We start from the raw sequence: 136,010 nt of genomic DNA, 5'->3' as shown, positions 1-136,010 counted from the left end.
TAAATAACACGAATGAAGAAAGTTATTGTATGCATTTAGATTAAAACACATTTTGGTAATATACTTCTTTCCATTGCCTAAATAAAGATATATTTAAAATGTCATATATTTTTATCGTTTGTAAAATACTACCGTCACTATTTTCTTCATTATGGCATGACTGTCAACTGTCATATGTAAAAGAAAAAAATTATATCACTTTAAAATTGTTCTATTTCCCGGAAAAGTGTCTTGTTTCCAATTTCTAAGGTGTCAAGATCTGTCATAAAAATGTTGATGTTAATCGAAATCCCACTGCTTTAGATACTGTAAAACAAGTGCCTTGTTCTTCCGATGAACTATCCAATCAACTCCGTAGTGAGATCTATCCTGAAATCAACTATCCAATCAACTACGTGGTTAGATCTATCCTGAAATTACCTATCCAATCAACTCCGTAGCGAGATCTATCCTGAAATCAACTATCCAATCAACTCCGTAGCGAGATTTATCCTGAAATCAACTATCCAATCAACTCCATGGCCAGATCTATCCTGAAATCAACTATCCAATCAACTCCGTAGCCAGATCTATCCTGAAATCAACTATCCAATCAACTCCGTGGCCAGATCTATCCTGAAATCAACTATCCAATCAACTCCATAGCGAGATCTATCCTGAAATCAACTATCCAATCAACTCCGTAGCGAGATCTATCATGAAATCAACTATCCAATCAACTCCGTAGCGAGATATATCCTGAAGTCAACTATCCAATCAACTCCGTGGCTAGATCTATCCTGAAATCAACTATCCAATCAACTCCGTAGCGAGATCTATCCTGAAATCAACTATCCAATCAACTCCCTGGCCAGATCTATCCTGAAATCAACTATCCAATCAACTCCGTAGCGAGATCTATCCTGAAATCAACTATCCAGTCAACTCCGTGGTTAGATCTATCCTGAAATCGAGACGAGTGTGCCTCTTCTTTCTAGTACTGGGAATGCCTTGAAAAGGATGGATGCATTTGTAATGCAGAAATTTATAAAAGATGAGCTTCCACCACTTTTAGCTGGCGAAGTTACTGGTATTTTAGCCCTCAGCTGGCTGTTGTGGTTAACTCCACCCATAAAACAGTGATCATTCTTCACTGATGGAGGACGGGAGACCTCAACTCCTTCCTTCACCAGTAGCATGGGAGTTAGTGGGAATCAGATGGAGCTGAAAGAACATTAATAATCAGAGCTATGATCTGTTTCAGTTATTACACTATGTATCCAAGCATTTCCAGGAAATGGATCCATACCAGAAAAGTCGGTATCACACCAGTTGCACGACTCCCATCAGTATGGCATTTGACCCAATGATAGGTTGTATTGGCAAACTAGATCGTTACAACAACCATAGAATTTGCGAAATGCTGACTTAAACGACACTGTAACACTTAAATTTTATGAATTTCGGTCATTTTTTCATAGCGATAATCACCGTTATTACGTTCAGCTCAATATTTCTGATACCCGGATTTGTGTTACGCTTTGTAAATATGATAGACCAATCACTGAAATAATAACGAGGGCGGACACGGAAAATATCGTTCTACGGTAATCATAAACGTAAACAAAAGCACTATAGTAATAAAGCTATTGTTCTAGACGAGTGCATGTATAGTCTTCTAAGCACTAGATCTGATAAAATGTCAGACAATTCAATAGAAAAAGCACAATATCACTGGGATTCACGGTCCAAAGCACAGTAATTTGGGAAGAGCGAGGTGATACAACTTTGTTGCTTGTAGAATAATCTTCGGTAGTCTTCGGTTGTCGTGCGTCTTTCCATCTTCTGAAGTCCCGGGGATCAGGTCGCCGGTGTTTTCTGTCCTCTCTATCCATATACACATAACATCAATTGCTTTCTGGATATCTGCTGTTGATGGTTTAACTGGCTGATCTTTAACTTTTTCATCTTTCATGTCGCTTTCTTTGTTGTAATTCCGTGGGGATCCGGGTTAGAATAGGTCCTTCGGATTAGACTGCAAACACCAAGGTCCCGTTTAAAAGAATGTGTGTTACGTTAAAGATCCCTCCCTGTTCAAAGGCCGTACGCACCGAGCAAACGCCTATTGCAACCCTTCACCGGCAGTGGTGACATCTCCAAATGAGTGAATTATTCTCGAGCGGAACGTTAAACAATATACAATCGTTGTAATTCTGTTTTCTGGCTTCAAGCATGAAGTCGGTAATGGCGACATCACTTACACCTTTGGTTGTAACAACTTCCTGGTCAACGCTGGCATGGTCTTCAAATGGCACTCGTTGTCTTAGAACAGCAAGCGGGATCATCATTTATACATAGTAGTTTGAAGTTTCAATAAAATGTATCTTTGTGACAATTAATCCCTCTCAATTGAAAGTTTCGTACCTTGGAAGAGATGTCTACATATTCACATCGGTCGTGTAGACTACGGGTGAGATAGTACACTTTTTAATACATATACAATACATTTATTATAAATGCATACGATTTTCCGAGACATTTCTAGGGTAGACTTCTTAAAAGCATTCATACCACAATTAGTTTATTTTTATTCATCTGGATCCATGCACTGCTGTCTCTGTGATGTTTACTCAAAATGAAACTTGGTATAGATGAAGGTTATGTGACTCAGTGGTAGAGCGTTCGATTCGTGACCGAAAGGTCGTGAGTTCGAGTCCTGCTAGTGTCTTGACTACATCTGATGTAAGATGTAAAACTAAGTTCTGACTGGTTCTAAGCCGAACGCTCGGCATTTAGAAGTGCAAGTCGCGAGTCTTTCGGATGAAACCTTGAACACCGCGGTCTAGTGTCATGATAGATGCTGGCATGATAAAAGAGCCCACATTCCTACGACCCTGAGCACCATGTATAATTGTAAAGATCATAATGTGTTCACCTTACCTACAGCTGGTGGCGTTTCTAAATGCGAGTGAAAATTCGAATACATATAGTATGGGCGTAGAACAATCTAATTAACGGTTAGAGAAGATCTGATTTTAATTACAGTTAGATTGGGCGTATATAGGAGATCTCAACTGTATGACAAACGGGATGATTTCAGCTTCTCCATCGTCAACTTCCCACATTTATGTAGCAATATTCCATTATCACCTGCATATGGTGTTTATATATCTCAACTAATTCGATATGCAAGAGCATGTTCTGAGTATAGTCAGTTTTTAAATCGAGGTAAGCTACTGACAAACAAGTTGATGGTACAGGGATTTCAACAGTCTCGATTGAAGTCAGCATTTCGCAAATTATATGGTCGTTATAACGATCTAGTTCGTCAATACGACCTCGCATTGGGTCAAATGCTGTCTGACGTGTTTCATTCCGATTGTTAAGCCGTTCTTGGCACACTGATTTTGACTGCGGATAACTCCGTTTACCTGATCAGGATATGGGGCTCACGGCGGGTGTGACCGGTCAACAGGGGATGCTTACTCCTCCTAGACACCTGATCCCACCTCTGGTGTATCCAGGGGTCCGTGTTTGCCCAACTATCTATTTTGTATTGCTTGTAGGAGTTATGAGATTGATCACTGTTCGTTATCTTCACCTTTCATTTAAAAATTTGGTTTTTGATTATATTTTTATCAATGATAACGTGTTGTACCAAAAGATGGAGACTACCTCAAATTCATTGCTTGTAAAAAGAATTTTACTTCGCTCTCCAAAGCATGCTTTTTCTGTGAATTTTGTAATGTTTAATATGATTTGGTATTGTGTATTTGATATACTTTTCTAATCGTGCCTTCATAATGATATATATATATATATATATATATATATATATATATATATATATATATATATATATCCAGATCAGTAGAGCCACAGTCTCGACAGAGACTCCTTGTTCATTAATAAACACGTCAGTTATGTACTTTTGAACGTTTGTGGTTAACAGTTAATTGTTCATTGACACGACTATGTACGGAGTTAGTGTTGAGAGAACCCAATCATACACGTTACACTTATTTCCAATGGGGTCCTTGAGAATTTAAAAATATATCTATGTCAATAGATAAATAAATAAATTACAATTGGATGGCATGGACAGTAATGTGTAAAATATGTTGGTAAATGAATGATGTAGTGGTGTGGCCTGAATAGAGTTACATCAATGTACAATTAAAAACTTAAAATGAATAATAAAACGTGAATGAGGTTCAATTTCTATATACAAACTCCCTATTCTCCCTCTGGCGGGCTTCTTGTGCAAGATGTGTTTTAACTATTGATTTGATATTTACTTTATTATTAACGGACTTAGATTCAAATGGTAAAGAATTCCAGTTTATATGGAGCTGCAGAACGAAAGACTGTAATCTCTATTTTGCATAATTATGCAACTAAATATCATCATATTCTCAAATATAAAGCTTTATCACTTACACATGTCTACAAAATACTTCCAGGAGTAAATTTTCGGTCAAGTCAAATATTTTTTTAATTTTGTGATTTGATGTCAAACACCTTTGTCGTAATTTTAGTCCGCCGCTGTGGTCTAGAGGTAGAGCGTTCGCCCCGAATGCGGAACATGCGGTGTGGCATGAACCTTCTCTGTAAGCGCCGAGCATAGGCCTAAATTTGAAGTCCTTCACCGGTCTTGGTGACGTCTCCATATGAGTGAAAAATTCTCGAGAGGGACGTTAAACAATATAAAATCAATCAATCATACTTTTACTAGTAAGGAAACTATATGTATATATATCCATCAATAGAATATATGAATCAGGCAGTTAATTTCACGTTCTTGTACATTATATCCTTTTTTTCAGAATATTCTATAATATTAGTATAGTCGCACGATCATAAAATCTTCTTAACCTGATCTATTTTTTTGTGCATCGTATACACAAATCTATCCATTTTCCATGCCATGCAGTGCAAATATCATTTTTAAAGTTTATGTAATTCACATGTTACATGTTTGTACAGATCAGAGACCCACGCTTTCCTTTATTCAGCATTAAGAATTGAATGATGATATTTTGAACATACACACACAAGCATATATTATATATATATATATATATATATATGGTACATTATGTACATACCTATTCATGTATAATGTGGTAACGATATTTTGAACATACACACACAAGCATATATATATATATATATATATATATATATATATATATATATATATATGGTACATTATGTATATACCTATTCATGTATAATGTGGTAACGATAACACGTGTGTGAATAAATCGTGACATTTCTATCAGATTTCGCACTCGTAACCCCCATTAACAAAACAGCAGTGCAGTGCTGACTTTTGACTAATTTACCATGCAGGAGACTCGCTGACATTTCATCTACGTAAATCAACAGAGTACAATCTCTACTTCAGAGCCCTAAAACGACGAAATCCAGGTGTCAAATTGCGTGACACACGTAGATATAGAGAGTCTGTAAGAGGGCATTATTATACCTGACCTCATTTTACTATTAGAATATAAGGGCAAGTATTAGTTACATACTCTGTACGTAGGCGATCTGAAATGTTAATACAGACATATGGTGTTAAACCTCATTAATAAAATTGGTAAGGAAATACCATATAATGGTGTATAATGTTCGTTTTTGTATAATTTCAAGGACGTAACATAGTCTGTATTTCACACCAAGGAGGAAAATGTACCCCCTGTTGACCGGTCACACCCACCATGAGCCCCATATGCGGATCAGGTACACGGAGTAATCCATAGTTAAATTTAGTATGTAAAGACTAGCCTAGCAATTGGTATGAAACACATCAGACAGATTTCTGAACGTAACAAAGTCAACCTACTCACTTAGAAATCATCAATCAACTGTGTGAACGCTTTCCCGAGCACAGCCAATCTGTTGTCTCCGTGACGTATTATCTCCGTGACGTATAGTTTTAGGCTATCTGTGTTACACGTGTGTCTGATTTGAGCCTTTTTCCAATAGGTTTCTGCAATCCATTGAAACTCAAAATAATTTAATGTTCATGTTTGCTTCATTTTCATACCATGGCACTTCAACATTTTATTAATCCAGTCACGTTCTTAGATCAGTACTCATAGTAGACCTGAAACTTGAATCAAAACATTTGAAAAGCACATATAAAATCTCCTGAGGATTTCTTTAAAACAGTATTTAAAATTTCACTTTCTTTCGTTTTCAATCAAGACAGATATATTATAATCGCACTTGAATTTCTAAACAGCTGCACTTATAGGTGTCATTTCAATATTTTCCTTCAAATAATGAAGTGGTGAATCTAAAGAGAGGTTACGGGGGTTGCATTTAAGGTATAGCTCATTACATTAGATTTATATAAAATCACATAGAATGATTGAGAGCTTTTATCACTCTTTCGATGGTGAAATCATTCATAATTGGTGTTTTAATGATCCATTATATAAAATTTAAGTATAATGAGCTACCTTAAAACAAAAATGGTCTTTTTTGTCGTTTTGAGGTATTGGCCCTCCTTCTTGAGCGTAAAAAGTTAAAACTTAGGTCGGACCCCAATTTAAAATGCTACATGTACAGTTTTGTGTATTGTAATGTGTTTACCATAATGCACTTAAAACTTCCATATTGCATCAGTGCATTTACCCATAATGCACCTAAAACTTCCATATTGCATCAGTGCATTTACCCATAATGCACTTAAAACTTCCACATTACATCAGTGCATTTACATGTTAGAATGATATTTCATGCATTTGTCATTTTTGAAAACCACACAATCGTTCTTACAACCATGATTAGCATTAGTATAAATCTTTCAATGAATTTTAAAAGTAATCAGAAATGTTTCTTTTCTCTTTGAGATAAAAGCTGTCACATTACAACCGTGTGTTTGCGTGGAATGCTTACAATGTTAGCGGCCGATTTGATGCTTTGCATTAAAATTATCCTGTTTAATATATAGATATACTAGTATAAAGCACAAAAATTCCAGGTTTTGTTTAGGATTAGATTGTCGTAAGGTAACAAGGAAATTTCAACCTGGACAGACTGACTGAAACTCAACGAGTACATTACGACATGTTCTACCCGTTATGTATATTACCTGCCAGACTGCCGATTATCTTTTGGTTTCTTTTTGTCAATGTCCCAGTAACGCAATGCAGTTTGATTTTTATCTCACTACTTTGTTCACGAAGCGCTCACTGGTTATTGCTTAAACCGTGCTTTGTATCCGAATACTCCCATATATGATACTCCAACCAATCATATCCATCGTTTGAAAACTGACACATGCACAGAATCATTACAAGACCGACAAATATGCATTAAAAAACAACATATATTTAGAATGTAAAATCAGAATATTTTGGGCTTGTAAAACAAAACCTATTTAGGCAACTCAGAATTTGTTAATTAAACAGATAAGTTCAATGCTGTCTGACGTGCTTCATTCCGATTGTTAGGCCGGTCTTGCCACACTGATTTTGACTACGAATAACTCAACTCCGTTCACCTGATCAGGGTATAGGGCTCACGGCGGGTGTGACCGGTCGACAGGGGATCCTTACTCTTCCTAGACACCTGATCCCACCTCTGGTGTATCCAGGGGTCCGTGTTTGCCCAACTCTCTATTTTGTATTGCTTATAGGAGTTATGAGATTGATCACTGTTCGTTATCTTCAACTTTCATAAGTATTTATCGTACAAGGAATCAAAATTGTCTCTCTCCATTTGATTAACACAATAACTTTTCATACAGATAGTGGAGTAAAACTTTAATTCTACAACTCTGTTGATTGTCTACCCCTGATTCCACATTGCCGCTACTAAGGAATCAACTCGCTCTCTCGCTAGACTTGATTTTATCACCTCATTAAGAGAAGGTGGGATTTTTCAATTGAATTAGATGCTTTTGAGGGGAAACTTTTCCCCAACTGTTCTCAGGTCATTGGTGGATTAACAGATGTGAACATGTTATCGATATAATCGTAACTATTCCAGCCGTTGCAACTCCCAGTTGTACTGTCAGTACTTTGATTTATACATATTCGTTTACAAAATTTCTCAATAGATGCATTTATTTTGATTCTGAACAGATGAACAACGTCATCATATTTTATTCCCATACGAAGAATATTCTAGATTTTTTTTAATTTAGCTCTTTTTCTCTCATTTTAGCTCACCTAGGCTGAAAGCTCAAGTGAGTTATTCTGATCACCCGTTGACCGTCGTCTCTCCGTCTGTAACCTTTCCACATTTTCAACTTCTTCTCCAGAAACACTGGGCGAATGTCATCGATACTTTGCACAAAGCATTCTCAAATTAAATTTGTTGAAATGAAGGGTCATAGGGTCTCTACAGGGGGAGATGATAATTACATAATGGAATTTTAGTTGTTACCTTTGATTTTTTTTTCTGAATCAAAGTAATGGTATAATGATAGTTTTGTCCAGGCTTGTTTATTACTAGGAACTGCTGCTCAGGTAAGCGATGTGGCTCATGGGCCTCTTGTTACTTTTAAGTTTAATTTTAACATTTTCAAAAATTTGTGTAATAAAATCATTCACGTGTCAAAACTGCAGTCCTGAACTTGCATTTATGTGCGTTTCTCTCTGTTTTGTGGATTTTATTTTGATAATATTCTTTTAATGCTTGTACATGTATAGTTAAAATAGCTTTAGTACATGTATTCACAAATTCAAGATTTTTCTTAATTCTGAATGAAATTTAACACACATTTAGAGAGACCACAAGTTATTTAACAAAAATGTTTATTTTGTAAACCAGGTTGCAGGGTTCCAGCAGTGTGTGTGTGTGTGTGTGTGGGGGGGGGTGTAAAATGATCAAAGAGCGTTAATGTGTATGATTTTTAAAATTTCATATTTAGTACTAGTCTTTTTGATGTTAGATGAAAACTGAATAAATAAAAAGATGAAGTTAACAAGATATTGCCTAACCGAGTAATACTTTTGGGAAAGATTTTTCACTCCGTCTGAAATTCTGTCTATCAATTTCTATCAATGAAAAGTGAAGATAACGAACAGTGATCAATCTTATAACTCCTAAAAGCAATATAAAATAGAGAGTTGGACAAACACGGACCCCTGGATATACAAGAGGTGGTATCAGGTGCCTAGGAGGAGTAAACATCCCCTGTCCACCGGTCACACCCGCCGTGAGCCCTATATCTTGATTATGTAATAATATATTGAACATTAAATGCCTTTGTAAAGAGGTCATAATGCAGTCTACCATACATTTCAATAGGTAAAGGCTTTGGGGCTTATGTAGATAAAAGCCTTTCAGACAGTTCCTGGATGTGCTCAAGTGACCGTCAAGGCCTGTGAGCCTCTTTTTAATTCAAGATATCGATGCAATAAAGACTGCGGAATATCATTGAACATAAAGATTTATTCTGATACATTGTAAGTGGGCTTACTCTTTTCCCCCCACAAAATGCTTTTGATGAGCCCGACTGACTTTCCATAAATAATATCTGTTTTCTAAGATCAATACTAAAATAGTGAGGGGGCAACCCTGCTATGGGAAAGATCTACTAGATAGTAGTGTTTACCCAATGGGAATAGGCTACTACATGTATATAGCCATTTTTCCGGGGGGAGGGGGGGGCTACTATCGGAAAAAAGTTACTATTCAACACCGGAAACAATAAATGATGTATAGAAAATTTTGTAGGGAGTACTTGTTAGTGTATGTTATATCATAATGGAAGATGGTTTCAATCACACATATCTTTAAATCAGTCACACCTATCTTTAAATCAGTCACACCTATTTAAAATCAGTCACAACTATCTTCAAATTAACCACATATGTTTTTAAATCTGTCACACCTATCTTTAAATCAGTCACATCTATCTTTAAATCAATCACACCTATCTTTAAACGAGTCACACCTATCTTTAAATCAGTCACACCTTTCTTTAAATCAGTCACACCTTTCTTTAAATCAGTCACACCTATCTTTAAATAAGTCATACCTATCATTAAATCAGTCACAGCTATTTTCGAATTAACTATATCTATCTTTAAATCAGTTACACCTATCTTTAAATTAGTCACACCTATCTTTAAATCAGTCACATCTATATTAAAATCAGTCACACCTAACTTAAAATCAGTCACACCTAACTTAAAATCAGTCACACCTACATGTATCTTGAAATCAGTCACAGCTATTTTCAAATTAACCATACTTATCTTTAAATCAGTAACAGTTATCTTTATATCAACCACACCTATCTTGAAATCAGTCACAGCTATCTTCAAATTAGCCATACCTATCTTTAAATCGGTCACACTTTTCTTTAAATCTGTCACACCTATCTTTAAATCAGTTGCACATATCTTCAAATTAGCAACACCTATCTTTAAACCAGTCACATCTGTCTTTAAATCAGTCACACACCTATCTATAAATGTCACACCTATCTTTAAATCAGTCACACTTACGTATATCTTTAAATCAATCCCACGTATTTTTAAATCAGTCATACATCAATACAACTTATCATTGGGTCAAATGCTGTCTGACATGTTTCATACTGATTGTTAGACCGTTCTTGGCGCACTGCTTTTGACTACAGATAACTTCGTTTACCTGATCAGAATATAGGGCACACGGCGATCGTGACCAGTCGACAGGGGATGCTTACTCCTCCTAGGCACTAGCTGCAGAACTGTAGCTCTCTGAAAAAATATTTTGACATAACAGAGAGCTACAGAGCCACCCCTTATAAAAACCTTCGATTTACGGCGCACAAAAAGCTGCGCACGGTTGAGACCTTATATCGTTGTATTCTTGAGTTACTGTCTCATAAATTTAATATCAAAAAATTCTTAACATATTTTCCTACTATACTTGTGTCTAAACATACCTTCAAATATTCATTAAAGCCCCACACAACCTGAAAACTCCCAGCTTCAAATGATTTTGTTTGTTGACGTAGCCATGTTAGGTAGCCGGGTCAGTTCGTACCCTGTTGTTGTTAGTATATATTCATAAAATTCGTTATATGTTATGTATTCGCTCTTCATTTATTATCAATACGAATAATTTATAGAAATTAAAAAAATAAAGTTTTTCTAAAGGTAAAATAAGCTCTTGATTCATGAAAATGCTACTAAAGTCCTTAACACTCGTGTGGCAGGGATGGAAACCGCACCAGACTAATGAAAGCCGCATTGCCGTGAGTTTAGCTATTTGAATAATTATTATTTAAAGGCACTGAGATGATATATTATTTAAAATATTTAGCTAAAATATTTGTGAGGATATTAGTTCACATCTAGACGTTATTGTGCAAGTATGGAAATTAACCAGGATTCGAATTGACCGGCTACCTAACATGGCTACGTCAACAAACAAAATCATTTGAAGCTGGGAGTTTTCAGGTCGTGTGGAGCTTTAATGAATATTTGAAGGTATATTTAGACACAAGTATAGTAGGAAAATATGTTAAGAATTTTTTGATATTAAATTTATAAGACAGTAACTCAAGAATACAACGATATAAGGCCTCAACCGTGCGCAGCTTTTTGTGCGCCGTAAATCGAAGGTTTTTATAAGGGGTGGCTCTGTAGCTCTCTGTTATGTCAAAATATTTTTTCAGAGAGCTACAGTTCTGCAGCTACCTAGGCACCTGATCCCACCTCTGGTGTGTCCAGTGGTCTGTGTTTGCCCAACTATCTATGTTGAATTGCTTATAGGAGTTATGAGATTGATCACTATTCGTTATCTTCACCTTTCACCTACCTTTAAATCAGTCACACTTATCTTTAAATCAGTTACACTTATCTTTAAATATCACACCTATCTTTAAATCAGTCACACCTATCTTTAAATCTCACACCTATCTTTAAATCAGTCACACCTACATGTATCTTTAAATCAGTCACATCTATTTTTAAATCAGTCACAACTATCTTTAAATCAGTCACAGTTATCTTTTAATTAGTCACACCTACGATCTTTAAAGCTTGATATTTGTGCCTATTTTTAATTCTATTATCTTCAAATTAGTTGTACACATCTCCAAATTAATCAAAGACAGGTATAATTGAATTAAATATTGTCTTCAATTCATTAGAAAATAGGTACAAATATTTGAATATATGTTGTCGTTGTCGAAAGTCTACGGCGAAATATATGCACAACAATTGGATGCATGTAGCATATCTTTAGCTCACCTGATATGAAATTTCAAGCGAGCTTTTCTGATCACCTGTCGTCTGTCTGTCCTGTTAACTTTTCACATTTTCATCTTCTTCACCAAAACCATTGGACCACTGACAGGTGAAGATAACGAACAGTGATCAATCTCATAACTCCTATAAAGGTGAAGATAACGAACCGTGATCAATCTAACAACTCCTATAAAGGTGAAGATAACGAACCGTGATCAATCTAATAACTCCTATAAAGGTAAAGATAACGAACAGTGATCAATCTCATAATTCCTATAAAGGTGAAGATAACGAACAGTGATCAATCTAATAAGTCCTATAAAGGTAAAGATAACGAACAGTGATCAATCTCATAATTCTTATAAAGGTGAAGATAACGAACAGTGATCAATCTAATGACTCCTATAAAGGTGAAGATAACGAATAGTGATCAATCTCATAACTCCTATAAAGGTGAAGATAATGAGCAGTGATCAATCTCATAACTCCTCTAAGCAATACAAAATAGAGAGTTGGACAAACACGAATCCCTGGGTATACCAGAGGTGGGATCAGGTGCCTAGGAGGAGTAAACATCCCCTGTCGACCGGTCACACCCGCCGTGAGTTGGGCTAACACGGACCCCTGTAATGTGGTCCAAGCGTGGCACAAAGCATCCTTAGGTAAAGAGTTTTCTAGTTTGTTTATTGCTGAATAGATGTCTCTTGCGTGGGAAGATAATTAGCAATGTGTTGAAATAGGATGGGGTAATTTAAAAAAAATCTTCTCAGGAATCACTGGGCCCCCCAAAAAAAACTTATGTGAAATCTTTCTTAAAGTGTACAGATTCGAAATTGTTCAAATATGAGGCAGGGTGAAGCTGCAATATGAGATCAAACTTTTAAATGGGGATATGTAGGGAAGTCTTTTAAACCCTTCTTCTCAAAAATTGCAGTTCCTAATTGGTTACCAATATGCAAGCGGCATCAGATAATATACCTGTTTTAACGACTTGGGTGAAAGGTGAAGATAACGAACAGTGATCAATCTCATAACTCCTATTAATACAAAATAGAGTTGGGCAAACATGGATATACCAGAGGTGGAATCAGGTGCCAAGGAGGAATAAGCATCCCTTGTCGACTGGTCACACCTGCCGTGAACCCTATATCTTGATCAGGTAAACGGAGCTATCCGTAGTCAAAATTAGTGTGCCAAGAACGGCCTAACAATTAGTATGAAACAAGTCTGACAGCATTTGATGCAATGATAGGTTTTATTGGCAAACTTAATTGTTATAACGACCATAGAATTTGCGAAATATTGACTTTAAATGAGACTGTTGAAACCCCTGCACCATCAACTTGTTTGTCAGTAGCCTGTCTCGATTTTTTAAAAAAAACCTGATCATACGCAGAACTAGCTCTTGCGTATCGAATCAGTTGAGAAATATAAACACCATATGCAGGTGACAATGGAATATTGTTACATAAATATAGGAAATTGACGACGGATAAGCTGAAACCATCCCCTTTATCATAAAATTAAGTTGTTAGTTTGCCGTTAATATCTATTTTCAATAAAATATCTAAGTATCAAGCAGAAGCGGATTTTCTTTTTTATTTCGAACCCTGACCTTCCGGGATCAAAATTGTTTTTGTTAATAGATAATACGTTAATACGAGAATAGAATTTTTCCTCTCAAGTAGAAGTTTTTAAGAATATAAATACAGGTCAGCTAAAAAAGGAGCACAATTCTTGCCCCATGGTAATATTAGCATATTGTCCAACTCTCTGTTTTGCATTGCTTAGAGGAGTTATGAGATTGGTCACTGTTCGTTATCTTCACCTTTCTTATACAGTAATATTCGATTATGTTTTTGACCTGTGACTTTATGACCCGTAAATCAAAGGACATACCTACAATCAACATGACAGGTATGACATCATTAACCTGAATGGCCGGTACTGTCTATATCTATTTTTCGGATAACGAACCCAAGGTCATGCTACTATATCAAATGCAACTTCATTGGAAGTAGGATGATAATTCAATGAAAAAAGAATGTTTTAGTGTAGTGGTTTGGGCAATATGGACCGTGGATATCGGATTGGATAGTTCAGTGGGTAGAGCACCTGACTAGTAATGCAAGGCTTCCTCACCAAAACGCGTGGACTCGTTTTCGTTCTTTTTCTGATGGGGGACAGTTGTCAGCATAATGGATTTGCTCTAGCCCTGTGTGAAGGGTAGGAAAAGAAATAAGGTCCCAAATATTAATAGTGTACCTGTGAGGAATTTTAGGTTGTTGCTAGTAGGTATGATCAACCTCTATATTAGCACCTGACTGGTAATTTAAGGGTTCCGGGTTCGATTTCCGGCTCAGGTAAATATTTTCTCTTTTTCTGTTACATTTGGTGCCGTGACCAGGATAATGTAGTGGTTTGAGGTATCTAGACCGATATCCACGGTCCATATACCACTACAATATAGACACTTTTGCTACAAATTAAGCTGAATTATGAAATCCTTTCAGTTGATGGAGGATCTTACAGTATGGTTTCTCATGTTGTTTGCAGAGTAGATAGCAGTTTAATTTCTTTTTCTGAATCAACGTATTTGACTAATAGGTTTACACAATTGTAAATAAAACCAATAAAACCAATCATTATTATAATTAATTTACATCACAAGATATGCATACAGATTCCGCATTATGAGCATTGGAGTAAATGATCTTATGTACTATTAGCGTATCATTGCATTACCTTATGATTTTGTGGCTTTTTAATTGCTTAAACGTGGTAAACATTGCTATCAAACTTTGTAATATCTGTGAAAATTTAAATTATGTTTTCCAGAAAATCGTTTAAAGGTATAACACATTGAAATTCGACAGATTTGAGTAATTTCAAAGCACACGTGTCATTGACAGGGGAGTGGAATATGAATTAATGCATCTATTTAATATAGTTTATTCACTATAAATAAACACTGCTCCCTACGATTTAGATCACTAACTCATTTGGCGGTTTTGGAAAAGCTGCGATGGCAAACTTAATCTTGTTTTTCTGCATTTCACTGATGTCGGTGGTCCAGGTTGAGCTGGCTTGCTGGGTTGAATCCGGCGATGGTAACCAAACTGTTTCTAGTTCACACGTTTATAGTTGCTTTTATAATTATCAGTTTTAATTACAAATGAGATATTTTTTTCTGTTCACTAAATGGTTGCTGATAACACACACATGTATATAATATGAATATCTTGATATACACAGCATTTTGATTCATATTGAAAATAATGAAACGTTAGTTATTAACACGCTTTGACGGTACATGTATTATGTAAGTTAGTTATTAACACGTTTTGACGGTACATGTATTATGTAAGTTAATTATTAACACGTTTTGACGGTACATGTATTATGTAAGTTAGTTATTAACACGTTTTGACGGTACATGTATTATGTAAGTTAATTATTAACACGTTTTGACGGTACATGTATTATGTAAGTTAGTTATTAACACGCTTTAACGGTACATGTATTATGTAAGTTAGTTATTAACACGTTTTGACGGTACATGTATTATGTAAGTTAGTTATTAACACGCTTTAACGGTACATGTATTATGTAAGTTAGTTATTAACACGTTTTGACGGTACATGTATTGTGTAAGTTAGTTATTAACACGCTTTGACGGTACAAGTATTATGTAAGTTAATTATTAACACGCTTTGACGGTACATGTATTATGTAAGTTAGTTATTAACACGCTTTAACGGTACATGTATTAAGCATTCCTCTCTTAGGTAAGCAGCTACCGGTACTGAATTAAAAGAGTAACTTAACCCATGCTTGATTGTTATAATTGTGTAGAATATTCGTTTTTAACGCGTGGGTATATTTTTGTTATTCTCTCTGGGATAGGGAACAGGTGTCAACATGATGGACTAATTCTTGCCCCGGGTGAAGTGTACGAAAACAAGAAAGGTCCCAGATGTTACAAGTGTGATTGTGAGAAGGACGGCTCTTTGGGTTGCTGCGAGTAAGTATCATCAACCTCTTTGTTAAAGGATTCAATTTTTGTAGTTGAATTTTTTTCTTCAAATTAGAATCCGCCCACTGTTTGTACGTAAGGCGTATCATTACACTATTTTTTCCCCATTACTTTAGAACATCTCCTATGGATTGACTTCACCATTGATAGAATGGAACAAGCTCTTATCTTATATGATTTTTGTTGAGCTTATATCACTCTTTCTATGGAAAAATCATACTTCATAAAGTGATCTAATGAGCAGTTATTTTGTTTAGAAAAGTGAAAATAATTGAACTTGCATTTATAATAAAATATTGTAATTCCTATTTCAAACTTAATATTTTCGAATACGTGCGGCGGAATGTTTTAAAGAAAATAAACTCATATCATAAAGTATCACTTCGTGCTCCCGGTTGCTAACGGCGTTTAGATCACAATTTTAAAAAATATAACATAGTATTACTTGCGTTCATATATAATTAAAGTATTGGGATTTCTACCATGACATATGCCCCCCCCCCTCTCCCCCAAAATGCCCTCGTTGTTCTCAACACTGGTGTCACGGATTTTTTAAACTATAAAATATTTATCATACAGTTCATGATAAATTAACGTTCATTAAAATGTTTAACGAAATATCCTTACTAAATAGTGCTGAGACGGTAACCCATTTACTCGTCATTGCCTATTTCATCCTCGCTTTCCTTGCTACTTTCTATGATATTTTCATCGTTATTTGTAAGCACTGGTGGATAAAACATACGAGTTTGAATGTTAAGATTTTCGGGAATTTCGTCAACATTTTCCATGATAAATAAATGTTTGGTTTTTTTTTTTCTAAAAAAAATAAAAATGAAAAAAGATATCGAACACTACTTGCACTATTAGCTGATCGAAGAAGGTCGTATAGACGTCGCTGTACCACGTGACTCCCTAACTAATTTTAAAACGTTTCGCTCAAACTATATTAAATGGTATATGAGGTACATGTACACACACAATATTTACAATAGGTCATCAGAAGTTCATATACATGCAAATGGCAAATGATAAACATATGCCATTGTAAGATTGGGGTAATAGTACATAAGGTACCGTATAGCGGATTTTTAACCGGGGGTGGGGGTTATTTAGCTTATTTTATCGATTAGATAGCTTTCCGCCAAAATTTCACTCGCCAAATATGCACCCAATTTCGACTTCAGTATTTGCAAGAGAGATAACTCTTCCTTGTCCGACAAAATTTATTCCGCTAAAATTATTGATGTAACGTGTTACTGAGTTCTTTACAAGAGATGGAGTCATATATTTAAAAAAAAATTCCTCTTACTGTACTTGAGCTATTGATTGATCATTAACAACAAAAAATCTATTTCTCTGTCCGAACGTTGATTGGTACTAAGTTACTTATCTCGGGTTTCTAATCATATACAGAAGGTAGTTCGTTAGCTGGGCTACTTGCACTGTGTTCCTGAGCCAAGTTCATATTGCTTAGTGAAAGTACAGAGTAACTCACCCTTATTCAGGATAATTGCACCCAGTAGTACCCCACTGCCATTCCTTAAGCTCTTTCCACTAATTCTTACTCTTTCTCCTTAGCCTATTTCTTATTTTTATTTTTGGCCTACCTATTCGTTCTTCTTCTTGCTTCTGGAGCTATTCACATCAGACGGACTGATTTCTCAACTGAAGGCTCTTATATACTACTGGACCATGTCTATCCAAAAAGGAGCGATCGGGTCCTTGGACTATTCTATTACAAATTACTATAACTATTAATCATCACATTAGCGTACCTTTGAGCCAGTAAATCGCCAAATGTTAGACCCGCGGGGAAAAAAACCCCGCTATATACGGTTTGCATGAGAAAAGAAACAGAACAACAATTAGGAGGAACGGACAGTCTTAAAGATAATGTGAAATAAATACACAAAGGTTGTCCACATTTATTAGGAGGAACAGACAGTCTTAAAGATATGTGAAATAAATACACAAATGCTGTCCACATTTCAGCTTGAAAAAAAAAAGCTAAAAACATTTTACAACATCAGGTCTTCCATGGTATCTTTTGACGAGATGTAGTCACAATCGGGGTGTTAAAAACCGTATTTCAGCTAATTGTCAGTATATTTCCTACGGACAGTGGAATAACTTGCCGTATGCATTAAAAAGGCTTACATAATGAATTCGTGTACGTTGGGAACATGCGGTCACTCTTTTAAATAAATCTTGGGGTAATGATCCACCATAAGTTCAACCATTTTCTTTTTTCAAATACAAAGCATCCTTACAAAGTAAGGAGATTCAAAATCTTTGAGAGACCACACAAAATGGGAAATAAGATTGTGGTTATCTAAAAATCTTCTTTTAAAACTAGTTTGGTAATACCATTACTCTCATTTTACAGCTTCATTTATACAAATCATCGACCACTTTTATCATAGCCCCTAAACCGGACCTAAATCTGCATGAAACCTAACCCTAACCTTAGTTTGAACTTATCTTCTCGACACAATCAAAGGATCAAAAACAAATTCTGCAAGTTTCACTCCTTATATGATCGATATATGATTGATTAAACCTACACGAGTAATAAATAAATTTATAGACTTCAGCAAAAATTAAACAATTATTCATTTCATTTTTATGATTTATTTACCGAAAGTAAAAGGTGAGGATATCATAGCTGCAGGTACGTAGCTCTCCGAGGAAATAGTGGGACTAGAGAGCTACCGGTCCACCCTTACAAAACATTCAATTTACGGTGCAGGAAAAAACGTAATATCTAAAGGTACATTTGGACACATGAATAGTGGGAAAGTATATTAGGAATGTTTTATATTAAAACTACGAGACGGCGATGCAAGGACACAACAATATAAGGCCTCAACCGTGTGCAGCTTTTTGTGCGCCGTGAATGGAAGTTTTTTTTTTTTTATATATATATAAGGGGTGGATCTGTAGCTCTCTGGTCTGTCCCAATATTTTTCCAGAGAGCTACAGATCTGCAGCTAAGTGTATCAATTATATCTAGGTTATCAAATCTAAATAATTTGTTTAAAAGATTAATTCGTGCATTCAAATATGAAGAAAAAAATCGATACGCTTTTTCTGGCTTAATATGGTATACTAATGATGCAGATGAAAGACCCTCCAAATGTTACTCGAATATAGTTTGGGCCAGCAGAACACTGTTTTGATGAATGAAAACACGAAATCTAATGAATAAGGTCCGTGTATCTGTAGAATATGCCTAAATTTTGTAGTCCATACACCGGCAATGGTGACGTCTCCGTATTAGAGAAAAAATCTCGAAAGCGACGTTAAACAATATATAGTCAATCAATCAATCGTGAGATTACATGTAGCTCCTACAGGTACACACAAGGAATTTTCCCAAAGAAGTAAATATTCGGCTCCAACAACGCCCAGAATATGCATATAATATACTTATTGTATATAGCATTTGGATTAAACAAACAGCATAAAATAGAATAGAATATTTATTCAACCAATTTGGGCCCACATAGGAGCATTAGGATGCACAAAGTCCAAAATCATAGAAACATATGACAAAGGACAACAAAGACATTGCACTGCATGATGAACAGAGAGGTAGCCTCAAATCTATCAATGCATAAAATACACACAAAACACATGTTCACGCAGCACAAGCATGGTAACTTTGTTGCAGTAATCAACTTGCATGTTACACATGCACATAACTATATTGTACATGTATGTTGTTTTCTTGTATTGAAATAAATATTGGCAAAATAAAACAGCAAAATAGGGATCTTCATTTGACATAATCCATGTAAACAGATCAACATTGTTAAGCAGTACTAGGTTTGGAAAGGTTTTAAATATCTTATTCAAAAATCTCCTCTAGGATTATTATATAGCGGACATCCGAGCAGAATATGTAATTCATCCTCTGTTGAAATTGAGATAGTGTTGACAGTCTCTTTCACATCTAAGAAGAATTTCATATTTACCAAAGTTATTAATTTTTCTTTCATATCTGCCTGTTTCTATCCGTAGATAATGGTTACTAATTCTGAATTTAATGAGAATTACCCGATTGTCTCGAGTTTTTAAATTCAGGTATTTTTCAAAATTTAACAGCCTTTCTTACTGAAAATGTGTACTTAATTTTCCAAATCCTTGCATATAACTGATACGAATATTTTCCCAAAAGTTTGAGAAATTGTTACGCAGTTGCTTTTTTATGTACAATTTAAATTTGTTTTCACTTGATTTTTGTTTTGTTTTTGTTTACAAAGGGACAAATTGATATTTAGTTTTTCACTGTAGAATAATATACTAGAATACCAGTCACTGTTAATGGCGTTAGACTTGCACTCACTGAAAGCAGTCAGTAATAGGTTAGAAGTTGAGTGTTCTAGTCTATACTAGTACTGTAAATAGTATAATCCATGCAAATGTAATATTGCTTGCTCGATTGTTCTTATATCATGAACGTCTGACTGTAAATTATATATCTTTCTTTACAGCACTGGTACAGTAATCACAAAATTTCCATCCGGCTGTAAAGTCATCCGAGTTGGATGTCATGACAAGGTTTTCAACGCAACGGACGAGTCAAAACCCTGTAACGGAAAAATCAGCGCCGTAATTGGATGAATTCATTGTTTAAAGAGGAAAATACATTTAAAAATACTGAAATAATCTGTCTTCACTTTATTTGATTTTCTTCCAGTCTCTCTACTTAGAAAACCACAGTATGGTGATCCGGAAAATCGGATCACACTGCGAAATCGACAGTATCAAAATAAATGTGGATTTAAAATGCATAAGGGGGTATATAATAAATTCATCCTTACACCATAACTTGGTCTGAAGAGTTGGATCACGTCTCCTTGACAGGCGCGGGTCATCAGATCAAACTCGACGCTTCGCGTCTCGTATGACGCATGTCAACTAGACGTGATCCAACTCTTCGGATCAAGTTACCACATTTATAATGTAATAAATGTAATCCAAACTATCAAAAACACAAGACGTACTGTGAAATTATATTTTGTGTACGCAGTTTTGTTTGTGACGCGGTCAATATTTTCCAACTGATACGGAATCAGAAAACCAGTTTGGTGATCCGGAAAATCGGATCAGACTCTGTGAAATCCACAGTATCAAAAAACGAAACATTGATGGTTATATAATAAATGACAATACCTCTCAAGTTGAAAAAGAAGGAAAATTCCGAGAATTTATTGCACAGCTCGAGAACACCAAACGCCATCTTCCCCAAAATATCATTTGGCTATTGCATCAAATTTAAGAGGAGTTCTGGGAAGCAGGTTTTCCTACAGAAAAACGTCATTTTTCACCCCCTACTTGGCCCCTAAGGTAAAAATGAAAATTCGAAACCTTATTGCATATCTACAGGACACCACCTATAATACATGCATTCCAAAAGATTAATTGGTTACTACTTAAGAAGAAGACGGACTGACCAGGATAGCAACAATATATACCCGAACTTTCGAAGGTGCACGAATACTTGTATATCCCTTGGAAAGCTAATTAGCTAGCTGGGTTACTCATAAGATTAACTTGTCGACAATCCGTAGATCGTGGGTTCGAGCGTTTTTTCTTTTCTTTTTATATTACTTTTTTTTTTATTTTTTAACTAACAAAGATATTTGAAAATTTTCAAATATTATTGTACCTATCCTCCACTTTTTTCGCTGACAATAGGTGGCCATTTAGAATATTGAAATAAATGGATTAGGTTTTTTCTTATTTCCAACAGTTTTCTCCATAACAAGTTGAAGTTTCAATTGTTTTTTCAAGCTCTCGATTGTCTAAAATTGGAGTCGTTGAAAGCGCATGGGAGGCCTATTAATGTTATTGTTCCCAAATGGCAACCGATGTTCATCGCACTCCAAAATGAAGGAACGTGTGTAATATAATTTTATAACAGCAATATGAAATTGATAACGTGTTTTTGTTTATGTATCGATTTACCCATCGGTAATATGGAAGTTAATGCTCTTAATTTAAAAAAAAAAAAAGAAATTGTGGGGAAGAATTTTATAACAAGGGAACTAATTTGTATTTTTTTTTTTACTTTCCCGCCTGACCTAAACCAACCATCGTAGGTGCGACAACTGCCATTTCTGCATACCCTGGGATTTAAGCAATCTTCATTTCCTCGGGATTTTACTAGAGTTCAAAATTAAAAACAAATCTTCGTATATTGTTCGGAGGGTCTCTCTGTGTGTAACCCTAATCCTGATGTAGTTAGTTTGAAACCTACCAGTGACCTCCGCGAGCGTAGCGACAAGGTGGCCACGCGTTTCCCCCCATTCTCTCTAATGACGCAAAATTGTCAATGAACACTGGTTAAGATTGTCAATGACCATTGGTTAAGATTGTCAATGACCACTGGTTAAGATGTGCAGAAACTGATATAGAATGAATGCATGGGGGTAATTCTGGGATAACGAATGTTAGGAATTAATTAGTGGCCACTACGGATGTGATTTCTGGCGATTAAATCGAGTGTGTTACGTAAAAAGCTTATTAGGGAAAATCTGGAAAACGCGTTGCCATCCTATCTCTTCCCCCTTGAAGCTCTCCAGACAATAAGACTCATGCTTGTTTCTCCAGACGATAGGACTCATGCTTGTCTCTCTAGATGATAGGACTCATGCTTGTCTCTCTAGATGATAGGACTCGTGCTTGTCTCTCCAGATGATAGGACTCAAGCTTGTCTCTCTAGATGATAGGACTCATGCTTGTCTCTCTAGATGATAGGACTCAAGCTTGTCTCTCCAGATGACAGGACTCATGCTTCTCTATAGATGATAGAACCCATGCTTGTCTCTCTAAATGATAGGACTCGTGCTTGTCTCTATAGACGATAGGACTCGTGCTTGTCTCTCTAGATTATAGGGCTCAAGCTTGTCTCTCTAGATGATAGGACTCATGCTTGTCTCTCTCAATGATAAGACTCAAGCTTGTCTCTCCAGATGACAGGACTCATGCTTCTCTCTAGATGATAGGACTCATGCTTGTCTCTATAGACGTTAGGACTCAAGCTTGTCTCTCCAGATGATAGGACTCATACTTGTCTCTCTAGATGATATGACTCAAGATTGTCTTTCTAAATGATAGGACTCAAGCTTGTCTTTTTATATGATAGGACTCATGCTTATCTCTAGATGATAGAACTCATGCATGTCTCTCTAGATTATGGGACGCATGTTTTCTCTCTAGATTTTAGGACTCATGCTTGTCTCTCTAGATGATAGGACTCATGCTTCTCTCTAGATGATAGGACACATGCTTGTCTCTATAGACGTTAGGACTCATGCTTGTCTCTCCAGATGATAGGACTCATGCTTGTCTCTCTAGATGATAGGACTCATGCTTGTCTCTCCAGATGATAGGACTCAAGCTTGTCTCTCTGGATGATAGAACTAATGCTTTTCTCTCCAGACGATAGAACTCAAGCTTATATCTCTCGATGATAAGACTCACGCTTGTCTCTATAGATGATGGGGCTCATGCTTGTCTCTCTCGATGATAGAACTCGTGCTTGTGTCTCTAGATGATAGGACTCAGGCTTCTCTCTAGATGAATGAACTCATGCTTGTCTCCAGACGATAGGACTCAAGCTTGTCTCTCTAGATGATAGGACTCATGCTTGTCGCTATAGATAATGGGACTCATGCTTGTCTCTCTCTATGATAGGACTCGTGCTTGTCTCTCAAGATGATAGGACTCATGTTTCTCTCTAGATGATAGAACTCAAACTTGTCTCTAGATGATAGGACTCATGCTTCTCTCTAGATGATAGAACTCAAGCTTGTCTCTAGATGATATGACTCATGCTTGTCTTCAGACGATAGGACGCATGCTTTTCTCTCTAGATTATGGGACGCATGCTTTTCTCTCTAGATGATAGGACTCATGCTTGTCTCTCCAGATGATAGAACTCATGCTTGTCTCTCTAGATGATATGACTCATCGTTCTCTCTAGATGACAGAACTCATGCCTGTCTCTCTAGACGATAGGACTCATGCTTGTCTCTCTAGATGATAAGACTCATGCTTGTTTCTATAGATGATAGGACTCATGCTTGTCTCTCTCGATGATAGGACTCATGCTTGTCTCTCTAGATGATAGGACTCATGCTTCTCTCTAGATGATAGAACTCATGCTTGTCTCTCTCGATGATAAGACTCATGCTTGTCTCTCTCGATGATAGAACTCAAGCTTCTCTCTCTAGATGATAGGACGCATGCTTTTCTCTAGATGATAGAACTCATGCTTGTCTCTCTAGATGATAGGACTTATGCTTGTCTTTCTAGATGATAGGAATCAAGCTTGTCTATCTCGAGATGATAGGACTCAAGCTTGTCTCTCTAGATGATAGGACTCATGCTTATCTCTAGTTGATAGAACTCATGCTTGTCTCTCTAGATGATAGGACTCATGCTTGTTTCTCTAAATCATGGGACACATGCTTTTCTCTCTAGATGATAGGACTCAAGCTTGTATCTCAAGATGATAGGACTCAAGCTTGTCTCTCTAGATGATAGGACTCATGCTTATCTCTAGTTGATAGAACTCATGCTTGTCTCTCTAGATGATAGGACTCATGCTTGTTTCTCTAAATCATGGGACACATGCTTTTCTCTCTAGATGATAGGACTCAAGCTTGTATCTCAAGATGATAGGACTCAAGCTTGTCTCTCTAGATGATAGGAATCATCCTTGTCTCTCTATATGATAGGACTCAAGCTTGTCTCTCTAGATGATAGGACTGAAGCTTGTCTCTCAAGATGATAGGACTCAAAGTTGTCTCTCTAGATGATAGGACTCATGTTTATCTCTAGATGATAGAACTCATACTTGTCTCTAGATGATAGGACTCATGCTTGTCTCTCTAGATGATAGGTCTCAAGCTTGTCTCTCTAGATGATAGAACTCATGCTTGTCTCTCTAGATGATAGGACTCATGCTTGTTTCTCTAAATCATGGGACACCTGCTTTTCTCTCTAGATGATAGGACTCATACTTGTATCTCAAGATGATAGGACTCATGCTTGTCTCTCTAGATGATAGGACTCATGCTTGCTTCTCTCGATGATAGGACTCAAGCTTGTCTCTCTAGATGATAGGACGCATGCTTCTCTCTAGATGATAGAACTCATGCTTGTCTCTCTAGATGATAGAACTCAAGCTTCTCTCTCTAGATGATAGGACGCATGCTTTTCTCTAGATGATAGAACTCATGCTTGTCTCTCTAGATGATAGGACTTATGCTTGTCTTTCTAGATGATAGGAATCAAGCTTGTCTATCTCGAGATGATAGGACTCAAGCTTGTCTCTCTAGATGATAGGACTCATGCTTATCTCTAGTTGATAGAACTCATGCTTGTCTCTCTAGATGATAGGACTCATGCTTGTTTCTCTAAATCATGGGACACATGCTTTTCTCTCTAGATGATAGGACTCAAGCTTGTATCTCAAGATGATAGGACTCAAGCTTGTCTCTCTAGATGATAGGACTCATGCTTATCTCTAGTTGATAGAACTCATGCTTGTCTCTCTAGATGATAGGACTCATGCTTGTTTCTCTAAATCATGGGACACATGCTTTTCTCTCTAGATGATAGGACTCAAGCTTGTATCTCAAGATGATAGGACTCAAGCTTGTCTCTCTAGATGATAGGAATCATCCTTGTCTCTCTATATGATAGGACTCAAGCTTGTCTCTCTAGATGATAGGACTGAAGCTTGTCTCTCAAGATGATAGGACTCAAAGTTGTCTCTCTAGATGATAGGACTCATGTTTATCTCTAGATGATAGAACTCATACTTGTCTCTAGATGATAGGACTCATGCTTGTCTCTCTAGATGATAGGTCTCAAGCTTGTCTCTCTAGATGATAGAACTCATGCTTGTCTCTCTAGATGATAGGACTCATGCTTGTTTCTCTAAATCATGGGACACCTGCTTTTCTCTCTAGATGATAGGACTCATACTTGTATCTCAAGATGATAGGACTCATGCTTGTCTCTCTAGATGATAGGACTCATGCTTGCTTCTCTCGATGATAGGACTCAAGCTTGTCTCTCTAGATGATAGGACGCATGCTTCTCTCTAGATGATAGAACTCATGCTTGTCTCTCTAGATGATAGGACTTATGTTTGTCTTTCTAGATGATAGGAATCAAGCTTGTATCTTTCGATGATAAGACTCAAGCTTATATTTTTAGATGATAGAAATCAAGCTTGTCTATCTCGAGATGATAGGACTCAAGCTTGTCTCTCTACATGATAGGACTCATGCTTATCTCTAGTTGATAGAACTCATGCTTGTCTCTCTAGATGATAGGACTCATGCTTGTTCTCTAAATCATGGGACACATGCTTTTCTCTCTAGATGATAGGACTCATACTTGTCTCTCTAGATGATAGAAATCATGCTTGTCTCTCCAGATGATAGGACTCAAGCTTGTATCTCAAGATGATAGGACTCACGCTTGTTTCTCTAGATGATAGGACGCATGCTTTTCTCTCTAGATGATAGGACTCAAGCTTGTCTCTCTAGATGATAGGACTCAAGCTTGTCTCTCAAGATGATAGAACTCAAAGTTGTCTCTCTAGATGATAGGACTCATGCTTATCTCTAGATGATAGAACTCATACTTGTCGCTAGATGATATGACTCATGCTTGTCTCTCTAGATGATAGGACTCAAGCTTGTCTCTCTAGATGATAGGACTCATGCTTGTCTCTCCAGATGTTAGGACTCAAGCTTGTCTCTCTAGATGATAGAACTCAAGCTTGTCTCTCTCGATGATAGGACTCATGCTTGTCTCTCCAGATGATGGGACTGAAGCTTGTCTTTCTAGATGATGGGACTCATGCTTATCTCTAGATGATAGAACTCATGTTTGTCTCTCTAGATGATAGGACTCATGGTTGTCTCTCTAGATCATGGGACGCATGCTTTTCTCTCTAGATGATAGGACTTATGCTTGTCTCTCTAGATTAGGGACGCATGCTTGTCTCTCTAGATGATATGACTCATGCTTGTCTCTGTCGATGATAGGACTCATGCTTGTCTCTCTAGATGATAGGACTCAAGCTTGTCTCTGCAGATGATAGGACTCATGCTTGTCTCTCCAGATGATAGGACTCATGACTGTCTCTCCAGATGATAGGACTCAAGCTTGTCTCTCCAGATGATAGGACTCAAGCTTGTCTTTCTAGATGATAGAACTCATGCTCGTCTCTCTAGATGATAGAACTCAAGCTTGTGTCTCCAGACGATAGAACTCATGTTTGTCTCTCACCTTTTTCACTTTAATGATGAAATTCCCGACTCCTATTGTTGTCTTATTGTAATTTTTATATTTTCACCTATTGCAATATGACATTTATTTATCTAAATCCGGACAGATGAACAAAAACTGGACAAACCAAGTTATGTATTCATCACGTCTCAGTGTCTCTTTACAAAGGACTGTCAAATATCTTACTATCTGCACCCCGAGGTCCATGCAGAAAATATATAAACGAAGTTAAACCGGATGTTATGGGTAAAAATCAGTTTGCGCATGCACAAGTGTATAGAGCCAATTGGAACATCGCTTGATCTTTTCCTCCAAGACGAGAAAACTTTATGCAAAAGGCCGAGCGATGTTCTGATTGCATGTAAGGTGTTGATGCGACCTTTATTAATAGGACCTACATGTAAATATCCCGTAAGTTTCGGTCAAGGGAACATCGTGTGTGTTTACCTGATCAAGATAGATCGAGAGCTCAGGCGGCGGATGTGACCGGTCGGCAAGGGATGCTTACTCCTTCTAGGCACCTGATCCCGCCCCTAGTGTTTCCAGGGGTCCGTGTTTGCCCAACTCTAAATTTTGTATTGCTTATAGGAGTTATGGGATTGATCACTGTTCATTTTTTCCACCGTTTTAGGAGTTATGGGATTGATCACTGTTCATTTTTTCCACCGTTTTAGGAGTTATGGGATTGATCACTGTTCATTTTTTCCACCGTTTTAGGAGTTATGGGATTGATCACTGTTCGTTATCTTCACCGTTTTAGGAGTTATGGGATTGATCACTGTTCGTTATCTTCACCGTTTTAGGAGTTATGGGATTGATCACTGTTCGTTATCTTCACCTTTTCATACACAAATAACTACAGAAGTGACTCATTGAATGTTTAGAATAATGTTAATTTCATTACATTGTAATGAACTTTAAAAACTACATTGATGAATAAACATTAGAATGTTATTTAGTACATTATTTTTTTTTTTTTATCAGACATTAAACTTTTTATCTCACCCTTTAATTAATAGAAAAAGATTCACTGGTGAGAACTATACTTGCATATCCACGAATTCGGCATACGAACAACCAGGAGCGACCACTCAAAATTATCACCCTCAGACTTATTTTCATTTTATTTTTATGAACAGAAAATATAGCATGCATATATATATATATATAAGAAAAATCAGAACACCAAAAATAATTCAACCGGTTTCATTTTTAATCTTCAAGAGTAACTCTTGAAGATTGGGGAAAAAAACCCGGTTGAGTTATTTTCGGCGTTTTATTTTTTCTTTATTATACATGTGCGGATATTTACTTTTTTGTTGGATTATATATAGTGTGAGTGTGTGTGTGTTCCAACAACACCCGATACCTATAAGTATCGGATCCACAAGGTCAAATACAAGAATTATAACAAGAGTTGTCAAAAGACAACGTAACTCTCTGGGAAGTATGGCTCTACTTCACCAACCCTTTAGTTCAAAAGGTTAAAAAAAAAATTAAAAATAGGTCAAAGTTCAAGGTTACGAGGTCAAAAGTTTTGAAACCATATCAAAGACTTGATCATGGCAGTGGAGGCATCTAAATATAAAATCCTTATCACCCTTAAAAAGGTTCAAAAGATATAGCCAAGGTTAATGTTTTTGAAAAGTCCAAGGTCAATAGTTCTGGTAACAAAAGAAATGTTTTCTAATGAGGCATCTATATTTGAAACATCAAAGCCCTATCACTCTTGGTTCAAAAGATATAGCCAAGGTTAATGTTTTTGAAAAGTAGGTCAAAGTTCATGGTCAATAGTTCTGGTAACAAAAGAAATGTTTTCTAATGAGGCATCCATATCACATAGGCGATAGTAGATGAACGGATCATAGGCTCTAATTTTAATTAGATTGAGATATTTAAAACGTGGAGAGCCTGTGTCCTCCACCTCCTATGTACATGTAATTCTACGACGTGCCTGATTTTGAATTAAAATTTTCTTTAGATGAAAGTGCGGTTTTATTACTGCAGTCACACATCAGATTTTCTTTAAATCAATATTCGGTGATGGTTTTTACACCATATGCGTATTTTCAAAAACAATTGATGAATTTGAGAACTGCAAGTCGATAGAGAAAAAATGTTCTTCTTTAACTGTTTATTTAGGCCTAACGAGATAGGCCTAATATTAACTTTTTCAAAAATGCTCTCGTATTTTATGTGTATGGTTGCTAGTTAACACGTTTCATGAAGTTTTTTCCTTTCAGTTTAAATAACTGAAAGCAAAAGTACTTTCAATACACGGGTATGATCTCCGTCCTTCTAATTCAAGTTGGCGTCGAGCCAGTTGACTTTTTGTGTTCATACAAAGACAAAACATTTTCATGTATAGTGTATGAAATTTGCAGAAGGTTAAAAAATGTGTTAAGACACGCTAAATGCAAAGCTGAAGCCAACGGACTTGTCTGTACCTTTAGGGAGGTTCCGAACTTTGGCCAATCGCAAAGTGTGTCAGTCTGCTCATTAAACCGAGTGCGACACAGCGATGAGAATCGAGATCACTGAACGCACCTAAACGTCAACAAAAATATAGTGCGTAGGGGCTTTATTTCCCGTCAGTAGCTTTGTCATCACAAGTGCAGTTTGATATTCGATACAGTTTAAACCAAGATTGAAAATCATTTAGAATGGTTTTGATTTTCGTGGAAATGATGTTTTGTGTTTAAATTGATTCATCTTGCGTATGAATATTTTCAAAATGGTGGCTACCTTTGCCAAAGTGCGAATGTAAATAAAAAGTAAGACTACTATATTGTATTGGATGTAGTAAAATGTGGAAAGCCATTACAATTTTGTCAGCATGCTTTTACTTTCAGTATGTTAAAAGAGAGCACTCTTCCCATAATGTATATTGCAGTTTCTAAAATTATATGTAAAAAAAAAGTCGTCATTGAACAAGAGAGCATGATATACTGTAAAAATTGACACATCATTGGACTGTCATGCAGTTTGTATTTCACACTATGTATTGTCATCAGCAGATTCAATAAACGGTTTATTACAAAATTATGCAACATCAAAACGGCAATACTTATAAAACTATTGTCAAGGATTTTTTGCCAACCGAATTGCATTAAATTATATGATGCTGAATAGTATTATCATTGTAACCAAAATTTCCTTTCGGAACACGCAGATTTAGTTGCAACATTTGAGTCAGAGATATATACTGTAGTCATTTTCCGAGACCACGATGCAAAGATATATCATGTCAGTGTACTTGAATCACTGGTATCCAGCATAACTATTGATTGTGTATTGTTTAATGCTCCTCTCGAGAATTTTTCACTCATATGAAGACGTCACCATTGCTGGTGTAGGACTGCAAAATTTAGGCCTATGCTCGGTGCTTACGGCCTTTAAACATGGCGGGATCTTTATCGTGCCATATATGCTAGCTGTGACACGGCCTTGGTTTTTGCGGTCTCGACCGAGGACCGCCCCATTTAGTTGTCTCTTATGACAAGCAAGGTGTACTGAGGACCTATTCTAACACGGGTCCCCACATGATAGCTTAGGAATTGAATGATTTTGGGGAAATATAACCACTTAACAATATGACATATTATTGCGATGCATTTTACGTAAATGATCTAAATGTCAGGTTAGACCTCATTATCTGTTTGAATTAATCATCACAACAACACAGTACATAACTTGACATTATGTATATTATTGTATATCATTGGATGACATCAGTTAATCATTTTGTAGTGGTCAGCCGGGTTCGATCGGCGATGGCCAGTTAGCTCAGTTGGTAGAGCACCTGACTAGAGATTCAGGGGGCTCGGGTTCGAATCCCTGTCTGCATTTTCTCCCTTCCTGTTACAATTTATTCAGTAGTAGCTATTATCTTGGGAGAGTAAAATAATTTTAATTTAATTTTAGCCCTCCTCCAATAACAATAAGATTAGATGACGACAGAGCACATGTTCACATTATTTTTACACTTTCCTTGTCATCCAACTAAAAAGAAAGATATATCATTTTTTTCGCTGATGATGACCTTCACCTATAATGAATTGTTGTTAATGTCCATGTCTCCACTGTTCTGTTCTGCTGCCCCACCCTCTTTCCTTTTTCCGGTCTCTCCATACTCTCTCTCCCTTTTTTGTAATGCTAATTAGAAAGATCGACGTACAAAAAAAACTTTTGAATGCTTACATATTCTTTGATTCATACTTGTTCACTTATTAAATTGCTAGAGTTTACAAGTTATTTACAATAGCTTAGGACTACAAGACAAGCATTAGTGTTGAACTTTATGTCATGTGACAGAGAACCTGCTGAAGAGAATAAGTATTTACATGTAGTTACATTTCAAATTTTATTTAGCTTTTAGGATCTGTACATGTGTTCTAAAGAGAATGTAAATATAAGATAACCGTACTAGAGTCGCAATCTAACTGGCATAGGTAATTTTTTAATAAGACAGAGAATGCAGAAGGTAAATTAAACTTCTACTTGGTAGGGATATTCATTGAAGGACTTGGGTAGGGGATTCATTGAAGGACTTGGGTAAGGGGATTCATTGAAGGTAGGGTGATTCATTGAAGGACTTGGGTAGGGATATTCATTGAAGGACTTGGGTAGGGGGTTCATTGAAGGACTTGGGTAGGGATATTCATTGAAGGACTTGGGTAAGGGGATTCATTCAAGGACTTGGGTAGGGGATTCATTCAAGGTAGGGTGATTCATTGAAGGACTTGGGTAAGGGGTTCATTGAAGGACTTGGGTAGGGGGATTCATTGAAGGACTTGGGTAAGTCAGTATTAAAATGAAATATTGTCAGGTGATTGTAAGTCAGATTAATCATATCAGAACTTCTGCTAAAAGATTTACTAGTCCTTCAAAGTCCATGAACTGGTTTACATGGCTTAAGGAGGTATAACATATGCCCATCAAGATTGTCAAGAATGAAAACAATAGGAAATATGAAGTTTTAAGTTTTCCTTTATGAAGCAAAAAATTACAATTTTGGTGGAAATATTGTACAAAAAAAAATAATCAAAATTATTGTTGGATTACAAATGTGTGATCTGTAGAGTGCTTGTCCAATGCTTCAATCCACCGAGTTGACAAGATAAGGGTTAGAATAGTGACAATTTAATGATTCTTTAAAGGAAAAATGTACAGACTTAGTATCAATTTTTTCCTAGTTGAGAAACAGTATGCGGGGTTAGTGTTAACATCAAGTCCTGTATAGCCAAATTAGTATATGTGTAGTTATGTGAAACATTGACTCTAAAGTAATCAGGGTTAGGGTTAGTATGTGTGTAGTTATGTGAAACATTGACACTAAAGGAATCAGGGTTAGGATTAGTATGTGTACAGTTATGTGAAACATTGACACTAAAGGAATCAGGGTTAGGATTAGTATGTGTGTAGTTATGTGAAACATTGACACTAAAGTAATCAGGGTTAGGATTAGTATGTGTGTAGTTATGTGAAACATTGACACTAAAGGAATCAGGGTTAGGATTAGTATGTGTGTAGTTATGTGAAACATTGACACTAAAGTAATCAGGGTTAGGATTAGTATGTGTGTAGTTATGTGAAACATTGACACTAAAGTAATCAGGGTTAGTATGTGTGTAGTTATGTGAAACATTGACTCTAAAGTAATCAGGGTTAGGGTTAGTATGTGTGTAGTTATGTGAAACATTGACACTAAAGGAATCAGGGTTAGGATTAGTATGTGTACAGTTATGTGAAACATTGACACTAAAGGAATCAGGGTTAGGATTAGTATGTGTGTAGTTATGTGAAACATTGACACTAAAGTAATCAGGGTTAGGATTAGTATGTGTGTAGTTATGTGAAACATTGACACTAAAGTAATCAGGGTTAGGATTAGTATGTGTGTAGTTATGTGAAACATTGACACTAAAGTAATCAGGGATAGGATTAGTATGTGTGTAGTTATGTGAAACATTGACACTAAAGTAATCAGGGTTAGTATGTGTGTAGTTATGTGAAACATTGACTCTAAAGTAATCAGGGTTAGGATTAGTATGTGTGTAGTTATGTGAAACATTGACACTAAAGTAATCAGGGTTAGGATTAGTATGTGTGTAGTTATGTGAAACATTGACACTAAAGTAATCAGGGTTAGGATTAGTATGTGTGTAGTTATGTGAAACATTGACACTAAAGTAATCAGGGTTAGGATTAGTATGTGTGTAGTTATGTGAAACATTGACACTAAAGTAATCAGGGTTAGGATTAGTATGTGTGTAGTTATGTGAAACATTGACACTAAAGTAATCAGGGTTAGGATTAGTATGTGTGTAGTTATGTGAAACATTGACACTAAAGTAATCAGGGTTAGTATGTGTGTAGTTATGTGAAACATTGACACTAAAGTAATCAGGGTTAGGATTAGTATGTGTGTAGTTATGTGAAACATTGACTCTAAAGTAATCAGGGTTAGGATTAGTATGTGTGTAGTTATGTGAAACATTGACACTAAAGTAATCAGGGTTAGGATTAGTATGTGTGTAGTTATGTGAAACATTGACACTAAAGTAATCAGGGTTAGGGTTAGTATGTGTGTAGTTATGTGAAACATTGACACTAAAGTAATCAGGGTTAGGATTAGTATGTGTGTAGTTATGTGAAACATTGACACTAAAGTAATCAGGGTTAGGATTAGTATGTGTGTAGTTATGTGAAACATTGACACTAAAGTAATCAGGGTTAGGATTAGTATGTGTGTAGTTATGTGAAACATTGACACTAAAGTAATCAGGGTTAGGATTAGTATATGTGTAGTTATGTGAAACATTGACACTAAAGTAATCAGGGTTAGGATTAGTATGTGTGTAGTTATGTGAAACATTGACACTAAAGTATTCAAACTTGTAGTGTTTTCCACATTCATGTATATATATATTTACGACAAAGTGATGACGTCGTTAATTAGAATCATACTTCAGTATTACTATCCACGCTCCAATAGGAGACACTTATTGTAAGTGTTGGGGTCAGAGCATCATAGTTGTTGTAATACATTAGTTGTGAGGGCTATGCTGATGATATCTTCCTTCTCTCTGTTTTTCTGACACATTTTCCAACGGTGTCACCACCGTTTCATTCACCATTATGCAGGCTTTGTTGTAGTAAGTGGGTTTCTGTTACAAAAGTGTACTTGTACTAATATAAAGTGTATATTGTGTGCTGTTGAAATCTTTCTTTTTAATTTAATTTTTTTGCTGTTAGGCGTGGACAACAGATGCAGATTTTCTTATGTTAATTTAGTGTTGACAACGGATATAGATTATTTGCTGTAAATTAAGTGTGCATGGACAACAATTATAGATTTTTTTAAATGTTAATTAAGTGTGGACAATGGATACCAATTTGTTTATGTTAATTAAATGTGGACAATGGATACAGATTTTTTATGTTGATTTATAATAAGTGTGGACAACAGATGTAGATTTTTTTTATGTTAATTAAGTATGGACAACAGATACAGATTTTTTTATGTTAATTAAGTATGGACAACAAATACAGATTTTTTTTATGTTAATTAAGTGTGGACAATGGATACAGATTTTTTTATGATGATTAAGTATGGACAACAAATACAGATTTTTTTTATGTTAATTAAGTGTGGACAATGGATACAGATTTTTTATGATTTATAATAAGTGTGGACAACAGATGTAGATTTTTTTTATGTTAATTAAGTATGGACAACAGATACAGATTTTTTTATGTTAATTAAGTATGGACAACAAATACAGATTTTTTTTATGTTAATTAAGTGTGGACAATGGATACAGATTTTTTTATGATGATTAAGTATGGACAACAGATGTAGATTTTTTATGTTAATTAAGTACGGACAACAGATGTAGATTTTTTGCTGTTAATTAAATATGGACAGCAGATTTAGATTTTTTGCTGTTAATTAAGTATGGACAACAGATGTAGATTTTCTTTACGTTAGGTGCGAACAACAGATGTAGATTTTTTATGTTAGGTGTGCATGGACATCTTCGTGTTTTCAGACTGATGAGGATTTAGAATTTGTTCAAACCATAACTTTTAGGATGGGGCATCAATAGGGGTCAAATGATTTAGTATGTAGCAAGACTGCATTAACCTTGGTATATATACATTAGATATTTTAAAATGTCTTATTTTTGAAGAAGATTTAGGCAAAGCAATGCACTTGGCCCTTTAAACATATAAGCAACCATCATATAGTATAGACTCTAGTGTGGTTAAATCTAAGCTGGAATAGGGGGGGGGGGGATTTATGAGAAGTTTATGTGATCCATATTGAACTAGATGATTTGTAGAACAGTGATCCCCCCCCACCCCCCACCCCCCGTACTCGTCAATTCAATATCATTTAAGACTAAATTCATTCAAAGATGAACATGACTGGTTTCATCCAAAATGATAATATGTATATATACCAGAAACAAGATGTGACTGATGATTGGCAAAAAAGAGCACTGTGTTCATCCTGTTCAATCTGTGTGTAATAAGTTGATATCCATACTTCTTCCTTGAATGCCAACACAACCCTCCTCTGTCTAGGATATGTACAAGGTTGCTTTGTATTACAATCAATAGCAGCTCGGTTAAGGTCGGTGTTTAAGGTAGTGGTTTGTTATTATTTATGCGCTGTGGACAGGCAGTGTGTGAGTGTCTCCTCTGATGTGACTCATATCAACATGATATAAACTGTTCAGAGGTCAAGGACACTACATGTATAGTACTGTGCAGGTTAGCAACATTTTTTTTAAATGGAGTTTTACAGTGGCCTCCCTTTCATTCAGGTGATCCATGATCTTCTAACATTTAAATCCTAACCTTCATAATTTGTCATTTGCTGGAGCACATCCAGGGGTCTATTAAGTACATGGAAAATTGATTTGAAAAAAAATACTGGTGTTTCACCATCTTGTACATTCGTGTTGTTTTAATTACGTAACATTAATTACAGATGTTAGCTCCTTCATAATACTCGAATCCCTGGGGTGCATCATGGAAAAGCAAAGTTAATGATGACTGTATTGCACAAATATCGTACCAGCATTTAGTGATAACAAAACAATAAGAAAACAATTGATGTACATTTCCTCCTTATTTTTTTTAAAATCAATCAATCAATAGAAAAAAGTGGTGATAATATTTAAAGGGCAGACAGAAATATATGACAGCATCTGGTGTGGAGGGAACAGTTCCATGAATTCAGGTGAATTATAATGATGGAGGATTGAGATGTGTGTGTGTGTAGGTACACAGGATGCATCTCGTCATGAGTTTTAGATTGATTGGTTTTAATGATTATTCAATCTCTGTCTAATAATGAAATATAAATGATATTTTTGATTGAGGAAAGAAGTGCTATTTGTGCTGTGATTTGGTGTTACATTTAGAAATGAAATGTTTTATGCATGTGACACTTGTTGAATGTCTATGGAGGTGTGTACAGTTGGGTATGGTCTCTATGTAAGACTATGTTGTACATGTTAATTGTTGTATAAGGAATTGTCCATAGCGCTGCCTGTTTCCCCTGATGGTGTGATGGACAACTTCTCTGTTGAATGAATTGCCTGTGTATATTACTCCCAACACTAGCATTGATGTATTCAGGAGTGATTCGTAAATAGATAGAATTTAGTTCCCTGTTTTTGAAGTGTTTGTTTTATCTATTTGTGTATTTATTTAGTATTTTTTATTTATTTTGAGGTGAATTACGAGCCACGATGTAGATCTGACACCAGGAATGGATAGAATAGAATTGTCACTACCCAGCAGCTAGTCCACAGATACAAGCTGCGCTTACTGAGGAAGTAGGGGTGCGTATTCAGTACTTACTGAGGAAATAGGGGTGCATATTCAGTACTTACTGAGGAAATAGGGGTGTGTATTGAAATAGGGTGCATATTCAGTACTTACTGAGGAAATAGGGGTGCATATTCAATACTAACTGAGGAAATAGGGGTGCGTATTCAGTACTTACTGAGGAAATAGGGGTGCATATTCAGTACTTACTGAGGAAATGGGGGTGTTTATTGAGTACTTACTGAGGAAATAGAGGTGTGTATTCAGTTCTTACTGAAGAAATAGGGGTGCATATTCAATACTTATTGAGGAAATAGGTGTGTATTCAGTACTTCCTGAGGAAGTAGGGGTGCATATTCAGTACTTACTGAGGAAATAGAGTGTGTATTCAGTACTTACAGAGGAAATACATTTACATATGTATATTTTACATGTTTGGGTGGTATGTGTGAATGGTAAGCACTGCAGATACCAGGGCTTTTTCTAGCTTATTTTTGAGTTTAGGTACCGGACCCATTCCCAATCCAAAAATCACAGATATTTCCCCTATTTTCTATCCTTTTTCCCCAATCAAGTGTGTAAAATTCTGTACATAGAGAGTCAGAAATAATTGACATTGATTTGTATTCCTGTGCACATTATAAAATACTGGAAGTATATAGATGGTAAAAAGGGATAGCGTTTCTTGGAAAACTACGTTTACGCTACATTATACGAGGAACCTCGAGTGGCACAAGTAAACTGCCTTTAATGTGTGATCTTAAAAACATTTGTGATACTTTACTTGTGATAGAAATATTTCCACGCAGTGATTATCTGTATATCGAGCAAAGTGAGAGGTTTGATTTTAATTGTGCTGTCTGTGATAGTGCACCTTGCTAAAACCACTTCCATGACTTTGAACTTTACAATAGCATGTTTTACAGTTGCACAAAGTCTCGACATACATGTATAAGGATCGTGTGAGGTTTTCTACATATTAAAAATAATCTGGAGTGAACGTCAACAATCCTTTGTATAAGTCAGTAGATTACTGATAATGCATTGACAAATGTGATTTATCTGTTAAAAATTCAGGTTTGGGTGATTTATGTTCAAAAATGTTACGTAGAATTGTATTGTTTTTATACCCATTTTTTTTCTGTGTGCCAATATGGTTTATTTCACAGAGTGTGATCCAAATTTCCGGATTTCTGTATCACCATCCTATGATGATGTTACATTACACAAGCGCATGTACTTATACCGTACACGGTGAGATGCGGAGTTTGTTATCTTTACCAGTCTATTAGTCCCGTTCTCGTCAGCGTAACTCCTGAAACCACTCAGAACTTGGCCCCACAGGTGCTGGCACTCCGGGAGAGTTGGGACGCCTCTCTGTCTGGAGGGTTACAATGTGGTAGTGTTAGACACACGGTCTTCCTACTATAGCTCGATCTGGCTAGTGGGTTAACCCTTTAACTGAATCAGTAGAGCACTGGACGTTTGTGTGAGAGGTCCTGGGTTCGATTCTCAGCAGAGGCATACATGTAAATGATTTAAATGATACGGATAATACAATATGATATATTATTCAATATGTAGCTTCTGGTAATGTTAACTTACTTGTAGTTCTGTATATCTTAAAACCTCAGGTTTAAGTTTTTATTAAATCCATCAGCACCCTTTTCTAACATGATTTATATTCTAAAGGAAATATTCAGTATTGCTTATTGATTCTTTGAATTCAGTTTAAACATTTTTGTGTTGAGATGAAGATTATTCTTGCACATTATGTACATATAAACTTCAATTTGCCATGATGTAAGCCCCTGTATCTCTGTATGATACATTCAGTGAATAAAAAATACACATACGGTATCTCATGTTTCCAGAATCTGAAAATTGTGTCCTGATGGGAGTAAAAAAAATATTCTGGATCCCCTCACTAAGACCAATTAAACTTTAAAATGATAAAAAAAGCAATTCTGAAGGAAACTGAGCACGGGATTAGTCGCACATCAATGATAAGCGGATCAGGGCCTTGTGTTTGTTTAGTACCAGTGGCTGTTTTAAATTATTGGCCTAATACAGTCAAAAATTGCATTGAATGTGCTGCTTGTAAATGAATTAGTTCCAGGGATTTAATATGTTTAGATCATAGCTCCTTTCTCTTCCATAGCTCCAGTATAATGATTCAGGGTTGAAAATTCAAAGGATGCAACATGATCTGGCTGTTGCTAACAGGTTGGCTGATTAATTGTGGTAATTGGTCGCTTGATTAAGGTTGAATATTGGTCTGATAACAGTGGTTGCAGTTTGTCTCCAATATTTTTTTTTCACTGTTGTCTAGAAGTATATGTTGGTAAAACGTTTCTGGAGTACCAAGAGATTTGGTGCCGAACGAAGCAAGGGACTAAATTGAGTGGTGAGGGAAAAGTTTAATGACGTACTTACATGTAGTACAATATGTTTCACATGAGTACTTAAACTCTTTGTGGTTTCTATTTAATTTATTTTAACCCTTCCATATTTTTTATCCTTAATTAAGATCATCAATATTTATCTTCATTGGTGCAATTTTATTTTTACTGGATTTAATGTTTAATATCCTTGAGGGGAATTTACCTGTATTTAACAGCCAAGTGAGGGTGCACAGCGAGTAGTTTTCAAGTATATGTTGGTAAATTTTTCTTGAGTATGAAGAGATTTGGTGCCGAGCAAAGCAAGGAACTAAATGGAGTGGTGAGGGAAAAGCTTAATGATGTACTTAGTACATGTTTCACATGAGTACTTAAACTCTTTGTGGTTTCTAAAATTTATTTTAACCCTTCCATATTTTTTATCCTTAATTAAGATCATCAGTATTTATCTTGATTGGTGCAATTTTGTTTTGACTGGATTTAATGTTAAATATCTTCGAGGGGAATTTACCTGTATTTAACAGCCAAGTGAGGGTGCACAGCGAGTAGTTTTCAAGTATATGTTGGTAAATTTTTCTTGGGTATGAAGAGATTTGGTGCCGAGCAAAGCAAGGGACTAAATCGAGTGGTGAGGGAAAAGTTTAATGATGTACTTAGTACCTGTTTCACATGAGTACTTAAACTCTTTGTAGTCTCTGTTTAATATAACCCTTCTGTATTTTTTATCCTTTAATCAATATCATCAGTATTTATCTTGATTGGTGCAATTTTATAATGGTTGCATGGGTTTTATAATTAGTGCCCTCAAGGGTAGTTTACCCATACATGTATTAACAGCCAGGTGAGGGTGCACAGTGAGTAGTTTTCGAGGATAATTAACGTTTTTTCTACACATTCAAAATATTCTCATCCATGTTTCAAGAGTGCCTGCAATGTCTTCTCAAATGGTTTTAAGTTAAGAACGTACTAATACAGTAATACTATTCTTTTGGACATTTTTGGGCACGATAGAAAAGACTTCCTTGTGTTTTCTAGACATCATTTCTGAAAATGAAAACAGAAAAATGTGGATAATCTGGGTAACCAACAAAAATGGATCTATTCAGACGTGCTGAGAGAGCTAGTGATCAGATATAAAGCTGTCGATCCCTGTCTTAAATTTGTTTAAAATGAAGAGTTATATTACTGTTTCTCTTGGTTGCCCAAACCACCCAACCTTTTGTTTTTTCTTTGATATTCAATGTTCCATTACAATTTGGTTGTTCAGAAAGTGTGATGTCCTTCCTTGATCATTGATAATTATTGTTTTGATAATTTTAAATACAATGGCATATAGTTACCCAACCATGAGACTTGGACTTCGGGGGTGGGTGGGTTACCGAGTGATTTGGTTCGGGCGTGAAACATGTACTAAAGAAGCGATAATTGTATTATTAAGTCATGTTACGAAGATATATTGTCACATAATGATGAATGGGTTGTAAATATTAAAAAGGAATTAAGTAGTTTGGGATTAAATTATATGTTTGAAAGTGGTATGCCTGATAAAGTTATATATTCTATTATTGAACAAAGACTATTGATACTACAAAACAACAGATATTTAATGATATTTGTAAAATGTCTAAAGGTTTCTTATATCAACACCTCATTGACACTTTCTATATTAAATATTACCTGTGCAAACCTATCGATAGCAAGTATAAGAAATATTTAACTAAATTCAGAACTTCATCTCATAATCTAAATATTAAAAAAGGAAGACATTATAGCATATATTGCAAAAAACAATAGGTTTTGTGAAAAATGTAGCTTGTCTGTTGTAGAAGACAAATTCCATTTCATTCTTCAATGTCCATGCATTCTCTACTGAACTGAGATCAAAATATATAAAAAGATATTATTATAAAAGACCAAGCACTTTCAAACTGGTTCAATTACTAAGTGTTCAAAATGTCAAAGAATTGACTAATTTAGGTAAATACTTGTATTTACCATGTTTAAAAAGAGATGCTTAATTTAGCTTTTGTTCTATTTATGTATACTTTCCTGTGTGATGTCTGTATATACCATATTTATGTTATTCTGTTTCTGATGAGCCATTCGGCTCAAGGATAATAAAGAACTTGAACTTAAATCTTGTTTTTACTCAGAAGATAATCATTATGTGAATGTGATTTTAGATGCTGTGTCTGTTTGATAAGTTGCTTTGATCTGTAGGCTTGTAGAAAATTTTCATTATCATGAGAATTGGGTGAACAAAGAAATGAGCAATTTGAATTTAGTTCAATTTTTCTTCACAGGAAGAATGGATGACAGGAGAGTTGCTGACTACTTTGTTGTAGCGGGGTTACCAGACAACCCCCTCCCCCTGGAAGAGTTCTCAAATGAGGCTGCTATCAAGCCTACCTACAAGCAGGACCCCATCACCGATATTGCTGTCATCGACAAGACCCTGGGAGAAAAGGTCCCCAAAGGTTACACCTGCTTAGAGAGGACACAATCCAACTACCTGGCAGACTTAAATCATGGGAGCATCAGATGTCACGAGATGTTTCTTTGTTATCGGAGAGGAAGGGATAAACCGCCACTCACTGATGTCGGGTAAGATATTCTTCTGAATCTGTGGTATATACCACTGACTGATGTGGAGTAAGGTATTCTCTGTGGTATGTACCACTCACTAATGTGGAGTAAGGTATTCTCTGTGGTGTGTACCACTCACTGATGTGGAGTAAGGTATTCTCTGTGGTGTGTACCACTCACTGATGTGGAGTAAGGTATTCTCTGTGATATGTACCACTCACTGATGTGGAGTAAGGTATTATCTGTGGTATATACCACTGACTGATGTGGAGTAAGGTATTCTCTGTGTTATGTACCACTCACTGATGTGGAGTAAGGTATTCTCTGTAGTATATACCACTGACTGATGTGGAGTAAGGTATTCTCTGTGTTGTGTACCACTCACTGATGTGGAGTAAGATATTCTCTGTGGTATATACCACTCACTGATGTGGAGTAAGGTATTCTCTGTGGTATGTACCATTCACTGATGTGGGGAAGTGCATCAGTCTAGTTAAGATACAACATATTGTTAGAATTATATGTAGATTTAAAAATTCTGTGAAATTCAAGTTGCCATCTTCTGTGTAATGCTGCATAATGCACTTTTATGCCACCATGATTTGAGATTCAGTTTGTGGTCTGTCTGTTTGTCTGTAAAAAATTTAACCTTGTCCATAATTTTTGAATGCTTAGTGATGGGGCTTTCATATTTCATATGTGTATCTCTTGTGACAAGACTTTTTAGCTCACGTGAGCTAAAAGCTAAAAGCTCAAGTGAGCTTTTCTGATCACCCGTATTCCGGCGTCCGTCCGTCTGTCTGTCCGTCTGTCTGTCTGTAAACTTTTAACAATTTTGACTTCTTCTCAAAAACCACAGGGCCAATTTCAACCAAAGTTGGCTCAAAGCATCCTTAGGTGAAGGGAATTCTAAATTGTTAAAATAAAGGGCCAGGGGAGATAATCAAGAAAAGGTAAAAATAGAGTAGGGTCATTAAAAAATCTTCTTCTCAAGAACCACTAGGCCAGAAAAGATTAAATTTATAGATAAGCTTTATTAGGTAGTGCAGATTCTAAATTGTTAAAATCCTGGCCCCCGGGGGTCGGATGGGGCCACAATAGGGGATCAAAGTTTTACATACAAATATATAGGAAAAATCTTCAAAAATCTTCTTCTCAAGAACCACTGAGCCAGAAAAGCTGAGATTTATATGAAAGCTTCCTGATATAGTGCAGATTCTAAATTGTTAAAATCCTGGCCCCCGAGGGTCGGATGGAGCCACAATAGGGGATCAAAGTTTTACATACAAATATATAGGAAAAAATCTTTAAAAATCTTCTTCTCAAGAACCACTGAGCCGGAAAAGCTGATATTTATATGAAAGCTTCCTGATATAGTGCAGATTCTAAATTGTTAAAATCCTGGCCCCTGGGGGTCGGATGGGGCCACAATAGGAGATCAAAGTTTTATATACAAATATATAGGAAAAATCTTTAAAAATCTTCTTCTCAAGAACCACTGAGCCAGAAAAGCTGATATTTACATGAAAGCTTTCTGACATAGTGCAGATTCAAATTTGTTAAAATCCTGGCCCCCGGGGGTCGGATGGGGCCACAAGGGGGATCAAAGTCTTACATACAAATATATAGGGAAAATCTTTAAAAATCTTCTTCTCCAGAACCACTGAGCCAGAAAAGCTGATATTTACATGAGAGCTTCCTGATATAGTGCAGATTCTAAATTGTTAAAATCCTGGCCCCCGAGGGTCGGATGGAGCCACAATAGGGGATCAAAGTTTTACATACAAATATATAGGAACAAATCTTTAAAAATCTTCTTCTCAAGAACCACTGAGCCAGAAAAGCTGAGATTTACATGAAAGCTTTCTGACATAGTGCAGATTCAAGTTTGTTAAAATCCTGGCCCCCGGGGGGTCGGATGGGGCCACAATAGGGGATCAAAGTTTTACATACAAATATATAGGGAAAATCTTTAAAAATCTTCTTCTCAAGAACCACTGAGCCAGAAAAGCTGATATTTACATGAAGGCTTTCTGACAATGCAGATTCAAGTTTGTTAAAATCCTGGCCCCCGGGGGGTCGGATGGGGCCACAATAGGGGATCAAAGTTTTACATACAAATATATAGGGAAAATCTTTAAAAATCTTCTTCTCAAGAACCACTGAGCCAGAAAAGCTGATATTTACATGAAAGCTTTCTGACATAGTGCAGATTCAAGTTTGTTCAAATCATGGCCCCTGGGGTAGGATGGGGCCACAAGGGGGGGATCGAAGTTTTACATACAAATATATTGGAAAAATCTTTAAAAATCTTCTTCTCAAGAACCATTGGGCCAAAGAAGTTCACATTTACATGAAAGCTTTCTGACATAGTGTAGATTCAAGTTTGCAAAAACCATGGCCTCCAGGGATAGGTTGGGGCCATAATAGGGACTACGGTTTTACATGCAAATATATATGGAAAGTCTTCTGATATGGACCAAGGTGACTCAGGTGAGCGATGTGGCCCATGGGCCTCTTGTTTTTTTGGAATTTTTTGACCTTTTAACTTCAACTTGGAATTTGACGAACTTTTGAAAAACTTTTAACCTTAGCCAGAACTTTTGAATGGTGAGGATGGGGTTTCATATTTCAATTGTGTATCCTTTTTAGCTCACCTGAGCTGAAAGCTCAAGTGAGCTTTTCTGATCGGCTGTTGTCCGTCGTCTGTCTGTCCATCCATCCGTCTGTCCGTCTGTCTATAAACTTTTTACATTTTTGACTTCTTCTCCAGAACCACTAGGCCAATTTCAACTAAACTTAGTCAAAAGCATCCTTGGGTGAAGGGCTTTCAAATTTGTTCAATTGAAGGGCCATGTCCCTTTCAAAGGGAAGATAATCACAAAAATGCAAAAATAGGGTGGGGTCATTTAAAAATCTTCTTCTCAAAAACCACTGAGCCAGAAAAGCTGATATTTACATGAAAGCTTTCTGACATAGTACAGATTCAAGTTTGATAAAATCATGTCCCCCGGGGGTATGATGGGGCCACAATAGGGGATCAAAATTTTACATACAGATATATAGGGAAAATCATTAAAAATCTTCTTCTGAAAATTCACGGGGCCAGAATAATTTACATTCACATGAAAGCTTCCTGACATAGTCCAGATTCAATGTTGGAAAAAATCATGCCCCCCCCCCCCCCCCCCCCCCCCCGGGAGTAGGTTGGGCCCACAATAGGGATCAAAGTTTTACATGCGAATATGTAGGAAAATATTTAAATATGAGCCAAGGTGACTCAGGTGAGCGATGTGGCCCATGGGCCTCTTGTTGATAAGACTTTTCTTTTGGTGTCAAAATTTTCGTTCTCATGAGGTTGACTTGGGAGTATGACCTACTTTTGAAACACTTTAATAACCTCCGCCATAGCATTTACATGATTAATGATATGGCATCCATTGTTCACATGTGTATTCCTTGTGACAAGACCTTTCTTTGGGTACCAGAATTACTTTGCTATTATACGGGGCTATCTATGTTTCACAAATACATCTCGTTCTTAAGAGTGCTGTATGAGGGAAAGGAACGGCTGATGTCAGAGTGCGAGATTGTCCATACGACCCCATGGGGAAGTCCTGCTAATGTGAACAATGGCAGCAATGGGAGGATATATATAACATATCGTCGAGCACGAGAAACAGCAGCCAGCGACACCCTTGCAGTTGTCGATGTCGTCATTATATTGCAGAATAAGGTATTATTCAAGCTCATCAACAAATGTAATGGACGTGTTTGGAGAAGTTGTGATTAAATTGTATCAACGCAGAAAAATAGAATCATTAAGAGAGATTTGTAAAATGTTGTATTACAGAACGAGACTGCTCCGCATGCTTATCACAAGATTGAGAAAAATTTAAACCGAGGAATGGTGAGATATATCTCCTATTATGTTGAACATTGTGCTAGTGTTTCTGATGGCCTTCAACAGTCGTCGCTTTGACGTGTAGAGTGTTTGAATATCATTTTTGAATCAATGTTAATAGGTGGGATCTGACGTCTTCTTGTGCTACAAGAAGGCCATGGTGAAGGCAGATATCCTGGCTTACAAACCAGGTGGGTATGAGTCTTCGTCTGTAATTTGAAGATCTTCTCTGGATTTATTGCACGTGACAATCCAAATCTACACAAATCAGCTTTCATGATGCTTTTCTGTAAACACAATTCGCTACAATGATGATTGGTAATTAGAATTTTCTTACAGAATTATTTTGCACCTTACAGGGAATTATGTTGATTTGTTATATTCCTGGAATTCTGTTAAATGGCATCTTTACTAGTTATAAAGAGTGTTTTAATAACGTTATATCATCGATCAGGACTAAGTGGCACAAAACTTAGTTAGGTTTAACTGATCGTCAACATCTAGGTAACACTAATGAATGAGAGTTAATGGCAAGTTGACCGTCAGTTAAAGTTAGCTAACCTTTTGTACAACTGTTCTCTGTCCAATACACATTTATGTAAAAGAAGGGTTGAGTTCAAAGTGCATGAGCGTTAACTCAAATATTGACTTTTTTAAAATTGTAGGATTAATACAGAGGTACCCTGAGGAAGACTATGAGAATTTTCCATTGCCCCCTGAGGTGCCCCAGTTTTGTCTTCCCATGGGATCTTCAATAGAATGTTGGTCAGCCAAAGCCCAGCACCCTCTGCCTGTCTTCTCTACATTTGTCTTAACCCTAGCTAATAATGAAAAGGTTTGCTATGAATCTAGATTAGAATATTGTTTGTTTCCTCTTTCTGTTCAATCAGTTTAATCTATGGGCCGGTAGATAGAAACTTACTTCAATTGGAGGGGGAGGGGCAAAATATAAGATAGTGATATTCAATATGCAAATGATTGTTACCAAGTTTGTGAATCTCAGAATAAGTTTTGCACTTCAAAATATGTAATTTGGAATATGATCTTGTTTTTTTTTTTTTTACTACCATGATTTCAGCATATTTTTACAGATTTTGACATGTCTTAAGACATTTTATGGTCCTGTCGAGGCCTACATGATATAATTTTCTTCTTAAAGTCAGGGCTTACAATTGAAGCTAACTTTTTATGTCACCAGTCCAGCTGGACTGATGAGGTATAATTTCAACCAGTCCGCAGAAAAATTTACCAGTCCAACAGAGTTTTCCAGAAATAATTAAATATATTTCGTTGATGTTATTAAAATGAAATTTAACTCATTATGCCTCAGACAATATTGTAACACTTAAATGTGGGATATATATTTATGAATCAGATTCGTCTGATAGATCTACAGATCGAAGCATGCCAAATGTGTATAAAATTTCATATTAAATATATTTTCCAAAATGATGCTTTAGAAAATAACCAGTCCCACAGGCTGACTAAAACAAATGTCAATCAGTCCGCCAGACTTAACAAGTCACAGACTGACGGGCATATGTTAATTTCGACCACTGACCTTAAGGTAGCTCCACCCTCGTGTGACATAGGTTTTTGCAAAATCTTTATTTTATTAAAATTTGTGCATGATAGAAATATATCTTTAGGAGGAATTTTATTCACTGGGTATTGTAATAAATCTGGTAAACAATTTGATATTGAAAAGGTTTTTATTTTCTATGTAATCACTTTAGGGGTGAAACGATGCATCGCGATACGGCAGAATCGCGATGTAGAGGTCTCGATTCGATGTTTGATTTATTCCGGGTCTGTTTCGGTTCTAGAATCATAGCATACATTGTTTTTGATAACACGGTTTCTGATTGCCCAATGGAATTGAAAATTGCCCAATCAACGTACGAGTAAACTTTGCTGTACCAAAATGGACACAGTCGAGTTGAAAAACGCACCCCCAATGTATAAATCCTGGGTATGGTGACAGTTCGGCTTTAGGACAAATGATAAGAGTGTTGCTTTATGTTAAACGCTTTTATATTATGTAGAATTTATTTGCAGAGAGCAATAAATACAATAAACATAAAAAATCTGGAGACTAAAGTATCGAATCGAATCGAGATGGTACTGTATCGTTTCACCCCTAAATCACTTATATAATTTATATTACAAAAATGTTGTCAAGGGCAATAACTCCTATTAGTGATGAAACGATTGTCGCCGACAATCGATTGTCGATCGTTTTTGGCTCTTTGATTACGATTATCGATTCTATTTTTCATAATCGATTGTCGCCTGTACATTAATCAATATCTAATCCGAGATTCATCTGACTGTTAATCCCGCTTTTATATTGAGACATGTGCTGGGGAGAGTCGGAGTGGACTCCACATTGAAAAGTGGGAATTCAGTGACACCAGCTAGTGTTTGCTGCACATGTCCATAAAACTAAATAGAAATAACCCCCAAAATAATAAACATTTATCAAGTACATGTAAATACCGATTATATCGATCATTGATCGATACAGTTCTGATTATGACCAATTATCGATTGTGACATTTCTCCGATTTTTCAACACTAACTCCTATGCTGGTATTTCTCTATTGTATGTTTATTATGCAGTGATTTCCTTGATATCCACAATTACTTCATTTATATTTATAAATCAGCAGTTTTTTGAAACTGTTGAAATTAAAATTCTCTCATTTCAACCAGTTTTTATGAATTTGTATCATGCATTTAATGAAAATGTGATTTTCTGGTGTTGATATAAAATTTTGATTTTGTATGTCTGACATTTTGAAAAATCTGACAACATATATATTTTTTTCGGTTATTGATGAAGTTTACCTATATTAAGCAGAAATCAATACAACTTTTTTTTACTTTGAACTCATTAATTTTGATAAGTCCCATGAGGGTGTAGCTACACTGTACCTTAACACTAAATCAGCAGTGTGCAATGAAGTTTTCTAGTTCATTAATTATGGATGGTTTTACATTGCAATAGTTTGAATAATAGATTTCTGTTCACATCCAGATGAAATGTTTAATTGGTCATTTGTTTTTCTAGGTTTACGGAGCAGCAGTGACTTTCTATGAGGAATTTGAGGAAGAAAAACTTACGGATTTACAAATGAGACATTTAGGATTAAAAAATAAACATATTCGAGAACAATATAGAATTCTTAAAACTGTACATTCCAATAAGAGTATATGCCTGCTCTCCCACTGGCCATTCTTTGATGCATTTAGGAAGTTCTTGACTTACTTATATAGGATTTCAATAACAGGGCCACACCCTGTCCCTATTGAAAGGTTAGTACAAAATTTTGAATTTGTTATTTTATTGAGACAAATTATGAATTACAATTTATAGTATTTAATGGCAAATAACCCCCCCCTCCCGCCCCGATGGTTAATATTATGTAATGACCCCCCCCCCCCCCCCCCCACTAGCACATTTGTAATTGTTAAAATGCACACTTTGCTTTGATTGATCATTTTTGATGTAAATTAAAGAGAGGCATATAAAAAGTTGCACTTACTGTGGTTTCATTAAGTTTTGCTGAATACCAGTTGCCTGAGAATTTGTGATTGCTAAACCACAAAATCTAGTGGTCATGAATACAATTTTTCACTTACAAAGGAAAACCTTAGTGTTTTTTTTTTTGTTTTTTTTTTTTACAAATAAAACAATCAAGAAAACTGTTATCTTTGACATTTCCACAAAATAAAAAAAAACCCGCAGTATTTGCTCTGTTTTATAAGATGTATTCATCAATTGTAGGCATATATCTCATTTTATGTTTGATGTTCCATATCCCTCGCCACAAAGACCAAGAATTCTTGTCCAGGTACTGTAATGTAAACATGTGGTGTATTGACTGTCATGAGTAGAATATTCCATTCTATATGATATCTATATTCTATTGCATCTGTAAATGATTTAGATTTGGCTGTGTATTATATTTAGCAGCTACTACCAAATCAAGTACATTGCTAAATATCTTGCATATATATATTCTTATATAGCACATGTAGAAAACGCTCAATCAGATCTAAGCTGAATTGCTTAAAAATTGGTTTCTGCCAAATGTCGTACACACTAGATATAATACATTTACTGTACGTTCAGGGAAATGTTTGGTCTTAAGGATAATTTGTAAGGATCAGTGACAAGTAAAGATTTTGTTTTTGGGTACAAAGCTACCAATTCCTTCAGTTTTACATGGAAATGTGGAAAAATTCTTCATTTAAAACTATCTTCTGAGGAAGAACCACAAGGGTATAATTTATTAAATCAAAATGCAAACATCCTATAATAAGATAAATGAATAATCTTTATTTTTAAAGTCAGACGTACATGTACATAATCAACAATGAACATTAGATATTTTACTGACTTACATGTATGTTGGTGCTAGGGGTCATTGTGTAGTGTAGAGTTTGGCCACACTTACACCTCTAGGGAGCAGGTGGGGGCCTCAGTAGGTAGATCTCTAGGGAGCAGGTGGGGGCCTCAGTTGGTAGATCTCAAGGGAGCAGGTGGGATCCTCAGTAGGTAGATCTCTGGGGAGAAGGTGGGGGCCTCAGTAGGGCTTTAACGTTTTATATAGAAATAGTTTGGAAAAAGCTTTAAAAATCTACTCAGGGATCATTAAGATGCAGCTGGCTGAATTGATATACAAATATTCTCTCGGATATCTCAGACATTTAATTTCGTATAAACTATGACCCCCCCCCTCCCTCTTGGAGCTATGGGACACTATTAATAGGGGTATATGTATATTGGTTTGCACATGTACCTGTCTTATATTGATATTACCAGTCAGAATTTGAGGAATTACATAATTGTTTCACCTTGCAGTTGAACCATGATGCCCTTTCTTTGTCTATGCCAGAGGACTCCCCATTGCCTCAAAGGTACCACACCTTGTTTACTATGAAATCATTTGGACCATGTAGTCTGGAACATATATGAAATATTTCAATGTTTGTCATTGTGTGACCTGTGTCGCAAAGCAAAACTCAGCATCTCATTATCACATTAAGCATCTGTGTCTCTATCAGTCATTTATGAGTCCTTCCATCTGTCTAATAAACTACTCTGTGACGTCGCGTCTGTGTTTCTGGTCGGTGTGTGAGAACTCGGTAATGTTGTGTCTGTGTTTCTGGTCGGTGTGTGAGAACTCGGTAACGTTGCGTCTGTGTTCCTGGTCGGTGTGTGAGAACTCTGTGACGTTGCGTCTGTGTTTCTGGTCAGTGTGTGAGAACTCGGTAATGTCGCGTCTGTGTTCCTGGTCGGTGTGTGAGAACTCGGTAACGTCGCGTCTGTGTTCCTGGTCGGTGTGTGAGAACTCTGTAACGTTGCGTCTGTGTTCCTGGTCGGTGTGTGAGAACTCGGTAACGTCGCGTCCGTGTTCCTGGTCGGTGTGTGAGAACTCGGTAACGTTGCGTCTGTGTTCCTGGTCGGTGTGTGAGAACTCTGTAACGTTGCGTCCGTGTTCCTGGTCGGTGTGTGAGAACTCGGTAACGTTGCGTCTGTGTTCCTGGTCGGTGTGTGAGAACTCAGTAACGTCGCGTCTGTGTTCCTGGTCGGTGTGTGAGAACTCGGTAACGTCGTGTCCGTGTTCCTGGTCGGTGTGTGAGAACTCGGTAGTGAGAACTCGGTAACGTCACGTCTGTGTTCCTGGTCGGTGTGTGAGAACTCGGTAACGTCGTGTCCATGTTCCTGGTCGGTGTGTGAGAACTCGGTAGTGAGAACTCGGTAACGTTGCGTCTGTGTTCCTGGTCGGTGTGTGAGAACTCGGTAACGTCGTGTCCGTGTTCCTGGTCGGTGTGTGAGAACTCGGTAACGTCGTGTCTGTGTTCCTGGTCGGTGTGTGAGAACTTGGTAACGTCACGTCCGTGCTCTGGTCGGTGTGTGAGAACTTGGTAACGTCACGTCCGTGCTCTGGTCGGTGTGTGAGAACTCTGTAACGTCACGTCTGTGCTCTGGTCGGTGTGTGAGAACTCGGTAACGTTGTGTCTGTGTTCCTGGTCGGTGTGTGAGAACTCGGTAACGTCGCGTCTGTGTTCCTGGTCGGTGTGTGAGAACTCGGTAACGTCACGTCCGTGCTCTGGTCGGTGTGTGAGAACTCGGTAACGTCACGTCCGTGCTCTGGTCGGTGTGTGAGAATTACTGATGAATGTCTTGCCGTTTGTTACAGTGGTGCTTCCTTCGTGACCATGCTGAAGAACCTAGGTCCTGAGAACTCTATGAGCCTGTTACTGTTCATCCTGTTGGAGTATAAGATTCTGGTTCACTCTCTGCGGCCAGCGGTGTTGACGGGGGTAGCAGAGGCAGTGGCTGGGGTAAGGGAGACACGTAGAGTATATTTAGTGTTTTACCTGCATGCAATACATTTACAGTGATAATACACACTAACTATATAACTATAAAATCAAAGTGTAAATGAAATCACATTAAAATATGAAATCCACATCCTCCCCAATCAGAGTGTATACTTAAGAAACTCCCTGTGATGTGTAATATATGCTTGTTGTATTTTCAGATGATCTTCCCCCTGCACTGGCAGTGTGCATACATTCCTCTCTGTCCGCTGGGGTTATCTGACATGTTGTCTGCCCCCGTCCCGTACATCGTAGGTAAGGTTCTAGAGTTATCTGCCCCTGTCCCGTACTTTGTAGGTAAGGATTTAGGGTTATCTGCCCCTGTCTTGTTCATTGTAGATAAGGATCTAGAGTTATCTTCCCCTCTCCCATACAATGTAGGTAAGGATCTAGGGTTATCTGCCCCTGTCCCGTACATCGTAGGTAAGGTCCTAGAGTTATCTGCCCCTGTCCCGTACATTGTAAGTAAGGATCTAGGGTTATCTTCCCCTGTCCTGTACATCGTAGGTAAGGTTTTGAGGTTATTGGACATGATATCGACTCCCTGTCCTGGATGTTGTAGGTAATGTTTTGAGATTATTATACCCCCCGCAACAAGTTGTGGGGGGGTATACTGGAATCGGGTTGTCCGTCCGTCCATCTGTAGACGCAATGGTTTCCGGACTCTAAAGCATTATCCTTTCCACCTACCATCACCATATCATATATATGGACTACCCATGGGATGAAGATGTTCCCTATCGATTTTGGGGTCAAAAGGTCAAAGGTCAAGCGCACTGGACATCGAAGTAGCAATATCGTTTCCGGGCTCTAAAGCGTTATCCTTTCCACCTACAGTCACCATATCATACATATGGACTACCCATGGGATGAAGATGTTCCCTATCGATTTTGGGGTCAAAAGGTCAAAGGTCAAGCGCACTGGACATCGAAGTAGCAATATGGTTTCCGGGCTCTAAAGCGTTATCCTTTCCACCTACAGTCACCATATCGTACATATGGACTACCCATGGGATGAAGATGTTCCCTATCGATTTTGGGGTCAAAAGGTCAAAGGTCACGTGCACTGGACATCGAAGTAGCAATATGGTTTCCATTTAAATTCTTTAATGGCTTTTTTCATCGCATGGAGATGCTGTGTTCCTAGATACCTTTTGGATCATAATACTGAAGTTTTACCTATTACCAACACCCTTTGGGAGATTGGGGTAAGCGGGGGGTATTCTTAGTGAGCATTGCTCACAGTACCTCTTGTTGGACATGATATCGACCCCCTGTCCTGTATCTTGTAGGTAAGGTTTTGAGGTTATTGGACATTATATTGACTTCCTGTCCTGGATGTTGTAGGTAAGGTTTTGAGGTTATTGGACATGAAATCGACCCCCTGTCCTGGATGTTGTAGGTAAGGTTTTGAGGTTATTGGACATGATATCGACCCCCTGTCCTGTATGTTGTAGGTAAGATTTTGAGGTTATTGGACATGATATCGACCCCCTGTCCTGTACGTTGTAGGTAAGGTTTTGAGGTTATTGGACATTATGTAGACCCCCTGTCCTGGATGTTGTAGGTAAGGTTTTGAGGTTATTGGACATTATGTCGACCCCCTGTCCTGTATGTTGTAGGTAAGGTTTTGAGGTTATTGGACATGATATCGACCCCCTGTCCTGGATGTTGTAGGTAAGGTTTTGAGGTTATTGGACATGATATCGACCCCCTGTCCTGTATGTTGTAGGTAAGGTTTTGAGGTTATTGGACATGATATCGACCCCCTGTCCTGTATGTTGTAGGTAAGGTTTTGAGGTTATTGGACATGATATCGACCCCCTGTCCTGTATGTTGTAGGTAAGGTTTTGAGGTTATTGGACATGATATCGACCCCCTGTCCTGGATGTTGTAGGTAAGGTTTTGAGGTTATTGGACATGATATCGACCCCCTGTCCTGGATGTTGTAGGTAAAGCTAGAAAGGATATGTGGTATGTATCAGCTGTTGTGAATGAAACCCTGATATTGGGACTCAATCTCTCTAATTATCCACAACATACATACATCTATATGCAGTACCTTGTTGGGGAAATTCTAGATGAAGGGAGTACTTGTGTTGTAGTTCTAAGGACACTTGCTACAAACAAAAATATCTATGCATGGGTTGATATATATTTCTTGGCTTATTTTGGTTTTAATTAATTAGCACTAATATCAAATTCCTAAAGTTTAAGGAACTTTCTAATTTCTGTGAAGTTCAAAAGTTGAGATATACATATATTACCCCTTCCTATATAACTCCATCAAATTTTCACCCACTTTATAAGACATACATGAGAAGTGAAGGACAAAATTAAGATTCCAGTATGGTAAAAATGTGTTCATTTTACTTATATAAACATACAGGCAAGTTCTGTGTCCATTTTCATCATTTCTGGAAAAAAATTGGTAGAAAGTATCATTAAGTGAAGTGAAATTTCTATCTTCTCTGAATGATGAATGAAGTGAAAGGAGAATTGTGTATAAATATCAGTGAGGAATAACCATCAAGTAGCATCGGTAGAAGGTGGAGGATGAAAAACTGACAAATTGCGGTTTTTGTGTTGTAGGGATTGATTCCAGATATTTCGATCTGTACGATCCGCCCTCAGACGTCGTTTGTGTGGATCTAGACACGGTCACTATCAGCCTGTAAGTCAATACTTCTGTTAATGTTATACTGAATGTGAAAATCAGTCTCTAAGTCAATACTTCTGCTATACTGAATGTAAATTTGTTAAAGATTGGATCAGAGTTACAGTGATTGCCTTCACATTGAAGTATATATGTTGCTTATGATATTTTTGTCACTTTAGGCCAGAGGACAGGAAAGGTGTAAATTACAGGAGCTTGCCAAAGGTAATTCAAAGATGATTGCTAAAGCTATTATCCTCACAGAAGTTGTAAAGACTCTACGATGAGATGTTTTTGTTGATGTGACAATTGAAGTAAGAATCATGACAAGGGTGATTTATCAATAGAGAGGTGACATTTTTGAAATACAAATGTACAAATTTTATGTCATCAATCTTTATCCCCCCCCCCCCCCCCCCCCCCCCAATAAAACCTCAGTGACCTTGACCTTTAATGTTTTCACTCGTCATTCAATTCATTGTGTATTCTATATTTTATAATCCTCCATTCATAACTTTTTACAATCTCCATGCAATGCCATACATTCATTTGATATATATATATATATATATATATATATATATATATATATATATATAATATACATGTATGTATGCAACTTTGGTTTTATTTTTATCTTGGTGCTTATGGGATTTTCGTTGACTTCCTATTAGTTCTTTCATCCTCGGCGGTCGTTCATCGTTTGTCCTGCGTTTACTCCCTATTCATTCAGGGTAGTAGAGCTGAGCAGTGGTAAGAACATTAATATATGCGGAACTCTTTTGTCCACAGAGGTAGATTTATCCAGTGTATCGTTCTTTTCAACAGAAGCCTGCCCGGGTGCTACAGGACACTCTCCATAAACTGTTTGATGAACTGTCCACCAGACAGGGCCTCGGGCACAACATTGACGAGGTCAACTTGGAGATGGGCTCCATCGACACGGACTTTAAACGCAAGAGGAAAGAGGTACAACAAATGTTTTATGTAACAAGTACTGTGTTAGTGTAGCAGTACTGTGTTAGTGTAGCAAGTACTGTGTTAGTGTAACAATTAGTGTGTTAGTGTAGGAAGTACTCTGTTATTGTAATGATTGGAACATCACAAATACTAAAGGCATGTATTTATCTTATTTGTCACATAGCGCTACTGTAACACAGTGATATATATTTTATATACATACTAAAGATTAAAAATTTGAGAACTTGTAATGCATACATATGTTTTAAAATAACTTTTCCAGGACCTTTCTTTGCTAGTTGAAAGAAAGGTTTGTTTATATTTTACATCTGATTTCCTACATATCCATTTCATGATATTCTTGTTACAGTATGTGTATTCTGACCAAAAAGTGTAACGATGCATCATTTTCACTATTAACCATCGGATTTGTTTTATGTTGATATGATTTTAAAGGTCCGTGGATTCACAGCATGTTCTTGGTAATGCTGAGGTCTTCCTGGTTTCTTGTGTTTTTATTACTTTGAATAAAATTATTTTGTAAACAAGGCATTGCATTTGCAAAATAAAAAAGAAGAAATAATCATTGAAAGTAAAATTGATGCATGATGACCCCTCCCCTACCCCCACCCACAGAACTGAATTTAATATGACTTGCCTTGCGTATACTTTTGTCATGGTACTTCACTCTAACAAAACTGAGTATGCTTCTTTGCAATGCCATTTTTGACTTCCTCCAAAGTTTGTTTTTTGTATTTTACTATGTAAATATGGTGATTTTTCCTTCTATGGAAATGGACAAATTAAAATACAAAGTATGCATTCTGTTTTTGATATTTCTGTTGTGTATTATATGATAATGGGCTTTAGTGACTGTGGAACACTGATCTGTTGTAGACTCTGCTCGAGCTGTCCATTCAGGAGGCTCTACTGAGATTCATGGCCTGTCTCCTGAAGGGATATAAAAACTACCTGAAACCCATCACGAAGGCCCCCACGGAATCCACCACCGACCCCGCCTCCCTGTTTGATATACAAGGTATTTATCATGTGAACATTGCTTAGTGATTCATGAACATAAAGGAGTGTATTTATTGTGTTCAAGGTATTCATCATGTGAACATTGCTTAGCAATTCATGAACACAGAGGAGCTCAAAAGCTGTGTATTTAGCCCGTCTTTCAGCATAAGATTGCTGTGGCAATTTTGATTTAAAATATGCTTTAATAATGTGCATAGTTTATGGAATTGTGATATGCATAAATGGATGAATTTCAACTTATAGATGATGAGAAATTTAGGAAATCAAACATTGTAGATGATGAGATATTTAGGGAAACAAGTGAAGATGACATTTTTCACGGTTGATAGAGTTTATATGCTTACACTGTAATTCCCATGAAATGACCTGCGGTGAGTTGTTAAGGTCTGTCATTGTGAATTTGTTTGATTTTCACTCAGGATTTCTACGAAGCAGAGACAAGGCCAATCTGAAGTTTTTCCAGCAGTTAGTGAAAACGCAGACCTTTATCAGTTTTATTTCTGAGAGATCATTTGTGTCAGATAAAGATGCCAGCATCGCATTCTTCGATGAATGCATGGAAAAAGTCAGTACATTATGTTTTAATCTCAGGTTCAGGTTTAACAATAGACAATGTTAGGGCTATTCCAGAAATAAATACATGGGGGGGTCGGGAGGCACCTTTTGTATATACCAAGCACCCATAAAAAAAAAATAAAAAATTACCCCATGACCCATCAAATTAATAAACTCATTTTACAATGACCCATCTAAAAAAAAAAAAAAAACTAACCAGACCCACCACAAAAATATTTTTAAAAATGAAAACGGTACAAATCTCGCGAGGTTTTCGGGACAAACATTCTAGTCAATGACGCGGTAATGCCTGTGCGACATTGTATCACAGTAGCTCTGAAGAAACGATGTCACATCAACAATCAAAGGCATCTATTGCGGGAATGTTGGAAAGATTGGGAGTCCAAACGATGCTATTATCATGAAATGGGTATGGATATGTTTTTCCACGAATCGTTCGTCTTCTAATGGCGCCCGCGCCCGGAGGCCTCTATATCACCATCACACCGACTGATAAATATAACGCATCGGTACCCTCGTATAAATCAACTAAGGTTTGCCTATTTTTATTAGAAAACGGAATACCTATTGGTTTCAAAATATTCCCAAAATCGATGCACTGTAAACTGTAATAATCTACAGAACAGAGTTCGCCGCTATCACGTCCAAAGGGACCCTACTAAACGCGCCTTTAATTTGAAGAGTGCCGTAATGGAAAGTTATGCGCTGCAAAGAGCGACAACTCGAATAGTTCGATGTTACTTCCGATTTCGGATTTCGAAAGCAGCATTTCGAAAGCACGTTTTCAATTTCCCCTCCGACGTATTGTAACCAACACGACAAGAGCGACAATAAAAATATTCTGAAAACTCAACACCCACGTGGCACAAAATAAAACAATAGAAACTACCCACTACCCATAATAAATATTTTTTTAACAGTCCAACCACGGACCAATTAAAATATGAAAAAATACGACCACCCAAAAAAAAAAATATCATTTGCCGCCCGACCCCCCCATTTGATCATTTCTGGAACAGCCCTTACTGATATCATCATATTATTGTTAAATTATTGGAGGTTAGGTTATAAATAGTTTTGAGAGACTAAATGAACTTGAATTTTTGTCATCTGAGAGTGTAACTTTTTTGTGATATTTTTTATTCTCAGGTGGATGAAACAAAGGATGAACCTAAACTTATTGACATAGATGAATCTCAGAACAGGTATCATGTACAATGGAGATGTAATCTTACTTACATGTAGCTTTCATTTAATTGTAGCAGTAAATGGGAAGGAAAAAAAAATCAGTTTCAAATTACACTGTATCTCAGACTGGTTTAAACTGCACGCATTTCTTTCCTGGTCTTCTTCATACATAGTGGGAGATGAAGTTAAAGAGTTGGCTATGCTGAAATGTTTTTACTCTTTAAACAGAAATTGAGAGAGAGAGAGAGAGAGAGAGTCGGAGAGAGAAAGAGTCGGGGGGGGGGGGGGGGGGGGATGTATTCAGTACTAATTAATACATGTATTAATGCCAGGATTGTTTTTTTTTTTTACCAGTGAAAGAACTGTTTTTATAATGCCCCCAGACCCAGCTGGTTTGCCAGAAGGGAAGACGTACAGGTGAGTATTCTGTGTAGGCGATAAACTTTGAAAGGAATGGAGGATATTTTCTGTATTCTGGTTTACTATGATATTTCTGATTTCAGCTATAATGGTTTCCCCGAGTTGCGTTCAGAGTTGTTTTTAAGAAAACAGATCTCTAATGTATCACTGAATGAAAAACCTACGAAAAGTACACATGAACCACTATCTCGCAGAACCAAGCAGGAAATACGGTCTGCCCAAAAGGTAACAGCTTGTTTCAGTCAATTTTCAAATAAATTTTGGTGAATGTTGTCACAAATGATTTTTTGCAGAAACACTGGTCACTTTTAAAATATAAATCTTGTCATTGTGCTCAATATTGTTTTATACTGATGTGACTTTTTCAGATGGCACATCAATATGCAAATGACCCTCAGTTATGGGCAAAGTAAGTAGAGAATACAATCATTTTGATACCTGTAGTGTGTACTGGGTTATTTTTGTCTTGTGTTATTTTCACCTTTCTAGACTTGTGGATGGTTTCATCCCGTTTTGATTTGTCCAGACAAAGTTTCGTTAAAAGAGAAATAAGAGAGAAAACAGTTTTGCCCAGTCTTAAATTCGTCCACTGACAATGAGGGCGAAAATAAAACAAGGGCGAATATTTCCTTGTATTCAGTATTTCTTGCGCTTAATGTAAAACAACTGTTTTTTCGCGAACGAGAAATTTTTGCTAGAATAGCGAGAACCTATTCATCACGAATATTTCTTGCAGTGAACCACTCTCGTAGTTTATTGGGATAATCTAAGTCACGAAAATTAGTCACCGTGAACCAGTTTACCATTGCTAAATCGCGAAATAAAGTAGTAGTGAATAAAAGATGATTTACAGTCTATGGAAAAGATTCTGTAGGACTGTTTGTGTACTTCATTGTATAGTGAAACACATTTAAATACAATCTGTGTGTGATGAGGAATACTCTTCTCTGGAGGTGAATTAAGGGTGATTGGGGTGTGGATTTATTAATGTCACATTTCACAAATGCATGGAAGAAATACGTTGTGTATCCATGGATATTGTAGATGTTTATCTCGATGTTACTATGGATATTGTAGATGTTTACCGTATATACTCGCCTAAGGTTATTTTGTAGGAATTTGCCATTGACCCGCTTGTAAGTCGGTACAAATTTTTGTCAGAATCGGTTGACAATTTCAAGTCAATGCTCTGTGTTTTTACCCATGTTTCAAAAAATATTTTGAGAAATTAATGATTATGAGGTGCTCAATATCCAAGCCATATCTGTTTGGGGTTTAAACGCAACCCTTGATCTATTATTGGCAATGATCACTTGTTTACTTAAGCAATTATGGTCTCCTAATTACCAGTTAACTTAGTGGCACGCGCCTCGCGAAAACTGTTATTGTGGGATTCCGGTATAATTCATTGTATCAACAATCGAGTTTTTAAGAGTCAAGAATGATGATCTAAATTATCTGTTAACAATATTCAATCTTTTATGAAATGTATTTCAGCCGGTATACATATGAATATTTCAATATTAAATCGGGTTCGCAATTCAATTTTACCGATAAACGATAGATTAGTTAAATTGAATGAAAGAATTAGTTTCCGGTATGTAAATAATTTTTAAATAAATAATATACACTTAACTAGATAAAATTATGAAAATATGTAAATACTTGTTCGTTATACATAATTTTAAAATACATAAACAATACGATGTGGGTAGATATTTGTGACCAATAATCATTTGTGTGGTGTTCCACGATAATCGTTGGAGTTGTTTTAAAAACACTACATTACGCCACCCAGAAAAATACCAATTTTCTTAGGACACGCCTATAAGTCGGACATAGAGTTTTGGACCAAAAATTGACTCACAAAAATCCAACTTATAGGTGACTATATACGGTATCTCAATGTTACTATGGATATTGTAGATGTTTATCTCACTGTTACTATGGATATTGTAGATGTTTATGTTACTATGGATATTGTAGATGTTTATCTCTCTGTTACTATGGATATTGTAGATGTTTATCTCTATGTTACTATGGATATTTTAGGTGTTTATCTCTCTGTTGCTATGGATAGTGTAGATATTGTAGGTGTTTATCTCTCTGTTACTATGGATATTGTAGATGTTTATCTCTCTGTTGCTATGGATAGTGTAGATGTTTATCTCTCTGTTGCTATGGATAGTGTAGATGTTTATCTCTATGTTACTATGGATATTGTAGGTGTTTATCTCTGTGTTACTATGGATATTGTAGGTGTTTATGTTACTATGGATATTGTAGGTGTTTATCTCTCTGTTGCTATGGATAGTGTAGATGTTTATCTCTCTGTTACTATGGATATTGTAGATGTTTATCTCACTGTTACTATAGATATTGTAGATGTTTATCTCTGTGTTGCTATGGATATTGTAGATGTTTATCTCTCTGTTACTATAGATATTGTAGATGTATATCTCTCTGTTGCTATGGATATTGTAGATGTTTATCTCTCTGTTGCTATGGATAGTGTAGATATTGTAGGTGTTTATCTCTCTGTTACTATGGATATTGTAGATGTTTATCTCTCTGTTGCTATGGATATTGTAGATGTTTATCTCTCTGTTGCTATGGATATTGTAGATGTTTATCTCTATGTTGCTATGGATATTGTAGGTGTTTATCTCTGTGTTGCTATGGATATTGTAGATGTTTACATGTTACTATGGATATTGTAGGTGTTTATATTACTATGGATGTTGTAGATGTTTACATGTTACTATGGATATTGTAGGTGTCTGCTGAGCCACTGCTACAGCCTTTGGTTCATACACCTGCCAGCGTACATCGACCAGACCAAGGCGCTCCACAAGTGTATGAAGGAGGCGTACGATGTGCTTCAGAAGATGCAGCTGGCCAAGCTACAGCCTCCTGATGAGGTTATTACAAAATATTTACATTTTACCTTCTGTAATGTCTTCACCAATTGAAATGATAGCCATTTCCTCATGAATGTGAACAATGTGTGATGAAACTTGATATTACACATATGTAGTATGACTATTTTAATGGCTAGAATGTTTTGACAGAAATAAAGATAAAATATATGCCTCGTTCACACGGATGCGCATTAAATTTTACTTCGCATCAAATTTGATGCGAAGTAAAATAATGCGCATTAAATTAATTCGAATTAAATAGCATTCACACGGTGGTAATATTTAATGCGAAGTAAACTAATGCGCTTTAAATTCATATGCATCTCTATTAAAGGGTGCGCGAAATAAATTAAAGAATAGACTATTGAAAATTATTTTCATAGATATTTTAATGAATATTGTGTAGATACAGAATTCTTTGTTCAAAATGCTATATACATGTAATATACTACATGTTTACAATTTACATGCATAACTGATCTACACATAAGGAGTTTTGTCGTGTTTATTTATATGTTCCCAAGAAATTACTTCTTATTTCCTCTGATGACCAGCATTCAATCTAGACAATATATTGTTTCATCATGGGCCCAATTTTAAAACTTCGGAACGTCTTTTTCACCATTCCGCTGACTACTGTTGTGACGTAATTTTTAATTACTTATACGTATTATAAGTCTACTACGGCGTCATATGGTATTAAAAATTAACAATGAACAGCATATTTGTTTTAAGAAATGTAAAAAAGAAAATCATATTATCACTATTTTAAACATTTTTATCATATTTAAAAACAATTCCTTCCACATGTATTACTCAGTATGCCTATGCAGAGCACAGATTTACGTCTGACATTATCTAATGACATGCTGTTTGTACCTGTTTTTAGTGATTATTATAATTTTGCTTAGTTTTTCGTACAAAACGGACATTAATATATATAGCTGACCATGGGTATGATGCATGTGACCCAAATTTGGCATTATGCATGCGTGTACATTTAATACGAATTAGCTTCGCTTAGTGTTCACACGGAGCTAATGTAAAGTAAATTTAATTCGCATTAAATCGCAACGTCAGTTTTAATTCGAAGTAAACTAATGCGCATTAAAATCTCCGTGTGAACGCAGTTCAGATTTAATTCGCATTAACTTACGTTTAATGCGAATTAAATTCTTCGTGTGAACGAGGCACTAATTGATATGAAAAATACTATAAAAGTGGTTATTTATGCTGGGGATTAAGTACACGTTTTTCCATGTCTAACATTACACACTTGGCAAAATATGCAGTAACTGAATATGATATATATTATATATCAAATATTATAGGATTAAACCTTTTTTTTGAAGAATTTATTGATATGTTAACTCCGGACATTTTACTCACAAACTGAATGAAAGTGCGAAGCATCTGTAACGTGATCACGTAATTTGTGTAAATTTCCCCACACGTAAATAACCACTTTTACAGTAATTTTCGGTTTTGTAAATACATTGTATGTGAGGATATGAACAGCAGTGCTTCATATCAGCATGCTTTTCATGAAATGCTAACACGCTTAATGAAGTAGGCTGGCGTAGTAAAGAAACGAGAGTGCTTTTTTATTGTTGTGCAAAAAATATGAAAATTTTGATTTATCCATCATCAAACACGGAAGAAGCATAAAATCCTGATTACGCTAAATAGTGCATCAGCTCCGACCGCACGAAATTCAGAAATGCTAAAATAAGTTTACATACAGTAGTTAATATATATCATAAGATGAAATTAGAAATAATGTGTTGATTAAATGTATAGTTTATATTTGAAACAATTTATCATTTTTTGTATCAGGGGTATGTCATTAAAAGATAATACTCACTAGATGAAATAAGAGTGGAAGGCATACACTCATAGGGCAAAAAAAGTAATCAATTGTTTCTCAGGCACCGCTGTATCCGTAGATAAGGTACTACATAGAATGTGAACCCAAATAAATTCTAAACCCTGATTGGTTGTTTATAAACATGTATATATATGCATATGAGCAATTTTCAGCTCAGACTCGTTCCATAAATTTCAGTGAAAAAAAGATTTTTTGTAAAAAAAAAATATTAACTGTACAAACTTGAAAATGTATGTGTCTGTTGATGATTGTAAGTGTCTGTTGATGATTGTAAGTGTCTGTTGATGATTGTATGTGTCTGTTGATAATTGTGTTTTTTATCGTAGATGTGCTACCGGGTGATGCTTCAGTTGTGTTGTCTGTACAATCAGCCTGTAATGGCGGTCAAAGTCTTGTATCAGATGAAGAGAGCCAACGTCCAGCCGAACGCCATTACTTACGGATACTACAACAAGGTTTGTTAAATTCGTACGATGAACTGACTACATCGCGTTTTAATGGAAGACATTCTAGACTATCCAAATACAACTTTTACAGGGTACATGTAGCTCCCAATCTGATGACAGAAATTGGTGAAAGTCGACTACTAAAGATAAAATCAGTATACTGTACGCGAGGAATTTATATCGCATAATTTTGCTTTTATTTTTATATTGCTAAAATACATGTAAAGACTGTTCATCAACAGAGTACTTACGAATTCATGTTCTCGCGATTTGACGTATACGAGTCATTTCGTGATATTAAGTACTTACATAAAATTAGGAATCAACAGTATCATTTCCCCAACATTTATTAGAAGACATATGATTTATGTTTTGAAGTCCGAGGTGTAGGACCATATACACATACAGATACAACTGTATAGAACAATGATTACTAATTGTAGATTAACCAGTTGCCACAGAGTTAAAGATTTCAAAGAAACAAACAACAGTCATACACTACATTGTACATACAGCTGAACATGCGTTCTACGTGTAAGACTCTAAAGTGCGATGGTTGCTCCAAAGTGCGATGATCACGCCAAAATGCGATGGTCTGCGCCAAAGTGCGATGGTTTGTTAACATTACGGACGCCAAAGTGCGATGGTCACGTCAAAGTCCGATGGTGCGGAGTTCAGTAACGTTAGTGACATCACGTCGTTGTCACGTCATTCTTAACGTCTTTCAAAATAAAACCAAAGAAATGAAACGCTTCGTCAGTTTTCCCCAATGAAGGTTCTTTACGCTGCAGTGCTGACACCAACTTCTTCCTTATATATTAGAGAAAAGAACGGGTGATTAAGATTGACATGAACGACAGCAAAGGCAAGGTTTACACTGTTGAGGATAGAGAAAAGAGCAAAATCCATATGTTGTCGAACTATCTACTTCGCCCAAACATTCTTTAATTCATGAACATTTATTACTTTGACGTACACGTAATAAATTCCTGTGGATGTGCTATAATGTAAAACATTCTATACGATTTCGCTTTGGAAAATTTTGTGTTTGATAACACGACAACTAAATGGTAATGAAATTAGTTCTTATTCTTATTTTTTGTGCACGGATTTTGCACTGATATTTTGATGAAACAACACACGGTTGGTTCAGTCTATACCAAAACTCTGTGTCGTTTACAAACCAACGGATTTCGGCGTGTCACTCCATCACACTATGGTGCATTCGTCTTACATCATCGCCCATTGGCGCATTCGTCTCACACCATCGCACTTTGGCGTGTCAGACCATCGCACTTTGGCGCATAAGTGTGGACCATCACACTTTGGCGTGTCACAACATCGGGGTTTGGCGCGAACCATTGAACTTTTGTGTGACCATCGCAATTTGGAGTCCCATCGCACTTTACAGTCTTACATACATGTTATTCATTTCACTGTGACCAAAACATTCATTACAAATTCTGTGTTTTCCTTAAACCTGTCTAATCTGACACAGAATTTAGGCAGGTTTTACTGTACTAGGAAGTGTTGGAATAGACAAGATTTACTGTATATGAACATCGAAAAAGGCAAGTTTCTCTGTATTAGAAAGTGTTGGAATAGACAAGATTCACTGTATATGAACATTGAATTAGGCAGGTTTTTCTTTATAGAAAGTGTTGGAATAGACAAGATTCACTGTATATGAACATTGAAAAAGGCAGGTTTTTCTGTATTAGAAAGTGTTGGAATAGACAAGATTCACTGTATATGAACATTGAATTAGGCAGCTTTTACTGTATACATGGTTTAATCTACATGTATAATTGGAATTTTTATTTCTTTCTTCTCCCCAAACAGGCTGTGTTTGAAGGAACTTGGCCCTCCACCAGAAGCAATGCCACCATTCTGTGGAGAAAACTCCGAAACGTCATCATTGGTGCTGCTCACTTTCGGAGACGTATTCGACGGAGAAGTATGTCGATTAACTCAAACTCCGGGAGTGATTACGATAGGATAAGTCGGACAAGCATTGACAGTTTTCTCGAGGATCATACAGATCGTGTTAACCCTACAATAATGAAATCGGACATTTTCAGTGATTCTAGTCAGATCGGTACAGCTAGCAGTAAGGGGACAGCATTAGCGTCTACGACAGTCAGGGAGGAAAGCAACAGCACAGGTGAGTGTACGTCAACCGATGTGTCCTAGAATACAGGAAGTTTGCTTCCTTGTCACCAGATTTTGTATGTAACAAGTACGACCAGAGATTGAAGTTGGTGAAGTATTTGAGCATTAGCAATGGTACCTTTTGTGTCATCTTGATTATATAAATAAAATATGGTTACAGCGAACACACGTAAAATGAATTCATGATTACTGCAAAGTGATTTTCAGTCCTTGTAGTTTTGAAACATGCTTTAAACATGTTATGAACTTATTAGATATAATAATGAATTACGTTTATGATGAAACAAAATTGTTACTCCCCAACACTTTGCTATGAGCATGTTTTGCTGTACCAGATTTAGTGTTCCAAATATCAAGGCATCAGAATAGCCTTCTGAATTCATGTGTACTACATATACATGTACATGTACAATGAAATTGACTTCTGTATGTGAATTTTTTTAGTAGTGGAATTCCGGTGTACAACACTGTAAAAGTGGTTATTACACTGGGGTTAAGTACGGGAAAAATATTATATCAAATATTCATAACTATAGCGGTTATTACACTGGGGTTAAGTACGGAAAAAATATCAAATATTCATAACTAAAGTGGTTATTACACTGGGGTTAAGTACGGGAAAAATATTATATCAAATATTCATAACTGAAGTGGTTATTACACTGGGGTTAAGTACATGGGGGGAAAATATTATATCAAATATTCATAACTATACGTGAGTGAGAAATTTACGCACTTTTTACATGACCATGTAATTAGTGTAAATTTCCCCCATGCATAAATAACCACATTTACAATACCCTTCAGAGTGGTTCTTAATGGGTAATCTGACAATACAAACATTGAATGATTAAGTTTATTATTGTAACAGGTGGGGTGTCAGACAAAGGCTATAACTCTATGTCCCGAGAGGAGCTGAAGTCGCTCGTCCATCCCGTGTCCAACGGTGAATCGGAGCAGGAGCAGGAGAAAGTTCGGCGAGACAAGAGCAGTGGACTCCGATTCACGCTGCCCAACTCGCACAAAAACAAGGAGAAAAAGGAAAATAATGGTGATTTATGTAGTGACATTTTCTGTTCATTCAAAGGTTTTACAGAATTCTGTATAAACTCATTGATAATTCATTGCCTGTACTTTTCATGTATACGCCATATTACATCTATATTCAATATCACATCTACATGTATATTTATGTCTCCCCTCTTTCAGGGGGAGATGTTGTTTTTTGTACTTTTCTGTCCATCCGTCCGTCTGTCACAAAATCTTGTGAACACTTCTCCTATATGGGTTATCGGATAGATTTGAAACTTTGAACAATGCTTCATTGCCATTTGTAGATGTGCATATTGTCAGGGCAGGAGGATCCAATTATTTTCCTAAAAGTGATAGTGGATCTAAGAGGGGTGGAGGATGTAAAATAGCTTGTAAACACTTCACCTCCTATATGGCTTATTGGATAGATTTGAAACTTTGTACAATGCTTCATTGCCATTTGTAGATGTGCACATTGTCGGGGCAGAAGGATCCAATTAATTTCCTAAAAGTTATAGTGGATCTAAGAGGAGTGGAGGATGTAAAATAGCTTGTAAACACTTCTCCTATATGGCTTATTGGATAGATTTGAAACTTTGTACAATGCTTCATTGCCATTTGTAGATGTGCATATTGTCGGAACAGGAGGATCCAATTATTTTCCTAAAAGTTATATTGGATCTAAGAAGGGTGGAGGATGTAAAATAGCTTGTGAACACTTCACCTCCTATATGGCTTATTGGATAGATTTGAAACTTTGCATAATGCTTCATTGCCCTTTGTAGATGTGCATATTGTCGGGACAGGAGGATCCAATTTTTTTCCTAAAAGTTATATTGGATCTAAGAAGGGTGGAGGATGTAAAATAGCTTGCGAACATTTCACCTCCTATATATGGCTTATTGGATAGAATTGAAACTTTGTATAATGCTTCATTGCCCTTTGTAGATGTGCACATTGTCGGGACAGGAGGAAGAGGATCCAATTATTTTCCTAAAAGTTATAGTGGATCTAAGAGGGGTGGAGGATGTTAAAATAGCTTGTGATCGCTTCTCCTCCTTAATTGCTTATCCGATAGACTTGAAATTTTGTATGATATTTCAATGCCATTTGCAGATGTGCATTTTGCAGGGACAGGAGGATCCAAGTGTTGTCCTGAAAGTCATTGTGGATCTGAGGGGTGGAGGGTGTAAAATAGTTTGTGAACACTTCTATGTGGCTTATCGGAATTCATATTGTCTATGTACCTGTTCATGCATTCTCCTCCATACCATGCAGTATATTAAAGGGAGGTTTCATTCGGATTTCCATTTTGGGGAGCTGGGGGAGACACTCATTTTTCATTAAAACAATCTCTAGTCAATATTGGTTCAGTCTATATGTCAGAAAATGGGGTCTTATCATACATTGATTGGCATAACGCAAACATTTTCCTGAGAAGCATGTTATTAATGTAAAAAGGTTTGCCATCTCTCTGTATGTACATGTGTTTGTTAAACTGTCTGTTAAAAGACATCCTCATTTACTAATGTGTTTTGGAGGTCATAAATGCAGCTGTACCAAATTTGGCATTCAACAGATTCATGAACATTCATTAATTTTACTTTTATTGTAGACTTAATAGTACTTTGCTATGTATGCATGAAATAGACATGAAAACATATGCAGTTCATGGTCTCTTGTGTTTGACAGGTGGAAATCAGGACATCACATTTTCTGAGGTGGAGACAGACTTTAGAAACAGGGTTGGAAGCATTGTGCGGAAATCCCTGGGTAGTGTCAGCAGCTCGGGAAGTCATGAAACGCTCAAAGGAAGTATGAGTAAGCATGGCCGAGTCATTAATATCATCAGTAATTGTCGATGCAGGGGTTGTTTCCCTTGTTTTCTCTATATTGTACAATGTTCTGTCATAAGTATGATGGAAGCATTAAAAGTTTATTATGGAGTGAATTTTTTTTGTAGATTCATTTCCATAGTTATGTGAACCATAGGATATTCATACTAGCTTGGTATTTCTTGTGCTGTGTTCTAACAAAACTTTAGTAGAAGCTTTGGAATTTTTTTTGGGAGGCTAATGAGCATACAAGCGAAATTTACTTCCAGTTAAATTTACATAGTGATATTCTTTTATAATTATCAACATTTTAATCCTGTGGGGATCCGGTTTAGAATAACTCCTCATTACCTCAGTAAAATTGGGAAACAAGCCATCTTTCAGGGACAGGTTAATGATAAGTTGAGTAAGAAGAGTTTGGGGATCTCTGGGATCCGTTTTCTATGGAGTAATTGACAGTGGAATATTTTCAATCAGTACAAACCCAGCGAACAAGTTGTAATTCATTGCTTCTGATGGGGATGTGATTTAAATAAAGATGAAATCCTTCATTTACCCATACATATTCGATCTGCATCAATCACTGTGAGAGACAAAATTTTGAAGATAAAAAACCCAGGAAGTTTAATGACATATCATAAATAAAATATACAATAATGCAAAACTCACATTAAGTGCCATTAGAGTAAAGGAGAGAAAAAAATCTTCCATGTAAGCTCTTCCACAGATGATGACCTATTGTCAAAGATCTCTCCTGTCTGAAATTGAAAGCTTTTCTGACTTGGCTATGTAGGTACATATGTGGAGAAACTGGACTTGCACCCAGAAGGTTAACTTGGTATTGTGATTTCATGTGTGTTCTGTTCTATAAATTACTGGTTATTGGAGCTAATCAAATTGAACATGTTGTTTTTGTTTGGTTTTTCATGACATTGGTTTGTTATGGTGCTGATAAAACTTGAAACTTTATTACATGTATGATCTAAACTGTACCTATTTGGAAAAATACTGGATTTAATTTGAAATTTGTCATATATTTCAGTCTAATATTTCAGATTAAAGTAATGATGTATATGTTACTACAGTGGTTATACTACAGAGATTGTGGTTGATGTCTCCCATGCTGTGTTAGTCTGTTCCTAAACAGTTGGGTTTTATTATGTTTCAGTGACAAGCTCGCAGGCTGGGCTGTTGATGTTAAGTCAGAACTCTCTCGATTCCACGTCATTTCCTCAGGAAGTTAATCTTCAGTCCAGTTTTAATGCGAGTGACAGCAAAAGGAAACGCCACAAAAGTGCCGGTGACCACCATGCGAAAACCACGCGGTCGAACAGTGTGTTCAATAACTGGCGGCCGCGGCACATTAGCGGTGATCCAAGCTGCTTGGCGAGGACTACAAAAGATTTGATGTTGGATGATGATGCATTTGTTGAGGAGACAGAATTAAAATCCAGATCAAATTTGGAGGGGATAAATGAAACAACTGACAGTGGAGTGATTGTGGAGAATTCCCAAGGTGCTGGTCACCGTGACGAGAGACCACATGATCTGGATCTGGGAAATATTGCTTCCCTTCCTGGTGGATCCACGTCCCAGCCATTTGATATTCCGCAGAGAAAAAGTTTGATGGATGGATCAAGTAATCTATTACATTCCATGGGTACTCCAGTCACTGAGAATGATCCGCTGGGGTTGTTCAAGGATGAAGCTCCGGAGCAGGAGGAAGAGAAAGTGGTTATGAGGCGGAAAAATGTTCCAACTCAACCTTTCGAATCGGAGAGGTTGAGTTATGTTCGTCGAAGTGGTGATTTTGATGAGGATATACATCCTGAAGCTACGCTGGTGATGGATCTGGACGATCCTGATGTGGTGTATTCTATTAGAGAAATAGACCCCAGTGAAGCAGGGATTAAGTGCAATAGGCATATTCCGGAGGAGCAGACGGCCTCCTTCAGGCTTGGTTCAGGATTAAGTCTTGATGAATCGCTATCAACAAATGATTTGTATGGGGAGGCAAGACCTTTATCTCAAATGGAGAGGATTGGAAAACGTTTGAAGGACATGGGTAGAACACAGAGTACCCCAGATAATCTGGATGAGCAGGATCGAACTAGTAAATCTGGATTTAGTGCTGTTACAAGTTATCTTAAGTCTTTCCAATCCCCAACTAAGAAATCACAGGACTCTCTTGATGAAGTTGGTGGAACAACTTCAGAATCCAGGTTCTCAAGACTTGGAAGCTTTCGGAAAAGGGAACGATTAAGTGGTGCTTTCAAATCTGCAGCAGGTGCTCTGATGAGCAAAGTGAATGAAATAAAACAGACCATTTCTACGCCAGTTAAGTACGGTTCTAATCCGTCACTAGGAAGATCAAGTGATAATTTGGATGGTGATGAAAGAAGAGGGCGAGATATGCCAGGAAGATCCCTAGATCACCACAGGAAACCCAGAAATCCTTTAGAAGAATTCGACAACTTACATCCTCATCCAAATAGTATGTCTTCTTCTATAATGCTTTTTAAAAGTCTTTTTTGGAATCTTTTGTAATTGAATGCTTAAAGATATTTTTAAATGGAGAATGCATTTTTGATTATTTCTTTGCTCTAGGAATTGAGATTTGTGGGAATATATTCACCATGTCAGAACTAATATTTGATTTACTATTTTTGTTAAAAAAAAATTCCTCAACAACAGCTAAGGATAGGCGACTTCTCAGTTTGTTTACAAGACCCGCTGTAGAACAAATCCTTTCAGATGGGTGCAGCATGACAAATCGAGATGTAACATACTAAAAACAGTTTATAGTTCACAATAATGTTAACAGTACTCAACAGTGATTTTATTTTCATTTATGTACAATTAAAGAAACACTAGAGAATTGGAGCAGTGGAGCGAAGTTCAAACAGTAGCATGTCCTCATGTACCGACAATACAGTTAATTATCCCCAAATTACGTCCTCACGTACCGCCAATACAGTTAATTATCTCCAAATTACGTCCTCGCGTACCGCCAATACAGTTAATTATCTCCAAATTACGTCCTCGCGTACCGCCAATACAGTTAATTATCTCCAAATCACGTCCTCGCATACCGTCAATACAGTTAATTATTTCCAAATTACGTGAACATAACGCTATTTAGAGCTTTTGGGAATTGAAGATACATCGAAATAATACTCCTTTTTTATTTATTTTTTCCATTAACCAATTACAGATTTTGCAACCGTTTACCACCGTTCCGACCGTATATCTGGTTAACCGATTAAAAATTGCCATCCTTAATTATTATAGAACTAAAAGATGGCACCAGAAAGTTTTCTTGGAAGTTTTTTTCTCAGTCCCATTGAGTTCAGGATAACGAAGTTTGACTAATTGCTATTTATAGACCTGACAACTCTCATTCTCTACATATACATGCACAGTATTTTAGACATACATGTAGCATAGGTCAGTGTTTCATTATCTGTAATTTTATGACGTCATAAAACCACATTCAATCAATGACTTGAATAAAATTTAATGCGATATCGCTTGAGGTGATTGGCGTCTGTTAATGTCCGATTTAACGTGGATCAGTGTTCAAATTAAAAGGAGACTTTACTGGTGACTTGTCTTTGTAAATTCACAGCTTTACTAGATCATATGATTGCTTATTGAGGCTCCATTGTATTGACAAGGCTTTCTACTTGTACTTATCTTAGGGTTATGTTGTGTTGTCAGTGGGGGTATTTGTGTTTCAGATATTTTTACAATTAAAATGTCCATGAGATCTGATATGTGTAACGTTTTCTTTTACAGGTAGTTTACCATCTTCTTCTTTTATGGAGCAGTATGTTCCTCTCAAGGAATTTGGTGAAAACAAATCTGTCACATTTGCCAGTCTAGAAAACACATTACAAAACATTGCCATGGAAATTGAAATTAGTAGCTGTTTCCGATGTAATAGATGTCGAGCTCTTTTGTACGATGAGGAAATTATGGCGGGCTGGTCAGCTGATGATTCAAATCTAAACACGACGTAAGTTTCATCTTTCCTGCATTTATTCATTGTACATGTACTATTAAAGAACAATTTAAGGTTGATACAGAGCCTTATTTGGCACTGTTAAGTTGCAAAAAATTCTACAGGGAAGATTTTTTCTTTTTGACATGTAAAATATTCAGGAAGTGCATAAAGAAAGTGCCTCGTGAGTACAGGTCTGTGATGATGATGTAATTTTGTATATCATACTAACCAAATGTGTCATTGTAGTGATTTTGTAAAAAAAAAATATATATTTATGTTTTAAAATTTGGCACAAGCAGGCATTTGTTTAACTAGGTCACTCTTAGAATGTAACGTAACAGTGTCACCGTAAGTGAAAATATTTTTTTCTTTGCAGATGCATATTCTGCCAGAATAAACTAGTGCCAAAACTACAGATTTATGTAAAGGTAAGGATTTGTTCATAAAACTTCAGCTTTGATTGAATGGTAAATAAAAATGTATAGTCATTGTTGTTTTTATGCCTCAGTAATTGAAGATCCGGTGGCATATAGTTTTTGGTTGGTCTGTCTGTCTGTTTGTCTGCAAAAAGTTTAACATTGGCCATAACTTTTAAATTGATGGTGATAGGGCCTTCATATTTCACATGCGTAATTATAGCTTGTGAACACTTCTCCTATATGGCTTATCTGATAGACTTTAAACTTTGTACAATGCTTTATTGCCATTTGTAGATGTGTATATCGTCAGGACAGGAGGATCTAATCATTTTCCTAAAAGTGATAGTGGATCTAAGAGGGGTGGAGGATGTAAAATAGCTTGTGAACACTTCTTCTCCTGTATGGTTTATTAGATAACCTTTGAAATTTTGTACAGAAATTCATTATCATATAATGATGTTCACACTTTTCTGACCAGGGATCTAATATTTTTCTACAATTTACAGTGGATCAAAAATGAGTGTTTTATACCTTTTTTCATGTGCAAGGGTATGTTCACTTTCCTACTGGTACTTCTGTACCAGCATAACAGTCATTATTTTTGTTTCATTTATAACTATGACAATGGTGACATCAAAGTTGAATATTTTCTCCATCTTTTCCCTCATTGCACAAAGTACAGTTCATAATGTCTATGTTCCTGCTCATGGGTTTTCCTCCATACCATGCAGTACATTAAGGGAAGGAAGTAGTAATTTGAAGCACTCTCAATTTGGGGAACTGAGGAGACATTAATTTCTAACAAAAACAAGTTATATTTTATTTGCTGAGTTATGGCCCTTGGGCATAGAAACCCTGAAATTTGAATTTGTCATATACAGTATGTCTTTTATTTTATGGGACCTGGTTATTCCTGTGCATAAATGTTGACGTATAATTATTCACGCAAAATATTATGCAGCTCAATGTTAGAGCACAAGGAGTTCATTATAGATTCATTTGTCAGTAAAAGAAAAGTGAGGTGAGCAAGCATTCAGGTCAATTGTCAGAGCAAGATTTGGGTCAATAGTCAGAGCAAGGATTCGGGTCAATTGTCAGAGCAAGGATTCGGGTCACTTGTCCTGTAATTTGAATTTTTTGCAGGACTGGCGAGGGGGTAACGCCTCCTCCCTGGGGGGAAGTAAAGATGATGACACAGACAAACACTCCAGCACAACCGATCCTGATGTACAATCTAGTCACTCAAACCACGATCCCTGGGTCCTTCAGGAGAAGATCCACTCCACCTCCAACCTAGAGAATTCCAGTACAGACTTTTTCTTTGGGGAGGAGCACTTAGAGGAAGAAGGTCCAATGAACGTGCTCGAATCCCCAGAGAGGGCAAAGCGAGACAGTCATCTGGCCAAAGCAGCCCTCTCCAACACCACCAGTCCCAGATCCTCCAGTGAGTAAATCAGTTGTCTGCCCTATGTATCGGGGCAGAAAAGATTTAGAAAGAGCTAGGCATTCCAACTCTTAAGAATTTGTGTGTAATAGTATTGTTATTCTGTATAACAGAGAAATGTAGAGATAAAAGTAGGATATTTTTATTAGATTTATAGCATGTATTAACAAAACAAGGAATTAGAAATGCATGAACATTGTCATTGCCTTCAGCTTATTTATCTGATGTAAGTAATGACTTTTCAGGATTAATAATCAAGTCATTTACTTCAATCAAGATTTAAGAGATATGATTAAATAATTTAATTCTTATTGTATCCTTGTCTCTGATTGGTCAAATTCCAATTGAGGAACGCAGGTTATTTTTGTATAACCTGGTTTGGTATGGGGACACACCCCCTTGACAACCAGAAGCCGGAACTTTTTTTTCTCTCTCTCTAAATTTACATTGCAGCACTGTTTTCAGCCTTCTATGGAATAGAAAGTCAACTTGTACAATAAGATACTTCGGTTTGATACACATACTGTTTTCTCGTTGTCAATTAGCATCTACTTGTACGCTAATCACTGTTGTAAATCATCTTTCTCTGTATGATGATCGAATAATTTTAAAATAGATTAAAACAAAGATATTATATTTGAATTAATGATTTACCAAGTAAGAACTGTCCTGTTCATTTTCAAATACATTTCTCACTGGGGGAAGGGGGTGGGGGGTGGGGTTTCATTGCTGATCCGCCCTTCAACCAAGCAAAAAAAACAAATCATACGTCACATTTTACCACGTGACGTCAATTATATTGACATGTGGATCGCGATTTGTCACTTGCTTACATATTTTCTTGTGTTGGATTTACTATTAGTGACAACTTTGCATGCAAGGGTAAGTTTTCATGTAGTAGAATTTTTCACAGAGTTAAAAGCTGCAAATTATTGCATTTTCTGATATTTGAAGACTTACTTTGGGTAGATCTAGACCTAAACAATGCAGCAATTTCCCGTATTTTCTCAATCTGTCGGAGATGAGTGACTTCAAAGTTATTCTCTAAAGGGCAGCGAAATACGCATTGCATGCATAGTCTACACATATTTTCTGTCATGACAAACTTCACCTTCGATACAATAATTTAATAAATAGGCTAGGCTCTGTTGAACTAAGACAAATTGACAACGAGTCAAGATAGCAACCTTCTATAGCTACATGTAGACGCTTTGTCATTGTTGCTAAGTGAATCATTGTGCGACTCAATTGACTTGTATTTTTCCAAGTTTATGTACATTTTGATAAATGAAGGTTAATATCTTTGTCTCCTGCATTAAATTATAAGGAATGACTTTAATTCTGGGGCAAGTTATACGAGTATAACCTGGTTTGGGTCAGTTTACGCTTTGCAGATTATAAATCGTATAACTTGCCCCAGAATTAAAGTCATTCCTTAATTAGTTTGATTGCTGTGTTTAAATAGGCTAGTGTACAAGACTAGTTTCAGGACCTAGAATTTGATCTTTGTATGCTCCACAACACTTTCTTATCTTTTATAAGTGTCCTATTGACATTTAGAAAAGATCCCTTGTTGGTGTCTGAGGTGTAGCAACATTTACGTAGGGAGGAAGGAATGTGACATTCGGATTGGTTTTATGTGTAATGAGAAGCTCAGTTTGTTGAACATATGTAGAAATGGGGGGGGGGGGGGGGGATCTTGTTTAAGTGTTGTCTGTAATGGTAACATTTTCTAACATTCTCATGCAGTCATTTGAGTACAAATATAGTTCCTAGATATTGACTGTGTTGTCTGGTTTTTGTAGTTCCTAGATATTGACTGCGTTGTCTGTTTTTTTGTAGTTCCTAGATATTGACTGTGTTGTCTGGTTTTTGTAGTTCCTAGATATTGACTGGTGTTGTCTGGTTTTTGTAGTTCCTAGATGTTGACTGTGTTGTCTGGTTTATGTAGATATTGACTGTGTTGTCTGGTTTTTTGTAGTTCCTAGATATTGACTGTGTTGTCTGTTTTTTTTGTAGTTCCTAGATATTGACTGTGTTGTCTGTTTTTTGTAGTTCCTAGATATTGACTGTGTTGTCTGTTTTTTTGTAGATCCTAGATATTGACTGGTGTTGTCTGGTTTTTGTAGTTCCTAGATATTGACTGTGTTGTCTGGTTTTTGTAGTTCCTAGATATTGACTGGTGTTGTCTGGTTTTTGTAGTTCCTAGATATTGACTGTGTTGTCTGGTTTATGTAGATATTGACTGTGTTGTCTGGTTTTTTGTAGTTCCTAGATATTGACTGTGTTGTCTGTTTTTTGTAGTTCCTAGATATTGACTGTGTTGTCTGTTTTTTGTAGTTCCTAGATATTGACTGTGTTGTCTGGTTTATGTAGATATTGACTGTGTAGTCTGGTTTTTGTAGTTCCTAGATATTGACTGTGTTGTCTGGTTTTTGTAGGTTCTTTAGACTTGGAAGGAATTGCTCTGAATTCTCGGAGACGCTGTGCAAGTGAATGTTTCACGAATTCCACAGACAACATGATGTATGGATCCTCTTTTGACTCCATGGAGGAGTACGGGGGATATATGTCTTCTCCTATTCGTATTTCGATTGGAGAAGACACAGAGTTGCCCACTGGGCCGGATCCAACCCCTGAAATGAAGAAAGACTTTATGGAGAGGTGAGATTATGTCGAATTATCTCCACCGAAGCCAAGAAGATATGCATTAAAGCTGTAAAATATATTTTTTCCCCAAGTTGTTTATCGATAGAATATTCTCTGATGAATTCGTCATGGCTGTCTTTGCAGACACAGTGACGCAAAATTTATTATTTTGATATTTAGCAAAGTAGTAGTCCATGAATCATGTTATTCATTGGAAAGTATTGCATTAAATTAAATGTCAGTGATTAAACATTTTTCTGGCTTAGTCCATGGATCATGCTATTAATTGGAAAGTATTGCATTAAATTAAGTGTCGGTGATTAAACATTTTTCTGTGGCTTGCTTACTTGATTTATGTACATTCTATGTCATAGGTGTACAACATCGGTAGATCCCATCACGGTCCCTTACTTATCTCCCCTGGTGCTGCGGAAGGAGCTGGATAATATTTTGGCTAATGAAGGAGATCTATCCTTGGGCTCGGATGAATTCCTTGATCAGCATCCTATTATATTTTGGAACTTGGTAAGGCAGGGCTACATGTACTAGTAACAAGTTTGCCAGTGTTAGAGACAATCTGCCAATCACAGCGATGAAGTCTTGCATGGAAACTGATCATTGATTAACATTTTTAACCCACAAATGTAGAAAATAGGTATCCATGGATATGCTATCTGACAAATATACCTGTGATTTGCTCAAACTTTTGGTTATGTGTGAATGAAGTAGATCTATGCTGAAACTCAAACTTTTGGTTATGTGTGAATGAAGTAGATCTATGCTGAAACTCAAACTTTTGGTGATGTGTGAATGGAGAAGATCTAGGTTGAAACTCAGACTTTTGGTGATGTGTGAATGAAGTAGATTTATATTATAACTCTAACTTTTGGTGTTGTGTGAATGTAGTAGATCTACGTGTACGTTGAAACAGAAGGATGAGGTGATGATAAATACCTGTGAAGCTGTTTGTTAGATTTACCTGAGTTACCTTCAGAGTTTAGTATTTTAATTACAGGTGTGGTATTTCAAGAGACTGGAGGTGCCCAGCCATGTACCAGGGTTTCTGCTGACTGCCAAGTCAATCAATGGAGAGGAGGGAAATGTAAGCCTGCAGAATGAAATAATCTGTACTGTAACAATACAAAATGAAATAGTCTGTACTGTAACAATACAAAATGAAATAATCTGTACTGTACCAATACAAAATGAAATAGTCTGTACTGTAACAATACAAAAGGAAATAATTTGTACTGTAACAATACAAAATGAAATAGTCTGTACTGTAACAATACAAAATGAAATAGTCAGTACTGTAACTATACAAAATGAAATAGTCTGTACTGTACCAATACAAAATGAAATAGTCCGTACTCTACCAAAACAAAATGAAATAGTCTGTACTGTACCAATACAAAATGAAATAATTTGTACTGTACCAATACAAAATGAAATAATCTGTACTGTACCAATACAAAATGAAATAATCTGTACTGTACCAATACAAAATGAAATAGTCTGTACTGTAACAATACAAAATGAAATAATCTGTACTGTAACAATACAAAATGGAATAATCTACTCTACCAATACAAAATGAAATAATCTATACTGTAACAATACAAAATGAAATAGTCTGTACTCTACCAATACAAAATGAAATAATCTGTACTGTAACAATACAAAATGAAATAGTCTGTACTGTAACAATACAAAATGAAATAATCTGTACTGTAACAATACAAAATGAAATAGTCTGTACTGTAACAATACAAAATGAAATAATCTGTACACTACAATGTACTTGTACATCCGTGCTGTTAATTGTGAAAAGTTTGGTTTGTAGTACAGTACCGTACAGTAATTTGATAGTAAATACATGTACCATGCAATATGTTGTACAACAATATTAAATACATGTACCCCTTAGATATGAAATACTGAAGCTTAAATCTCATACTTACAGTGTTATTTTGTGTTTTTATACACCCCCTCCCCCATACCTTCACATATTGCAATTCTATGTCTCTCTATTCTTCTGTAGATTTATTTTCCAGAGATTTTCTTTTATTTTGGGTGTCAATCCTATTCCAAGGTTATTTAGACAATTTCAAGGACATCTGGAGAAGGATGTATAATTCTTGTTCAAGCTGTATCTTTGTAGTTGTGAAATATTCTATACTCATTCTATACTCGTTCTTAACTCTTAGGGTCATTATGACCTTACGATGTGGTATGAACCTCATCCAAGGTCAGTTATGTAAGGTCAAAGTTGTAGTAATTCAGTTCTTGCAGTGCATAGATTTTAAAATTTGATGCATAGAATGGTGTAAGAATAAGCAGCACTTGTGTTTTAAGCATGCACCAGTTTGAATGTGCCTCAAAGGGATATTGGTCCCTTGTTTGTAATGACCTTTTTATGGTGACCTGCAAAATTTAATGTTCTCTTCATCACACAATAAATGATTGTTTGATTGAGTTGGTAATGTCAAAATTTACATGTATTTCAGGATATGTGGTAGTGAATGTTATTTCAGGATATGCGGTAGTGAATGTTATTTCAGGATATGCAGTAGTGAATATTACATGTATTTCAGGTTGGACTAGGCTGTGTTGTTTAGAACTTGTCTTTCAGTTTTTAACACTGATTTATATGAGATATAAGACGAGCCTCTTCACAATGGTACTATAGATTCCTTGTGTGAGGGATAGGGTTAGGGATTTCATGGTGAAATGACTCGTATACGTTAAATCGTGTGAACATGAATTCACGTGTCGTCTGTTAATCAAGATTTCTTTCATGTATTTTAACAGCAGAAAATTAAAAGCGATGAATTTTATTTCGCAAGTGTTGTCTCACGCAAAATTACGCAATAATGAATTCTTCAAGTATATTCAGTAATCTGCATTATTGAACGGAGCACATTAGTGCTCCATGAAAAATGCTGGTGGAAGAGGCTTGAGATAAATCATCTCTTATAATTTCAAAAACTTTATTTACATTTTATTTATTACAACGGATTCCAGGTAGTTAGCCTACATATTGATTTGATCAAATGCATTCATGTGCAGAGCCTGTTTCCAAAATTGAAAGTTCATATTAACTTTCACTTTCAGTTGGTAACAATGTTGAAGGAGTGAATGTGATTACATGTATTTTTATAATAGAGGTACATGTATATAGTGGTTAACGTCAAATGCTATTTTCAGATCGGACTATATAGTAGTAAACATGTTTTGATCCGACCCCAGTGGGACAACATCCGGATCCACGAGGAAGTGGGTCTCCCTATGTACAGGTCCTGGAATGAAGGTGAAAACTTACACCAGATAGAAATTTTATTTCTACATACCATGTTTTATTTTGATTGAGTTATGTGGTATACAACTTTACATTTATCAGTCCATTAATGCAAATTAGAATTTTTTATTTGATAGGTCGAAGTTCCCACACAGTAGATGCCTTGATTACAGAGGCTCAACCATTTAACAGGGCGTAAGTTTTTATCAAATATTTCTGAAGTTTTTAGGTCATCTGAGTACATTCAGGGGACTTATTGTAATTGATCTGCGTCTGTAATCGTCCATTAACAATTGAACATTTTTAACTTCTTGATAAGTACTTTTCCAATTCTTTTCAAATTTGGTATGAAGCATCTTTGGGACAATTAAGGAGAACATAAATTATAAATTTCAGAACTCCTGCACCCCAGGGGGCTTAGGGGCAGGACTGCCAAAAATTGACCAAAAATCCTCTCTACAACCACACATGTGTAAGAAAAACTAAATGCATAGTGATGTAGAACTGAAAGGCCTCTACCAAAATGATCTATTTCACAACCTCAGGGTTTTGACTCGAGGACGGGTTCAAATTAGTCATATTTTGTTAATGTTGTATATGTTATGTAAAGCCTTTCATCAGTATAGGCACTTTCAAGGGCAATTAAATCTTGTTTTTTATACTGTTGCTGAATCTTAAGATTTAGCTTAGATATTCAGAACAGGAAATTTTTTCTGGATTTCATAGCCCATGGGACTAGTGTTACTTTTAACTAATACTCAGGTGACCAATAACGCCTGTGGGCCCCTTGTTTTATTCCACATACACTACCACAAGAGATACATACATGTATAATGCTAGAAATTCGAATTACTGAAATTCAGGTAAGAACTACATGTATAGGAGCTGTTTGTGACTTATGGTTATGAGTGTGCTGTGTTTATTACTTGTAGAATTCTCCACCAGATCATAGAGAGCATTATGTGTAATGACCTCTTGACCCCTATCAAACTAGTTATGAACTGTCGTCGAAGGCTTCGCTTGAGAAAGAGTCGTCACAGAAGCATGTACAGAGACATTGTATTCCTGGCATTTACATCTTGTGGAAAGGAAAACATTGATCATGGTAAAATAAACAAAATATCTCTACAAGTATTCTTAAAGTTTAAAAATGAACAGATTTGAGAATATACTAAATTTAGCATATTCAGAGTATGACACAATTAAAGCTGCATAACCTGCTGTTAGCGTATTTATGAGGTAGCACTTCATCTATGTACATGTATGATATTGGATGAAAAGATATTTTCTTATTTTAGCAAAACCTTACACACAATGGCATTGCTTAGCTACATCGATCATAAACATATTTACAATCTTTTTGGCAGAGTTATGTCCCATGTATACAATTCCTAGTTTCCACTCGTTATCTCGGTCATACATGAACATTTTGAATTGAAATTTCGCAAGTCTGGTTCTGGTCAGATAATTCGTGGCAGAGTTATGCCCCTTGGACTTCAAAAATTTCCGCTCATTATCTCAGTCATTGAAATAAGATATAGATATATCATAAGAGTATACAAGCCAAGTATAAAACATGTAGATGTCTCCATTCGGTTAAATATTGGCAGAGTTATGGTCCTTGGGAGAGGCATTTATGGTTTTGTCATAGGTTTTAAATTTAGACTGAAGGTCAGCTGTGTGACCTTGACCTTTCACTTGGTGATCATAACTTCTATCTGTGTATTCAGCTGTTTGTCATCAGATTAATATACAAAGTATTACTCATGTTTTGTTGTGGTGAATCTTCCTTACCAAGTCAGTTTTCTAGTTATTAGCTTCATACAGTACATAATAAATGATATTAAAAATACTTTTATATAGCGCCTTAACTGAAAAAGTACACCAAAGTGTTTTACAGTATACTAAAGATACAAACATCAAATCCTCAAAATAATACGCATAAAATTACCTGATTTCTAAAACAGCTTCACAAAAAGATACACAATTGATTTAAATGTACGTGTACATGCTTTTTCTAGTGAATTGATTTCGGGGATTTTAGTTGTTGACCCCCGTCTCCTACGCTATGGAGACTACCACACGCCTGTATTAGTGAATATAGTGTCCTTTGTTAGTGTTTTAAGGGACTGAACTTCTCTATATGTATCTTTTATTTATGTTTAACAGATGCATTTGATCGAGAATACCGACAAGCTTTTAACAAATTGTCACATATGGAAATCAAACGCACTCAGCGAGACGACCGCCCAAGAAAGACTCGGATCATCTGGTGCAGGAAAGTGTTTGGGGATTTAGAGGTGTAATTAATTGTACGTATAACTGTGGAGAAGGCAGAGGACATCATTGACCATGAATGAATCATGTCAGAAAATTCTTCCACATGCATGTACTCATACTTTTGATGTGAGATTTGAGGGATAGGTGAAAGGGGGGAGGTGTTATATGAATATGTTAACAGTGTGTGATCTTTACAAGGTCATAGACATTCTCATTAATTGTACAATTATTTTGAAATGTGTTCATGAGAAATCATTGCAGATCGACTGGTGGAATATGTGTAATTTTTTAATGTATATAATTATGTAACAATTGATTGACAAAGTGAGCAAATTTTATTAGGATGTAAAATTTCCTTATGGTGTATTAGTCTAAAAAAAAAGTTTGCTGTTTGCTCAATTTTCTGGTGTGAGTGTATTATGTTAAATATTTGTTTTTGTATGGTACTCAAGCCTAGGATTATTATTGGTCTTTGCTAATTTAACTTGGAATGTGCTGAATAAATTTGACTTGGAAATTATTAATGTTCATATATAGTTTGACAAATGGTCATATTTATTATTTCACTATCATGTGCATCCACTGTGTACACATGTATTCACTGCTATTGAAACACACAGTTGATTTTTTATTGAACTGTCATCTGTCTAGCTTCTCTGTGTTAAACTTCCTGATCTATATGTGAGATTGTACCACTACTTCATAAAATCTTTTACAGTTCATTGAAGAAATAAATTTTATTTTTGAAATGTACCTGTACACAAGGGTATGAACTGCCAAGCTTTTCGCCTGCTTACTTCATTAAGTGTATTAGCGCTTAATGAAAAGTATGCCAATGCGAAGCTTTGCTGTTCATACCTAATTTATTTTCTAAAATGAAATTGAATTTTTAATTTTGCATTCTGTTTTCATTTCCGTCGGGAGAATTCCCAGACATTAAAACAGTGGTACTACATATATATTTATAATGATTTATATGCACATCATTCACATTCATGAGGAAATGACTATCATTTCAATTGATAAAGAAAATTGAAGGCAAAAACATTGGAAATGTAAATATATGAAACTGATTACATTTACACTGTATTCAGGATTATTATCATTTCAAGCATTGTAAAAAGTCACAATTAAATTGCTAATTTGCATATTAAAGTCAAATACAAGTTTATCGTTCAAAAACTTGTATTTTTCCTCATCATTGAAAGTTGCAAGCAATTGGTTACTGTTGTGGAATTTTAACACCAAGGTTTATCCCCAAATATCTTTATGAAGTTAGATATTAACACCAAGGTTTATCCCCGAATGTCTTTATGAAGTTAGATATTAACACCAAGGTTTATCCCCGAATGTCTTTTTGAAGTTAGATATTCCCCATATTAAGTTTTTTGTGTACAGGTATAAGAGCCTTTTAATTTTGATTCTTAAATTCTTCTGTTTCCAAAATACATACATGTATTCAAAATACATGCACATGTAGAATATATGGTTATTGTCTAGAAATATATGAGATATTTTGGCAATGGTAAGAAAACTGGATAGAGGACTAAGCTTGTCAAGACCTCTCATTGTTTTCAACCCGAGTTCAGATATTGCTTATGTTTCAAGACAGCACCCATGAATTCTTGTCTTATAGATGATGTTGACTTGCAATATTTTGCAAGCAAAAACTTAAATAATTCATAATATTTTTTCACACATGCACACACACTTGGAGGCAGTATATGTTATAAAGTTTGTCCCTATTTTTCAATATGAACATGATAATAGGAAAAACAAATTGATTGTTTCTTTTAAAAAAAATAATAGGTGTAGGACATCCAGATGGGTAGCTATTTCAAGTATCGTGTTGGTATTCTGTTTTCCTTGCCTAGGACAATATGTAGGATTCCTTCCCATCATCTCGAAAATCTAATCTTGCAATGATTTTGTTCTACTAGAGACATAAAGTCTTTTGATATAACTTTTTCATTTGAACAAATAAATTTATATTTTACTGTGCTGAAGATTCCACCAACAAATACATTCCCCTGTAATTCAACTTGATCAGACCTCATAGTGTAAGTGTGTACGACCCACAGCTTGTAAAATGGAAGAATTTTAATGAGTCGGAATTATGACGAGGATCCTGTCTTGATTAATTTTTTTTTTTTTTTACATCTTGCTTTGTTGGAAAGGTCATGGGTGTCACAGAAATACATTTTTTTTTTTTTGATGGTTAGATTGTGTCATTTGATATGGATACCGTGTATGTACACGTTTTTCATGGAGATTTGTGTTGAGCACTAGGATTCCCTTATGTAATTAAGCATGTGAAACTAATTTGTACCTATGAAATACAAGCCAAAGGTTATGGTTTTTTAAAGACTGTACACATGTTTCAACTGTTGAAGGAGTTATACAACCACTGTATATCAGTGGGGACTGAATATCAGGAGATGGGACCACCTGAGCTTATAGTGTAGTCCACTCTTGCATAACAACCGGGATATGTTTAAATCCCGACATTCAGTTAACCTTTTTATTACATATTTAAAAATTTTGTATGACCAATTAATTTTAGACTAATTCTAGAAGCACATATATCACTTACAGTTTCATATACTGACTAAGTGTTCATTATCATTTCTATACAGATGTATACACCCATCAAGTTCTGTGTATGCAGATGTCCCTGGGCATTTACAGTGTGGGACTTTTTGGATCAGTAAAAGAATATATTAATATAGGAAAAAAATATCAAAATTTGTAATAAACTGGGATAACAATATATTGCAATATACAATCATGTATTAAAATTTTGTATTTTATCATGATACAAAATAAATGGCCCCATTTTTTCTGATATACTGTGCGATATCATTTGGTATTGGAATTTATCAGTCATATCGAGTCCTCTGTGAGACCGAGAACTGCTGATACAACCCCTTACAATTTACAAACAATGGGAACAAAATTATCAGAGTACGATGACGTCGCGAATGTCTGAAACTTCCTGACAAGCTTAGATAAGCAGTAAATGGGGTAGTTTTGTTTTTTTGCTCAACTTCAGTCTGAGGATTCAGATCATGGGTTCAACCATACATTTCCCAGTGTATATAAAAAGCGGACTTTTCTTGCAAATATAACAGAATGTTTATTGTAAAAAATGTGCCCCCACCCATTATTGTTACATGTGTACATCTCGACCCTATTATTATACCCATACAGTGTACATGTTGTGATCTTAACTTGGTACACCTGCATATGCTGGACATTGCATCAAACAATAATGTAAAGTTTTCTGCAGCAAATGCACTTGAATAGTTCCAAATTTTTTATAGCTCCTGCATCTTCCTTCAGTATAGAGATCTTCCTTTCTCTTTTTAGAAAACATTTGGATAATTAGAACATAGGGATTTCAAAAGTTAACTTTCAGAATTTTTAACCCCATGTATGGAGGTGCACATGTAGATTGTGTGAGTTTCCTTGAGGACCAGAGGAGATTTTGTAATTATATACATGTAAATGTACCCAGTATACAAGTGCAATTTGATGTACATATAGGAACTTGTAGGTGTATGGATTGAATCATACTGCCTGAGGCATAATTAACATTGATGAACTTGTAGATACTGCACCTGTTCTGTAAAGGTAGAAAGTGCTAAATTTGAAATGCTCATTAAATGTACGTATTAATTTGTGTGCTGTTGCTTAGTTTGAAATAAAATGGGCTCCAAGAATGTAGATAAGACATATTTAATTTAGTTGGTTGTATATTGTACATATTTTATGTTTGAAATATTGACAGGTGAATAAAATAAGATATAGGGTGAATTCAAGAAAGGATTCTTCATCTTTTAGTTTTCTTAAGAAATAATTTTGTATTGTAGTAAAAAAAATTCAGTCTTGCTAGCACATCCAAAAGTGATCAATTGATTGCTTTCTGTCCTGTTGAGAATTTTTCACCCGTATTGAGATGTCACTAGCTGTAGGCAGTATCACGACCTATATCTGTTGCTCAGAGCCGTAGCAGTGAGGGTTCTTTATCGGGCCAATGCCCACAATGACACGGCGCCTCCGTTTATAAGGTCATAGCTGAAAGACTAATTCTCACTTCTAATGCCGAGTGTTTGGCAAAGAAACAATCACTACTTGTGTTAATGTCTTAGGTTTGACACGGCCATGGCACGAGCGAGGCTCAAACTCACGACCTCCCGGTTACAAAGCGAACGCTCTACCACGGCCGGTAGTGAAAGTGAATACGTGTGCGCGATCAGTTTTATGTCGCAGCTGATCTCAATATACTGGACATAAACAGGTCCTCTACACACTATTGTTATGTGTGAAATATGTCGTGCTGGGCACATGCTGGCCTCTAGGGAAGCATGCACATGTGGTCATGAGAGCAAGGTGAGGGTGAGGAATTCCAGGAAACGGGGTGTTGAAAGTGTGTGCTTCCACATTCCCTTACTTCCTTGGCTTTCCCTTACTTCCTTTGCTTTCCCTCACATTTCCTTACTTCCTTGGCTTTCCCTCACATTTCCTTACTTCCTTGGCTTTCTCTCATATTCCCTTACTTCCTTGGCTTTCCCTCACATTCCCTTACTTCCTTGGCTTTCCCCTACTTCCTTGGCTTTCCCTCACATTTCCTCACTTCCTTGGCTTTCCCTCACATTTCCTTACTTCCTTGGCTTTCCCTCACATTTCCTTGCTCCCTTTGCCCATGTGTTTAGGTCTCCCGTGTTGTTACCTCTATGAATTTATGGTGAGGAAAGTTAATTTTGTTTTCACATTGTCGCTCAAATAAAGGTATAACATTTTATAATGATTCCATTCATTCAAAACATTCATGGTAAAAAAACAAAAACAAAAACCAAGCTACACAAGGCGGGATGTATCCCTTTGCAATGAATGTCTACAAGCTTTTGCTAAGAAGTCCCATAGTGACCTGACTTTGCTATGAAGTCCCATAGTGATCTGACTTTTGCTATGAAGTCCCATAGTGATCTGACTTTTGCTAAGAAGTCCCATAGTGACCTGACTTTGCTATGAAGTCCCATAGTGACCTGACTTTGCTATGAAGTCCCATAGTGATCTGACTTTGCTATGAAGTCCCATAGTGACCAGACTTTTGACTCCAAAAATCAATAGGGTTCTCCCTCTCTTAATAACGAAGCTACATGTGAAGTATCAAATCAATCAAGAAAAGCCTGTAAAGTGTCTACCATCTTTTTCTATAGTCCCATAATGACCTTGAATTTTAACCCTAAAATCAATGGGGTTCTTTCTCTCTTAATTACAAAGCAACATGCAATTCAGAAGAATCAAATCAATCGAGCATAAATTGTGACCTGTAGAGTGTCTACAAACTCAGTATTACACACACACACAAACCGTGGTCTGTAGTCTACAAGCTCAGTATTACACACACACAAACCGTGGTCTGTAGAGTGTTTACAAGCTCAGTATTACACACGCACACAAACCGTGGTCTGTAGAGTGTTTACAAGCTCAGTGTTACACACACACACAAACCGTGGTCTGTAGAGTGTCTACAAGCTCAGTATTACACACACACAAACCGTGGTCTGTAGAGTGTCTACAAGCTCAGTGTTACACACACACACAAACCGTGGTCTGTAGAGTGTCTACAAGCTCAGTGTTACACACACACACAAACCGTGGTCTGTAGAGTGTCTACAAGCTCAGTGTTACACACACACAAACCGTGGTCTGAAGAGTCTACAAGCTCAGTATTACACACACACAAACCGTGGTCTGTAGAGTGTCTACAAGCTCAGTATTACACACACACAAACCGTGGTCTGTAGGGTGTTTACAAGCTCAGTGTTACACACGCACACAAACCATGGTCTGTAGAGTGTCTACAAGCTCAGTGTTACACATGCACACAAACCGTGGTCTGTAGAGTGTCTACAAGCTCAGTGTTACACACACACAAACCGTGGTCTGAAGAGTCTACAAGCTCAGTATTACACACACACAAACCGTGGTCTGTAGAGTGTCTACAAGCTCAGTATTACACACACACAAACCGTGATCTGTAGAGTGCCTACAAGCTCAGTATTACACACACACACAAACCGTGGTCTTTAGAATGTCTACAAGCTCAGTATTACACACACACACACACACAAACCGTGGTCTGTAGAGTGTTTACAAGTTCAGTATTTATGGAGCGCCAAATTAACATAAACTCAAATAATTGAAGATATCTTCAATTATTTGAAGATATCAATTCAATTATTGCTCTCTTTAATTGAATTAATGCGTGCATTAAATCAATTATTGCTCTCATCAAATGAATTAATGCGCGCTTCAATTCAATTATTGCTCTCATCAATAGAGTTAATGCGCGCATCAATTGAATTAATGCGAGCAATAATTGATTTAATGCGCGCATTAATTCAATTATTGCTCTCTTCAATTCAATTGATGCGCACATTAATTCAATTAATGAGAGCAATAATAGATTTGATGCGCGCATTAATTCAATTATTGCTCTCTTCAATTCATTTGATGAGAGCATCAATTTAGTAGAAATATTGCTCGCAATAATTAATTTAGAGCTCGGTATAAATAATTTGATGATCTCTTTAATTCAATTGAAGATATCTTTAAATCATTTACAATGCTTTTGTAGAAGGAATTAATGCGCGCATCAATTCTTTTAAAGAGAGCAACAATTCAATTAAAGATATCATTAATTCAATTGTGGATATGTTGAATTGAAGATATCTTTAATTATATAGTTGCTCTCTCCAAAAGAATTATTGCTCTCTTCAAATGAATTAAAGATATCATTAATTCAATTGAAGAGAGCAATAATTGAATTAATGCGCGCATTAAATCAATTATTGCTCTCATCAAATGAATTAATGCGCGCATAATTCAAATATTGCTCTCATCAATTGATTTAATGCACGCATTATATCAATTATTGCTCTCTTCAATTGAATTGTAGCGCGCATCAATTCAATTGTTGATATCATTAATTCATTTGAAGAAATCATTAATTCAATTAAAGCGCGCATCAAATCAGCTGAAGAATTAATGCTCTCATCAATTCAATTAATGCGCGCAATAATTCAGAATTGAAGATATCATTAATTATTTGAAGAGATCTTTAATTCAATTGTTGCGCGCATCAAATGAATTGATGATATCTTCAAATAATTGAAGATATCTTCAATTATTTGAGTTTATGTTAATTTGGCGCTCCATAAGTATTACACACACACACAAACCGTGGTCTGTAGAGTGTTTACAAGCTCAGTATTACACGCACACACAAACCATGGTCTTTAGAGTGTCTACAAGTTCAGTGTTACACACACACAAACCGTGGTCTGTAGAGTGTTTACAAGCTCAGTGTTACACACACACAAACCGTGGTCTGTAGAGTGTCTACAAGCTCAGTGTTACACACACACAAACCATGGTCTGTAGAGTGTCTACAAGCTCAGTATTACACACACACAAACCGTGGTCTTTAGAATGTCTACAAGCTCAGTATTACACGCAAACACAAACCGTGGTCTGTAGAGTGTTTACAAGCTCAGTGTTACACACACACACAAACCATGGTCTGTAGAGTCTACAAGCTCAGTGTTACACACACACAAACCAAGGTCTGTAGAGTGTCTACAAGCTCAGTATTACACACACATACCCACACACGAACGAGCCTGTTACTAATTGTAACAAGGATAACCTGAAATACCCAAGTTGTTATGAGAAATTGACCATGACTCAAAAGAATAACAGAAAAATTGATATAAGTTCCAAAATAAGATTTATGACCAAAATAAAAAGTAACAATGATAACAGGAAGAAATGCAGTGGAGAATCAAATGGTTTACCTGAATTTACGAGTTAATAGAATTCTTATGAAAAGCTGAAAATTATGTAGGGTTACAAAAACTGTGACCGGCTGCAGCAAGCCAGATAGATAGACAAGAACCGGTGCCAGACGAAACACCACCAGTTGTTAAAGACACACAACATTCCACGCACCAAGAAAGATAAATCTAATCATGCATGCAATTCTCCACTACACTATATCCCCTCTCGCAACGAATTGTGAGGGGATAAAAATGATTAATATCACATAAAAGTACACCCCTCTTGACTGAGAGGAAAAGGATGAGGGTAAAAATAGTGCTAGAATACATATTGTAAAGTTTTATGGCCCCTACCTCTTATTCAAGATGAAGTGCATGTATTGTGTTATTTTTAAATAAATGCTAACTTAACAGATATGGGGTTCAATAATCACTGCACAGCAAGTCTATTTATTATATATTAATTGCTGTTTCATTTAAGAACTCGAAGAAATAATTCTCCAAGGATGTCTTCTTATCAAAAACTGGATGATAATTGTTGATAACTGCTTGGTTTTCAGATGGAACATCTGGAAATCTGTGCTTGCTTTTTCGAGCTGAAAAGAAATAAAGTAGATAATTTTACAACATACATGTATATGGAGCGCCAAATTAACATAAACTCAAATAATTGAAAATATCTTCAATTATTTGAAGATATCATCAATTCATTTGATGCGCGCAACAATTGAATTAAAGATCTCTTCAAATAATTAATGATATCTTCAATTCTGAATTATTGCGCGCATTAATTGAATTGATGATAGCATTAATTCTTCAGCCGAATTGATGCGCACTAATTGAATTAATGATATCTTCAAATGAATTCATGATATCAACAACTGAATTGATGTGCGCTACAATTCCATTGAAGAGAGCAAATTAATTGATATAATGCGTGCATTAATAAAATTGATGAGAGCAACAATTGAATTGATGCGCGCATTAATTCATTCGATGAGAGCAATAATTGATTTAATGCGCAAATTAATTCAATTATTGCTCTCTTCAATTGAATTAATGATATCTTTAATTCATTTGAAGAGAGCAATAATTGTTTTAGAGTGAGAAACTATATAATTAAAGATATCTTCAATTCAACATATCCACAATTGAATTAATGATATCTTGAATTGAATTGTTGCTCTCTTTAAAAGAATTGATGCGCGCATTAATTCCTTATACAAAAGCATTGTAAATGATTTAAAGATATCTTCAATGGAATTAAAGAGATCATCAAATTATTCATACCGAGCTCTAAATTAATTAGTGCGAGCAATATTTCTACTAAATTGATGCTCTCATCAAATGAATTGATGAGAGCAATAATTGAATTGAAGCGCGCATTAATTCATTTGATGAGAGCAATATATGATTTAATGCGTGTATTAATTCAATTAAAGAGAGCAATAATTGAATTGATGATATCTTCAAATAATTGAAGATATCTTCAATTACTTGAGTTTATGTTAATTTGGTGCTCCATACATGTATATATGTTAAAAGCAATGACATCTACAGAAATATTCTTTGAATCGATCATTATAAATTGATATAAACAAGGTATTCTGATAAACGAGATTGTATACCCTCACACAAGAAACTATTGAATCAAAACAAAATTGCATGTATTATCAAAAGAAAAATGAACTAGCATCTCAGACTGCATTTCAATCCAGTTTCTACTTTTAATAGAAACTTCTTTGTATACAATTAAACATTTGAACATCTACAATCCCTGCAGTTCAGTTATCAGAGTCTGTGACCTTGATATTGTCCCCTGCATGCAGGTCATCACATGCTTTTCAATTACACATATAAATTTATCAGAGTCTGTGACCTTGATATTGTCTCCTGGATGAAGGTCATCACATGCTTTTCGATTACACTTATACAATAAGTTTATGATTTGGACACAAGACGGGTTAGAGATGAATGCCCCTCTCACAAACTTTGTGGGTCTGTGATTTTGTTTTACCTTACCACTTTAATCATGAAACAGATGTGTTTGTGAGACACTGATGCATCCAGTTTACAACAAAGTGGAACCAGGTCAAAGGTCAATGTTAAGGTCATAAGGTCAAAGATTTTGTATCAATGGAAAGGTCTTCCACAAGGAATACACATACCAAATATGAAATCTCTATCTATTACGGTGTAAAAGACATGACTATGGTTAAAGTTTTTGGTCATGGAGAGACGGACAAACCAATAAACTACATGCCCTGAATTTGATTCCTGAAGTACAGTAAGAATTATTTCAACCAATAAGAGTGCATGTCATTCCAGTAAATAAAAGGTCATGAATAATTCATATTTCTAAAACTTGCATCTTTATTTTTTATTCATGGATTGGTATAGCTGAAATGATAAAAGTGATTAATGGATCAGAAAATAAGTTACCAATTATAAAACTATGACACTCGGATGGGGTGAAAAATAAGAAATAGAGAATATCATTTCAAATGAATAAATAGAGGATTACATGTAAGTGAGTTTTTCCATCAGCCGATTAAATTCAGTACACAAACATACCAGTCTTGGAAAATTGATAAATGGACGTGTATTTACAACACAGGGGTTGTATAACAGATTTACCTTGAGCTACGAAGAAGTCTGCGAAATACTGAGAAACTCTGACAGCATGTGCATCGTGGTCTATGTTCTCTTTTGCCATCCACACAAAATTATTCTTTTCTGGGTGCCACTGAACAGCATACACTGGGTACCTATAGGCTGTGAAATGAAGGTCAACTGAATGAACATTTAGACAATGAAATGCTTTTTTTGTTGTTTTTTGGGTGATGAATTAAGCATTGTAGAAAAAATTCATAACCCGCATTAGCGGGTAATGCAATTTTTTTCTGCAATGATTGCTATACCTTCATCACCCAATGCAACAAAAAGGAAAAACATTTTATTGTTTATATCTATATTTTTATTTATTTCTTAAAAATGTAAACTAGTTTTAAGTACTAAGATATATATTGTTGACCATTTTGTTACTTTATACAGAACAGCCCCGGATGATGCATCCTTTGACCTTGATGATCCTCCATATTTGGTAATGACTATGCAGACAGGTGGTACTAAAAAAACCCAGATCGAACTAGTGTGCAACAAACATGTATTCATCATGTTCATTGTTTATGATGAAAACAATGTCAATTTTAAATATATATGTAAGACTCTGCGCTACAAATATGTAAGACTCTAAAATGCGATGGTTGCTCCAAAGTGCGATGGTTACGCCAAAGTGTGATGGTATACACCAAAGTGCGATGGTTTGTCAACGTTACGGTCGCCAAAGTCTGATGGTGCGGGGTTCAGTAACGTTTGTGACGTCATGTCATTGTGACATCATTCTTAACGTCTTTCAAAATAAAACCGAAGAAATGCAACACGGACAACAGCAATGGCAAGGTTTACACTGTTGAGGATAGTGAGAACGACAAAGTACATTTGTTGTCGAACTACATCTACTTCGCCCAAACACTCTTTAATTCATGATCATTTATTACTTAAAGTAGACGCATTAAAGATTCCTGGGGGTATGCTATGATACAAAACATTCTATACGATTTCACGTTGGAAAATGTTGTATTTAATAACACGACAACGAGATGATAATGAAATAAGTTCTTATTCTTATTTTTTGTATATGGATTTTGCACTGATATTTTGGTGAAACAACACACGGTTAGTTCAGTCTGTATCAAAACACCGTGTCGTTTACAAACCAATGGATTTCGGCGTGTCACACCATCGCACTTTGGCGTGTCACACCATCGGGGTTTAGCGCAGACCATCGGGGTTTGGCGAAGACCATCGCACTTTGGAGTCCTACAAATATAAGAGAAATATTCAGTTAATGTAAATATATCATATAGTGCTGTAGTTTATATATATCAGTAAAGTGATGCGTTCTTCAATCTTTCTAATCCATTAGGGATCTGAATTAGAATAGGTCCTCAGTACCCCTTGCTTGTTTTAAGAGGCAACTAAATGGGGTGGTCCTTCGGATGAGATCGCAAAAAGCTGAGGCCCAGTATCACATCAGGTGTGGCACGATAAAGATCCCTCCCTGCTCCAAGGCCGTAAGCGCCAAGCATAGGCCTAAATTTTGCAGCCCTTCACCGGTAGTAGTGACGTCTCCATATGAGTGAAATATTCTCGAGAGGGACGTTAAACAATATTCATCCATCCCTCTGTACTTGATGGTACTTCTGCTATATTCAAGGAATAAGCCTTACCTTCCATTGAGGATATAAATTCTTTCCCATTTCTGTCGGTATTTGTTGATAGAACTTTCATGACACTTCTTAAATCTTTATTCTGGGAGAAATTCTGTAATACAAGGTAAACAAACTTTTACAGACTTAGAGCATCAAATCAGAATTTCTGCCATATACAGTGTTGTGGAATACAAAAGAGATAAGCGCATTATGAATTATTCGTTTCCACTGAGAATTCAGTAAATTTAAACATGCATGCCCTTCATTTGAGTAAAAATTACAATATCAAAACTATGAATTCCCTAAACCTAACTTAAAGTGAGAGGATTTGACTGTACACATTGTTAAAATCCGGCTTCATGTTACACAAGGAATTCCTTATAACTGAGTTTAAGTGAGGATTTGACTGTACACACGGTTAAAGTTACGTCCCAATGATATTACAAGGAATTCCCTATAACCAAGTTTATTGTAAGAGTGTTTGTTCCCTAACCCTTTAGTGACCAGTGAGCCCCACTAATGTTTTAACAAGAGATTCCCTATAAACAAATTTATAGAGAGAGAGAGTTTGATTGTGTGTAGTGTTAAAGTGTTACAACAAGGAATTCCCTATAACTAAGTATAGACTGAGAGAGTTTGCCTGTACATACGGTTGGAGTTAAGCCCCAGTAATGAGAGTTTGCCTGTACATACGGTTGGAGTTAAGCCCCAGTGATGAGAGTTTGCCTGTACACACGGTTAGAGTAAGGGCCCAGTGATGGTAGTTGCCTGTACATATGGTTAGAGTTAAGCCCCAGTGATGGTAGTTGCCTGTACATATGGTTAGAGTTAAGCCCCAGTGATGGTAGTTGCCTGTACATACGGTTGGAGTTAAGCCCCAGTGATGGTAGTTGGCTGTAACATTTTCTGTCTTCAATGGTTTGTACACATCCTCAGGTAAACTCCCAAACATGGAACTTCTTGCAGCTTCTAATTATCAGATAAAGAGAATTATCATACAGTGCTACATCTATATTAGGGTATCTGAAAACTGCTATATCAAAATCTCATTTAAAAACTTTTCATGTGGAAGATGGTTAAATCACCTGGTGTAAAATTCAATGGCAAAGGAAGGTTCTCTGCATCCACAGATGTTAACAAATTCTGCTTGGAAACTAAAGCAGATATCAACTCAAAGCCTTGACAAGTGCCCCAGATAGGAAATAGGTCACCACATTTATTCTTTTCCTGAAATGCAGATATGTGTAGAATCAAATAATATCCATATGAAGCAACAAACCCTTATTTTAGCTATTATAGTATTGAAAGCAATACCAAAAGGGAGAGAGCTAAGTAAAACTCTTTTAAAAACATATTTTTCAGATTTTGTGAAGTCCCATCCCATTTTTTTTTTCATCTACCACGTACACCCTCATTTCTGACAGGCTGATCTAATACCTCAAAAATGTAATAACCACATTGTGTAGGTTGATTGTTTACAACTTGATGAATACTATACATGTACTTATTTTAGTGAGATTCATATTCTGGCTTGATCCTTTGGCAGTCGTGAAGCAAGAGTGTTAATGAAAATCTCCATTCATCCATTACTAAACACAGAACGAGTGGTAAATCATGGGTACCACAAATAGTGCATCCAATTCGGATCTTTAAGATGCATCAAATTTTACAGATGCTGAAATAAGTACAAATAAAATATCACAGAGTATAACGATGGTTTTAGTGTATAATCCTCAGCCATGTATCCTATATGTGTGAACCAATGAAAACTAGCCAATCTTATACATGTATCATTACAGATATAATGTCTGATAGAATGATCAATGGAGGTATGTCAAACGTGAAATATCTGTTGTGCTAGCTGTCTGAGATGGCATCACTATTGACTATTCATGGGCAATTGTAAAATAAGATATTAAATGAATATGACAAATATTAAAGTCCTATCATTCCTTTGCAATTACAAAGGTCTAGCTAGGCTGTGACATATGAACGGAGAGACAGATGAACAGATGTTGGACTTGGCAATCCTTCAGTGTCACAATGCTTCACGGACAACAGAGTGAATTCAGTACAGCTGTAGTAATTACTTAAACATACTGTAATGGCGAGGTCATAGAAGATCATGGCTGTCTTTGCAAATTGTGATTTCAGAATGTCCACCCCACCTCCAGGAAATAAAATGCTTCAAAAGCAAACAAAAAAAATCAATGCAAAATAAAGTGGGAAAAATACATGCAAAATCTGATATATATGCATTGTACTTTCAACAATGATCTAACACACTTCTCAGTTGACTGTTTAATTTTACTACTTTTCTCTTTTAAATTGCTTTATCTCTGCTTGCATACATTTACATTTCAATCAAACAATGTCTACTACAATCAAATAATACAGTTAATCAAATGAAGAAAGGTAAACTCTAGCCTACCCATTTATAAACCCGAATAAATTCTTGTAGTAAGACACTGCTTTTGCATCATTTTCCCTAAAATTAAAACAGAAAGTAGAAAGTTAAATATATGTATTTTATTATATAATATCAAACACATTACAATTTCTGTTTGTTTATTAATACAAGTATCTCTACAACATAACTTTTTGAAAAATCATATGGAATACAAATCTGTGATATAAATTAAATTGAATTTTATGCATTAATGAAGAGAATTGAAAATCTAAGAACCTGTCTCCTTTTCCCACCTGAATAATCTGACGGGGACTACTCTGGCCCCTGCTGATTCCAGCCACTTGATGTACGGAGTAGGAATGTAGGTTGCAGCAGGTGCCCCTTTAAATGATTCTTGTGCCAGTACACCTGTACAAACAAGAGGTACTGTGAGCAATGCTCACTAAGAATACCCCCCGCTTACCCCAATCTCCCAAAGGGTGTTAGTAATAGGTATAAACTACCTCTTTTCTGAGTGTAAAAAACAAATGGCATGACAAACCGAACCATATTGCTACTTCGATGTCCAGTGCACGTGACCTTTTGACCGCAAAATTGATAGGGAACATCTTCATCCCATGGGTAGTCCATATATATGATATGGTGACTGTAGGTGGAAAGGATAATGCTTTAGAGCCTGGAAACCATATTGCTACTTCGATGTCCAGCTTGACCTTTGACCTTTTGACCCCAAAATCGATAGGGAACATCTTCATCCCATGGGTAGTCCATATATATGATATGGTGACTGTAGGTGGAAAGGATAATGCTTTAGAGCCTGGAAACCATATTGCTACTTCGATGTCCAGCTTGACCTTTGACCTTTTGACCCCAAAATCGATAGGGAACATCTTCATCCCATGGGTAGTCCATATATATGATATGGTGACGGTAGGTGGAAAGGATAATGCTTTAGAGCTCGGAAACCATTGCGTCTACAGACGGACGGACGGACGGACAGACAGACGGACAACCCGATTCCAGTATATCCCCCCCCCCCCCCACAACTTGTTGCGGGGGGTATAAAAATGATGTGTAATGCTTAGTATGTGAAACTTAATGTATATACCGTATAAGCAGAATTTTTAGCAAGGATTTAATTCATTAGCATGAGTGATGGGGTCACTAAAATTGAATATTGCCAACAATTTAGTCCATGTCAGAGGCAATAATTACCTAAACTGGAACTATAAAGTTGCTAAAATTAGCTCTCGCTAAATATATTTACATATACAATACATGTATATATACCCATTTTCATGTAAAAATCACAAAATTTGTGTCTTGCTAAAATTTAATTTTGTATAGTATAACTATATATGTGAAACAATATGTGAGGCCCATGGGCCACATCACTCACCTGAGTCACCTTGGCCAATATCTAAAGATTTCTGCATGTAAAATTAAACTTTGATCCCTAAAGTGGCCCCAACCTACCTTTCCCGGGGGGGAGGGGGTGGCGGTGGGGATTTTTACAAACTTAAATTTGCACCATGTCAGGAAGCTTTCATGTAAATGTAAACTTCTTTCTGAGGGGGGGGGGGGGGGGGGGGGGGGGGGGGGCATGATTTTAACAAACTTGAATCTGCACTATGTAAGAAAGCTTTCATGTAAAATCATACTTTCCTGGCCCCGTGGTACTTGAGAAGAAGATTTTCAAAGATTTTTCCCAATATATTCACATGTAAATATTTGATCCCCTATTGTGGCCCCAACCTACCACCTGGGTCATGGTTTTAACAAACTTGAATCTGCACTACAATTGTATGTCAGGAAGCTTTCATGTAAATTTCAGCTCTTCTGGCCCAGTGGTTCTTGATAAGAAGATTTTTAAATGACCCCATCGATCGGTGACCCTATTTTTGCATTTTTGTGATTATCTCCGGTTTGAAGGGGGCATGTCCCTTTATTTGAACAAACCTGAAATCCCTTCACCCAAGGATACTTTTTACCAAGTTTAGTTGAAATTGGCTCTGTGGTTCTGAAGAAGAAGTCAAAAATGTAAAAAGTTTACAGACAGAGGTTTCAGCTCAGGTGAACTAATTACTTGGGAGAGAGGAGCATTCATCCCCCTGAACTGGGACATCCACCATCTACAAATCCTAGAACACATAAATATGTTTATATTTCCGATGTTTTTACCTTCGATATCTTTACCAATTGAAATGTTTGGCATTTCCTCATGAATGTGAACAATGTGTGTAGGAGTCTTGATTAATGTAGTATGTGACAGACTGTTTTATTCCAACAGAATCAATAAATAAAATAAAATGTTTATTCGGTATATACATACATACAAACAAACATACATAAATACCAAGGATAACCCATGAAAGCTCGAAAGGTTATTTCCAATGGGGTCCTAGCTTTGATGCACAGATGTTTGCGCTAGGGGGTCATTTATGTGTGAGGAAACCGGAGTACCCAGAGGAAACCCACGTGTCCGAGCTGGCGACCGCCATACCCACTCACATACAACCACTGTCGATCATGGAGATCGAATTCGGGTCCCAGCGGTGAAAAGCGAGAACGCTACCTCTGCGCTACCCGGACACCCATGAAAGTAATTAAAATATAAAAAAATAAATGTTATTTTTGAAAATACATGAGGGTATGAACAGCAATGCTTCACGCCAGCATACTTTTCATTAGAGCATATCCCCTCTAACTTTGACCTTCTGTATGATGAAGGTTTATATGACTAAGCATTAAAATGGAGAAAGGTAATGAGTGATTGTAATAAGGATATTTCACCTTAATCATACTTAAATACATAAAACTTAATTGGTTTCAGAAGAAACACATTCACAGGTGCATTCATGGTTCATTTCTCTTTTAATCTTTTATTTCATATTAGTGAAATTTTGTAAAATAAAATTTCCTTTCAATACACAATCTAAATTTTAGTTAGAAGTGCATGTATAGCCAGTGATTAAAACATACCAATGATAGGTCTGTTATTGACTGGAAACCCTTTTGATAGAACAGCCACTTGTAGGAGAATTCCTAACACAATCAACATCTCTTCTTCAGAATGTCACTTCAAACATGCTGAAAATAAAAATCATCAAATCATGCCTAGATTCAAACGTTGCTTGTTTCGCCTTCTGAGACTCGTTATTTTGACTGATGGTTAGGTATACGGGGGGGGGGGGGGGGGGATTCTATCAGTTTGTTTGTGTGTATCATAAGCTACATTTAATGAATGGAATACTTTTCTTTATAGACCATATCTGTACAAAATTTAAGTCAATTAACACACACACAAAATCTGGAAAACATTTTGCAGTTAAAAAAAATCAATATCTTCAGAGTTGGAAATATCAATAAATTTGTTGAATTGATGCAGCATTTTAAGATAGGTCAAAAAGGTTATAAACAAATGAATATTTGATTTAGATCTTGATAAGGAATATATCCAGCAGGATGTTTACCTGAGCTTCCTCTCATCAATATACTGCATAATTGTATGTAAACATCACAGAGGGGAAGAGAGAGTCGAGGGTTGTTTACAATACAAAATAAGCATAAATCCACTGTACATTGTAATTTCAGCATTCTTACCACAATATAATTGGATCTATCAATATCCACTATTAGTATCACAGCCAACAATATACCTCAAACAAAATATTATGTCTATACTCATTATACTCAGTATACACTATAACTTCCCTCCAAGACATGCTCTCATCGACTTCTGGAGAACTCGTACCCAGGAGAACCCGTACCCAGGAAAACTTGAACCCAGAAATTTGGGTACGGTTCTCCTGGAAAAGTCGTACCCTTCAATATCTGGGTACGAATTCTCCTGGAGAAAAACTTTGTCATTTTATCAAATAGAAATGTTGGTACGAGTTCTCCTAAAGAAAAAACTTGTCAATTGTATTATAAAAATCTGGGTACGAGTTCTCCTGGAGAAAAAATTTGTCATTTAGTCATATAAATCTGCATTGGGTACAAGTTCTCCTCCATGTGCCGGAGAATAGAGATACGCTATAAAAATACAATGTCGCTGATTTAAAATTGGTGTTTAATTTACTTTTTTTATTCAATTGAAAGGCATGTTCATAGTAAATTATGTATATAATGTATGAAATCCTCGATTTTGTGCCCAGATTCCAATACCTAAAATGGTACAATTCTTAATGGATAAACTTGTATCAAAATTTTGATTACTATATAATGACAAACTTTTTCTCTAGAACTCTTTACCAGAATTTATATGACAAAAAAGACATAGTTTTTCTCTAGGCGAATCCATTTAATAAAATGATTAATTTTTTTTTCTCCAGGAGAACTCGTACCTAGATTTTCATAAAAAAAAAAATCTTCAGGAGAACTTGTACCCATAATTTTATGACAAAAATGACTAAGTTTTTCTCTGGGAGAACTCGTACCCAGATTTATCAGATAAAATGACAAAGTTTTTTCTCCAGGAGAACTCGTATCCAGATTTTTATGACAGAAATTACAAAGTTTTTCTCTGGGAGAACTCGTACTCAGATTTTTATAATACAATTGACAAGTTTTTCTTTAGGAGAACTCGTACCCACATTTCTATTTGTTAGAATAACAAAGTTTTTCCCCAGGAGAACTCGTACCCAAATTTCTGGGTACAAGTTCTCCTGGGTATGGGTTCTCCTGGGTACAAGTTCTCCTGGGTACGAGTTCTCCTGATACCCTCTCATTAATATATCAATCTCATCACAATAACCAGCATAAAATGTTTAAGTTTTGTTTGTAACAAAGTTTCCTTAAAATATTCTTTCATACAATCATGTAATTGAAAAGAATAATACCTGCTCAGCCATTTTAAGAGAAATACTTCCTGCTCAGCCTTTATATTGAGTAATTAAGTTAGAAATGGAGAGGTGTGTGTGCGCACACACAAACCATTTAAAATGTTATCAATGGGAATTCTCACGAAATATACAATTTTTAAAACATTCACCTGACAAATTTATCTGTTTTATAATACATTATAAAATTCCAAGTTGTTGATATGGTAAGTTTCAGTTTAGGATGATACTCAGCAGTAACTTGAATAAGTCATTCCCTAAACACGCAATAGTGTAATAATTCACAGGTATCTGAATTTTAATCAATAAATAGACATGAATAGAAATAAGAAGAAAAAAAAGCCAATATCTATATGTATTTTGAATATTATTGTTTCTATGATACAATCTATAATATGTGCCTTTGCCAGTAATTGTTATTGTGCTTTTGCAAATAAATCATTGTCATTGTATATAAATACATATATAGATATAGTTTTTTACTTATTTCTATTTATTGATTAAAATTCAGATATCTGTGAATAATTACTCACACCAGGTCTCATTTGACCAGAAGAATTTATCTTGTAGATCTGTCTTCAGTGGTGGTCAGGTGAATGTGACCGGTTATCTGGTAAAATCTAATACAACTACGTCTACAATAAATAATATTCAACCGTACTTTACCTAAGAACGGAGAGTTACAAAGCCGCATGGAAAAAAATATTCTGATAAGGAACTGTACTTTCAACACATCTGTCTAAACTATTTCTCCTGTCAGGTCATTATTTGGGGCAAAGAACTCGGAACTTACGACCAATCAAAACAACAAAACGAAAGCGAAAGTAAACTACGTGATTTGGTATGATAATAAGTCTTTCTACAAGTGTTTCGATGCTATGAAATGATAGTCTGGGTATTTTCGATCACATCTGAGAGAGAGAGAGAGAGAGAGAGAGAGAGAGAGAGAGAGAGAGAGAGAGATATGATAAAACATGTTAAGTGACACAAATTGTGAGGACAGACAGAAAGTACACCATGAAGACAATATTACATCAGAGTTGATTTTTATTTTTTTTTTTTGCTGAAAATATTTCTAATACATGTCAACAACGTCTTGCATACCCCTAAAGTCCAAAATAAGCCCTTTAAAAAAAACATTTGGGTGATTTGAATGCAAATTCCATAAAAAGTCTCATGAATCCTGAAAATTATACATTCACAAAACAATTTTGTCAATATTTGAATGAGTGTTTTAATCTAAGGTACACTGGATTGAGAAATCAGAACAATTGTGGTTAATCTGAAAATGTGTATTATGTTATATATGTGACAGGGTGATATTTTTCTAAAGTAAATATATTATTTCATTATTTAGATTATGAAGATTAGTACATGACAAAAGTTGTCTTTACTTTTAATTTATTTTATGTACAACTTAATAGTATATGCAAATATCTCTAAAGTTATTTATAGATTATGAGATCATAATGGTCAGTAATAGCACCATGTAAATATTTATAGAATATAGAACTCTCCAATTTCAATGGTTGTCTAAGTTCCCTCTCTTTACTATTGTTCACATTTTGAATTGTCTTCTAAGAGTATAGAAGTGTTTTCTAGAAGATTTTCCAGAAGATTTTCCTAGTATAATTTGACTGTAAGTAAATATGACTTTCTTTTGAGTTTTTATGATCATATATAATTCAAAGTACATGTGCTTACTTTGAATTAATACATTTGCTGAATAGTTAGATTTTATGCATTTTCTATGATGGTAATTGAGTAAGAGTGATCATATGCATTTTTACATTATCTTTAAGTTATCAATTACAACTAAAGAGTAAAATGTATATCAGTATGAATGTATATTAAAACTATAAATCATGATTGAATCAAATGTAGTAGTTTAAATATGTTATGTGTGAATGTCAGAGTGTTCGAGTAGTATTCAGCTATTTTTACTTTCTATGATTTCCTTGTGTGAATAAGTAATGTAACATTAGTTTCACACAAGTATTTGATATTTCATTATTTCTATATATATTTATTACCAGCATATAGAATATTCTGGACCTGACCAGAAATTTGGCTCTGTGTCACACATAGGTATGACATTGCATTTTTTTTTTGTATATTCTTTGCATTATGATAAGTTCTGAATATTATTATCAGGTTGATTATTTAATCTATGATTAATTAAGTGCAATAGTCGAGTAAGATAAATCTATTTATTATTTATACCATATAGTAATCAATAGTCAAATATATCTTTATAAGCACTATTAAGGGGAATAACTCTTGGTTGTAAACTGTGCTGAGCAAATGAGTTTTCTTTGTTGATATTTTTATACTATATGTTTTAATTCATGATATATATTATATGTGATATTCTTGTTATATATTTCAGAGTTGATTAGAAAAGAATACAAACTCTGATAGAACCCTACCATTGGTGTTGAGTTGTTTATATACCTATACAACCCACACTATTACATATATACTAGTAGCCTAGATCTATATGATGTTAATTTATGATGTACGCCTCGTGTTTGGTAATCACCAGTAAAGCATTTGATTTCGAAACCATAGAATTATTATTATTATTTTTAGTTATATCAAATGCATGTATATCACCTTTATGTAAGGGACATTCTATCAGTGAATGAATCTCACCTTTCACACAATTCATGTCGCACATTCTACAAATTCTTTCACGGGTGGTTTTCTGTTCTTTCGTGTTATTAGTCTCATTGGGTGCTTACACAACTTCCTTGAGTCAAATTAGAAACAGAGTGCCAAGAACGACATAACTATCGCAATAAAACAAGTTAGACAGCATTTAACAAACTACATGTTGATCATAATAACGACCATATAATTTGCGAAATGCTGACTTTAAAAAAGACTGTCGAAATACCTGTAACATCGACTTGTTTGTCAGTAGCATGAATCGATTTAAAAACTAATCATACGATGAACAAGCTCTTGCGTATCGAATCAATTGAGAGACATAAACACCATATGCAGGTGATAATGGAATATTGCTACATAGATACGGGAAGTTGACGATGGAGAAGTTGAAATCATCTCGTTTGTCATGAAGTTGAGTTGTTAGTTTGCCGTTAATGTCTACTTTCAATAATCCAAGTTAACGAAGCAGATATGTGCATGTGGACTCAATGGTGTCTTTTATTTCGAGTTCACAGGGATATATTGAATCGACACATGGATGAAAATGATTATTGTTGATAGATAAAACGACGTCGATATATCTAAATGTCAAGTTAAAGGCTACAGCAGGAAATTGTTTTAAAAAATAAACACTGCTTCATTAATTTCATTAATATAAAAACAGGTCAGCTAACAAAGGGTCACAATTCATGTCCATGAGAATTCTAACAGAGGGCGCACTAGATATTGAATATGAGCTTACTCATGATTTACTTACTTTAGAAACATAGTCAAATAAATTGTTAATCAAATTCAATCCATTCAAGACTACTAAAGTTGTTTATTTTTCAAAGAAAGACAACCCTGTTCTACCAATACTATTTTTGAAGGTGATGGGCTGGAGTGTGCTCCAATCTATCGTTATTTAGGCTTAATTCTGTCACACACCTCAGATGGTCTTTATACATCGGGTCTATAGTAGACAAACCTTATAAAAATTTGGCTTTAAAAATACGCAACTTCAAAATTGGTAGGTAACATCTGTAAAAAATGTGTACATAGCATTTATTAGACCTACTTTAAAATATGCTTCATTTGTTTTGGATGGTTGCTCTGTTCACGATACTGCAAAGCTTACAACGTAAATTATATGCAGCTAGAATTGTTACTGGCCTTTCGATATTTGCATCTAGAGAATCCTTTCAAAAATTTGATTCAAAAATCGGCTGACAAACTTTACAAAGTAGACGTGATAGTGCATAAGTGACTACCATGCTCAAAATTTGCAATGGTAATATCGCGGACTACTTGAATTATATTATTCCAAATAAACATAAAAATGTGTTCCGTTATAATACACGAAACAAAGACAAACTCTTTGTTGCAAGATGCAGACGAGTTATTGAAAAACTCGGGTGTATCTGATTCCGCATCGGAATTTATCAAATGTAGAAGCCAGAGAAGCCATCTCCTTCAATTCACTCCACAACAATATAACAGGAGAAATCACAGGCCCACCATCATATTTTTCTTTTGGGAAGCGATTCATCAACACGATTCATACAAAGCTAAGGCACAAATCTATATATCGCACGTTGGAACTGGTTCCCAATCTTTTTGATTTGATCGATAAAATATGTTAAAAACAAAACAATTATTTGAATTGGGCGCAAATGATTTTCAAACCGTAACGAATATAGAGAAGACATTGGTTCGGGTTTTTGAAAATACACTTTACAAAATAGACGGATCCAATCAAACAACATACAGAGACAGTTGTCTTGATTCTTTGTTTAAACGTGGCTCCCTGGCATTATGATGGAACTAGAATTGGGATTCACATCTCGAACTTTACGAAAATTGTCCAATAATAACAATGTTCCATATTACTTTTTAATAAATGTTTATTCATTTCAAAGAAATTACAATCTTTTCTTATTTCTTGGATCTGATCATCATTTTAGTAGACTTCATGTTTTCATAATTTGTTCCCCAGAAGAGACCACGATGGGTTTTCCTGTTGGACGTTTGGTAATCGCTATTGAGAGCTGAGTATGAGCACCTATTGTACCACCACCCACCAGTGTAATGGTTCCCTGCACAATTTCGGGGTTTATAACGATCATTGTCTCTATCCTTTGTTGAGAAGTACATACCATTCAGGTTATGAGCTTGTATCATCATGTCTCCTGAAATATTCAAACTACATGCAATATTAAGATCAATCTACCCATTTTAAGAAATGATATCCTATATACTGGGAAAAGGAATGCGACCTGACAATAATCTATCATGCAACGGGAAAAATAAATTCAGGTCTTCAATTTCAGCAAACATTAATACAGCTACACATGCAATAATATTCTACTCTGAATAAATCATATCTTTGATCCGCTCCGATCTTATTTCAATCACATTGATAATATATGTATTCAAAAATATTGTTCTCTGAAATATGTTAAAATATTACTTACATACTGCTTGTTGACATGCAGAGTAAGAATCAAGGGTATAGCCACATATCAGAACAAAATGAATCCTTCGATTATTTTTTTTTTTTCAAGAATGAAATTTATACTCCATCACTATTTTCCCTCCACAACATTTTAAAAATGCTGGTGACAACAATGTGACTTTGTAAAGTTAATAAAACCTGTACCTGCATTTCCGCTGTAGCCGCCGATGGACAATTTGTATTTAGAAGATCCACTCCCAACAGAGAAATGTGAGTACCGAGCATACACCATGGATCCAGTGAATTTCCCCATATCAATACGCATTTCCTGGTTTCTTCCGCTGGTCAAGGTATGGATTTTGTCATTTCCTTCAGAATTATCATTATAATATTAGAAATAAGCTCCTTTTGCTGCTCTGTCTTGATCACCAGACGATTAACTGGGGGTGCCCATCCGCTTCTTACTGTTTATAGATTATGCCATTATCTTTAGAATGGAGGATGCCTCGATATATTAAGATGGACTTGAACCCCATAAAGATATTTCATGCCAGGTTTGGTTGATATTGGCTGAATGGTTCTTGAGAAGTCGAAAATATGAAAGTTTATGACAACAATAGACGACCAACAAAGTACAGAAAACTAAACTCATTTGGGCCTATAGGTCAGTCGAGCTCAGATGTGACTCGGCTACGCATACCTCAATCACTAATAGTGTTTCTAAATCATCTCTTCTACAATACTTTTGAGTTAATCATTATCATAAACTGGAGACATGGATATCATCTGTGTCATCAATACATTTTCTATCCACATAATTTAGAAATATCCTTTAGATCGATTTGATTGACCATAAACAAAACAATATTTAACTATTCTGGCAATTATCCTGCTACAATTAGGTTCTTTTCAAACATTTGAGATTTTCTATAATTTCTCGAGCAGTAGCGACTTAAAAATCCCTCCTTTCATATAACTTTTTACGTCTTTTCAATTTCTCATTGATTGTACAGTGCGGTAAAAGATCTGAGAAGGTTACATCCTTCGTTTGCTTGAACATTTTAACTATAGAAGTTTGCAATGACTGCCTGAAAAGCCTCAAGGTTGAGTACAATATGGCAAAGATGGAACGTTTACCTAAATTTTGAAGTGGTGTTTAAAAAGTCACTAGTATATATATACTTAGGGTCATATTCATGAAAGGTGAAGATAACAAACAGTAATCAATCTCATAACTCCTATAAGTGTGAGTATTCCGAACAGTGATGAATCTCATAACTCCTATAAAGGTGAAGATAACGAACAGTGATCAATTTCATAACTCCTATAAAGGTGAAGATAACGAACAGTGATCAATTTCATAACTCCTATAAATGTGAATATTCCGAACAGTGATCAATCTCATAACTCCTATAAAGGTGAAAATAACGAACAGTGATCAATCTCACAACTCCTATAAAGGTGAAGATAACGAACAGTGATCAATCTCATAACTCTTATAAGGAATATGAAATAAAGAAATGGATCAGGTGCCTAGGAGGAGTAAACATCCCCTCTCGACCGGTCACACCTGCCGTGAACTCTATATGTTGGTCATGTATGATTTACAGTTTCTCACGTTTGTGTGGGCATTCATCTTGTTCTGTATGCTATTAAATATTAGAATATATGGAATATGGCTTTCTTTTACTGAATCTTATCAAACGGAGATGCCAATTGTTGGACCATTCTTAAAATACGTACTGATTTTGATTACGATAGAGGGCTCATGATGGCTGTGACTGATCAACATGAGATGCTTACTCCTCCTAGGCACCAGATCCCACCTACAAGGGGTCCATGTTTTCAATACTATTAATCTTGTACTCTTTAAAAGATTTATGGGATTGATAACTGCTCGTTATCTTCACTTTTACACATACCCAATCATAAAACATTGGACATTACATCAGAATACACACTTATTTAACCAATATTCTATGTTTACATATTGTAATACAAACTTACCTAGCCAATATTCCTTCTTTACCTCACCAAATCCTCTCTTGTAATCATTCCAGTTTCGATCAAACTTCGTTTGACCGTTAAATCTCCTCTGTATTACCTAACAAATTCAAAACACGTGACATTCAAAACATGTGCTATATACATGCACATATATGTATAACCTTTGAATGGCTAAAATATTGTCAAAAGTGGCGTAAAACCACCACCAATCATGTTTTTCAAAATTCAAATCAATGAATTTGAACTCTGTTGATGCTATGGTGTCAGCGCTCGTTTAAAATCAGCATTTCGCAAATTCTATGGTCGTTATAACGATTTAATTTCCAATACAACCTATCTTTGGGTCAAATGCTGTCTGACTTGTTTCATACCAATTGTTAGACCGTTCTTGGCACACTGATGTTGACTACGGATAATTCCGTTTACCTGATCAAGATATAGGGCTCACGGCGAGTGTGACCGGTTGACAGGGGATGCTTACTCTTCCTATGAATCTGATCCCACCTCTGGTGTGTCCAGGGATCCGTGTTTGCCAAACTCTCTATTTTGTATTGCTTATAGGAGTTATGAGATTGATCACTGTTCGTTATCTTCACCTTTCATACTTGTATCACGTATTCATTGCAGTCGTTACAAACATTGTTTGAAGTGAATAAGATACAAATAGCTTTACCGTCCATCCTCCTCCGTCTGTGGTCATATCACAGTAGACCTTTGTTGGAATTTTCTTGTCTGAGTAGATTGTGTACACCCCGTCTCTTCCTCTGGTGTGGAAATTCCTCTTCAGAATTTCTTCACAGTCACGTGATTGTCTGACTGTAATGATGAAGACACCAAATTAAAGTCTCTTAGGACAACAAAAACTCTACTTACCCTAGATATAAACGCCTAGATATAAACGTGATTGTAACGATGTAGTTTTATAAGGGTGTTGCATTCTACGCCAAATAATGTAAGAAATGTTATGAATGCCTTATGAACTTATCATGTTAAAAAAAACCTAATGGATTTCCAATGAATTTCAGACATCGTCTTGATTTGTTTTAAAGCAATCAACAACATTTGGTATTTAAAAAATCTGAATACGTATTGAAATATTCCAAACATGCCTGACAATTTATCCGGTCATTTTACAGCGAGAGAGAAATTGTGTAGTTACTTCGCTTTGTCTAAATCATGAAAGGTGAAGATAACGAACAGTGGTCAATCTCATAAGTCCTATAAGCAATATAAAATAGAAAGTTGGGCGAACACGGACCCCTGGACACACCAGAGGTATGCGTAAATAAAGTCATTTGGGCATTCAAAATTACCTGATATCAGATCTCTGTAAATAGTAATGTAAAATTAGATATTCTTTATATGCACCTAGGTGTGGATTTTTCTGAAAAAGTGCCTGTGCAACATTATCTAAATATTGCCATAAAGGCAAGACAAATTTACAATAGTATTTACATGTACCCGTACTTAGCAATAACAAACGCCCCCCCCCCCCCCCCCATTTGATGGTTTCTACAATACCCATACATATAGGGAACTCTGGACACAATACAGCTCCTTACATCCATACAAAATCGTTCCAGCAGGAAGTCTGTAGTTAGACGTTATGTCCAATGATATCGGCTTGTGAATCTTTGCGTACGTCTTGATGTGTCTCCATTTAGCGGATTTCAAATAGTCAGCAACATGACCTGGTGTTTAATGGAAACAACTTATTAAAACATGTAAATCATATCTACAAAATTAAATGTGTTCATTGACACCATCTTTCGATCACGCTGGTAAATTACCTTTTACTGGGTGATTGTTCAACTCCGCTACTTTGGCGACCAGGAGAAAAAAAGTAAAGACGAGAATCCTGTAGTCCATTCTAGAAAAAATCATAAAGATTAAAAGAAAACTTTACAAGCAAAAAATAATTAAAGCAAAGTAAGACCAATAAGATAGTGATTTACACAAAATATATAATGACAATATTTGTCCGTCGTGAGACACTTTAGCTGATATAACCAGGCGTCAAGGTGGGATCAAACTCAAATGTATGCTTGTATCTATCATTTAAAAAAAACCACTCTTATTTTTGTACAGATATTCATGAATATTCTTATCGAAAATTTTGAATCCCTCTTTAGGCCTCACTACACGGAGATTATGAGGCGGATCTACACTACACGGAGATTATGAGGCGGATCTACACTACACGGAGATTATGAGGCGGATCTACACTACACGGAGATTATGAGGCGGATCTACACTAAACATGAGGAAGCATGAATATAAATCGAACAAATCGTGCAATGGTCGTTCTCGAGATTTTAAAAGGATTTTCCGAAATACATGTACTAGATTTCTATGTTAAACATTGAATCCCTGACGTATACATGGGCCTACTCTGGCCCTGTGCTCATTGCTAGAACAAACATGAATCTTTAGTAAACAAGTTCATGGTACAGGGGTTTCAACAGTCTCGATTGAAGTCAGCATTTCGCAAATTCTATGGTCGTTATAACGATCTAGTTCGTCATTACAACCTATATTTGGGTCAAATTCTGTCTAACATGTTTCATACCGATTGTTAGACCGTTCTTGGCACACTAATTTTGACTACGGATAACTCCGTTTACCTGATCAGGATATAGGGCTCACGGCGGGTGTAACCGGTCGACAGGGGGATGCTTACTCCTCCTAGGCACTTGATCCCACCTCTGGTGTATCCAGGGGTCCGTGTTTGCCCAACTATCTATTTTATATTGCTTATACTAGTTGTGAGATTGATCACTGTTCGTTATCTTCACCTTTCACGTAAACACGTTGATGGTGTTTTCAGATAACTTTGACCGTGCCCTTTCAGATCACTAGATACCATATAACCAAGGTTAAAGTTATCGGAAGAGAAGGACACAAATAACCCAAAACACAAACGAACTGAATTACCTTTCCCTAACCCAACCCAATCTCTGACAACGGGGTATCAGAATAATTTGCAATGAAGGTTTGTTGTATCGAAAAATCTTACACTCGTTGCTCCTGAAGCAGATCTGGTCTATACTGCCAAACGTTTGATTTTGCATGGTATTTATGTATACATATGTTAGTGATAGGTGAAACTATATATTTTAATTTAAAATTTAAAATATCGATCTCGATTGTGAAAGTACTTTGGACACAAATAGCATTTTCACATCGCACGGATCTAATGCAGAGGCGGATTTAGAGGGGTGTCCCCTTTCGTTCTCCTTCAATAAAATTGAGCCACGGGTTAGATGAGCCCTTAAATGTAACGGGAGAGGGAGTGTGTGGCACAACCGGGTCACCCTTGCCCTATCCAATATCATTGTGGCTCTTTCAAAGAAGAGGGACATATTGCTTTGCACCTATCGGTCTGTCGGTATGCCGGTCGGTAAACCAAATGTTCATTCAATATCTCGAGAACCATTCACTTAATTGTTATGATATTTCATGTGAATGTTGGTTAAGAGTAAAATAGAACTCCTATCGATTGTGATGTGTGGTCGGAGGTCAATCCATTCTGGACATAGGAAGATGCTGTCCGCTCAATATCTTGAGAACCCTTTCCTTTACGGACATCAAACTTGATATACTAGTACATTGTAAGTAGATGCCCCCTATTTAGTTTGAGGTCATATGGCTAAACGTCAAGGGCAAATTGGACATAGAAATATCGTATCGTCCATACGTCCACTGAATACCTATTTGCTTGAGAGACATCAAACTTGGTACACTGGTACATCTTTAATGATTTTGAAGTCATTTGATCAAGGTCAAGGGTCAATCTACTCTGGACATAAGAAATACTTCCAGCTCAATATCTTGAGCAAACATCAAACTTGGTACACTGGTACAGTCGAAGATGTAGACGATCACTATTAATTTTGTGTTCACATGGTCAAGAGTCACACTAAAAGTAGTAATATAATGTCTCCTATGACTCGATTGTGTCTTTTTTAGTTCACTGGGATATATCGAATCGACATATGGATGAATATGATTATTTTGATAGATAAAGCGTCATCGACATATTTAAATGTTGGATTAATAGCTGAAGTAAGTGAAGGTAGATAATTATTACCATCAAAGATAATTATTTCAAAAAAGCTGTTCTGTTTCAGCTGACCTTGGTATAGCTACAAAACCGTGGCTCTCTGAAATAAAATTGGGATAAACGTTCTGATTTGTCGTAAACTTTTCCATAGAGCTACAGTTATGCAGCTAACCTGAGCTAAATGCTCGAGTCAGATTTTCGAATCGAAAGTTGTCTTGTTGTCTTAATAGTTGTTTTACAAACCTCAAATCCGCCTTGTAAAGGTGCATCTGTTAGAATACGCAGAAATGATATACACTCCGTCACCACATTCAAATGACCACGCGATCGAATACTTCAACATTCAGAAATTATATACACTCCGTCACCACATTCAAATGAAACGCGTGTATGCACACTGCAATACTAAATCTTTGACTCAACATCAATTTTCAATGAGTAAGTGTACTCAGATATTCATACAAGTGTTGCTCAATTCGTGATGGAAGGGCTACTTACTTGTATTTGAAAGGAGTGTATTTCAACAAATAGGGATATGAAATCCTTCCGCCTTTAAATCTATTAGATTTTTGAATATTAGACACTTTCAGATTCAGTATGGATCATTGGATCTTCTGTTGTTCATTGAGCCTTGCAATACGCAGCAACCACAAATCATTTAGACTTTGGTTTATAGCTGTTTACCATTACACGGGAGGGTGGCGAGGGGAATGATTTGGTAGTATGTGTTCCAATGTTGCAATTTGATAATGCCTCGCCCGTTTTGTGGGGGTAGATTATGATGAAGCCCGTGACTTGCAAGATATGTATCAAGAAAAGCTTGTGTGGATGAAGTGGCAGGTTGTATATTAGAGGTAATGATATGGGTGACCTATAAGAGGTGTCCAAAATTCATGAAACTAACAATTTCTCATGCCCCAAGTCTGCCAAACACACTTATTGTAATACTTTGAAGTAAGGAGGCATTTATTGTCAAATACGGAAGCGGAAAACCACAGACGTGGAATGAATAGTGCTATTTTCATGGTGCATCACTCAGATGGTCCGATATTCAAACATCTCACAAGACACTAATTAGTAAAACCTGCCAACTGGGCTTTATCATAATCTAATTTAAGATCTTCTGATTTTTTTTATGATATCTTTTATGATGGAAATGCAAGGTGAAGATAACGAACAGTGATCAATCTCATAACTCCTACAAGCAATACAAAATAGATAGTTGGGCAAACACGGACCCCTGGACACACCAGAGGTGGGATCAGGTGCCTAGGAGGAGTATGTTTACAACTGGTTATTAGCATTAATTCAAAATTACCACCGTCTGGTATAGGCGGATGAATCTCATGGCAGAGTTTTGTATCTATTTGGCATAAATTTGATTAGAATATTGTCTCCGGGGGTTGTTTTTCCAGGCTTCTCAGATCCCTAAAATATATGTATATTTTTAGGTTACCTGACTTACTCAGATGAGTAAGTCGTCGGTCGTTGTTCATTGGTGGTCGTGCAAACTTTTGAACATTCGTCTTATCAAGAACGGCTGAACGAATTTCAATTTCAACCAATTTTTGTACAAAATATCTGAGTCAAGGGGAACAAAATCGTGAATTTCATGATCTCATGGAGGCTTGTGGAGTGTGGTTAAAACCATCAAAGGTAAAGTAATCTTAGAAAATGTCTTCTTTATCCCTGGACATCAAGGAATCACACTATTGGCATGGTTAAAATAATGCACTCTTTACCAAAACTGTATGTTCATGACTCTTGGATTTGGGATTCATGCCCCAGAGTGGAAGAAAGTTGGTTATATATGACAAATGCACATACAAAATCTACCACTGTACCTCTGTACATCAAGGAAGTATGCTTATGATGAGCATTAAACCGTCTAGCAAAACTGTGGAATTATTGTCCCCTGGACATTCTATTTTCAGAACTCAGGGTGGGGCTAATTTGGTCATACATAGAAAACGCTTTATATGTAAAACTTATACGGTACAAATTTTGATGCACCAGATGCGCATTTTGACAAACAATGTCTCTTCAGTGATGCTCAACCGAAATGTTTGAAATCCGAAATAACAATGAAGTTTTAGAGCTATTATAGGGAAAAACAGTGTGCCAAAAAAGTGGAGTCAAATTCGTCTAAGGATAACAGCTATGCGTGAGGGAGATAATCCTTAATTTTGAAATGAATTTCTAAATTTTATAACAGCAATTAAATATACATCCGTATTTTCAAGCCAGTAACGAAGTACTTAGCTACTGGGATGTATCTTAAGAGATTTTCTTTAGTTTTGGACATTAAAGAGGCAGCATGCTTGGCAGGCATGAATGTAATAGCCATTGATCCCTCTATCAAAATTTGTAATTCAGGACTCTAGGGTTCAGGTACCATGGTGGAGCTAAATTTGTCATATACATTATGTATTGAAAATTAAAACAAATTCTTCTTTCATACTGGACATCACGCAGACAAAATTCTTTACACGATTTTGATGAGAAATGTGCAATTTATGAACCCTGGTTTAAGGTCTACGAGTGACTCATAGTTAATAATATGTTAAAATGCAAAATAGTTTAGAAAATCATTTTACTCGTGGAAATCAAGCAAATAAAAGTGTTTGTATAATTATAAATTATAATGAGCAATATGAAACTGAGGCCTCAGGATGGGGTATAGTTGATCAAATGTTAAAAGATACCTTGTATTTTTAGAAATTCGTATTTACTCTTGAGACATATTGAGTACTATAGCCACCAACCTTTCTGCAATGAAACAATATAAATAAAACAAAACATCTTTAAATTGCATTTTTAAAAAAATCATTGACGAGTTACATTCAACAAGTGATCTTTTACAACACAAATAGAAAAAAAAACCCATTTCACTGTGATATGATAAAATCTACTCTTTCATTATCGATAATTACGCCAAACTAAATAAATTTTAGTATTTTAGTGAAAGGTGAAGATAACGAACCGTGATCAATCTCGTAACTCCTATAAGCAATACAAAATAGATAGTTGGGCAAACATGGAACCCTGGACGCACCAGAGGTGGGATCAAATAATGGGGAAAGAATCTGTCTCTAGTTCGTCAGTTGATTTCATGTATATCATGAAATAGGAAATTCCATGTATGTAGGTAGTAAGCAAAACAAGAAGTGTAGCTTGGTTTGCTTTATTTGATATGCAAGCAGTACTTTAAAGAATCGAATTTCATAATTACAGTGTAATAAAAACAACCATATAGTTTAAAACAACAAATGTAATATTGAAGAATACCCTTTCATTTTCACAGAGGTAGTGGATAATGAAGTAGTTTTTTGATATAAAACAATGAGGGATCATCTCTCTCTCTCTCAGTGAAAGCAGAAATAACTGTCTAGACGCAAAATCAAATGGGAAAAAACATGCTAATATATATACATGTAAATTCATACATATAAAATGGAAAAGTCGCATTTGTAAAAATACTTCAGTGCAAAAGGCGAAAAATAACGAACAGTGATCAATCTAATAACTCCCACATTGTTTTAAGTTCTAAACTATTGTATGATATTAGACAAAATGCGTACACGGTACAAAGAGCAAAATTTTAAAATATTTTTGCAATTTATTTTAGTAACGGTGAAGATAAATTGCTTGTTGAATTTGTGCAATGCACAAAGTGTTTCTCCATTTAAGAAACATCGCTCACATTATTAGACAAAGTAGGATTATTGCACAAAATCACGCGCCTTTGTGTAATTTTGATTTGTACTATTTTTCAGTAAAATAGGACAAATGTGAGAGAAGTAGCATCATTAAGAGTTATTTTAATGAACAGTTTTATTTTTAACAATTATAGCGGTCCAAGTTTGTAAAAATAAAAACAAAATCTGTAAAGGAAGTGTTCTGACATGTTCTAACAGTCACATTATCATCCTATTTTTGCTTCGACCAGCAAAGCTAAATGGAAACATTGACAACACTTGCTACAAACAAAATTCGTTCAAAAATGAAAACTAAATTCATGCTTTTATTAGTAAAATGAATACAATTTGTCTTGATTTTTCAATAAAGTCAAAAACAGTGGGGAAAGTTAGGTTTTACATAGGGAGTGGTAAATAAATGTACTTCACCATTTGAACATCATAGGAAAATTGCAAGTCCCTTATCTTTAAGATATTTCATAATGGTAATTATTACAACCAAATCAAGACAAAAGTATGTATCAACCCATGCATCAATTTGTTCGTACCAAGTGTCTTTAAAGCTATAAAATATACCCTGTATAACAAATGGAATTGAATTACATACTCTATGCATTGATGGTTTAAAGCTCCTACACTATTATTTCTAATCCATCTGGGAAGACTGATGCACCCTGATCCGGATAATACGTTCTGTGATGAGGTAATGGATGTATGGTGTAGGATCTAGGGAATTAGAACTCTTTGTGATTTACAATCCACTCATTTGTAATATGGAATTCGTTTGCAATTTTAACCACGTTTTAAAAACTTAAAACTCTGAAAGGTATTGAACTATTTCTGAAGCCATCTACAAAATCAGTCAGACTTCTCATTTCATGTATAGTAATTTCGTCAAATTGGCGGTGACACAAAATGTAAAAAAAAAATTGCGTAGACGTTCTAGAGCGTGAGGTGCAACAGGGAAATAGTACGCCCTGGTGATCAAGATCTAGCGATGACATCACGATTTTGTCAAATAAAGCGGGGTATTTTGAAGGTGAGTGGGGTGGATGGGTGTTAAAATTTAGTTGCACACCTAGTCGGGGCTAAGCTTGCAAAATGATGTCATATTCAAGTTTAGCAATGTAAAACTAACATTTCAAAAATATCCAAGAAGTAAATGCTACATTGAATGTATAATCAGTAGTTCGAATGCCCCTAGAGACAAACACAGACTCAATCCCCCAAAAGCACATCATCCTCATCACAGGTGCTTATGGACACAAAAGTAGATCACTATTTACTCTGGCGGAGAAATTTCCCTACATTCTGACAAGGACCGAGTGAGCTGGTCCTTGGGATGACCCGTCGTTTCCACAGTAACACAGCTATGGTACGTCTTGTTCCGTAAACTATCATAAACATTTATACCAGATGCCGAATAATTTGGACTCATTGAAGCATAGGAAGAATCCTCAAAATTTGGTTTGACTCCAAGAGGCTTCGTGTCTTTATGTTCAATGGCATGATCATCGCTTATCTCATTGTCACTCTCTCCATGATCTAATGAAAAATGCATTGAATCGTAGTTGATGTTAGAGAAAGCTAATGCTGAATTCGTCTCGTCATTGTTAGGATGGTACTGGACGCTGTCATTTTGTATGGTGACGTCTGCATTATCATACAAATTATGGAGTGGATTATGTGCATGTATAGAGCCGTCACGCGCCTTATTGAGAACGTCTTCCCTGAACATGCCATGTGCATCACCGTCTGTTGCCTTACTATTAGATTTCCGACACTTCATAAATATTATGATTATTATTACAATCAATAAACAAGCAGCAATGGTTGACACCACTGCCACAACTGTTCTATCGCTTTCTGCTTTTACAGGTAACGGGGCGTCTGGTTTTGGTGATGTGTCTGAAAGTATGAAATCGTTTATAAATCTTATATATCTTATGTACTTTTTCAACATTTCCCTGCTTTCATTTATCAATTAATAAAGCTTGGAATATAGTTGGTCTACAGAAGTCTACAAAAGAAAATGAGAACTTTTCTTACCAACATTTGGCTTTGGTTGATATGTGCATGATACGGAAGCATAACTCTTTTTGGCACATATCTTTTCTTGGAGACAATCTTCGACATGTGTTCCAGATGAACAATCTAGAGTGTGGTTCATCCAGATTGGAAACCCCAGTGGTCCGTCAGCAGAACAACACGAAGCATAACCGTAGGGAAATCCTAGCTCCTGGCACACTACAGTAGCTGCATGGTCTGTAAAGCCATCATCACAAAGCAGATGCCATCCATTGTCTCGAAACAATAACACTGGACCAGACGATTTACTTCTACCAATGCTGTTGTATATTCGTACTGAAGTTGAAAGAATAACATGTACTTTTACATAATTTTGATATTGACTATCTTATGAATTAATTGTATTACAATGTTAGAAATTTGACAGATCCATGTGTGTGTTCATGTATACCAGTTTGAAATAAGTGATGATTACCATTCTGATAACAAAACACCCCAGCATCGTTTCGGTGTTGTGTGCATTCTCCATCGACGACTTCCTGCCATCCACTGTGCGGACAATCATTGAGAGTCTGACTCGTCTCGATACACTGATAAGACGTCTTATAAACAATACCCCTACCGGGTACTTTATAAGGGCCATCAATGGGATCGCCACCATGGAAGCCCATTTGTCTACAGAGGGCAGCTGCTTCTTCTGTGCCCCAGTTTGTGCTACACAGTGTGCCCCATTTGTCATCGAAAAAGATTTCTGCCCTACCGGATCTGCCCGATGGGTCCCCGCCGGATATGCGATAATATATACCTGAAAATGATTATTTAGTCAATATTTCATGTTGTTTTCATACTATATCTTCTGTATAACTATCATTTACACGTAATATTTTCATATGTAAGAAATCCACTATTTGATAAACGATTCGTGGAAAATCGAGAATTTAGCATTCATCAGTTAAAGGGACATGGACACGATTTGAACTGAAGATTTTCAAATTTTACTTTTCCATTTTTAGTGTTCAGAATGTATAACTAAGATATTTTTAATGCTCAGCAACATTTTTAATGTCAGCTGTCGAGGTACATGGGATATACAGAGCTCACAATCCTATGTAATGTAAACAAGGCTCATGTCATGTTTTTGTTTACATACATGTACGTTAAACAAATGTAATAGTAAACATTTCGTTTAATTAAAGCTGATATTTCTATTCATAAGTCAATTGTAAAGACAATTGAATAGTTATTAATGTTTGTCACATCTCATTTTGTTTTAAACATGATATTTTCTGTCAAGCAATCTATGTATATGTAAATAAAAACATGACACGAGCCTTGTTTACATAACAAAGTATTGCGAGTGTTATATGTCACTTGTAACTCAACAATTGATATTTGAATTTTGGTTGGTCATTACAAATATTTTAGTTAAAGCATTGTAAACAATAAAAATGGAAAAATAAGATTTTGAAAATTTCCCGCTCAAATCGTGTCCATGCCCCTTTAATAATATAACGAATACCTTGATCATTGAAGCAGAAAACTCCAGCATAGTGTAGAGATTTACACTCAGCCACATTTCCTATAGTTGTCTGCGGACACTTCTGAATGGAGCTCTCGTGACCGTCACACTGAACGTTCGAGATCCAATATGGTCCACTCCCTTGTTTTCCCTCCTCCACGTAATGGGAATAGGCGAGTCCCCGGATGTAGTTATTTTGACGACACACCACCTGCGCGTCATCATCATCCCAGTCATCTTGACAAATTCGACCTTTCACACCCATATAATCAACTATGACGTCACCGAAATATTTCCCGCCATTTATCTTGACATTGTAATCTAAATAAACCAATGTAAATAATTCAAAATGACCTTTAAGCTCCCGAACTCTGCGTGATAATTCTATCAAAAGGTTGTTTGGTATTAGCTCTGCAAGTTTACATGGTTTGAAATTTGAATCGAAATATGGGGGGCGAAGTCTCCATATGAGTGAAATATTCTCGAGAAGGATAATTAAACAATATACAATCAATCAAACACTTACCTTGTGCGAGTTCTCCATTATAACATAGAACAGAGGCGTATTCCAGGGGTTTCCGACACTGAACTCCATAAGATTGAAATGTATGGGGACATTTCATAATATTTTTCTCTGAACCACTGCACTGAATATCTTTAAATAATTGTTTACTTGGTAATGCTCCAAAGGGAGAGCAGCATATTGGCAAACTTTTGCTATACCCAAGTGTGGAACAAACCACATCTGTAAATAATGAAAAAGAATGCAAGAAACAATTTTAACCGTCATACAGCCTCGTCTAACAGTACACTACACATAATAGTTTATAAGGATCCCTACCGGAATCAGATTGTCCAAAAGATTCTGGACATAATGTTCCCCATAAATTGTTGTTATATACTTCAACAGCACCATAGGAAGCACCTCCATTTTGCAAACGTACTGTAAATGAGATATATTATTCCTGTTTAGTGAAAACACGCACACGAGGGCGAAATAACTAAACAAATTCCATAATACCCCCATCCAACAACAGTTACATGTAACACGTGAATGGAAATTACAAGTTTACAATTTCGTTGTCCAAAACAAAATGTCTTATATCCTTGCTACTACATGTATGTCAGAAATTATTCAACCGTATGTCAAGTATCATTAAAATTATCGAAAGATGAGGTTGATGAGAAAGTAAAAGTGGATCTGGAAAACATTATATAAATATTGTATTTACTTTGTTATTCAAACATCAGTCGGACAGATTTCATTTTTAGTTATAATTTATAATACGTCAGTTACCTTGATGAAAACAGGAAATTTCAAATATTGGTACGGACTTCGACTTCTTCGGGTCCCAGTTTCCTTTACAGTGAGTAATTAAGGGAGCATCAGCAGAGCACCTTATGTCTGTGACAATGTGCTTTATTGATGGTATGCTAACGGACTGAGATAATTTTGATCCGCCAGCAAATCCCGCATTCAGACAAAATAGATTGACTGCGGCTTCGTCGAAATATGTGTCGTCTAAATACAGGATATTGCTATCAACCTGGAGTATTGGGGTGCCTTTTGTTCTACTGTAACTTTGCAACTTAAACGATATACTCTCTGAATTTGAGCAAATCACCCCAGCAACGGTGTCACTATTGGAGCATCCGTGATCCCCACTGAACTTAGAAAAGGTGCATCTTTCAATCTCGTTGGCTCCATTACACGTTAAATTTCCCAGAACAATCGGAAGCGTGTCATCGTTGTAAACATTCACTGCATATCCTCTCAGGAATCCCCGTGTCTTACAGACCATAGTGGCATCAAAGTTATCAAAATGTTTACTGCAGACGTACCCAGGAAGACCATATCTAGAAATTATGACGGGTCCATAAAAACTCTCCAGGTGAATCGTCAAATCTGAAGTAAATAACAATAGATACATAGGAACTCAACAAATCATGATACATAGGAACTCAACAAATCATGATACGTTGAAAAGAGAAAACCCACGGTAGACGTTGCTCACCTTCTTCAGCAGGCGTCGCCAAACAAAGCACGGATGCATATTTCCCCGTCCTACACTGTCCAGCTGTCTCGTGTGTACACAGCTGTGGACTGGACTCGTTTCCATTACAATTGAAGTTGCTAAATAGTATTGGATTGACAGTGCCATTGCTTCCTAAAGCGGAACAACACTGAGCTTTTCCCAATGTAAATCCTAAAGACCTGCAGACAACAGTCGCGTCTTGGTCGTCAAAATTTTCATCGCATACGGAATACCAACCGTCCTTATTCCAGAGTTCCAGACGACCATAATCCACTCGATCACTGCCAGTAAGACGGACTACAAAGACAAACATGTACTCTGTCAAAACAATTTATCATGAATGTGAAGAAAGTTAAGAAAGTTCTATGTGTTTGTTCATTAATAGCAATTGCTTTGGGTAATTTCTGTTCCAGTCCATCAATACTAGATTCACTGGTGATATTTTCAAAAGAATGTATATGGTAGTTAATAAAACAATCGCCAGTTTTATGCCCGGACACAAGTGCTATTAAAATGAAAATTCACACGAGTATAAAAACGTGTCACTCTGTGGAGTCTGTAAAGAACACAGGCTCCTACAGATCGGTTGGTGTCCCACGGATTATTTGTATTGCTTATAGGAGTTGTGAGATTGATCACTGTTCATTATCTTCACCTTGCATGTACCTGTGGAGACAACAATTTAATTTGATCACTCAGTGACTACATCACAACAAGCGACTATATCAGCGACTACATCAAAGCCAGTGACTGTATCACATGTATGACGTGTTTCATTCCGATTGTTAGACTGTTCTTGGCACACTGCTTTTGACTACGGATAACTCCGTTTACTAGATCAGGATATAAAGCTCATGGCAGGTGTGACCGGTCGACTGAAGATGCTTACTCCTCCTAGGCACCTGGCCTCGCCTCTAGTGTGTTCAGGGGTCTGTGTTTGCCCACCTATCTATTTTGAATTGATTATAGGAGTTATCTTCACCTTTCTTTTATTAACAATAATGATTTTCATTCATATGTCGATTCAATATATCCCAGTGAACTCGAAATAAAAGACACCAGAGAGTCGTCCACTCTGCTTCATACTTAGATATTTTATTGAAAGTAGATATTAACGGCAAACTAAGAACTCAGTTTTATGACAAAAGGGATGATTTCAACTTCTCCATCGTCAACTTCCAATATTTATGTAGCAATATTCCATCATCACCTGCATATGGTGTATATATATCTCAACTGATTTGATACACAACAGCTTGTTCTGCGTATTGTCAGTTTTAAATCGAGGCAAACTACTGACAAACAAGTTCATGGTGCAGGGGTTCCAACAGTTTTGTTTAACATTAGTATTTCGCAAATTTTATGGTCGTTATAACGATCTAGTTTGCCAATACAACTAATCATTGGGTCAATTGCTGTCTGACGGTTTCATACCAATTGTTAGGCCGTTCTTGGCACACTGATTTTGACTGACTGTAGACAGCAATAGTATTTTCTGCAATGGCTGCAGGCACTGAGTGCACAAGAAATGCAGTGGGCTCTTGCGCCTGTCTGTGGACCCTGACTTCAGATGTTCAAGATGCAGAGGAACTGCTCGCCCTCTTGACGACAGGCCACAGAGTGATATCCAAGTTGGTCTGGACAAGTTGGAGGTTGTAGGCTCCTCCTGCTACCTCGGAGACATGCTTTCCGCAGCTGGTGGCTGTGACCTTGCAGCCACTGCGCGTGTGAAGACCGCTTGGAAAAAGTTCAGGAAGCTGCTACCAGTCCTCACATCACGCCACCTGTCGCATAAGACCCGTGGTCGAGTGTATAACACCTGCGAACGGAGCGCTATGCTCCATGCCAGTGAGACCTGGGCACTGACCAAGCCAATCTTCATCGCCTACTACGCAATGACAGGGCCATGATAAGACAGATCTGTAACATCAAGCCTGAAGATATGGCCACTGTAAGTTCAACTGAATTGCTGGGGCGGCTTGGCATCGATGACCTCGACCTCATCTTAAGGGAAAGGAGACTCCGCTGGTATGGCCACGTTGTCAGATCCAGCATTGCAGTCAAGTGCGCTCTAAACATACAAGTTCCTGGGAGACGTAGAGTTGGTCAGCCAATGCTATCTTGGAGAGAGTTGACGGAGAAAGATCGTAGAGAATGGAAGCTCTCAACTACCGACCCTCAAGACCGGAAAGAATGGAGATCTGAGGTGAGATCTGCCCTGCGTGCAGCTAGTCAGATACCTGGAAGGGGGCCCACTAGTGTGAAAACTACCCGTAATTCTGCACGGAAATAAAAAAGAACCGACAACAACAACAACATTCGTTGAGGATGTAAATTCGTGGGTGAGGGGTACCCACGAATTCCACGAAAATTGAGCCACAACGAATTCTAATGATTCCACAGTATTCGCATGTAAAACTTTGATCCCTATTGTGGTCCCATCCAACCCCTGGGGGGACATGATTTTAACACACTTGAATTCACACTATATCAGGAAGCTTTCATGTAAATCTCAGCTTTTCTGGCCCAGTGGTTCTTGAGAAGATTTTTAAATGGACCACTCTAATTTTAAATTTCTATAATTATCTCCCCTTTGAAAGAAACATGGCCCTTCATTTGAACAAACTTGAAAGCCCTTCACCCAAGAATGCTTTTGGCCAAGTTTGGTTGAAATCAGCCTAGTGGTTCTGAAGAAGAAGTCGAAAATGTAAAAAAAAAAAAAAAAAAAAAAAAAAAAAAAAAAAAGTTTACAGACAGATGGACAGACGGACAAACAAACGGACAGACGACGGACAACAAACAGACGATCAGAAAAGCTCACTTGAGCTTTCAGCTAAAACTGATCATACATAGACAAAGTGTCTGTCGCTATTTCAGTAGTTGCTACAATGCTCTCTATCTTGCTATTTATCAATACGAAGATCGTACGTACCAGTTTCATAGCATCTGACAGCTGACATCATGCTCCGAGAACAGAATGATTGACTAGACGACAATGATACAACACAGTCGATAAGTCTCTTCTCGTCACCAGCGCATTTCAAGAAATCCACAAAAGAGTAACCCAACGGGGAATTTTGGCCAAAGGAACCAGCTGGCATGCTTACACCATCTCGGTGACCACTGAGTCTGCATATCACCTTGGCATCCGCGTCAGTTAAGTTACCAGCACATATGGACCCCCAAGTTCCATTTAAGTTTATTTCAACATGTCCTTCATTGAGTTTACTTCCGTAGGACAGCTTCAGTCGAGTTATTTGTGGTTCTGATAAAAAATGTTCGGTTCATAACTTCGAGTTAATATATGTATGTACGTGAAATATGATTGAATGCTTTTTTAATATAAATTATTTACATGTACATACCTTTCGTATTAAAACATGAAACAGCAGCTGCGATACTGTCATCAAAATGTCCCAGTTCCCCGATTCTTCTCGCATTTGGACAGTCGTTGAATTTGCTTTCTGTACCAGTACACGACGTATTCCTAAGCCAAAAGAAATTTTCTCCACTTTTTGGTCGAAGGTGTCGCAGAGCTAGGCCAGACTGAAAACCGTTTTCTCGACAAATAACTGTGGCGTCACTGTCTGTAAAATCTGCAGCACTTAGGAAGCCATTGCGATTTATAAACGTTATTTTAACGATGCGTGATTGGTCCAAAATAATTCTAACTGAAACAAAAAGAAATTAACTTATGAATTTCATATATAGAAATCTCCATTTATTACAGCGATGATTACAACATTTTCATGATTGATTGATGTTTTCCGCCACACTCAACAATTTTTCAGTTATCTGGTGGCGCCCAGTTTTTATTGGTGGAAGAGAGAACCCAGATACAATATACATGGGAAGAGACCACCGACCTTCCGAAAGTAAACTGGGAAACTTTCTCACTTATCGGCGCGAGCAGGATTCGAACCAGCGCCGACAGAGGGGATGTGGATTTAAAAATACATAATGGAGTAAATGATATCATTACTGCAATAACTTGATCCGAAGAGTTGGATCGCGTCTCGTTGACAGCTGCAGATCATCAGATCAAACTCGACGTGATCTGACACTTCGAATCAAGTTACTGTAATAACAATAATGATATACACATGTATATATATATATATATATATATATATATATATATATATATATATATACACTGCCTATTTAGACATTCTGTTTTATTTTTTTTATCATAATTACTCATGTGATGCAGTATACAATTTGTTTATTTGTTTATCTGTCCTTAAGTATTCGCTACCTGTACTCTGTACTGGATCTGTCGAAGAACAAAACACGGAGGCGTAATCTTCGGAATTACAGCTAGGATCCAGGTATTCATTTTTGCACTGCCTCAAACCAATTTCTGTCCCACCACATTGAACATCGGACATAGCGAGATCCAGATCTTTTGGCCTTGGTCCCAATCCTGAGCAGCAGAACTTGATGGAATAGGCATATCCTAATTCTTTGCATACTACACGTGCAGCGTTTTCATCAAACCCTTCAGCACAAACTGGTCCATAATTATTTTTCTTCCAAACCAAGACTGTCCCATAGTTATGTTGTGACAGTTTCACTGAAAACCAATATTCATCTTCGTCAGTGATGATCAAGTATCATATATTTTGGTTGATTATAAATAGATAACTTTTATAGCGAATAGATTTGTTTGCTCCAAGTAGTCTCCTTATGTCAATTCATTGTTCTTGGACACCAACATTAATATGTTATATTTAAAATTATTTTCAAATATGAAATAAAAAAGTGTTTTATAAAACCAAAAATACTTTGAATAACTTTTTCGATTTCCGAACTTTACGAAAAACTTGTGAAATTTATCATTATACAGACCAAGCAATACATGACAATGTTCTCTATTGAATACACGTACCCCATGGCATACAATAGACTCCGGCATCCTGGGAGTGATCTTTACAGGCGTCAGCTGACTGGTTCCATCCCAGATTAGGGCATTCAAATATCGAGTTTTCAGATCCGCTGCAGCTAACTTTGTCCATCAGCACTGGACCTGTTCCTGGACCATGGTACGAGCCACGATATGACGTTCCACTGGCGTAATGGAGCTGTCGGCAGACTACATCAGCGTCACTGGTCGACCATCTATTGTGGCATACTGTTCCCCAGACCGAGTCACGTGATATTTCTACTCTGCCTTGGTTCGAGCGTATGCCTCCTCCCAGACGAACTTTTACACCTGGAATAGTTTTAATTGTGACTTATTCAATTATTTCACTTTGAATTTTTTTGGTGGTAAATATGGCCATTTCAACGTGAGATAGTTGAATAAGTAACGATTAAAATATAGTGACTTGGTGATAACCTATAAGAAGACTTAACAGGTATGGTCGTGATGCATGTTTATACCAAGTAGGAGATTATCGCCAAATCGGAGTACAAGAAAATACCTTAATTGGGATACTCAACTATTGAAAGCACATTGTGCAATTGTCTATTATGTACACGATTCCCACAGTGCAAGAGAGGTTACATTTTTGCACTATGGATGTGACAGGATGGGATCGGTCATTGGAAGGAGTAAGCATCCCCTGTTGACCGGTCACAACCACTGTGAGCTCTGTATCTCTATCGGGTAAACGGAGTAATCCGTAGTCAAATCAGTTCGTAAAGAACAATCTAACAATTCACAGAGCATTCGACCATATGACAGGTTGTATTTGCAAATTTTATTACTATAACAAGGATTTTGCGAAATCATTACTTTAAAAGAGATTGTTAAAACCCTGGAAAAATAACTTATTTGTCAGCAGCCCGTTTGCTTAAAAAATTGATTATAAGCAAAACATGCTCTCATATATGGAATCAATTGAGAGACATAAACACCACAAGAAGGTGATAACGGAATATTGCTACATAAATGTGGGAAGATACATCATTGTAACGATGTGTTAGTTTGTCATTATGATCTATGTTGAGTAGAATATCGAAATATGATTTGTATTCCTTTTAGACGTTATGAGATTAATGAATGTTCGTTATCTTCACCATTTCATGGTGTAGATGTTGAAGACTCTGTGGTGTTTTTAATTTCAGGTTGACTGGGATATATCGAATCGAAATATGATTGAAATATACATTGATAATAGATAAGACATTGTTGATGAATCTAAATGTCAAGGTGAAGGCTACAACAAGAGATTTTTTTTTCGTCCTATGTAGAATATTTTGAATAAATTCTGCCTTACAAGAATATAAATACAGGCCAGCTAACGAAGGAGCACAATGTGCTCCCATGGAAATTTCATCAAACCGTTGGAAGGCCTTATGTAAGATATCAAACCTGTAGTATTGTAGCAAAGGACACCAGCGGATGACCTATCATATCCACACTCCCTGGGCACTGAATAATTAAAGGCACAGTCCATTATATGTTTCTCTTGGCCTGAACACTGAAAGAAATCAAAAGAAATTTCATGATTATCTTTTGCTTGGGTTTTTGGTCAGGATTTACAAATCCGAAAATCTTGTTGGGTTAGGGTACTAAAATCGTGTACCTTAATACTTCCCACCCATATAGGCTGATATCGTGCAAGTTCATCAGAGGAGCTGAACATAACTCCACCCTTAAATCCTTGTTCTTGACAGAGAACCATCGCAGCCACATTGTCCCAGCCACGACGACATACCGTCCCTTTAACACCAAACTGTCTCACCATCACTCTACCATTGTCCGAGTGCTCAATGTAAACGCCGAGGTCTAAATAAAGTTTTATGCATGCTTTATCCGTGGTACATATCATAATCTTAATTATCTTCAATCATAGAGAAATTTATTATTTAACAATTGTGAGTGCATCTACTTCAAAAACAGAATATTTGTACAAGTACATTCCATCAAGAGTTTGACCCGTAAAGTTTAAACGTTTCAGAGATATGACTATGATTGCTTTGTGTCATCACAATTCTAAACTAACCAATCATGTTTAAATAAAACAACGGCTATTACATAAAGTTGATAGTAAAATTTATGGAAATTTCTGGAAATGTATAGTTACTCGTACACTTGCAAAATAATACATGTAAAACTTATACGGTACCAATTTTGATGCACCAGATGCGCATTTCGACAAATAATGTCTCTTCAGTGATGCTCAACCGAAATGTTTGAAATCCGAAATAACTATGAAGTTTTAGATCTAAATATAGCCAAAAACAGCGTGCCAAACAAGTGGAGCCAAATTCGTCCAAGGATAAGAGCTATGCATGAGGGAGATAATCCCTAATTTTGAAATGAATCAGAATGGAAATATATGTATTTTAACGAGTGCTGTACCATCATTTAAAAAGACACGTGGTGTGAGTGTCATTTGATGAACTGGCAAATACATAAGCATAATGAAATGTTAAAAAAGATATCAATTTAATAGGTAAAAGTAAACCTTTAATGATAGATAATGAATACGAGAACATTCTTGAGATGATAGAGACTGTTTACCTGTATCGGTGTTTTGGTGGGAACAAAGTACAGATGCGTAGTTATACGAAGAACAAAAGCCAATATCATGCTCACAGTCCAAGATGTCGGTTTCATTTCCGGTGCAATTAATGGATACTGTGTGAAGATAATTCAGTGATCTTCCAAATTGACCGGGAAGAAGGACTCTTGCAGCCGAATACCCCAACTGTTTGCATACGACATCAGCATCCGCCTGATCGAACCTATCAGCACATAGAGTAGTCCAGAAGTATTTCTGGTAAACTTGAACAATACCAAGTGTTACATTCTCCCTTTGGTATCCAGCAGACACTCGCACTGAAATATCAACAGAGGTATGGTAAACTAACAATTTATTATTCGGGTGTAAAGTAACTCATTGTTTCCCTCCTTACTGTCTTTATACTGACCACTCTTATAGCAATATACGCCCGCATCGTTTCCATGATCGCAGATGGATCGATTCACGTTCTTCCATCCCGATCCAATACATGCAATCACGGACTCTTCAACTCCAATACAATTCACATTGGACAAGTAGACTTCACCTTCTTGTTTAGAAGATTTGGCTCTGCTCGTTAAAAACGCAAACTATATACTTTCTGTCAACTTCATTTCGATATTTGAATACGAGGAACAGTAACGTATAACCCATATGTCGATAGAGTACTTACGAATATGAAATTCCAGTAACATATCCTATCTGTCGACATAGTACTTGGGCGTCTAAGTTGGACCAGCCTTGACTGCAAATTGTACCCTCAGTACCATCAACAGATATAACGACAATTCCGCCATGATCTGCCTTGCTATCAGCGAGAGAGATGCTAACTCCTGGAAGTATTGTTTGGTTTTATGAAAGGTGAAGATAACGAACAGTGATCAATCTCATAACTCCTATAAGCAATACAATATAGATAGTTGGGCAAACAAAATTTTCTTTAAATTCCTTGTAATGATCTCTGAGGTGATTCTCATCAATGTATACAGTTTTGGATAACAGCGTAGTTGATTTTCCATTAAACGATCAGTGTTACAGTGAGGACTATATGAAGCGAATTTTAGCACAGAAAATATTACTAGCATTACCGGTACATAAAAGGACATACCTGATGAATTGTAACATAAAACACCTGCTCTCCGATTGCTATAACAAATCTGTAGCTCTTTGTAACATGCGGAAAGCTTGTTTTCGGTGCCATTGCAATAAATGCCCGTCAACAAGAAAGGGAGACTATCCGCTGCTTCGTGGATCATGGCGACTCCACCAGAAAATCCCATCTGTTTGCACGTGACATTGGCTTCTTCTTCAGTAAAGTAGGTAGAACATATCTGGCCGAATACTTGCTGCTGAAATATTTCAACTTTCCCACTGCTTGGTTGTGAGACATCGCTAACTTCGTTTGATATCGAAAGTTTCAAGTCATCGTCTACAAATGATAATTACATAGATCTATTTATAGAACATCCTAGAGTTACTACTGTACTGTCAATATTCGGGGTATGTGATAAATACTAACCTTGTTGGTTATCAAAGCAACTGACAGAACCATAATGGACATCTTGTGTAGCACACACATTTGGTGTATACATTTTGTCAAATTTACAGTCTTGTATTTTGTCCTCTCCGTCAGGACACCCCTTGAATGGATACGTGTAATTTCCTGCATATCGTCCATACGCCGCCATGGGCAGAACTGTACCTTGGCTAAACCCTAATTGTTTGCAGATCACAAGAGCATCTCTAGGATTGAACTGCGGCCATGCACACAGGGTTTGCCATTGGCTGTTTTGCCATATTTCCACTACCCCATGACTGATGTTGTTTCCGTGTGCCAATCGGATTCCAGCCGACTCTGAGATGGAATATATATAAGATCTAGTTACATGTAGATTTATTATACTTTTCTAATGTGTTACATTCGAGTACATCTCCTTCTGTGATGCTGGTAACTCACCTATATGACAACTGCTGGTCACTATCGTATCGTTAACCGTCCATTCCGCGTTACACCCTCCACAATAATCATCCCTACAATGCGCATGCTTGAAGTCAATCCATCATTAGTGTATCAAACACTACAAGTTTGTGATAAATTATGTCTCTTCACCTTCCTCTAAACGTCGCTTCCATTTTTTTAAACATAAGAGATGAATAAATACTGATATCTGACACTAGTAACTTACTTTTTGTTGACTAGTATGACATCACAGAAACAGGTTCTTACCGACAAGTGGCCGTTGGATGCTTTGGACAAGAGGAGACACCACAGGGTGCCACTAGACAGTTTACGTGGGGCTGGCCGTCAGGACACAGGTCTAATACAATTGTAATAAAATAAGGAATATACTTTGAGATACACTTTAGAACATTTGTAAAAAATATTTGGTACAGTTTGTGTCGCTACCCTTGTTTTCGCATACCTGAATAAAAGGAAATATCGTTCACACTTCAAAATCAAATAAAAATAAATCACTTCCGTAAGGTGAAACCTGTGTGTAAAGTGGTTTGGTTGGTTTTACAATGTTTAACATCCATCTCCAGAATTTTTTACGTCACCATTGCCGATGAAGGGCTGCTAAATTTTGTTCTATCCTCGGCGCTTATAGCTTTGTACTGTTGTGACACGGGGCTTCGGTTTTTGCGCTCTCATCCGAAGGACTGCCGCATTTACTCGCCGCTCACGGCAAACAAGGAATACTGAGGGTTTATTCTAACCCGGGGGTGGGGGATGGGGGTTCACTCTAACCCGGGGGGTGGGGAATGGGGATACTGAGGTTTTTTCCTAGCCCGGATCCTCGGGGATGGGGGATAGGGATACTGATGGTTCACTCTAATCCGGATCCCTGGGGGGGGGGGGGGGGGGGGTAGATGGGGGTACTGAGGGTTTATTCTAACCCGGGTGCCTGGGGGTGGTGGATGGGGGTACTGAGAGTTTATTATAACCCGGGTCCCTGGGGGTGGTGGATGGGGGTACTGAGGGTTCACCCTAACCCGGATCCCTACGAGGGTGATGTTCTAATTTAAATGCAATGTGCAAATCGTGACATTGATTTCTATATTTATATACCCTGTTAATAGCACTTTAAAAAGCCTGTTTACCTACAAAGAGTGTGGGTATTCTCCGTTTCTCGAGCGTTTTTAGTACTTTATTCAAGCGTTTAAAAGTTGCAGTGAACTTTTAATGCTTTAAAAAATAGTAAAACCCGGAAAAAAATTTAAACATCTTATCACACATTGATCATGTTTTATTCTCAGTGCTCATAACACATAACTTCTGATTTAGTTGGGCGAGTTTAGATTTCAGATTTTTATGTTCCTGGGTCCTCACTAGGGCAATGTTATTCTATCATTGGTATACTCTCACTATTATTGTTTTTAACTTCAATGGCTTTCATTCGTAATATATATTGCTGCTTTTAACTCGCTCCTCTTGTTCAAGAAATCGTCAGTGTATGAAACCTAGATCAAAGCGCATCGAATCGAAAACTATACAGAGAAGAGAGAGAGAGAGAGAGAGAGAGAGAGAGAGAGAGAGAGAGAGAGAGAGAGAGATCCTATAACTTCTAAAAATAACACCAAATTAAACGTAAATGTATTATTTAAATCAACATAATTTTAGTGTGCTTAGTACAATTGTGGGAATCTAAAATCGATGTAAATATGTCATTAAGGCGACAGCACATACCTGAAGCAATGACGACGCATGTCAACAATACAGGAATCAGAAGCCGTGTTATGTCCAGCATTGTCCGAGTTTCACAAGGTGGGTAAAAGTTATGTCTGCACCATGTTCAATGCCCGCCGTTGTTTTGTAAACATCTACTTCGTGCTCACTGAACTGTTACTGGTTTGACAAGTTCCGAAACCATGCCGGAATTTAAATGTTCGCTATTTTATTTATAAAACTTTCAACGGTTCAATGCGACGTCAGTGTATTCAAGTAGAGAAAGTATGTTAATCTACAGTTTGCATTGATTTCAGGTGGAGTTTTTCTTTTCTTTCTTTTTTTTCTTTATTTCTTTTCCTCCGACATCTTGTCTCATCTGTGGCAAATATTTCACAAACGTTTTTGAACACGTTTCGACCACTTGCGTAGGAACAGTCGCTATCCAAGATGCTTGGTGGATACAGTAATTGACCTTGATATTGTGCTCAGTGCTGAACTTTGCGGTCTCTGTCATCAAGATCTATATCTTTTTCTATTAGGTGCTAGAATGTTCACAGTTAATCTTTCCCATTATGACGAACCCGGCTTGCATTTTCTGAACTTCCGCTTCCTGAGGGATGCAGCAGCATGTTACAACAGACAGTTACGTCTTACATAACTGCAGGTTTTTCACCATTTTCGGTGTTCAATTCTAATTAGCTATATATCGCCTGTACTTATATTGTGCTCAACTTTCTTCTTATGTACAAATCTCATATCCTTTTCCTTTGTATATATGAATATGTGTAATACTCTAATTATGTAATTTCTGTATTGTTCATGCAATCTCCCATGGGAGGAAATAAAGAAAGAATGAATGAATGATTGTCAACTTAGATCTTTAAATTACAATTGTCACATCTCTATTAAAACTACTAGTATTAGTGAACAATTGTCACATCTCTATTAAAACTACGAGTATTAGTGAACAATTGTCACATCTCTATTAAAACTACGAGTATTAGTGAACAATTGTCACATCTCTATTAAAACTACGAGTATTAGTGAACAATTGTCACATCTCTATTAAAACTACGAGTATTAGTGAACAATTGTTACATCTCTATTAAAACTACGAG

At 36.3% G+C, this 136,010-nt stretch overlaps 5 protein-coding genes and 1 long non-coding RNA gene across 11 annotated transcripts; 3 read left to right on the top strand and 3 right to left on the bottom strand.

The window, feature by feature from the left end:
* The first annotated feature begins 15,157 nt into the window (after nucleotides 1-15,157).
* Nucleotides 15,158-20,898, top strand: LOC125651590 (prostate-associated microseminoprotein-like). Its single transcript, XM_048880249.2, has 3 exons — nucleotides 15,158-15,301; nucleotides 16,098-16,215; nucleotides 20,727-20,898. The coding sequence occupies exons 1-3, from the start codon at nucleotides 15,217-15,219 to the stop codon at nucleotides 20,854-20,856; spliced, it is 333 nt and encodes a 110-aa protein (XP_048736206.2). The 5' UTR covers nucleotides 15,158-15,216; the 3' UTR covers nucleotides 20,857-20,898.
* Nucleotides 20,899-30,077: 9,179 nt separating this feature from the next.
* LOC125649148 (C-myc promoter-binding protein-like) lies at nucleotides 30,078-87,742 on the top strand. 4 transcript variants are annotated; one of them, XM_056165842.1, is made up of 39 exons: nucleotides 30,138-30,326; nucleotides 37,303-37,412; nucleotides 42,104-42,404; nucleotides 45,933-46,122; nucleotides 46,240-46,296; nucleotides 46,412-46,481; nucleotides 46,956-47,125; nucleotides 49,364-49,608; nucleotides 50,081-50,147; nucleotides 51,161-51,216; nucleotides 52,503-52,647; nucleotides 52,848-52,941; nucleotides 55,279-55,360; nucleotides 55,525-55,567; nucleotides 56,171-56,311; nucleotides 56,586-56,612; nucleotides 57,200-57,341; nucleotides 57,763-57,908; nucleotides 59,069-59,124; nucleotides 59,462-59,524; nucleotides 59,611-59,752; nucleotides 59,896-59,936; nucleotides 62,304-62,448; nucleotides 64,663-64,791; nucleotides 66,625-66,946; nucleotides 67,826-68,005; nucleotides 69,679-69,807; nucleotides 70,990-72,315; nucleotides 73,620-73,839; nucleotides 74,204-74,255; nucleotides 75,390-75,690; nucleotides 78,132-78,354; nucleotides 78,714-78,864; nucleotides 79,355-79,441; nucleotides 81,547-81,649; nucleotides 81,775-81,832; nucleotides 82,570-82,742; nucleotides 83,807-83,951; nucleotides 85,918-87,742. In XM_056165842.1, exons 3-38 carry the CDS (start codon nucleotides 42,109-42,111, stop codon nucleotides 83,941-83,943), a joined length of 6,009 nt encoding a protein of 2,002 aa, XP_056021817.1. In that variant the 5' UTR covers nucleotides 30,138-30,326; nucleotides 37,303-37,412; nucleotides 42,104-42,108; the 3' UTR covers nucleotides 83,944-83,951; nucleotides 85,918-87,742. The 4 variants fall into 4 exon arrangements, with proteins under 4 accessions (XP_056021819.1, XP_056021817.1, XP_056021816.1 ...); XM_056165841.1 differs by lacking the exon at nucleotides 30,138-30,326 and adding an exon at nucleotides 34,370-34,709 and having other exon boundaries at nucleotides 83,807-87,742; XM_056165844.1 differs by lacking the exon at nucleotides 56,586-56,612 and having other exon boundaries at nucleotides 30,078-30,326; nucleotides 83,807-87,742.
* Nucleotides 87,743-91,696: 3,954 nt separating this feature from the next.
* Nucleotides 91,697-104,134, bottom strand: LOC125651772 (gamma-glutamyl hydrolase-like). 3 transcript variants are annotated; one of them, XM_048880527.2, is made up of 10 exons: nucleotides 103,956-104,134; nucleotides 101,431-101,538; nucleotides 98,742-98,856; nucleotides 98,470-98,526; nucleotides 98,139-98,223; nucleotides 97,124-97,265; nucleotides 96,901-97,007; nucleotides 96,057-96,150; nucleotides 94,402-94,539; nucleotides 91,697-92,360 (listed from the first exon to the last, which is right to left on the bottom strand). In XM_048880527.2, exons 2-10 carry the CDS (start codon nucleotides 101,507-101,509, stop codon nucleotides 92,218-92,220), a joined length of 960 nt encoding a protein of 319 aa, XP_048736484.1. In that variant the 5' UTR covers nucleotides 101,510-101,538; nucleotides 103,956-104,134; the 3' UTR covers nucleotides 91,697-92,217. The 3 variants fall into 3 exon arrangements, with proteins under 3 accessions (XP_048736484.1, XP_048736485.1, XP_056021815.1); XM_048880528.2 differs by lacking the exon at nucleotides 103,956-104,134 and adding an exon at nucleotides 103,290-103,350; XM_056165840.1 differs by lacking the exon at nucleotides 91,697-92,360 and adding an exon at nucleotides 94,810-94,892 and having other exon boundaries at nucleotides 103,956-104,113.
* A 3,710-nt stretch (nucleotides 104,135-107,844) lies between these two features.
* Nucleotides 107,845-112,272, bottom strand: LOC125651217 (fibroleukin-like). Its single transcript, XM_048879796.2, has 6 exons — nucleotides 112,194-112,272; nucleotides 111,966-112,094; nucleotides 111,077-111,219; nucleotides 110,404-110,500; nucleotides 108,601-108,765; nucleotides 107,845-108,130 (listed from the first exon to the last, which is right to left on the bottom strand). The coding sequence occupies exons 1-6, from the start codon at nucleotides 112,270-112,272 to the stop codon at nucleotides 107,877-107,879; spliced, it is 867 nt and encodes a 288-aa protein (XP_048735753.2). The 3' UTR covers nucleotides 107,845-107,876.
* Nucleotides 112,273-117,634: 5,362 nt separating this feature from the next.
* Nucleotides 117,635-135,211, bottom strand: LOC125651725 (deleted in malignant brain tumors 1 protein-like). The gene is made up of 22 exons (XM_048880453.2): nucleotides 134,911-135,211; nucleotides 133,450-133,540; nucleotides 133,180-133,253; nucleotides 132,742-133,077; nucleotides 132,331-132,651; nucleotides 131,896-132,055; nucleotides 131,632-131,792; nucleotides 131,222-131,539; nucleotides 130,281-130,483; nucleotides 130,067-130,175; nucleotides 128,639-128,962; nucleotides 128,006-128,323; nucleotides 127,113-127,418; nucleotides 126,680-127,012; nucleotides 123,727-124,044; nucleotides 123,009-123,617; nucleotides 122,553-122,654; nucleotides 122,238-122,456; nucleotides 121,712-122,032; nucleotides 120,668-120,997; nucleotides 120,214-120,528; nucleotides 117,635-120,072 (listed from the first exon to the last, which is right to left on the bottom strand). The coding sequence occupies exons 1-22, from the start codon at nucleotides 134,969-134,971 to the stop codon at nucleotides 119,447-119,449; spliced, it is 5,955 nt and encodes a 1,984-aa protein (XP_048736410.2). The 5' UTR covers nucleotides 134,972-135,211; the 3' UTR covers nucleotides 117,635-119,446.
* On the top strand, nucleotides 134,789-135,757 carry LOC130054860 (uncharacterized). The gene is made up of 2 exons (XR_008803199.1): nucleotides 134,789-134,988; nucleotides 135,207-135,757. It is a non-coding gene; the product is annotated as an uncharacterized LOC130054860 (long non-coding RNA).
* Nucleotides 135,758-136,010: the final 253 nt, after the last annotated feature.

Source organism: Ostrea edulis, chromosome 5 (genome assembly GCF_947568905.1).
Source record: "Ostrea edulis chromosome 5, xbOstEdul1.1, whole genome shotgun sequence".
Taxonomy (NCBI): domain Eukaryota; kingdom Metazoa; phylum Mollusca; class Bivalvia; order Ostreida; family Ostreidae; genus Ostrea; species Ostrea edulis.
This window is presented reverse-complemented; position numbering and strand designations above follow the sequence as displayed.

Coding starts and splice junctions, on each gene's coding strand:
- LOC125649148 (XM_056165842.1), top strand. CDS start 42,109: ATGGATGACAGGAGAGTTGCTGACTACTTTGTTGTAGCGGGGTTACCA. Junction 57,342..57,762: donor CTCCCTGTTTGATATACAAG/GTATTTATCATG, acceptor ATTTTCACTCAG/GATTTCTACGAAGCAGAGAC. Junction 78,865..79,354: donor CTATTATATTTTGGAACTTG/GTAAGGCAGGGC, acceptor TTTTAATTACAG/GTGTGGTATTTCAAGAGACT.
- LOC125651772 (XM_048880527.2), bottom strand. CDS start 101,509: ATGTTGATTGTGTTAGGAATTCTCCTACAAGTGGCTGTTCTATCAAAA. Junction 97,266..98,138: donor TCTATGACCTCGCCATTACA/GTATGTTTAAGT, acceptor TCTGCATTTCAG/GAAAAGAATAAATGTGGTGA. Junction 94,540..96,056: donor ATTTATATCCTCAATGGAAG/GTAAGGCTTATT, acceptor TTCATTTCACAG/CCTATAGGTACCCAGTGTAT.
- LOC125651590 (XM_048880249.2), top strand. CDS start 15,217: ATGGCAAACTTAATCTTGTTTTTCTGCATTTCACTGATGTCGGTGGTC. Junction 15,302..16,097: donor CTGGGTTGAATCCGGCGATG/GTAACCAAACTG, acceptor TCTCTGGGATAG/GGAACAGGTGTCAACATGAT. Junction 16,216..20,726: donor GGCTCTTTGGGTTGCTGCGA/GTAAGTATCATC, acceptor CTTTCTTTACAG/CACTGGTACAGTAATCACAA.
- LOC125651725 (XM_048880453.2), bottom strand. CDS start 134,971: ATGCTGGACATAACACGGCTTCTGATTCCTGTATTGTTGACATGCGTC. Junction 124,045..126,679: donor TGTCAGATGCTATGAAACTG/GTACGTACGATC, acceptor TTGTCTTTGTAG/TCCGTCTTACTGGCAGTGAT. Junction 122,457..122,552: donor TTTTGGACAATCTGATTCCG/GTAGGGATCCTT, acceptor CATTATTTACAG/ATGTGGTTTGTTCCACACTT.
- LOC125651217 (XM_048879796.2), bottom strand. CDS start 112,272: ATGGACTACAGGATTCTCGTCTTTACTTTTTTTCTCCTGGTCGCCAAA. Junction 108,766..110,403: donor AAAGAAGGAATATTGGCTAG/GTAAGTTTGTAT, acceptor ATAATTCTGAAG/GAAATGACAAAATCCATACC. Junction 108,131..108,600: donor CGGCTACAGCGGAAATGCAG/GTACAGGTTTTA, acceptor TGAATATTTCAG/GAGACATGATGATACAAGCT.